Source organism: Adiantum capillus-veneris, chromosome 20 (genome assembly GCF_014529385.1).
Source record: "Adiantum capillus-veneris isolate H3 chromosome 20, ASM1452938v2, whole genome shotgun sequence".
In the NCBI taxonomy this organism is placed as follows: domain Eukaryota; kingdom Viridiplantae; phylum Streptophyta; class Polypodiopsida; order Polypodiales; family Pteridaceae; genus Adiantum; species Adiantum capillus-veneris.
The window spans coordinates 73,221,415-73,365,593 of NC_140950.1; the positions used below are offsets into that span (position 1 = coordinate 73,221,415).

The following is a 144,179-nucleotide window of genomic DNA, read 5'->3' on the forward strand; positions in this document are numbered from 1 at the left end:
TCCCAGCTATGACCACTTCAAGAATACTCATTGTCTAGCATTACCAAGACATCTTTTGGCCCTTAGAGCCGCATCTGGCACACTTTTAAATTAAAAATTGGCTTGTTAGCAAGCCCTTATAACTGCCGAATAATCATGTAGGATTCAAATACACCTGATTGGCATTCGTTTGCTCAATTTCTTGTCATAGGAGCGGAGCGGCACGACATCCACCCCCTCTGAACCTGCACAGCCTCCGGTCTGTGCCAACCGGTCTTCAAGCTACATCTGCTATAAATACCTTAAGTTACTTGTCATCAAGCTCACGTAGTTGGTAAAGACATGTAAAACAAATAAAGGTGTAAATCATAGCATCAATAATTTAGCTCAATTATCTGGTAGCTGCCCCATCACAAATCTTTGAACCGTAGTGGTCGTATCTCCAAAGCATTCAATTATGAAAAAGTTGTTTAGTGAACCCCGCCAGACTCAAGTGCTCCATTTAATTATGCACACGGCTTGATCATCAGCTCGCTTTAGGGAACCCTGTCAAGATCAAGTATGCCTTACTCTGTTTGCACACTGAATGGTCGTTAAGTCCTTTACTTCAAGTTCTGGTAGCAGAACCATCTCAAAAGATGTGAAGATACTATAACAATTGTCCAAAGATGTCAATTGGAAGCTAGCCATGTAAGCTTATTGATCATATAACCAAAAACACTTCTGTCTTAGCATACATCCAAAAACAAATCTACTGCCAAGTAACCTGCTACAGGAAAATAAATGATATCCTTAAATCTACAAGTTGCTCTTCAATAGCTGCCAACATCAAATGGGATAATAAGAAATTGCCCCAATAGTGGAGCAACATAATATCCACATGAGCATACATATCCTGTATCGATCAACTTCAAGCATTTCTGCTTCAAATATGCTATTCCTGGATTTAGCAGAAATCCAGGAATATATACCCAAAAATACCCATCCATAGTGAACCTGCTTTTGAAGATCTATCGAATCAATCAAATACCATTAAGATCACATAGCATTGATGGGCTCCGCAATATACTAGAGCTTCACCTGAAGCATAGTGCAACACCCACATCTCATAACCTTTTGGTAACTTAAGGTCTTTATCAGCAAGAATCAAAGAATTCTGACTCCCTTTTAATGGTAGCCAGGACATCACTGACATAAGCATCAATAGAAATAGCATCCAAAATCCATCCAAATTTGACACATTATCCAAGGAAATGAAAAGCCTTGAGCACTTTATGCTGTATCAAGGATGATTTAGTATCATGGCCCCCTCTAGCTTCATAGACATCACGAAAAGCCTTGGGACTCTCTGGACCTGTATCATCAGAGAAACTTTTATCTGTTGGGCTTTCAGCTTGATCATGAAAAACAGCTTTATCCTGTAGATCTTCATCCATAGCATCCTCAAGAAAATCACCCTTGGAAGTCTCAACATTAATCAAAAGTGTAGGAGTTATCTCCTCTTACAGCCCATGTACAAGCATAGATGTAGAATCCCTGTCAATAATTTGTTCACAATCAGCATGATCTGAGCATTCTTCATACTCATCCGTATCATCCTCTGCTTCCTCATCTGCATCCATGTTACTTAGCAATACATCATAACACTGTAAAGGCTCATCTGGCACCCCCTCTAAAGAGGTACATGCATCAGAAAACTCTTCTATACTGTCATAATCATCTCCTTCAGATCTAGACAAAAAATCATAGATTATGGTATCTTCTTCCATGATAATAGCATCTGCAAACATATGGTTAATAGCAGTCATAGGTTCATTGACATCCTCAGGTTCCTGTACTGGGTCCACAATCTTTGTCACTTCATCAGCTACTGTGTATATAATAGCTTTGTTTATGCAATCATCTGCAGCAAACATGTTGTCTTGCTTGTCTATAGTGCTGATAGTTTTAGAAATATCATGTAGAGGCTCATCTGCTTGATGAACTCCTTTAGAATAACCCATGTCAAGGTCAACAGCTTGCGAACCACTTGTTGTACAGTCTATGTCTTCACTGGAACCGATATTAGAGGTAGCGTCCATGCGAGCAATCTTTGAAAAAAATTCGTATAAATCTGTTCCAGCATTAAATTCATTGTTTACCTTTTCTTCGTTGCTCAAATTAAGCTCCTCTGAAACTGAATCCGCTACTTCCAGCTTAGCATTTTCTTTGGCTTTACTTCTTGCAGAAATATGCTCCCAGAATTCATCATAGTTGAGGAATTGCATCTGATCCCCTTCACCTTTACTGAAGACAACCTGGCTTCGTTCAATAATCTCCTTTATTTCCCGATATAGAATCCTTGAGCTTTTGTAAATAAATTCCTCTGCAAAATACTCCCACTGTGTGGGATATGCTTCTGCCAGTTCTTGAACTTGCTTTTTAAAATCCGAGTTTACAGCCTCTTCAAAAGCTGCAATCATCCGATTTTCTGGAGCATTTCGGCTCTTCATCTCAGCTTCATACATGCAATAAAACCTTCTGGATCATATCCCTGAAAAACACGATACTGCTCCCATATAGCATCAAGTGCCATCTCTACAACATCATCAATTTGCTATTTTATTTGCATGGCTTTCGCTTCCTACAGACATCCCTGAACTAATTCCATCATTTTTGGCAAATCTGCAACTGCTAGATTTTTATTAAATCCATTGGAACTGAAATCGTCACTAAACTGCTTTAATTGTTCTGGCATCTCCATCTTTACCTCCCACCCCGGCTCGTTTCACGTCGGGTTCACCAAGAATGTTGGGGGATTTGTATTCGAAAGGTGAGCCGAGAAGGCACCGGGCCCCTGCCTGTGAGAGGTGCGAGGAAAAGAGTTGCAACAGACACAATTAATGGGAACAGAGCTTAAAATAGACAGTCTACCTTAAACCAAATAAGCAACAGTAACCCTGTTTTAATCAAATTACAAGGATTGTCCCGGTTTAATCCAGGTGATAATAAAAAATTGAATTGCCTTGTACCGCCTTCAGCTTCTTCCCGCCATGGCTTAGGAGCTTCAACTTCCGATGGCCTTGGGTGGTCCGACTCGGTTTAAGGTTACCGGCTTAATTCCGAGTTTGAAGGGCTTGGAGATTATGGCTTAGAGATTATGGTAATCCAAGCTTAAGCTTGGCTAATGAGATTAGGATTAGGCTTGGATTAGGAGTTTGAGATTAGGCTCGGCTTAAGAAAGTTTAATGAGATCAAGATTTGACTTGGCTAATGAGTGATTAATGAAATCGAGCTTAGCCTGGCTAATGAGAGCTTAATAAAACTGAGAGCTTTGCTTGGCTTGGTTTAAGCGGAAGAGCTTAAGAGATCCGAGCTTATGCTTGGCTTGAGATTATGGACTCTTCGCTTAGAGCTTAAGATAAGATGGCTTAAGATTAAGATGCTTTAAAAAATCGGCTTAAGCGAGATTAGGATGATCTTAAGAGCTCTAGATTTTTCTCTCCGGAGAGAGAGCTCAATGGGAAGGGAAGTCAAATAAAAAAGAAGAACACAAGACAGTCCCAAGAGAGCCCCCCTTTCCCTTTATAGGTTGCATGGCTTTTTTCCTTGCTAAAAAAGGGCCTACCCATTAGCGATGTCGCTAATGGGTAGCCTCTCTATGACGTGGCATGCAGGTTTTTGGAGCAACATCAAACACGGCGAGAGTAGCACCAAAAAGCAACGCCATGAGCCTTTGAGTGTTTCTCGCTTCTTCGGCGTCCTCATTGGAGCACCACACAGGCGGGCGCAAGCCTTTTTCTCTTCTCTTGCACTGCCTGTGTTCTACCCGCCATGCCTTTTCTTTTCATTTCCCCATTGGCTTCACACCCTTAAGCCCCTATTTTAATTGAATGGGTGGCTTATTTGTTTCATTGGGCGGTCGGTTCTTATTGCGGGCGGCCTTTCCCCTTTGAGGTCGGCCATAGCTTATGGCCCTTGGGCACCATTTAAAGGGCAACATTTGGCACACATATTGGCCGTAGCAATGCCAAGCATATCATTTTCTCCTTTGGGCAGCCATAGCCATTGTAAGGGCACCACCTTTGGCATACATGCCGGCCAAAGAAAATCCGCTCATAACTTCATTTCCCAACATTTCCGACTAGCAATGTCACCTTAAATTCTGTTGCCCGTTCTAGTGCTTTGAATGTCACCATAACTTTCAAGATGCAAGTATAAGTGTTCGTACAAGCAAGGCATTAGATATATTTTAAAAATGCTTCCGCTCGGTCCACATTTGGCATACATATCGGGCTCCACATTGCATTAAGCCTGTATACTGGCCCACTCGAAAATATACTGCTAGTGGAGACGGGCCTTAAGTGCCGCCAATTCTGCTTTGATGGCTCCATTTCCCAGAATCTTTCTGAAGCTCAAAAATTACCACATGAATTTGACTGATCAAGACGACCAGGGCGGTTCGGAACCGACCCCCGGCGATACTTAAACTGGCCATATCTTGCCAATCGAAACCCCGATTGACAAACTGGAAAGACCGACATGGTCCTGGAAGTGAGCACTTCATACCCATGCATTCCTATCATCTTTGACCTTTTATCAGTAGGTGCTCAATCCGGTACGGATCTGCTACTGACTCAACTTAAAACTGTCATAACTTCTTACCCGTAGCTCCAATTGACAAGCCGTAAAGATAGGCATGTAGAGCCCTTCAAGTACTTCAACTTTGATTAATAAAATCCTAGCTATGACCACTTCAAGAATAATTACTATCTAGCATTACCAAGACACATTTTGGCTCTTAGAGCCGCATGTGGCACAATTTTAGCTTAAAAATTGGCTTGTTAGCAAGCCCTTATAACTGTCAAATAATCATGTAGGATTCAAATACACCTGATTGGCATTCCTTTGCTCAATTTCTTGTCATGGGAGCGGAGGGGCACGACACCAACAATGTGACCAATATGAAAATTAAATTGCAAAAGAAAATTTTCCCACCTCATTTGTTTGTTGAAAAGCTTTGTTTGCGTCATGAAGTACTTTAGACTTTGATTGTCTATTCGTAAAATGAATGGATCCCTAGTAGATAGTGCTTCCATGTGTCTAGAGCATGTAGAATAGCTAAAAGATCTTTCTCATAAATGCCTAAGATGCGTTCATCCGTATTGAGCCTTCGGCTCTCATATGCTATGGCATGCCCTTCTTGAAGCAAGACTGCTCCAAGGCAATCATCACAAGCATCACATTGGAACTCAAATGACTTTGAGAGATCCGAAAGCATGAGGACTGTTGGGAGGTAAGCTTCTTTTTTAGCTTGTCAAAAGCATTTTTCTCCTTAGGAGTCCATGAATACTTAACGTTCTTCTTTGTTAATTCATGTAATGGTCTTGCTATTTGAGAAAATTTGCTATGAAGCGTCTATAGTATGCACACATACCAATAAAGCTTCTTAGCTCATGTAGATTCTTTGGATTAGGCCATGCTTTTATTACCTCTAACTTTGATGGATCCATATGGATACCATCTTGAGATATAATATGACCTAAGTATTGAATCTCTTGAAGGAAAATTTTGCTTTTCTTTTGGTTGAGAAAAAGCTTGTTCTCCCTCAATGCTTGAAAAATCACTTGGAGATGTTGCTTATGTTCCTCCAAGGACTTGAAGTAGATGATGATATCATCAAAGAGAACTCCAATAAATTTGCGATAGGGTCTAAATATTTTTTCCATCAGACGATTGAACATGGCTAGTGCATTAGTCAAGCCAAAAGGCATGACTAGATATTCATAAAGACCAAACATTGTACGAAACGCGGCCTTTAGGATATCGTTATCTACTATCCTTATTTGACGATAGCCACTTTTAAGGTCAATCCTACTGAAGTAGGTAGAGCCTTGTAGCTTATCAAAGAGACCTCTCGAGGCACGATAATTTCTTTTTTGATAATGATATGGTTTAGTGCTCGATAGTCCACACACATATAGTATGTACCATCTTTCTTTTGTACTAAAACGACTGGAAAACAAAAGGGAGAGGCGCTAGGCGTCACCATCCCTTTGTCTACCAATTCTTGTACTTGCCTCATGATCTCCTTTTTGGGATTAAAGCCCAAGTGCCCTCTTATACGGATATGGCCGCCCACCCGCCTAACTTGCTTATCACTAACTTTTTGTATATACTCACTTATACTTGTGTGAATAATAAGATTTGGGAGATAACCCTTCAATGAATTCTCTGCGTACTGTGTAAGGTCTATGTATCTGTGTGTGTGTGTGTGTGTGTGTGTGTGTGTGTGTGTGTGTGTGTGTGTGTGTGTGTGTGTGTGTGTGTGTGTGTGTGTTGATCTAAGCTCCGCTCCGCGACTTCAATTGGTATCAGAGCAAGGTTCAATGCGTTTTTGCGTAATCGCGCGCGCGCACTTGTTAGGCAGATTTGGATCCGGAGCTTGGAAATTCACACTCGGTGCTCTGGGAGTATTTCCAACAAGTGAACTATGGTTTTACCCCCCTTTCGAAGCTGTTTATGCCCTCAGAATTTCGTTCTAAGCACTACATCAAAAGATAGGTTTCAGCCACAAAGAAACCCGTCTTGTGTAGATTGGCAAGTAGGAGGTGGTCGGCATCAATATCGGCATCGGCATACATCACTCATTAGTCTTCAAAGAATCATCTATAGACCAGGGACACATATATATCATCAGATATATAAATTGCAGTCTGCATTGCTACTTCTTGTGCTTGCCAGGTTCCAGGGGAGGTGTGGCCATACGACGGCTTGACACCACTGGCATGTATTGCAGATTGATGTACTGTGATTGTGGGTCTGCTAGTTGTGAGTCACGCCAGTAGACAGACCGCCACAATGGTCATAGGACAATGATTGGTCTATTGTAGGATGTATGCTAGTTCTGGGAAGTTTGCTGAGCCATCTGAGAGGGTCGTGTGTGAGGTTTTTTGAAGCCAAGCACTGGGGGCTGGGTTACCCAGTGTGAGGTGGATTAGGTTGCTGGAGTTCCCCTCTACACGCATCCTCTTCGGCGACTTTTATCCCATAGGATGTATGACTTTGTGTAGACACTGGATTGCATCTTATGCGCCAGGCTGTTGAGGCATTGTTCAGGGTTCAGTCTTGAGACAGATACAGGTTCTGTGATCGCCGAGACAGGAGACAATGTATGCTTACAGGATAGCATATTACATAGATTTTTAGATTTGTCACTGGTCAGCTATTTATGGTTGTTTTTGAGCTATCTTTTGGTTTCCAGAGCTCAGTTTACAAGGGAGACGCTGTCAAAAATTTTCAAAATATTGACAGTTCTTGAGGAGAGGTGTTCATCTTGTTGTTTACAGCTTGTTTATTGTGTACAGAGACAAGTTTAAAGGGGAAACTCTGCCAGATTTTTTCCAAAAGTAAACAGTTTGGCAGACATGGCATCTTCTCAAAGTGAGACTCTTTACAACATAAAGAAGTTGGATGGCACAAACTTTCCGTTCTAAAGAAGCAAATTTGGCAGGTTTTGGTGCAGAAAAAACAAGTGAAGCCATTGAAGCTCAAAGGGGAGAGACCAGGAGGTATGGCTGAAGATGAGTGGGAAGAGCTTGATGAGTTAGCTTGTTCCACAATCATGTTGACACTGGCAGAAAATGTTTACTTCAATGTAGCAAAAGAGACTACAACGTATGGTGTATGGCAAAAGCTATGTGGTATGTACGAGAAACAAAGTGCTGCTTCTCAGATTTACTGCCTCAAGAAATTGGTGGATTTGAAGATGAAGGAAGGGACAGCCATGTCAAATCATCTCAATTTATTTCACACAATTTTCAACCAGTTAACAGCACAGGAGATAGTCTTTCCAGATTCAGTGAAGGCTACGTTTCTCTTAATCACTTTGCCAGACAGCTGGGATACTTTTCGCATGGCATTAAGTAATTCTGTCGCCAGAGGGTCTTATAAGTGCCAATGTAGAAGGCAACTTGCTTACAGAGGAAGTGAACCGGAAGAACATTGACAAAGGCAAAGGCAACAGTGCTTTGGTCGTTCGAGGGAGACAACAGTTCAAAGAGAAAAAGGGTAAGAAGGCACAAAACCAAAGTAAGTTTCGTGACTCGAAGTCAAAGGATGACATAGAATGCTACCATTGTGGCAAGAAGGGTCACATGAAGAGAGACTGTACAAAGTGGAAACAAGAAAAAGGCAAAACAAAGAGTTCTGAGCAAGATGAAAATAAGAGTTCAGTGAAGATTGAAGAGGTGAATGTCACAGGACCTGGTTCAGATAGTGATTCTGGTATAGCAGCTGGTGACATCTTCCTCACAAGCAATTTTGATTCTGTTTTCTTGACTGCAGAGGATGGACATGCTATGAGTGATTGGATTATCGACTCAGGGGCATCTTTACATGTTTCTCCGCACAAAGAGTGGTTTACATCATATGTGGCTACTAAAGATTATGTCAGACTTGGCAATGAGCAGGTTTGTGACAAACTTGGCGTGGGAGATGTGCAATTGAAGTTTCAGAATGGCTCTTCTTTATGGCTCAAGAATGTCAGACATGTTCCAGCAATCCGAAAGAGCTTGATCAGTACAGGGAAGTTAAATGATGCAGGTTATGTGACAGTTTTTGGGAACAACGCTTGGAAGATCTCCAAAGGTTCAATGACTGTAGCACATGGCAACAAGTCAGGAACTCTGTACACTTACATGTTTTAGAGGTTAAAAACCATGTAATTAGTGTGATTAAGCAGCCAAGTGTGTCACTGTGGCATTGTAGGCTGGGACATATGTCAAAAAGAGGAATGGAAGTACTTTCTCGTTATGGTTATTTGCCTGTCTTTTCATTTCAAGATTTTGAGTTTTGTGAGCATTGTGTTGATCGTAAGCAAACACAGAAACCGCACAGATCAAAGAGGAATCGTAGGGACGAACAGTTAGCTCTTGTGCATAGTGATCTATGCGGACCAATGCCTAGTTTGTCACTAGGGGGAGCAACGTACTTTTGTACATTCATAGATGACTATTCTCGCAATGTATGGGTTTACTTATTGAAGCACAAGGATGAGGTGCTCAAGGTCTTTAAGACATTCTTGCAACTTGTGGAGAATCAGAGTGGTCCAAAGCTGAGATGCTTAAGGACAGACAATGGTGGAGAGTACGTTTCCAAGGCTTTCCACGACTTTCGTGAAGCAAAAGGGATAAAGAGGGAACTTACTGCACCATAAAATCCTTCACAAAATGGAGTTGCAGAATGTATGAATAGGACCATACAAGAGAAGGTCAGAAGCATGTTGTCAAATGCTGAGTTGCCTGCTGGATTTTGGGCGGAAGCAGTGGCTACAACAGTCCATTTGATCAACACGTCTCCTAGTAGAGTTCTGGAAAAGAGTGAAGTGGCCGAGATGCTATCGACAGGCAAGGCACCTTCGTATAAGCATCTCAGAGTCTTTGGTTGTGAAGCTTATAGCCATATTCCTAAGGAGTTCATGAATAAGTTAGAACTAAAGAGCAAGAAGTGTATATTTCTTGGCTATGGAGAATTGGGCGAGATGGGTTATCGGCTTTGGGATCCTGAGTCCAGAAAAGTTATTTGTAGCAATGATGTGCATTTCAATGAAGCCAAGTTTCACGCCAAGCCAAAGAAGACAGAGGAGATTAGAAGAGTTGTCTTCAAGGAAGATGGACCTGGTGCTAGCACATCAAGACAGCATGGTCAGGCTTAGGAACAGCCTATAGAGAGGAAGAATCAGTTGTGGTGAGACGTTTTGAGCGTGTCTCCAAACCACCTGATCGTTATGTGCCACCTCTAAATTATGTCATGCTCACGGATTGCAGAGAACCATCTTGTTACAAGGAGGCATTACAAGTGGTTAACTCGAAAAAATGGCAGTTGGCCATGCAATCAGAGATGATTGCTCTGCATAAGAATCAAACATGGGATTTGGTTCAATTGCCAGAGGGCAAGAAAGCTCTACCTTGTAAGTGGGTTTACAGGTATAAGCTTACTCCTCATGATGGACAGCCAAAATACAAAGCACGGTTGGTTGCTAAGGGTTTTAAGCAAGAACAGGGAATAGATCTTGATGAAGTCTTTTCACCAGTTGTCAAGATGAAAACATTGAGAAGTGTTCTTGCTTTAGTTGCCAAACATGATCTGCATTTACATCAGATGGATGTGAAAACGGCATTTCTTCATGGAGATTTGCATGAGGAGGTTTATATGCAACAGCCAGAAGGGTATGTTGAGAAAGGCAAAGAGAAATTGGTATGTCGTTTGAGAAAGAGTCTCTATGGCAAGTTTCACCAATTTATGCTTTCTCAAGGATACAAGAGAAGTGAGACAGATCATTGCCTGTATACGCGACAAGCTAAGGATGGTAGCTTGATAATCCTCATCTTGTATGTGGATGACATGTTACTTGCTGGTAGACAAATGGTAGAAATTTCAGCTCTTAAGTCAAAAATGGCAAAGGTCTTTGACATGAAAGACATGGGTGAGGCAAGTCATATACTGGGTATGCGTATCCAGCGAGATAGGTCAAAGAAGATGCTTTACTTATCTCAGGAAGAGTATATTGACAAGGTGTTGCAACGTTTCCATATGGACAGGGGAAAGGCATTGATGACACCATTGCCGTCATATGTGAAACTAAGCAACCAAGATTGCCCACAGTCTGAGGTGGAAAATGTTGAAATGGATACGGTGCCGTATGCGTCTGCATGTGGGAGTTTGCTGTATGCAATGATTGCTACACGTCCGGATATTGCATTTGCAGTGGGAGTGGTTAGCATATATATGTCAAATCTCGGCAAGAAACATTGGGAGGCAGTGCAAGGTATCATGAGATACTTAAAACATACAAAGAGTATGCTCATATGCTATGATAGTCAGGATTTGAGTGTCAGAGGATACACTGACTCAGATTATGCAGGAGACTTGGATAAGAGGAGATCTACATCATGCTATGTCTTTACATTGGCTGGAGGTGCCATATCATGGCGATCTTGATTACAAGATTGTATTACGTAGTCTACTACAAAAGCTGAGTATGTTGCAGCAAATGAGGCATGCAAAGAAGCTATTTGGCTTGGTAGATTGGTAGCAGACTTGGGAATCAAAGTAGATATGCCAGAGTTACATTGTGATAGTCAAAGTGCTATACAATTGGCAAAGAATCCAGTGTTCCATTCGAAGACTAAGCATATTGATGTGAAATATCACTTCATTAGGGAAGTACTTGAAGACAAGCAGATACAACTGATGAAGATCCACACCAAGGACAATCCTGCTGATCTACTCACAAAGGGACTTCTAGGAGAGGGCTTTGTGCATTGTCGTGCGTTATTGGGCATTGGATAGATGGCAGCCATGTAAATCTTTGTACATTTATGTTCATAGATTTACAGTTACTTAAAGTGCCACATTGGACTTTAAATGGGAGTTTTTTGGTATTAAAGCCCAAATGGCCTCTTATACGGATATGGCCGCCTCCCGCCTAACTCGCTTATCACTAACTCTTTGTATATACTCACTTATACTTGTGTGAATAATAAGATTTGGGAAATAACCCTTCAACAAATTCTCTACGTACTGTGTAAGCTCACTGTTTGTGTATCTGTGTGTGTGTGTGTGTGTGTGTGTGTGTGTGTGTGTGTGTGTGTGTGTGTGTGTGTGTGTGTGTGTGAGTCGATCTAAGCTTCGCTCCGCGATTTCACTCCTCTTGTTGAGCTTGAGAAATTCGACAAGGAGGCTTGTTAGGTGATTGTAAGACAAGGGGAACTAGGGTATGAGAGTCCACCAACCAACCACCCATTATATAGGCAAGCCCCTGGCCCTTTGCCCTAGTTGGACTCCCCGTTCCACACCGCCTAGCCCGGCCTTGCCCTTGTCTAGTCCGGCCTTGCCGGTGTCCTGACATTACTCCCCCCTTAAGAAGAGTTTTCGTCCTCGAAAACAAAAGTGGGAAGGTTCTTCTTAAGACACTAATGTTTTCTTAAGTGGCATCCTTCATGGATCCAGCTGTTTGGTTGACCGGAACACGGTTCTGCAGGAGGTTCAATGGTTTTCCACATTGTTGTCCATTTGCAACCATCTAGTGTGTAGACTCCATTTAGAATGCACATGAGCATGCTAAACGAGTTATCACGACAAAGATATACCAGAAAGCGTACCGGGTTTCACTTTTTGTGAAAGTAAATTGCTGACCTAAATCATCAGTCAAGTGTAAGTCCTTGACCTGTTCTCAAATTTCATCAATAGACAACCCCACCCTAACAAGTGTCAAGGTTGAGAACCTGACTTATACATGAAGAGACTACCGAGTCGCAACATGCATTAATTGATAGTAATTAAACTCCAAGAAGAGCAATAAATGCTTACTAATTGGATATCTGGTGCTAACGTACGCACTTGCATATCCTTTAGCACAAGATTACACTTTGTAATTTGCATATCCCCTTGGATAAGTGACAGTACTGAGGTGTGTTTTCCATACGGTTTACAGCCAGACTTTCCAGATGGCTGGTAAACGGGATAACAATATCGTACCACATTGCTGAAAAATCAACAATGGAATGAATAACCCTTGTGGTTAACTTGAAAAATCCACAAGCATCCAAACCGAGCCATGACCTCTATTGGTGATTGGTAGACCGAAAAAGTAATCTTATAGAGATACTGCACTTAGTGCAAAATGCTTCGTAAGAGACAGCTTGAGGAGTATGCATGCCGTTCCAAATCAACCTTTGCTAAACACTAGGGTCCATAACACCTAGTGTGCATGCATTTAGCAAAAAACATATCCGAACCTGTATATCCCTGATTATCCTTGCCAATACTTATGGCAAATGTGATGTGCATAGCACACAGTAAAGAGAAATGTAAATAGTTCCAAACAGAAACTAAATACTTTCAGTGGTAATTAATTTCAAGCCTTGCTGAAATGTTTGAACCATAATAGAAGGTGAAACAATGATCACTTCTAGGTACAAACAATGAAACTTTTTCATTAAAAACTTAGAGCCTTGCTATATGTATAAACAACCATCTGGAATGTTGTTTAGCAGTACTTGTAGTTGAACAAGTCATTCTAAGTATTCGACAATTTCTGGCCACTGAAATTGCTCCTGATACGATGTGCTAAAAATGGTCTAGAAAACAGATGTGACCAGCACCTAGGGACTTTGTCGTGACACATAATTGAAATAATGGTGCCAGTGTCAGTCTAGAGACTCATATTCTCCACATGTGGAATATGTCTCATGTGAGGATGTATAAAAAAGAACATCCGTCAAGTACAAAATGTACTTGTGTGTGGAGGTAACTCTAAACACTTTGCGACAAGAGTGGGAGGGACCCTTATTCATTGCTCCACACTGGCTAAACCAAACTCCTTGAGTCCCTAGACCATGTTGTATCACATGTGACAACATGTGCCAAATCGAATCCTACAAGTGGATTCATAACAACATAATGCACATTGGACACTACGGCCCAAAATACTTGTTTTGACATGCCCTTGGCATGGCCCTGAAATATTCAAGCGTATTTAAACGACTTGAAAGAACCAAGCAATGCATACTAAAACCTGAAATAACACCAAATCAATAGATGCGTACCTGGAGATTGAACTGAATGTTCTCTTACCCGTATTCAAATACAGAGGAACACGTCGTCCATATGTGAAAAAACAATCAACATTGCACTAGAAACCCTGGGTATTGCCTTCGCAATCCAAACCCGTTGGGTAGAAGCTACGTATTCAAACACCTTGGTAAGACCCTTTGTAGAACTGCGCAACTAGCAGGTAACGGTAACCAACCTAGTTAATCGTGTACAGAATGATGAAAATCAACTTAAAAAGTTGAAATTTTTCGCTACTGCATGGTAGATTGCGGAATTCTTTCCTTGAAAGTATAAAAGATCCAACTGTGATCCTCAATGTGTATGGGTGATTTAGTAAGCACTCGATGGGGCGTACCCCAAAACTGTGATGCCATAGACAGTCGTAGTGCTATAGAGAGAGCGAGAAATCCACACAAGTGCGATACCTAGCTCGTATAAACAACCATGCTGTCTCAACTGATTGCTGCCTCTAGACTCGATGGTATAGATCAGCTGATGTAAGTGCAAGAGTATCACAACTCAACTTGAGCGTCGCACTAGAAACATATAGTGCAAAAATGACACCCTAATCCTCCGAAATGATAAGACTCTTGCTCATCCATGAACGTCGACATGTTCAATGTGTACTTGGGCAAATCTGTTCGATCCTAAGAACAATCACCCAAGGAATACCGATAGTTGGGTCTTACCCAAGATCTGTCAATGGCTCTTGGCCAGCCTATGTGTGGCTCCTAGCTCTTATGGAAATTAGTGTTCAGTCGATAAACTGATGAAAACTAATGTGAATGGCATATTGGCCCATTTCTAGCTGAGAGTTAGAGCACCTTGGCTCATGCTGACTCCCAAACAAAACATGTATGAAAAGCTTCTTAGAAAGTTTTCATTATTCTTGAGAGAAATAAGAAAAAGAGAGAGAAGAAGAGCATGCTGGGCTGAGGAACTTTCCTTAAATTTATAGAGTGTGTGCCCAGAATATGTGCTCTTAGACATCGTATGCCTGAATTGCTGCTTATCCTATAAGCATACCACAATCTGTCGGTATGACGCTCTCATCGAGAGAGGCAATAGAAAACACAAGTCAAATCTTGACCATCTACCGTGTATGGGTCGTGACTGTATGTGGATGACTTGAATAGGGCACCTTGCCAGTGTATCTAGTTGAAATTTTTAGGCTCTTTTTAGTGTTGGTGTGTGTTGATAGCAACCATAAATTTAAACCGTCCAAAACTTAGTTGGTCCGTGACAGAGTGTCTGGTGTGATAGCGGAAGTGTAATCTCTGAAGCGGTGAAATTCATGCCACCTACTTAGTATGCCTTGCATAAAGTTTTTGAAGCCCTTGGCGAGAGTGATGGCCTCAAACGTGAGAGCCAAAATCAATAGTGCCTTGCACAGTCTAAACTCGTAGGGGTTCTGTGAGGGGATATTCCCTATTTTGCCAGTTTTTCAAACTTGTGTGCCACTGCCCATGATTCCAAGTCATGGGGCAGTACCTTGGCACAAGGGAAAATCCTTGCTTCATGTAAAATTGTCAAAGAACTTTGCTTTGCACAAAAGCATTAGTTTCCAATGTAAATGTATAAACATGGAAAAATAAACAATCTAGGGTAATATGAGGAAAAAAAAACCTCAAAGCGATGGTGGCCGTCTGCGCAGGGTAAGGAAGACGCACCCCACAGGCTACGTTGCTCGCGCATCCTCGAGCTAGTAACGAGTTTTTCTCAGCATGCCAGCACAAAGCCAACGACCCCCTCTGCATGCAAAACTACGGAGGTCGAGTCCCCTACGACTGTGTGTATAGGAGGTGGTTCTCACCTTGTCGAATCCGCTGTCAAACACCCACCATGCAAGCCTTGCTTCCCACTGTGCTTTCATGCATGACCGCCATGCAAGCCCTGCTTCCCGCTGTGCTTTCACGCACAACATAGAAGGTGAGCACCCTTTATCCTTGCATACTTCCGTAGTCTCCATGCCTCCTTTTCCCAAGACGAGAGAGAGAAAGCTGACAGAGGAAGAGAGCATGCATTGAAGAACTCGTACCCCTCTCCTTTCCCCTTCCATAGCTTCCCCCTCCATAGCTCTAATACCAATGTAAGACAAGGGGAACTAGGGTATGAGAGTCCACCACCCAACCACCCATTATATAGGAAAGCCCCTGGCCCTTTGCCCTAGTTGGACTCCCCGTTCCACACCGCCTAGGCCGGCCCTGCCCTTGTCTAGTCCGCCCTTGCCGGTGTCCTGATAGTGATGAGCTTCCTGGTAGGATCTCAATTCGATGGTCATCATCCCCTCGTTTTGGAGGTAAGTCCATAGGGATATCATCAATGAACACATCTTGGAATCCTTTTAGAAAATTAGACAAGTCTAACTCTTCTTGATTCCTACCATTTACATTTGATGAAACATTAGGACCTTTTAGGGATTCTTTGACAAAAATCATGTACGCAGAAACTCAGCTCTTTATTAATTTATCAAAAGCAGGAGGATTTACAAGTGGTATAGTACGACCAAAATCACTAGCATCTATATACATGCTCTTTTTTGAAGTAGATTCTCCTTTCAAGGAACTTCATGTTGGCAGCCATACGGTTGAGCCATGGTGCCCCTAGGATAGAATCCTCATGTTGGAGAAGAGAGATAAAAAAGTCTTCTTTGTCGACATAGCTTTGGACATGAAGTCTCAACTTCCCAATCGAGGCAGTAACGGAGGCTTGCTGCCCCTTGAAAGCAGTGTCGATTGTTACAACATCTCCCATCTCGTAAGCTTGAATGCCCAACTTGGTGGCTAGCTCCGTTGATATGAAGTTGTGAGTAGAGCCAGGGTCAAACACGATGAAGGCATCATGCTCCGTTACCTTTCCCCAAGTATAGGAGAGAGTGAAACTTTGTATCCTCTTTTGGAGCTTCGATGGTGGAAGCTCTAGGAGTCTCATTGCGAGCATTTCTCTTGGGGCAAGAACGATAGCCATGTCCTTCCTCCCCACACTTAAAACAGTTATGGTCCTTGCAAAAAGCTTCAAGCTCTTCAGGAGAGAGTTTGCTTTTACCTTTGTAAACTTCCTTCTCCTTGGATCGATTGTTGTTGTTGTGGTTGTTGGAATTGCCTTGGAAGAATTTTGGGCATTGGTTTTTCTCTTTGCATCATTTTTATCTTTGTTTTCCATGGGCTTGACATTTCGTCTAGCCCCTTGTTGGAAATTGATGCGCGAAGAAACCATGGTGTGGTGGATTACTTTGGTGATAGAACCAGGCCGTTGAGAGTTGACATATTCAGCCATCTCTTCAGGTAATCCCACACAAAATTGTTGCTTTTTCTCGGCGAAGTCTATCTTTAGAAAGACACTAGTCTTGAGATGTAAATCCCAAAACTTGTCTACATATTTGTGGATAGATTCATGAGAGAGAAGCTTCAAACTGTGCCATTCAACAAGCACTTTGTCCTTTGCATCGCTTGCAAGGAATTGCTTCATGATGGAAACTTGAAGAGTTTTCCATGTCTTTGGGGCTTCGCGTTGCCACAAATGCTAGCCCACCATTGACGAGCCGATTTCTAGAAGTGCATAGCTACATGGTGTATCTTGGAGGACTCTATAAAGCCCTCGTCTCCAAAGTCCGCATCAAATTGTTGGATGAAGGCCAACACTTTGTCGGTAGCACCAAAGGTGCCATCATAGGTGAGAAAAGAGATTACTTTCCTCCCTCTTTGAACTTCTTGAGCTTTTGTGACCTTTGCCATGCAGGGTATGATTTTTGATGTCCTCCCCTCTTGTATTGTCTAGGAGAATAGCCATAACTTTCGTTGGAAGAGGAGGAAGCAAAAGTTGAGTGCAAATATGTTGAAGAATTCATATGCACTCATCTTTATGGATTACGAAGTGATCGCCTCCAGAAAGTCTTGCAAGAGTCCTCATACAAATCATTTTTGGATGAGTTATGTATTGCTACATATGCAACACTAGTTGCAAAATTTTGTGGTGCTTCAGGTGGGATTGAAGTCCTTATAGGTGGTCAGTTGGGCCATGACGTGAGTTGAATCATAGGGCAAGTTTGCAGAGTTGCAAAAACCCTTGACAAGCAAATTAAAGGGAAGTCTGGCTTCATGGACCGCATGAAGGAAGTAGAGGTCCTCTATAGAAGCATGAAGCAACAGGGAAAGAGACCAAGGATCAAACAAGAGCCCAAGGATATACCCGAAGTGCCTGCCGCTTCGGAAGTACCAATCTCTAGAAATGATCCAATGCCGCCCAACATGGGAAGTTCAGACCCATGCAACCTCGTCATCATGCGCATGGCTTGCATTGGATTTCCACAAATGGTAAGCATTGGAGAAGGTAGATACGGCATGGTCACGAAGGTGAAAGTCAACCATGAAACCTTCGCAGATGAACTTTATGCTGGCAAGCTAATCAAGGGTGATGGCTAGAAAAGTGCCAATGACATAGCATTGCATGAGGCCACAATTATGAATATCACTCATAGTGGAATCATTGTTACTCTGGGATTAGCAAGACACGCCACGCAAGCACCCACCCTTATCTTCAAGATGTGGAATGGTGGAAACCTCGACCACTGGCTAGAGAGACTCCAAAAGGAGGGAAAGACACTACAAGAGGCTATTCATATTAGTGACGCTCACACAGCGACGCTCAAAAACAAAATTCCCGGCGTCGCTATGAGCGTCGCAAATTTACAAGTAAATTTTGGACGCTCATAGCGACGCCGACTGGGCTAAAAAAATTACAGAGAGCGCCCAAAAACTCAGATCTCAGATCTGAGTTTTTCGGCGCCCTCAAGCAAGGAGCTGGTAACGCTCTCCCTCTCTCTCTCTCTCTCTCTCTCTCTCTCTCTCTCTCTCTCTTTCTTCTCCACACACACACACACACACACACACACACACACACACACACACACACGAGGAGAGGAAGGAGAGCTAGGTATGCTCCTTCCCTCTCCTCACTCTCATGTTCCCTTCCCCTCTTTCTCTCTCCCTCTCTCTCTCTCTCTCACACACACACACACACATAGTGTTTTTGAGAGAGAGAGAGAGAGAGAGAGAGAGAGAGAGAGAGAGAGAGAGTACAAACATAAACAAAAACGCACACACACATACATAAACAAAGAATGCACACACACATTGAGAGAGGAAAAGAGAGAGAGAGCATGCATAAACAAAAAAACGCACACATTGAGAGAGGAAAAGAGAGAGAGAACATGCATAAACAAAAAACGCACACATTGAGAGAGGAAAAGAGAGAGAAAACATGCATAAACAAAAAAACGCACACACATTGAGAGAGAAAGAGAGAGAAACTAATTTAACGTCGTAGGAAACTAATTAAAATTAAAAGACCTAAAGATCTAGCCGACGAGGAGTTGAACTCAAGACCTATTATTCAAGAGGGAAATGGCATAACCAATCTATCATACTTGGCATGGGTGATAGAAAGGTTATACCATTTATCTCTTTTTATTGGCACACACATCCACACACACGCACACACACAAGAAGAAGAGAGTTATAACGTCGTAGGAAACTATCCTAAAAGACGTTAAAGATTAGGTTAGATGTAGACTTACGTTAAATTAGATTTAGGTTTATTTAAGTTAAATTAGATTAGATTTAGGTTTATTTTTAATTAGATTTACGTTTATTTACGCTAGATTTAGATTTACGTTATATTAGATTAGATTTAGGTCTCCATAGACTACGATGCCTGCATGAAGCGGGTGAAGAAAGCCCTCAATGGAATATAGGGTATTGCTGCCTTCACTCATGGTGGGCTCCGTCGATCCAAAAGTACTCGTGAAATGTCTTCAGAAGATAGGGAAGAAGGTGGATCTTCCGGGCGGCAAGAGTCACTACATCCCCGACACAATGACCATCTAGACAACCTCTAGTCATTCAACAGCAACTTCAAAGTTAGTAACAAGAGCAAGAACGGTCTAAAGGGCCAATTGCTGTCGTCAGATGTGGATGGAGATGAGGCAGCGTCACCGCCGAAAGTTAACTCTCACATCTTTAGTGATGAGAATGTCAACTCTTGCCGAGTTATGTGAAAAATTATGTGTTAAATCAGTTTTAAGGTTCTATAATCCCTGTTAGTTTAGTTCTTTGTTTTTAATATAGCATAATTTACGTTAGATTTAGATTTATGTTATATTAGATTAGACTTAGGTTTATTTAGGTTTATTTAGGTTTACCCACACACACACACACACACACACACACACACACACACACACACACACAAGAAGAAGAGAGTTTTAACGTCGTAGGAAACTATCCCAAAAGACGTTAAAGATTAGGTTAGATGTAGACTTACGTTAAATTAGATTTAGGTTTATTTTTAGTTAGATTTACGTTTATTTAGATTTACGCTTATTTACGTTAGATCGAGTCCACGCAAGAATTACTTACGGTTTAGGGTTTAGAGTTAGACGAACAGTGAAACGATCTACTGTGAAAAGATGTTAAGATGCTGTGAAGTGCTACAGCTAGAGAAGAGGCAAAGGGGTTTTGTCCACTACATGCAGTATCATGTAGACGTGGGTCTGTAGATTTCTTGTACCCACAAATATAGGTATTGACCAATAAAGACGAGATTATAACCCGGTGGTTCTGATCTCCGTGCACCTCTAGACCGAGGTGTGCAGGGATTGGACATGACTAGAGAATGTGAGGTAAAGAGAGAGAGAGAGAGAGAGAGAGAGAGAGAGAGAGAGAGAGAGAGAGAGAGAGATAAGACGAAGAATGCCAATAGAATATTAAATTTTTTGTCCAGGTTTTAAGATTTTTATCCTCATTATGAGTAGTGACGAGGATGTAGGACCGTCCAACCGAAACACCTATCTCTCAACGAGGGTCTTATGTCCTTGTAATCAATGCAAGCATGCTATGCGACGAACAAGACGTGTTTCTTTGCAGCACGTTCGCGAATTTGGCGAGTTCGATCCATCTATTATAGATCGAGTTGTTGCCAATTATAACTCGTCGGACTCTGACGCTGGCCAACAAGCAGCAATCTTGCAACCCAATAGACGTGTTCGCAGGCGCTTTGGTCAAGCAGCATATGTGAGGCCACAAGATGTAGCCTTTGATAGCTCGGGGGATGATCATGCAGAGCACATTCCCAACGAGGCAATGTTTGAGCCCGAGATTGATGAAATGATCGAGACGATCATGGATTCAAAAAGGCTTATCTATGATGATATGAAAAGTGAAGCCGATACGCCATTTTATAATGGAGCACGTATGTCTAGATTGAAAGCACTCCTGGTTCTTCTCAACATGCAGGCAAAGTTTGGATGGAGTGACACTAGCGTCACAACGCTTTTCAGGTGATCTATTACAATTAGTTTACTTCAATAAAACTCTAAATGTATAATGATCTGATAGATTTTTACACGACTGTATCGTATTTTTATGTTGTGTAGATTGCTTAAAGAGCACATACTACCAGCTGACAATGTGATGCCAGATTCCCGAGATGAAGCAAGAAAGATTTTGCGAAACTTGGGGATGGATTACAATTCTATCCACGCTTGTCCTAATAACTGCATTCTTTTCAGAGGGGAATACATAGACATGGAGAAGTGTCCGAAATGTGATTCTGAAAGATATCGAGTAGATCTCCACGGGACAAAAATTCCACAAAAAGTTTTGCGACATTTTCCTCCGCTTCCTCGCATCAAGCATTTCTTCGAATGTAAGTCCATGGCCGCCCTAGCATCATGGCATGAGGAGAATAAATCTTCGGATGGTGTGCTACGAATTCTTGCAAATTGCGCAGCCTGGAAACATATAGATGGAACATGGTCGGATTTTGCCAGGGAAGCTCGAAATTTGCGCTTAGGCCTGACTATGGATGGCGTAAATCCATTTGGTCAAAGATCAACATCTTACAGTGTATGGCCCGTTGTCATCGTCAACTACAACATTCCCCCGTGGTTGACTACGAAGAAGGGGCACCTATGGCTAAGCTTGATTGTGCCAGGACGATATAAAGTGGAGAATATGGATGTGTATCTTCGTCCACTATTGGAAGAGCTACAACAATTGTGGATTGGCATAGAGGTGGTGGATATGAGCCGACACACAGGACGACGGAATGCTTTGATCAGAGGCATTCTAATGTGGACCATGCATGACTATCCCGGGCTAACAGAATGCTCAGGTGATCTATTGACACTCCTCACTCAGACACTGTAAATCTTGTTTTTTCCCATAGTTGATCTATTATCATGTGTATACATGCAGGGCTTCAAACAAGCGGATACAGAGCATGTGTCACATGTGGACCTAGACTGAATGCACGTAGGGCGCCCTCACTGAAGAAGCAAATCTACGAAGGTCATCAAGCGTATCTTCCAGAGAATCATGTGTTACACGACGGCTTTTTGGGAAGAGAGCCACCAAGGATGTCTACACAAGCATGGTTAGAGCAGAAGGAGATGTGCGATGACAGATTGCCTCCAGGGATTAAGAGACTATCTCTATGGTACGAGTTACCATACTGGCCCCGACTAATGATCAATCACTTGCTCGATCCAATGCACATATTCAAGAATGTGGGTAATCTACTATGGGACCATCTGACCGGCAAGAAAGATACTTTGGGAGCCAGAGTTGACCTTAGAAATGTGGATCGTATGGAGCAATAATGGCCGCAAACAACGTCTGATGGATCGATAAAACTCCCTAAAGCACCATGGATTTTCACAGGAGCCCAAGAACGCGCAGTAAAAGAGACCATTCGATCTTTGCAGACCCCCACTGGCGTAATGCACTCGCTCCGAACGTGTTTTACTAAAGAATGAAAGCTTACCGGTTTGAAGTCACACGATTGGCATAAAATGTGTTAGGTACGTTCATAGTGGACTTTAATATCATTGCTGCACATACTTTACAATTTATTTTACCGGTTGCCATTGAGGGATGTTTGTCTCTCGACATCCGTAACACAATCTACAAACTTGCAAAGCTGGTGCAATGGATCTCACAAAAGGAGATCAACGTAGACTCCATACCATTCGCCAAACTAAATGCTGCGGAGCTTGTGTGCATGTTTGAGAAACATTTTCCTACTACCATGCTAACCATTCAGGTGCATCTTCTTGTTCACATAGTTGATGAGGTGGAAATAGCTGGCACAGTTCATTCCAGATGGATGTTCTTCTTAGAACGTTTCATGAAAACGCTTAAGGGATATGTGCGTCAAAAGGCACGTCCAGAGGGTAGCATGGCAGAAGGTTGGTTGGTATCAGAGTCCCTAGTGTACATTGGAGAGTGGCTAGACGGATTTGATAAAGCCCGGGACACGCTATGGCGAACCATAGATGATGAGCGCATATCTGGGATTGTCATGTGCAATCTCGGTGTTGAGAAGAAGATGACGAAAGATCTAGAGGCTAAAATCAACCGATTTTTCATGCTTCACAATCCAGTGATGCAAAAGTGGATTTCACAATATGAGGATGCAAAGCAAGAGCGACAAAGGGCACAAATCGAGTGGAGACGGGGAAGATGACCACCGATGCACTATCCGACGGTTCTGGAGAGCCTACCAACCTTCATGAGCTTAAGATGGTTGCACAACAAACTGAAAAGCGCACAACAATGCGGTGACGAAGTGACTGAGGAAGAGTGGGAGTACTCTAGGGGTTGCGCGACCAAGGTAAGTTTGCAATGTACGACTAGCTAGTGACTTTATTTCTAAACGTTTGAACGGCCACTCATAATCTTTGTTCGTTGTAGTATAAGTCATACACAGCAGCATGGTGTAAAGGTCGACATTTTAGGGTGGAACGAATCGACAAAAAGCGTTTTACTCAAGATTGTGGAATCATGGCAAAATTTGAACAGTCTAGTCGACGACGTTCCTCTGATGCAGATCCTGTGGTAGCGGAACTCACTTACTTCGGCACGCTGCAAGAGATTTTGAGGATCGATTACAAAGGATTTTTTGTCGACTTGTTCGACGTGCAATGGTTCAAGATAATCATGGAGGGTCGCAACGCTACTGTGCGTAGAGGAGAGTCTGGTTTTCTTGAGGTGGATTCTACTAAGAAATGGACTGACCTAAGAGACACTTTCGTACTACCCGAGCATTGTGAACAAGTAAGTATGTAAATAGTTAACATCCCCCTTTTACAAGTTATGTGCTTGAAAGCTCTCATGTAAGTTATGTGGCTCTGGAAGGTAATATTTCATCCTACAAAGTCTACATCAAACTGGTGGTACGTCATAGAGGTAGCCCCTCGTAGTGCAAGGACGTATGAAGGCTACCATGTGCCAATCACAACGGCATCAATGGAGGAGATCAGAGAAGATACTCAATCAGAAGCCGCTGCGATGGTGCCAGACGAGCATCAAGATGCTACTACTCTATATGGGGTGCATGCAGAGGAGCTACAAAATGAAACAGAGGATATGTGTTTAAATGGAGAGCTCTATATAGATATAGGAAGTTATGCTGAGTTATGCGAGGATGAGAGAGAGATCTCATAAAGCTACAAATATTGTATTTGAACAATTTTGCTCTGTGTTGTAAAAGCTCTGGCTCTCTAAGTACCTTCCATGGTGTATAACGCTCTTTTCTACTCGCGCTCACATCTTTTGATTGAAAATTCTGAGTTTTCGACTTGCCTCTTCTATCACTCAATTCATTGTGTCATTGTATTTATATGCGTCATTACGTCATTGTATTTAATGGTCTTTGCGTCATTGTCTACTCTATTCATTCAATATTAAGTTTAAATATTCGTGTGTTTAATGCAGGTATGGATGATGAGGAGTTTCTTTCTTCTTTGTCACCGCAGCAGAGACAGTGGTACGTGGAGCGTCATCGCTCTGGCGCATTATCGCGCGTTCCTACTCCATCCGCATCTCCCTCTCTTTCGGAGCATTCGGCGCGCTCCGAAGCTTCGGCGTCAACGAGACGAGCTTCACACTCGTCTATACACCGGCGCTCTAGTGGTGGCAGTGGCGGTTGTTGTGGGGATTCCGCCACCGATGCCTCCACACCGCCTCGTGTTCGACGAGGCTCTTTACCCTCCCCTTCTTTGTCCGCCCCCACACCAGCCACAGCATCGCCATCTACGCCAGGTTTTGCACGGCTGACTGTTCCTAGCAGCTACACACCTCTACCTACTCCTCCAGGAGCCACCCCACTCGACACTCCTCGCTTCGGGGCCCAGACGTTGGTGGAGACACCTGACGTCCGTACCCCCATCGACACGCCGCTAGAGACCCCTGTCGGGACACCCAGGTTCACGCGTCACCGGCCAGAGGGCTTGCCTTACTCCGTCGACTTCAGCGGCGGCATCATCATGGATGATGACGACAAGAAGGTGATCTCGCGCATGCGTGGTCTTTGCTCTCAGCTGTTTAGACACTACATACTAAACAAATGGAGTGAAGTACCCAGTGATTTAAAAAACAGAGTCATCAGCATACTTCATGATGAGTTTCCCATTCCAACACGGGATCAGCGCTTCAATGAAGACCTGATGAAGATTCGAATGCGTGAATACTGCAAACACAAGCGTTTCGAAGTGCAAAAAGCAATCAAGCATGGGTGGAACAGGCCAGATTGGCTGGCCAAAGAAGATTGGAAGAATGCGAAGAAAGCAGCGCGCGAGAATCCCGACAAGTGGAAGCAACAAAAGGATGCAGCCAGAGCGCGAGTAGAGGCAGGGAGCTCGCACCACTTGGGGAGCGATGGATGGGCATCATTTGAGGCCGATTTTGTAAGTGTTTTCGCATTGCTCTTTATGTTCGATAGTTTAGGGTTTATGAGTTTTTTAATTCTAACATAATGAATTCTTTGTATGTTTTGACAGTGGTCGATGACAGGACGTGATCCCACACCGTACGAGCGCGAGTACGCAGACAGGAAGGGCTTAAACGCCCTGATGGACATTCTCAGTTCTCGCGGCGGCATGGTTAGTATTAGGGTTTACTCTTTTCTATTTTTTGTATTGTTTTATAAATGTCGTTATATGTTTATACTTACTGAAAGCTGTCTTATCGTCTTTTTTTGCAGAATCCAACAGATACGCCGTTTGGACGCGATGAGACGTCTGACTAGACGACGTCAGTTTAGCCGTAGCTAGATAGCATTAGTTTAGGGTTTCTCATAGCTTATGTATCATGAGACGGATTTTATACGTCTTTTTGAACCATGTATATTATTACATTTGTCACCGCAGTTCATTTTGCCAATCAATTCTTTATGCCTATGATGTTGTACAATTGTCATTATTACATTTGCCAATCAATTCATTTTGCCTATGATGTGTACAATTGTCAATTTTACGCTTGTCAATTTTGCAAACAATGCGTCTTGCGGGTGACTATTTTGGGTCTATTATCTACCCTTGCACTTTTTTTAAAAAGTGAATCAAGTACAATATGGTTGATGGGTGGCAGGGCATTCAATGCCCTATCACCAAAAAAAAAATCTCTCGGGCGTCGCTATAACTGTCGCTATTTATGGCTCTGTAGCGTCGCTATAGACTTCTGTGTAAACGTCGCTATAACCGTCGCTATGACCGTCGCTATGAGTGACGCTCATAGCGACGCATATAGCGATGCCTATAGCGTCGCATATAGCGACGCTATTAGCGACGGTTTGAGCGACGCCGGGGGTTATAAAAACCCAGTGTATTTCCGTCGCTAACAGCGTCACAAGAGCACACAACCTCTTGTAGTGAGAATGTGGCCATGAGCAAGGGTTTCACAGACACCGAGGGGACCGTTGAAGGCGTCAAGAAGAATATATGGCCTATCATTAATGGATTGCTCCAAACCTTCATCTTTTTGCACGCGAATAACGTCACTCACAATGATGTTCATGGGAGTAATATCTTGTTGCATTTTGGATAGGCTGGAGTATATGTAGGCATATGTGATTGGGGTAGTGCAACCATGTTCCCCACAAAGAACACATTTCCCAAGCTGCCAGATCTTCTCCCATCGACAAGGGAAGCCTGGAGCAAGCGATATTGGTGGGTGGCTCCCGAATGTATATCGACAAATCCTCTAGTACGTCTTCACGTGCAGCCAAGATATCTACTCCCTTTGTAAATACATTCAAGAACTCCTTAAATATTTACCTAAGGATGATGACACTAATTATATCGCTTTCCTCAGATGCTTTTAGGAAGTCCTGTGCACTTGTGTATCTACCAATCCCACCCAGTGCAAGTCCTCACATGATCTCCTCAGCATGTTACAAGGCATAAAGCGTGTTGGTCGCACACTCCCAGATAGTGCAGGCTTGAGGCCATCCAATGATTGAAATTTGAAATCATACCTTGTAATTTGAAAACGTGTCTATACTTTGCAATGATACAGTTTGGTCTTGTCTCATGTCCATTGATTTGAAATTTCATGCTATTTTATTACATTGTTGTTGTCAAATTGATGAGAGAGATGTGAATTTTAAAATTGTGTGAATGTTAACATTGATTGTACCATTGATTGTAGTGTTTTAATCAATGTGTATCTATTTTTTGATCTAATAATTTATTGTCGTGTGATTTGACAGGAAATGGCAGCCCCATACACTCCTCCCAATGTCGACGGTGAGCTCGATCACGAAGAGTCTCAGCACATCCTCAGAGAGGAGAGCATGCGTTACGGGACTCAAAACCTCTCCTCATTCTTTGTTGAGGCCGTCGAGCCCGTCGGTTTGGAGGGCAAACCAATGAAATTGGAAGACGTTGGAAAGGGGGAAATGAGAAAATCACCAGCACATAATATGAATGCCTTTCTATAGCCCAGTGATCTCACAACACCCCTATCCCCTATTTAACACACACCCACACAACCTCTATGTAAACGACTACTTCTCGTGCATAGACTTGAATTTCCCCGATTACCCATACCCAACCTCCCCGCATGCAATCATAGCTTAAGATTCTACCTCTTTCAAAGCACCTTATACCAAGCAACACAACATCGACACCCTGATTTCACACTTTTATCACTTATAAAACTTTTGACATTCGCAAATTCCTATGCAAAAAAAAAGAACCTGCTTGGCGGCCTATAACGGCCTATAACGTTTCCCCATAAGGTAAACTCTACACTCGACACACCCTAAAAACACACATAAGGTTGATACATAACGAGACATGAGGACGAGCAAAAATAATCATTGGTTTGCGAGTGGAATGGAACAATATCATGGCACTATCCCATTAAAAGTTTGGACAATGATGGAGTCCATAATACAAGTGTTTCGGAGCATAATTGCTTCCCTTCTCCTGGATGATCCTCTACCAACACGACCAGCCTCCAACCTTTCTTCCCTGTTCCCAATTGGCAACTTCTTCTACTACACTTCCCTTTATGATCTGCAGGTGGTCACTCTACTCCAAGGCCAATCCTTGGCAGCTCTTGACTACTTCTCGTACGATCCTTGGTTCCTTGGCGGTATTTAACTTGTACTCTCCACAACCACCTCTCAACAGCAACCTCCTCCCAACATGCTCACAATCAGTAATTAGCTCATCGTCTCCACAATGACATCCTTCCTGAGCACCATCCTGTAGCCTTTCTCTTTGTAATCCTGAGCCGCCCCCTGTCTTTAACTGGCGGCCCCCGTCAATTGGCGCAAGCCATCCACTCCCATGCAACTCGCTGCTCACGTTCCGGGCCCTCACACAGATGGTGCCCGTCTTGGTCCCCCTTCTCCTGGCCGCCTTCTCCTCCTCTGCAGCGCTCCCTTGAGGCCCCCAATCACTGGCGGCCCTCTTTGCAACGCTCTCCAGAGCTGCCCCCTCCTGTATTCAACTGGCGGGCCCTTGCAAGTGGCCCCCCTCCTCCTTCTTGCCAGTACTGGCTGACCCCTACTTCATTCCTCTGCATGCCGCCTTTCTACCCTTTTAGCCTTCTCCGCCAGACTGCAGTAGCGCCACCTTGTTTCCCATGCAAAAGTGCCTGCACGTTCGGTTAACTCAAAGCTTCACCTAAAATAAACTTCTTCCTTAACTCCCCATCACACGCCTTCGACTGGCCATGCTAGAAGAACACCAATTTAACTTTGTAGCTCGTGTCACTCGCCATCCTCTTGCATCTTTAAAACATTATGTTGTCTCCTTGCACCAATCCATTGATCATATGCAAGGCTATCCTTTTCTCTTGAGTACTTAAAAATATAGCCGTAAATGCGGCCGAACATCCATCTTAAGCTTTGCATATTGAGAATAGTACTGTCGCCTTGATTTTCCACAAACGTGAGTTGTTATAGCCCCAAATCAGAGAGTTATAAAGCACCGACAGTAGCAAAAGAAACCGATAAGCGATGCCTTTTAATCATTTCTAAGATTCTCCATCTAGTAGGATTGAAACCCACCTTTGACCTCCCAAATGCCACACTTTGCATACATATCCTGGTGGAACCTGCTTTATCCTGCATCATGTACTTGCACAAGGACGCTTCCACCACCTTGCTAGCTTTCACATACGTGCATCTAGTCTGTCGATGGATCTAATGGATCTAGCTACGCCATCATTGCCCACCCCCTCGTTGAGCATTCATGCTCAACCACAGTATTATTTAGATAAAAGAAGACGGTATAGAGAGAATGCTATAACATAGATATATAGTGGCTATATAGATAGAATAGAGATAGAGAGAAAAGCATCTGCTGCATCATCCACCAGCATCTGCTGCATCATCCACCAGGATCAAATGGAAAGCTCAAAGCCTCCCCAAACATGGTGTAGAGTCCACCTGGGTCAAAAACAAAACAATGGCCGTGGCCATCCACCTGTAAAGCATGCACATTGAAGCCCCCCTTTGCACTTGTAGGCCAATAGACACGCCATCCTTCCAGCCCTTCATAGCATGGAGCTTTGTCACCCTGCATCCATAAGTCTTTCTACCAACCATAAGCATGCTTTTGGTCACTTGAAGCACCTGTACCATAAGCAGCTACCCTGTCATCCGTTAGAGAACCCTCAATATCATCATCTTCATCACATGAGCATTGAAACCTGCATAGTACACCTTGCAAAACAACCTGGAACAACATATCTATGAACAACCCAACACATAGCTTCAAAACCATGCCATTTGCTTGAGCCTGCTACATAGGCAAGCAAACATATTCCCTTTGCAAACCTGTATCCAAACCCTCTGTAAATGGCTCCAAGGCCACCTTTTCATACTCAAGAGTATGACCTACTCGAGCTTCAAATTGTTCAAATACCTCATCACCTGCAAGGTTGGCGGCACCTTCCTCGTTGCATGGAGCCTCACTCTCATAGGCTGCACCTGTATCAATTCCCATAGAGTTATCTGTCGGAGCTATCTCTCCACGGCAGCTACACACCAACTCCAAAACTTCGAAGTGCACCTCGACATGCCCATCAAGGCAAGGTTGCCCCACACTCTGCATAGACAAATCAACTTGACCTACCACAGCTTCTGCTCCTAGCTCCTTCAAGTCATCCTTAAAAACTTGCTCTTCAATGAGGTCGGATGCACAATCAAACCGTACCTCTTCCTCCAATAGAGACTCACCATCACGAGACACAAGATAGGGTTGCTCGACTGGCAAATTCACACAAGGTGTAACACTATACTTTTCTTCGACCTTTAGCTAGCTGATAGTCAACTCGCATACATTTTTTTCCACTTCATCTACATGAAAAACATCATAACTTTCATACCTAGAAGAGATGTATTCTGTCTTCCACATGCTATTTGTGTCCAAACTGCTGCTGGAGCTATGAGAACTGTCGGACTCCTCTTCTGATCTTGACGGTTCTTGCACCTTTGTAGTCAGCCTCGTTGCTGGCTCTAGAACTGACCCCTCTTCTTTAAGATCTTCTATCACCTCATCCTCTTGAGCAATCAAACTGGGTGGCACTCTGAATATGCCTCGCTGTATGTTTTGAGACTTGGTTGGCACTTCTTCTACCTCCTCTAGCCTGGCATCAGCTTCACGTTCTTTGATCAAATGCATATCAAGAAAATGAGCTTTTACCTTTTGATGCTCATCAATCTGTTTGGGCCTAGGTCCACTGGCTACCGTGATTGCCGACTGTATCAATCCTGCCTCCATCTTCTTCTTCATCTTTCAACTCTTTGCTCTGGCAACTTTGACAGCTTCATCAAAGGTCCTTGGATCCTCATAGTCCACCCTCTCACAAACATAGGGATGCAAGCAAGATAGAAACCTCTCCCGCTTAAAATACCCCGCATTGGTTGCTTGGGTAGCAGCCGCAAAATCCCCCCAATAAGCTTAAATTTATCAACAAAAGCATAGAAATTTGCACTTACTTCTTGCTGCAAGCCTTTGAGCTTTGCATCTGCTTCCGATGCCGACACCACTTTTCAATACCTTTGTAGAAAGTGCTCTCAAAATCAGATCCAATTCTGCTTGTGCACATCTTCTAAACCATCGAACCAAGCTTTTTCTTTACCTTGCAGCACGAAAGGTAGACTCCGGAGCTTTGCTTCATCACCTGGCATCTACAATACTGCCAGCATAAATAGCTCAAAATCGGCAATCCAATCGTCTACATCTTCATCTCCTTTGAACACTGGACCAAACTCCTACTTCATCTTGATTCACGAACACTTTGTTAGGAAGCAATCAGTGGATCCTCCATGGGGGCACCACAAGATGGAAAGGGGGAAATGAGAAAACCACCAGCACATAATATGAATGCATCTCTATAGCCCAATGATCTCACATCACCTCTATCCCCTATTTAACACACACCCACACAACCTCTATGTAAACGACTACTTCTCGTGCATAGACTTGAACATCCGCGACTGCCCATGCCCAACCTCCCCGCATGCAATCATAGCTTAAGCTTCTACCTCTTTCAAAGCACCTTATGCCAAGCAACACAACATCGACACCCTGATTTCACACACTTCATCACTTATAAAACTTTTGACATTCGCAAATTCCTATGCCAAAAAAAGAATCTGCTTGGCGGCCTATAATGTTTCCCCATAAGGTAAACTCATGCACTCGACACACCCTGAAAACACACATAAGGTTGATACATAACGAGACATGAGGACGAGCAAAAATAATCATTGGTTTGTGAGTGGAATGGACCAATATCATGCTAGTATCCCATTAAAAGTTTGGACAATGATGGAGTCCATAATACAAGTGTTTCGGAGCATAATTGCTTCCCTTCTGCTGGATGATCCTCTACGAACACGACCAGCCTCCAACCTTTCTTCTCTGCTCGCAACTAGCGACTTCTTCTACTACACTTCCCCTTATGATCTGCAGGTGGTCACTCTACTCCAAGGCCAATCCTTGGCAGCTCTTGACTACTTCTTGTACAATCCTTGGTTCCTTGGCGGTATTTAACTCGTACTCTCCACAACCACCTCTCAACAGCAACCTCCTCCCAACTTGCTCACAATCAGTAATTAGCTCATCGTCTCCACGATGACATCCTTCCTGAGCACCATCCTGTAGCCTTTCTCTTTGTAATCCTGAGCCGCCCCCTATCTTTAACTGGCGGCCCCCGTCAATTGGCGCAAGCCATCCACTCCCATGCAACTCGCTGCTCACGTTCTCGGCCCTCACACAGATGGCACCCGTCTTGGTCCCCCTTCTCCTGGCCGCCTTCTCCTCCTCTGCAGCGCTCCCTTGAGGCCCGCAAATACTGGCGGCCCTCTCTACAGCGCTCTCCAGAGCTGCCCCCTCCTGTATTCAACTGGCAGGCCCTTGCAACTGGCCCCCTTCCTCCTTCTTGCCAGTACTCGCTGACCCCTACTTCATTCCTCTGCATGCCGCCTTTCTACCCTTTTAGCCTTCTCCGCTAGACTGCAGTAGTGCCACCCTGTTTCCCATGCAAAAGTGCCTGGACGTTTCGGTTAACTCAAAGCTTCACCAATTTAACTTTGTAGCTCGTGTCATTCGCCATCCTCTTGCATCTTTAAAGCATTATGTTGTCTCCTTGCACCAATCCATTGATCATATGCAAGGCTATCCTTTTCTCTTGAGTACTTAGACATATAGCCGTAAATGTGGCCGAACATCCATCTTAAGCTTTGCATATTGAGAATAGTATTGTCGCCTTGATTTTCTACGAGCTTGAGTTGTCATAGCCCCAAATCGGAGAGTTATAAAGCACCGATAGTAGCAAAAGAAACTAATAAATGGTGCCTTTTAATCATTTCTAAGATTCTACATCTAGTAGGATTGAAACCCACCTTTGACCTCCCAAATGCCACACTTTGCATACACATCCTGGTGGAACCTGCTTTATCCTGCATCATGTACTTGCACAAGGACTCTTCCACAACCTTGCTAGCTTTCACATATGTGCATCTAGTCTGTTGATGGGTCGACTTGGATCTAGCTGCACCAACGTACGCAAGTGTTGTCCCTCTTTTTTTGTGAAAGATGTACTGTTCAGGAGGTCAGGTCGTGCCAAGGCAACGGCACCATTGAAAATCTCAAATTTGCAACACAAAGGGCTCGCGCGTGTGTTGCTCCTATGCTTCATCCAAAAGGAGTGCAATCTACCTAACAATAATCAAGTTGCCATGTACTTCATCCAACAAGTCTTCGTGCAAGATATAATGAAGAAGCGCGTCCTTTGAACAGACCGTCCTTTTGGTGTCGGACTTAGAAGAGCTAAAGAAAGGACACAAGCGCGTCGTGGGGAGGTAGATCCACCTGCACGAAAGAGGCCAGTTGTGCTCCTACCAGGTGACCATGAACAAATTGTTAATATTGTGTCTCAAGGGGCTACACTAGCCAGCCAAGGAGATAGCATTTTCTCTCTACAAGAGAAGTTGGCAGCCAAAGAAGAAGAAGTAGTTGTTTTAAAGAGAAAACTTTCCAGATACGAAGTGTGGTACAGTCCTCTCTCTCCCTTGCGCGAGGAGGCAGGACCAAGTCACGAGGCAGATATTCAAGAAACGGCGGATATACTTGAGGCATCATTGAACGCAGATCTTGAAGAAGCGGTGGATATCACAATTCTTTAAAGACATTGTAGATTGTAGTTGAAAATTTGAATGGCAATTTATCCCATCCTTTTTTGAGGCGCATTGTATTCTCTCTATGTTTATGGAAATGAATTTGTTCTGGAGTTGCTAATTGATGACTTTGTTGAGAGTCAAGCAATGTATTTTTATTTGATTGCCAAGCAATGTCCTCAATACTTATGTTTATACGGATTCTCTTCAATACTTGACTTTGTTGCTACTAAATCAAAAAAGTGAGATATATAGCTCAATAGGGAGCTATAGTGAGAAAAAGTGAGATACATTATCATGAAAAGATGTTTACATTTCGCCATCTATCACATTGAAGGTCCTTGGTTAGCTCGCATGTCTTCTTGATCTACACTCACTTCTTCTATGTTGACAGATGACGCACCTGTCATATCCTTCTGTCTCTTAGGAAGAAGTCCTGTCTGTTTGCATTTCTTTACATACCTTGCAAAATGGACCCATATGTCGTTAGGTGGTGCTCCACATTCTTTCACATTGGGATTAGTGCCGAATAAATGTTCTTTGATGCGAATTGCGTTGTGTAGCACATTATGCCCACAATGTTTACATTCAAAAAACGAAACTGTCTTGGCTCTCTCTTTTTCTCCACATACGACCACGTCTCTTTTCCTCGCACCATGCTTTCTGACTTGAACAAAATATATCCTACAATCAATAGATACACTATGATTATAATGTTTCACCATAATAGCACAATGAGAAAGAGAAAAGGTTATAGATATGATTTGTTAAATTAAAATGATGAATGAATAGTGTTAAGATAATATTTTAGGGAAGATCACCAATGGATTTATCATTCTTGGCTACTAGGTGGTAAAGAGCATTTGATCAAGCCAACTTAGATGAGCGATAGAGTCATCTCACATTCCACTATCTATGTCTCTTGGAGGTAGGAGCTACTGCTCAAACACAACCAATCGACCCTAGTAAAATAAATGAGGTCTCTAATTTCTATATCAACATAGAGGTAAGAGCATGAGCTCGACAACATCCATGTGACTCCCGAGTACTATGCATGAATAATATTCACTAGGAGGTAAGAGCTTTCCCTCCATCACAACCTACTGAATTCTATAGGTAATCCACCATATTGACTTAGAGGTAAGAGCATAAGCTCGATAACAACCAAGTGAATCCTACTTCATACCTTAAACCTCACTTGGAAGTAAGAGAATCATCTCATAACAACCAAGAGGCACTAAGTGGACCTATTCTATGCAACCAAGTGAATCCTACTTCATACCTTAAACCTCACTTGGAAGTAAGAGAATCGTCTCATAACAACCAAGAGGCACTAAGTGGACCTTTTCTATGTCTATATGGAGGTAAGAACATTTGTTCATGACAACCAAAAGACCCTACATGCATGTGTATATGTTCCAAAATGTATGAACTAACACTATTATTTGTGCACATATTATAGCTATGATAGATTTTAACCATCAAATATCACTTTTAGTATCTATTCTAAAACAAATAGAGCTAAGATTATAGCTTCTAATGTTTAGAATTATACATTCGCACTATAGCTAGAAAAGTAGCCTCTAATGCGTACAATTATTTATTTATCTATTCTTAAACAAGTAGAGCTAAAAGTATAGTCTCTATTGCTTAAAGTAATTTATTTAAACTTAGCAATAGAGTTAAAAAATAACTTCTATTGTTAAGAATTATAGGTGATTCAAATCTATATGATTATTTTATTTTCAATATATAAACATTAAAAATAATATTTTCTTAAAAAATCAAAGATTTTTTAAGTTGACAACTCAACCTTTCTATGTCGGAGGTAAACTGACACTTTGGTGAAGAGAAGTAGCTAAAACATGCAAATTTGGGCTTTATATACTACTACTATATCGATCAAAAACATATAGATCGATTTAAACTATCGATCGATACTTAATCGATCGATACTTAATCGATCGATATGTAAGCAATAAAACTTTTTTTAAAAAAAATCTTATGTGGCAACGAACAATATGCACGCATAAATCTTTAGAACGTATTAATCGACCATTATTCAAGAATAAAACGAATGTCGAATAACGAATCATGCAACCCAGATCCCACCATGGGGCTCCGAGAGAGAGAGAGAGAGAGAGAGAGAGAGAGAGAGAGAGAGAGAGAGAGAGAGAGAGAGAGGGAGAGAGAGAGAATGCATTTCCGTGCAATGCTTTCCCCCCTCCTCCATAGCTTTCCCCTCCCCTAAGCTCTGATACTAGTACAAGAGTATAAGACAAAGGGAACTGCCATGAGGATTCTCCGCCCTACCACCCGTTATATAGTCCCTTGGCTATCACATTTAGAGTCCCATATCCACACCTAGCAGTCGGCCCTTGGCCTGGGTCCGTGACCCCTTTGGTTTTGCCCTTGTAATTACATTACTTAGCGGGGGGCCCTTTAGTATAAGACAGAGAGAAATGCAATGAGGATTCTCTGCCCTACCACCTGTTATATAGGCCCTTGGCTGTTAGATTTAGAATCCCTTGTCCACACCTACCGGTCGACCATTGGCCTGGTTTTGTGACCCCTCCGGGTTTTCCCTTGGAATTACATAATAGAGTCCCTTCAAAATGTACAACCCTGCTTCACTTTCATTACCCCAAGTGTCCACTTCAAGTGCTTTGAGTTGCTTCATTGTACTTGTGCAATTGATGATTTTGAAATCCACACCTTCTTCATTTCCCTCCTCATTATTAACAACAAAGTTATCACCTACTTGGATTGGCTCACTCAATGCTTCATACTGCCCTTTGTAGGTAGGCTCTTTCAATTCATCATTGCTATTTCTACTGTCACTTAGAGTGATCTTATGGAATCTCCAGCTTGACACATATGTTTTTCTCATTGAATGACTAATTTTTAGTGAAGTCCACCACACTGTACAATGAAATCATCTGGGAAATGTGTGATGCACAATTTGAACTATTCAGCCTGCCATCTATATACAAAGTTATCTTTTATGAGCTTTGAAGATGTACCTTAAACACTGCAATAAAACTCATCTCCTAGCATGTAAATTTGTTTCTTTTCTTCTTCTTTCCACCTTTAGAAGTGGCCACTTTAATGCTTCTGACATCTTGCAATAGTTCACATGGACAACAACAACAAAATTGTACCCCATAACTGGTACAATCACCCATGTGGTATTTTAGACCATGATAATAGAACCACCATGCTTGGGACACAAAATAGAATCTATAAGGTTTGAAATGTGTTGCTCTCAGTAGAACATGTTACTAGAAGTGATGAATCTATGCACATTGTGTATGTACATTTGCACAACCCACCACAAATTTTGAATGCTTGAGTATGCATGTGACTGACAACCTCCTTTAAATATGAAATTTGCACATGGTAGATACAACAACATGTTATCCTATCCTTTATCTTTTGCACAAAGTAAGGTTTCTCTAATTTAAAGGCACGAAGTTGGATTGCAACATCTAGATTTTCATCCTTGAAACATTGGTAGAGCTTAGCATGTGATCCACAGCATAGAAAGTTATAGAAAGGTATCAATTGGGTACCTATCATTTTGTTATTACAAAACTCTTGTTTATCATCTATTAAACAATTGTCTGGAAACTATAATAGCTATCATACAGTTATTACAATGATGCTAGCTAGGTAATTGCTATTAATATCCATTGGGTAGCTATCATGTATCAATAGCTATCAAATAACTTTCCCAACTATGTAATAGTTATCAAATAGTTATTGGTTGCAACAGCTATCATATAACTATTACAATATTGTTATCTAGGTAACAACTATTGATAGCTATAAATTATCAAAAGCTATTTTCATACTTGTTACTTAAGAGCTATCAAGAAAATATTAAATCGTATATGTCAGCTATTAGTTAGAAATAGGTACCTATCAATAGTTATTAGATACCAGAAGTTATTAGATAGTTATTAGAAGCCACTATTAGATAATTCTTAGATAGCTAATACCAAGCAATAGATATCACAAAGCTATCTAATAGCTATTAGGTTCTAGCATAGAGGTATTTGGCAACTATTAGTTATTAGATAACAATAGTTATCTAGCATCTATTGGAGAACTATTGGGATCCACTAATAGAGAGTTATTAAATAGCCAATAGAAAATAAGAGATATTACAAAGCTACCTCATAGCTAGTAGGTTCTAGCACATAGGTATATGACAATAGTTATCTAGCAGCTATTGGAGCCCTATTAAGGATCACTAATAGAGAGTTTTTAGATAGCCAATAGCAAACAAGAGTATTACAAAGCTACCTCATAGTTGTTAGGTTTTAGCATATAGATATTTGATAGCTATTACAAATATCAATTGTTATTAGTTGTTTATTAGGACTAAAAATACATATGTACTAGCTACCTCTCAAAATAGTGAGTAGATAGCAATATATCATAAATGTGACAGCTATTACCAAACAATCAACCATCAATATCTATAAAAAATCTTTTCCCAGTTATCTGGTTCTAGCAAATAACTAGTAGGTAGCTATCAACTTGACAGTTATTACATAGCTCTTTGCCATCATTATATGTTGAAAAGCTACCTACAACCTCCCAGCTTGCTCTTTGACAGCAATTAGCTTGCCATAATTGTCAAAAGGCTATTATCTCAGTAGCAGATATTATGTACTTTTTAGTTGTGAATGCTAATACAATATAGCTACCCAATAGCTATGGGGCTCTAACAAAACTAATTGATAGCAATTGTTATCAGAATCATTTTTCAATAGAAATCTAATGGCTATCAAATATTTGATGTGCTACGTACCTAGTTCTATCATATAGCTAGAAGATAGATATTTGTTGACTGTTGTTACATGGCCATTAGTTGCCAATAGATATTTCAAAAAGCTATCAACTATCTATCTACCACTCACCTCCACAACATCAAATTCACACATACCACCACCAAATCCTTTACCTCTTGAGGTATGCGGCTTCTTTGAAGCCTCCAATGACTTGGAAAAAGACCTTGTGGATTTGTCTTTTTTTTTAGTAGACAATCTCTTGCTCCATATAAGTTCCTTCTATGAATATATAGTAGCTTGGAGGTAGCACTGGCATTAAAGCCTCCTGATTCATCTGGTTCTTTGGAGTTCATAAGCATCATCATGGTAGACCTTTAGAGAAATAGTTAATCCTCGGTTCTTCGTCGCCCCTTCAAGATTTGTAGTGTGTTGTGAATATTTTCTATGAGCATGTCTGAACATGGCGTTGGTGCCTTGTGGATTTGGAAATCCTTTAGTAATAGATGTTGAATTGAATATGTCTTTCTTACTATCCATGTCCATTCCATTTTTTTGTTAGAATATATCACACAATCTCTTTGGTTACCTTTGCTCTTATGACATCATCAACAATATCTACATCTAGCCCCATGTCTTTCTTACTATCCATGTCCATTCCATTTTTTTGTTAGAATATATCACACAATCTTTTTGGTTACCTTTGCTCTTATGACATCATCAACAATATCTACATCTAGCCCCATGTTGTTGCTTCCTCTGTTTTTATTTTGGTTATGGCTCTTTGCTCTCTCTTGCGTTGAGCTTTATATTTCATAATGAGGTTGTGCTTCTGGGATAGGATTCCTTTAACCTGTGTCATACAAGTATGGCCAAAACTTTTAAGACCAACATCGTACAGCTAAAGGCCTAACTTTAAATGAACAACTTTTAATACCAAAAAAGAGAGGGAGAGAGATTAGGACCCACACATTATCACCCTCTTCGAAACAAGCAATTTATACCATTTCTCTTTTCAGTTGGAAAGAGGAAGATGAAAAATAATTTAGATAAACATAAGAATGGTGATGACCAGGCTATCATCTTGATACATATGTCCTCAACAGAACGCTTATGATAATGAAAGAGCCATTTTAAAAAGTATTGAACATACTATTGCAATACATTTTAGATCTATGTAATGAAGCTTACCAAGAATATAGACAACCTCTATGAATGTGAGAGGAGAGCCAGCTTCAGGGCCTTGTGTTGTGATATGCTCTTTGTGTTGAAATCAGTGTGGCAACTTGGGGAGTTGGCAAAGAAGGCACATATATATACATGCGAGTGCGCCAGAGTCAAAGCATTACAGTGTCCTAAGGCACTTCTTTGCATTCCAAGCCTCAAGGCTCAAGGCACTTTATTTGTTGCAACACACAAGATAAAGATGGAGAGAGAGTAGAACAAAGCTCTCAATTCTTTCCACACACACACACATAGAAGCGGGGAAATCAGGGTTGTTACCATTTAAATAGAATGTTTTTGAAATATTTGACTTCTCAAGTGTCTAGCGAGCTTCTACACTCTCCAAATAGCTATGTCCCAAACACAGCTTCTTTGTCACCCACTCATGCTTCCACCCATATACAAATTGTGGTGGCTTTTTGCTTTAATGAGTGCAAGTTGTGCCTTGTGTTTCTCCATGGTACAATCTGTCAGATTGCATTGATTGAAGGTTTTGCAAGACAAAGAAAATCCAAGTTCTTCTCTATGAATCTAAAGGGAGGATTGGAATTTGTCTCCAAATAGAAACACATGCACTAGCAACACATATTATATGATTAGGATGTGTCGTATAATTTTCCTTCCTTTGTCTTGCTTCTACTTGTGATTGCTCTTGCATCTCACATTTTTGCCCTCTCCCATTACCTCCAGCTCATACACATTATTTCATTTCAAATGCGGCTAACAAAGCACTCTAGTTATTAGATGGTATCTCCTACTTTACCTCCAATTCATAAACATTATTTCATTTCAAATGCGGCTAATGAAGCATTCTAGTTAGAGTGTATCTTAGGATATACCCTCTCTCAGATGAAAAGAAAACGTTGATGTAGTGTGTAGACGAGGACTCGTGCAAAAGAGGGTCAATGAGGTGTGTAGCCGAGGGAAGGCAAGAAGTTGAGCTGTCACAATAGGGAGGTAGGGGATGGGAAGATAGGTGGCCTCCATACATGACTCCAACATCATGGGCTCGCCAGGGGACGATGCAAGAATTTTTTTTTTTTACTTGGTAAGCCTAACATGATTTTTCAGATTCTTGAGCTGATAGGTCGGTGCTTGGAAAGATCTTGGCCTTTGACCTCATGCCAAATCGCACGGCAAGGATCTCAAGCTTGCTTTTAATAATGACCTCGTGCATGATGACAAGTTACAACGTACTGTGTGTATGCTTCTTTGGAGTCATCTGCCAGTCCTAATTGATTTTTGTAGGAGGCAACATAAGGTCAGTGCCTATGATATCCTTGTTTGGATGGGGATAACTATGAATATGGTGAATCCTATGACCTTGCCACCTGACAATGCCCTACGTGCCCCTTGCTCCTTTATGTAGGCTTCCACGTCACCCCATGAGTCTCCCTCAAAGACTACTACTACTTCATCCATTTCTCATCTCCTTCGCCCGCTACACGCGATCGTCTTGCTTAGCTCAAGTGTGTTGCTCATTCAGATTGGTATCGCCCTAAGAGTTTTGGAGTTGTACCCATCCCTGCCCATTGCAGCCATCCAACCACAACCGACCTTGTCACTATGGGAGGGGAACTCTTTGTTTTTTCTTGTGATTTCCTCTTTATCACATCATCATTCATCCTTCAATTGTGTTGGCCACGCCTTCATCTGCCTTTTGACTCGAAGCTCATTTTCTGTCATGTTGTGTGTAGGGGTGTTCAACCTACTTGGATTGCAGCTAATGATGGATATAATTTACGCATGAGTGCAACAAAATTGGAAGTGTTCATATAATGAAGATTATAGTTTGCAATAAAATGAAATTTATGAGTCATTGTTAGACAAGGGGTGATGTTTACTTGGCAGGCATAATGTTTGGAGAAATGAGGCCATAAGATTGAGCCACTTGGCTATTTGTTAGGTGATTAATTCAACGTTCAACGTTGATAATGAAATCTGCTACATTTTTTTTTCGAATCGTTGGCTTAACAACATTAATAATGTGGGAAAAAAGAAGCACGCAAAAGGCCGACGAAAGCTTTTTAGAGTACAAGTACCTCATTTGCAAGGTCTATAGATACACAGTTGGAAGCCGACATTCACAAGAAGTTTTGGACAAATTCTCACAATAATTCCCACATTGTGACTTACCTCAACATCATGAGCTTCTGTGAGAGAGGCACCGCATGCCGCCGGCCCGGTGGGGGGGCTGGCGGTCCCCTGCCCCCAATCGTACCTAGCTAGGCATGTGGTGCCTCTCGAGCAGAAGCTCATGATGTTATTCGTTGTATGAAAAACATTGGAAAAGACTCCGTTTTCCTACATGAGAAAATTTCTAAATCTTCTTGTGATTGATTGTTCTGACAAAGATCTCATCATCGATTTTGTCCACTAGAGTGACAAGCAAGAAACGTTGCTGAAAGTCTCACAGAGAGTGGCACTGAGCTTCATGGATATTTGTGGCAGTCATGCCGACAGCCATCCACAAATAGTTTTGGATAAATTCTCACAATAATTCCCACAGTGTGACTTACCTCAACATCATGAGCTTCTGTGAGGGAGGCACCGTATACCTAGCTAGGTACCATTGGGGGCACGAGACCGCCGGCCTGGTAGGGGGGGTGATGGTCCCCTGCCCATAACTGTACCTAGCTAGGTATGCGGTGCCTCTCGAGTAGAAGCTCATGATGTTATGCATTGTATGAAAAACACTGAAAAATACTTTGTTTTCCTACGTGAGAAAATATTTAAATCTTCTTGTGATATCCGCTGTTAAGGTAAACAAGATAGACGTTACCAACATTGATGAAGCACATCAATCTCCCTAGGTCAGCAAGGGCATGCTTGAAGCTTCATCAGCCACCTCGCCTAGAAGAGTGAGAAGTAGGAAACGTTTTCCAAAGGCCTAAAAGGGCATGGCATTGAGCTTCGACCAAATTTTGACCCCAAATTTTGACCCACTGGCATTCATGTCGCTCTTCCACCTAAAAGCAAGACTGTAAACAACGAGAAACACAAAAGTAAGCATTCACATTCAACTTCAACTTTTATCATCGTGTTGATTGTGCATTCTCTTCTGCTATCATGTCTACCATCTCCACTACTAACAAGTAAATTTGTGTTGTTCCTCTTCTTTTAACTTAGCCTCATGAATACTCCTTTGAGATTTGGCTCCCAAGTTGTCAATACCCAAGTCATCTCGGACGGCTGCATCACTCGCCTTGTTTGAACTCAAGCATGTTGAGTATATCTCGTGGAGAGTGGGCAATACCAACATAATGAAGATGCCTTCTCCGCGAGAAAACTACAAGGCTCGTTATCTGTATCCAAAACTTCGTGCCTATGTGTTTGCTTAGACAACACAAAAGTCTATGGGACAAAGCAAGGCACGACTTTCATTCCTTATAATTTTTGGGAGACCACAGTGCCGAATCTCCATCATATTGTCGTAAGCCACTTTTGCGTGATGTGCACTATATGTTTTGTGTTTTCACCCTATGCCTCATTGCATTACAAAATATTTAGCTATTCACATTGTTTTCATGTCCCTTAATACAAATACAGTGTTTTGTCTTCTACTCTTGGATAACACCTACCAGGTCAATAGTGCACTTCAATTTTTACAATTAGTTAATGCTTTTCGTATTTTGAATTCGTTATTAACGTTCCCTAAAAACTTCTATAGCAATGCTTGGCTACAAGCCAGGCATGGAAGCGCAACAGGTGAGTTGGTCAGCGCCGATGAGTGTAGAATCAAGTTGTCTCTCTCTCTCTCTCTCTCTCTCTCTCTCTCTCTCTCTCTCTCTCTCTCTCTCTCTCTCTCTCTCTCTCTCTCTCTCTCTCTATATATATATATATATATATATATATATATGTATGTGTGTGTGTGTGTGTGTGAGCATGGAGATAATTTGCCTCTCTTTCTTTTCTATTTGGGTCTCTCTCTCTCTCTCTCTCTCTCTCTCTCTCTCTCTCTCTCTCTCTCTCTCAGGCATCAATGAAGAGCATAATGAGCTGCATTCGCAATCCCGCAGAATCTCTCTACGTCCGGTTGTTGACCATGCTAGGGCGCAAATAGAGAAGCCGCCCATGGAGGGTCTCCCATGTCTTTGAGGAACAATTGTAATCCATGTCTATAGGTGGTTTGGCTTGGCATAGGTTACAGTTGTTAAAAAATATCTTATTATTCCTTTTTTTAGCCAGGCAATATATTCCAAGGATATTTAAGCTCTGCATTCTCTTTGTTTTTTGAATAATGGATCCTAGCCAGCTGTACATGAGCTTGCACAAGCTTATATATATAGTTAGGTCAGAAAAGAAAACTTGTTGTTGACTCCTTGTGATGCTCTTCCTATTTGTGCTTGACTTCTTCCATGTTGGCTCCTCCATCAAAAGCCTTTGATGTTACGGTTGTTCTACTTCGTTGTGATTGATGAATATCGATTGATGAAGAACGTCGTTGATAAAATAAGTCGATGCGTGCCAGGGCGTAGTTTTAACTAAAGTTCTCTGCCTTTTGCGGGTGCAATGTTGGCTCTAGGAGACTACATTTTGCTTTTATAAGGGCACCACATTTTGCATACTTATCGACAAAGCACCTTGAAGGTGCATGCAAATGTAAATTGCATGTGGAGAGAGGCCTTTCCTTCATATCCATGCCATATTAGTTCCTTTCCACAACCATCAAGGTCCGAGGTCGGGGGGCTGAGCATCGTTGTCGTCCATCCACTAGCGTTTCCTCACGAGAATCGACTGCAGCAGTCGCTCGATTTCTGCTAGGTCAGCACACAGTACGTTCTTGCCATGCATTCAATCAAGTTCTGCCAACTCAGCTCGCGGAAACCTGCAGGCTGCTTACCATGTCAGCACACGGAAATGTTTTCTAATCATTGCCAATTAATCTAAGCCCCGTCAGCACTAATGAGTCTGTCGACCTCCTCGCAATCATTGCCAATCATTGCAAGCCCTGTCAGCACCCGTAATAAACCTATCCACAGCAATGGAAATATGCCAAGTCAGCACGCGAAATTGGCTCTACCTGGCATGTGTGCTCTGACACTGCTGCTCATGCAACCGGCTGAGCTCTCAGCTATAACCAAATCGATCTGCTGCATATTATAAGCATGTGTGCGTGCGACTGTATCTCTGTGCCTCCCTCCCTCGGACCCTTGACGGCCGGACCATGACCATTCCCCACAATCCTCCTCCCCCATGGCTTCTGGCATCCGTCGGTCGCCAAGTGGTCGAAGGATTATGGGGAATGGTCCCTCAGGCATATCTTGCAATTAATGTGCCTCACGAGATGACATCCCAAAGAGGATGCCCATCAAGATCAACCGGAGAAGGTCAACTAGGCAGCTCTTTGTCTAGCTAAAAGCCCACCACACACTCACTCTCTCACGCTGGCGCTTGGGCGTCATGACTCATGAGCTGCTATTCGCCTACTGTGTTTCCCAAAACTAGAACCAGCCCCGCCTTTCTATTCTACGCGATAGTAATGTATTCTTTCCTCGTGTTGTAAAGAAGCATTTCGTCCTCATCCACCAAACCTAAGTGAATGAGCACACTAAGAAAAGTGATTGTAGTCGCAAGAAGTTTTGGACAAATTCTCACAATCATTCCCACATTGCATTGCGACTTACCTCAACATCATGAGCTTCTGTGAGGGGGGCATCGTACACCGGGCCAGTGGTCCGCTGCCCCCAGTCGTACCTAGCTAGGTATACGGAGCCTCTCGAGCAGAAGCTCATGATGTTATGCATTGTATGAAAAACAATGAAAAAGACTCCGTTTTCCTACATGAGAATTTTGTGAGTTGAAGGGGTGCTCTTGTGTCGCATCCAACAAAAAAACCGCACAACTTCCTCGGTCGGTCCTTGTTGGGCATATCCTCGTCTTACAAGAAACCTCGCTTCACATACATATCAAAGCTTCCTCAACACAACCATGCTGAGTATATCTTGCAACCACTTTTAATGCTTTTATAAGCGCACCACATTTTACATGTTTAGTGACCAATGTATAGACAATCACATTCAACATGCAAGCATAGGAGATTGCATTTAGAGAGATGCCTTTCCTTTGTAGATGTTGAAAACATCACGCAGGTTCCTTGCCACAACCAAGTTAGGCATATCTTGTTCCAAGAGGAGCTTCCTTGTAATAGCCGTGTTGGGCATCTGTCGAAATCCAGGGTGCTGCAAGAAACCACATCTTAGAGAGGATGCCCTTCAAGAAATTTTCATGCTATTGTGAGGACACCTATTGATCAAAGCTCCCCAAGCACGACATCCTACTCCAACAACCCTTGGATAGCAATCTCATTGTGAGTTCTCGTACCCAAGTGAAGGTCTTCCATAAAGCCATAGGCCTTCAAGGTGCAAGCATAGATGAATGCATTTGGAGGAAGAACTTCTCTTGGCATCCGGCTAAAATAATCAAGAGCTTTCTTGTGATAGGCATGTTGGGCATATCGTGCAATCAATACCTTGCGCAAAATCTTTTCTCCAACAACTCCATTGATATCTTGCAATCAATATGCTCCAAGTGAGGACATTTTAAAGAGGATGCCCATATTGGAAGTTTTGCATACATATTAACCAATGCATTGCCAAGCACCTTCTGTTTCTCCAACAATCCCTAATTAGAAATCTGATTCTGGATGCCTATGTATCAACCAAAGGAATGCAAAGCACAACATGTTTCTTCAACAGCCCTTGACTACCAATCTCATCTTGACTTCTAGTCACTGATGTGAAGGTCTTGGATAAGGTCACACGCATTGAAGGTGCAAGCATAGGTGATTGGATTTGGAAAAGAACCTACCCTTTGTATCTGGGCTAAAACAACTCTGACCTTCCTTAGCTCAACCATGTTGGGTATATCCTGTAATCAATGTGCCGAGTAGAGATGACATCTCAAAGATGATCCCCATCAAAAACTTCATGTTTTTCCAACAGCCCTTGCCTTGCAATCTCATATCAACCAAAGCATTGCCAAGCGCAACATGTTTCTCCAACAGTCCTTGACTTGCAATCTCATAGTGAATTCTATCACCCATGTGAAGGTCAGAAAAGAAATCCTTCTTCATTGTTGGCTCCTAGAAGAATCTCTGGTAGAAGCCTTTGATGTTGTGACCACATTTTGCTTTCATAAGGGCACCACATTTCGCATGCTTATTGACCAAAACATAACGAAGCATCTTCAAGGTGCAAGCATAGGTAATTGCATGTGGACAGAGGCCTTCCCTTAGCATCCAAGCCATATAGTAAGACGCAAAAATGTCCGAAACGATGTTTTCCTTCAATCTACATGAGCTGGTTTTAAAAAAAGCGAATTTTATAAAAAAATTACAAAATATGACTTTTTGGTTGTCCTCATGTAAGAAAGTTGAGCTACACATCCACTTTCCTTTTTTTATCACTAACCACATGAACTTCACTTCCCCAATTGCTTTGCATATCCTAAAATGTTTTTCACATGAAGAACCTTCTTTAAAGCATCGAACCTCTACCTTGATCCACATAGCCACATAAATCATACACATCGTGAACTCTTCTGTTGGCACTAGATCTTTACACATGCTTTGACATTCGAACATACATCTCTAAGCACTTTTGACACCACTTTTCACGCTTTCTAGCATCGACACTTTTTTGGTAGCAGCGTGGTAAAAATTTTGGTAGAAATTTTGGTTTCCTCCACTACCTGATGTGAACCCGTTCCTTTTTTCCTAAGCTTTGATTGGTTGAAGCCTTCACAGCTAAGCTTCCGCCACCTGACGTGAACCCAGTTTATGGGTGAGCTAGAGCAAGCACTCTCATCACGAGGATCTAGAGCACTTGGAGCGGATTTTGCCATTTGCTACGCAAGAGGCAATGATGCCGAAGCAGGCTCGGAGTGCACAAGTTTTGAATGAGCATAGAGAAAGACAAATAATCGATGCCATCATGGCGGCAACACACTACCTTATTCACTTCTACGAGCAACAACAGCATCATCAATATAATCATCCGCAAGTGACCGATACTGACGCTGATCATAATAGTGCGTTAGTGGTGCAATAGTTCAAAATATTCGTCTCGTGAAGTAACTAGAGTGGCCATGCTGCTAATAGGAATGCGGAATTGTTAGCCGGCCCGATTGGGGTGCCGATGCTCCCCTGCCCCCAATCGTATCTAGCTAGGTATGCGGTGCCTCGAGAGCAGAAGCTCATGCTGTTATGCATTGTATGAAAAACATTGAAAAAAGACTCCATTTTCCTACATAAGAAAATTTCCAAATCTTCTTGTGGTCACTACTAGCCATGTGCAGTTTGCTGCCGAGGAGGCTTGTGGCCTCTTCCTAGATTTGCATGGTTCCTACAACCTGTTTTTCCCCAAGCAAAAAGAGTCGAAACCTAGTCCTCCTGTGTCTGAGAAATTAGGGCATAGCCATTCCCATTTCCATCCTACACAATATTATGAGCACAAACATTGTAAGATATGAGAAGCCCCTACAAGTGGATATTAGTCCTTCAAGGAAGAATTAGACACCAAATTTTTGTTCACATACTCACAATATCTTGAAGAGTTTTGCTTACATTACTTATGTTCCCAGAGTCAAATACTTCTTCCATTGTATCTTTACCATTTAAATCCTCCATGGCTTCGTGTTCCCAATTGGAAATAGCACCCACAGAGAGGAGAATCGCATTGATGTCTTGCAAGGGTCGTGTGCGGCCAAAGAAAGAGACCAAATATTCCATCAAGCAAGAGAGGTAGTTGGTGTAGGCTCCAATGAGCTTGTCTCTGTGGATTGTTCCTTGAAGCAACTTGTTGAGCTTCTAGGATTGAATGCTGGTGGCTCAATCCAACATACAGCAGAAAGACTTTTACTTGTGAAGCAAATGAGTAGGGCCACTAATGAACAGCATTCAAATGCAAGCATAAATCTAACATAACCAGCAAAGAGGTAGCATTAGCTGAAATGAAAGTAATGCGGCTATGCGAGCTTCTACGAGAAGACATTGGCGATACCAAAGCACATGTGGAGACGATGGAGCGCGTCTTGAGCAATGCAAATCATGAATATGAGAAAGTCTAGCTCATGGATTATGCATTATGAAACACCATAACTGGCAACGTAGGTAGTGAAGACGAAGATAAAGAATCTGAGAAGAGGATGTACAATCCATTAGGGATTCCTATTGGGGTTGATGGAAAACCCACACCTTATTGGCTTTTCAAATTACATGGGCATAGAGCATTTGAAAAGCACTTCACTCAAGATCCACGGCATTAGGGTGGCATGAGATGCCTAGGTATCCCCAATAGCAAGATAGTCAATGAGATCACCTCCGTTCAAGATGCCAAGGCCCTGTGGAAGGCACCAAAAGCAAGGTTGCACCCTGCAACCCGAACTCGAAGAAGAACATGAATATGATCAAGGTAACATCTATGACAAAAAAAAACATACGTTCTTCAGAGAAATCTTAATCGTGGACTTCCAACTTGGTTTTATTTTAACCTTGATATTGTAATATTGATTCAACTTGTCTCCTTCTCCCAAACATACACAGATCCCTTAAGAATATTTTTTAGCACGATGTTTGTGAAAATAAATTGTCATTATTATATGTTTACAGTATTTTCTTGCAATCATGTCAGCTACAAGTACAGCTTCTTTGAAGCTTCGATATTCAATAGTTACGTGAAGATCTTAAATCCCTTTGCAGCAATACCATACATTGGACGGGGGGGGGGGGGGGGGGGGGGGGGGGGGGGGGGGGGGTCAGTGTGGCCTATATATGTTCAAAAAAGCAGTCCATCGATTTAAACGTCCTTTAAAAAAATCAATCTTATGAGGACTAGGTAAATTAAAGAATGCACACTTCGTTTTGAACTTAAAATTGAAACAGACTTATGAGAATAAAAGAATATCCTCATGGTAGAAAGAACTTTAAGAAAGCTTAGGCAAGTAACTTGCACCCATAAAAACTTTAACTTCACAGATTAAGACTGGAAAGACCCACATTTTTTTTTATTTTTTTTTTAAACATGTCATAGACATGAGCTGTTTCACCGATGTTTATGTCAAAGCAGAAAGAAAGGGAAATCAATGCTAGTATGTCTTCCTAAGAGAAATGGACCATGATTTCTTTTAACTAGTCGAGGCCCAAAATATACAAAGCTAAGAGAAACTTTGGAAGCTCCACATTCCCAAGAACGAGGGCACCTTTCGCAGAGCATAACTACAATTTACATTAAGCTTCATCTATCCATAATGGAAAGCGGGCAAATTTGACATCCAGGAAAAAATAAGCCCTTCTTTCAATTTAGTAAAGCATGCTTTTCCATATCTGCTGACAAAAAGCCTTTCAATGAAACCAGAATTGTATGCTAATCAACCGTGCTGAATTATGTGCAATAACCTGCTCTGCAATACTCCCACCTGAAGCATGTTATGAAAAAGCAAGCCAAAAGCAGAAGCTCACGACTAATTTAACCTGAGATTGCCACTATATTAATGGCAAGCAAATAGTATATTCGTCAGGTGATTAATTTCGCACTTGGTCAGCTATCTCGGACATTCTACGGCGCGATGTCCAATCTGTCCACACTTAAGACATTGTCCAGAGAAGGGCCTGACCCCAAAAAGAAAAAAAGGTAAACAGTGAATTAACAAGCCGACTTCAGAAAGATGTATCATCTGGGTATCCAGAAAAAAAAAAGGTACTGAAAATAAACATGCTACAAAATAGAATTGACTGATGTGGACTATGAGGGGTGTGTATGTGTGTGTGGGGAATGAGGGGGATCAATCTCTTCATCCACCGGGTGTGTGACTATACCAGGGGAATATAACCATAATATGCAAGAGACTAGCTAGCTCCCTCCGGTACCAAACTAGGGATGTATGATGTCATGCATAGGTCGATAGGGAGTGAAGAGTCCCCATAGTATAGCAGCAAGGTCTGAGAAAGCTTGCACTATCTCCCTCTATTTGGTCTGCTCGTGTCGTAGTCAAAGAATTAATGCCTTGGAATGTTGTCAAAAAAGACAATTACAAAAAAAAAGATGGCATGATCATGAAAGACTGCCCATATGTGCATATGTGGGTTAAAGACATTGAATATTTTCATCTCTCAATAGGCATCTATATATGCCGTTCTGAAGCTACAAATGTGTTGTACTAAGAAAGAGCTTTCATTTGATATGCAAATTGATGTTTCTTCTTTTTTGTATGCCCCGCTTACAGGATAGGGGATCTGGTCTAAGACACCGTTGGCATGGGCATCCGGTGTCCGGGCGAACGTTCTAGCCGGTGTGGCCGGCCACTTTTATAAAAGGGAGGCCAAGGCCTCATTCGTAGTTATCGACCCCCATTAGCACAGTGCCAATGGTTAGCCCGTGAGGCTAGGAGTGCGTGAGGTCACCTCGAGGAAGTGAGGCCGGGTGGTATGGGGCGCTTGGTCTTACAGGTGCACGCCTGTGTACGCTCGCCCCAGCACAAGGGTGCTGCCGGATGGTGGCTATGGTCGGGTGGTTCATCCGTATAGGCGGTCCGTGTAGCTGGGAGATCCTCTCCGAGTGTTGGTTTTAGTGATTTTCCGTCGGAGAGAGAAATTCTAGAAGGGAAAGGACCTCTTGAAGAGGGGCACAACGAGAGAGATCCAGCAACAGCGGAAAATTACAGATTTCTTTCAGTCACAGACATAGTAGTCCGAGCAGCCCCAACAGCATAACAATACCAGAGGCACCAGAGGCATATTGCTTGATCGGGCGATAGAGTTGGGGCGGTCCCGTCGCCCACGGATGAGGGGGCCCTCTCGACATCGACGCAGATTGCGATAGAGGATCCATACCATACTGGCGCAACATAGGAGCCGTCCCGACAGAGTGCCTACCTTGGAGGACATTGAATCTCTATAGCCTTTTGGATACTGATGTACATGTATATGATGCCTCGATTGTCAGAGAGCTCCATTGTATCAACTCACCCTTTGTATTCCCTTTGTATCAGCTTTCACCCCACCCCTACCCACTATTTTCTTTTCAATCCTTTGTACTTTTTGTACCCAGACTTGGTATTAGATTCACCACATATAACCGTTTGGTCTCATAGGTCATTTTGGCCTTTTGAAGACGTTAATATTACATTTCATTTCATTTCTCTCGTCGAATAGATCTTTAAGGTCCCTTGGGATAGTTTCCTACGACATTAAAATTCTCTTCTTCCTCTTCTCCTCTCTCTCTCTCTCTCTCTCTCTCTCTCTCTCTCTCTCTCTCTCTCTCTCTCTCTCTCTCTCTGTGTGTGTGTGTGTGTGTGTGTGTGTGTGTGTGTGTGTGTGTGTGGGGTAACGGGCCCACTAGCGCACACAACAAGCACAAACTGCCCAGCGTGACACATTTAAGCCAGCATGTCAAGCACATTCATAAGCTCAGTAGACTTCGAGCAGCAATTGTGACCATCGTAGGGAAATAACAGCCCAGCACAACACATTCAAGCCAATGTGTCGAGCAGCTTCATAAGCTTCGCACACTCCGAGCGGCAGTCAGACCAGTTACTCCTAGAAGCATAGGGGCAGCTTCAAGCAAAGAAGCAGCCTCAAGCAAGGGGCCAACTTCTCAAGCAAGGGGCAAGCTTCTTCATGCAGGGGGCTAGCTTCTCAAGCAGGCGGCCAGCCCTCTTATTAACTCTCTCGTTATTTTTGTATATGAGAGAAGGTGGCCAATTCAATCCAACACACCATTGAAATCATGATAGGATGACGAGGGATGAGGTGGAGGAGGCCATCAATAAAGTCATTTTGGCACATGAGAGAGAGATGCGGATAGTGCCCTCAGCATTGTCAACAAGGCCCTATCAAAGAAGGTCGCAGTTCTCGAGGCGGAGTGTGCCTCTCTCAAAAGCAAAGTGGAGGCACAAGATGAAGAAATTGATAAACTACAGGAAGAAGTGGAGGACATGCACTCCCAAACCAAGCTTAAAGAACGAGAAATTCAACCATCCATAACAGAAGAGCTGAATATTATTAAGGTGCAAGTGCTCACCATCCAAGTAGAGGAGGAGAATAAGGCACGGAGACTTCTTCATTGGTAGAGGTGCTCCCCCACACCAAGGTCCCAGAAGCAAGCAAAGGAAAAAGGTAAACATGAAACCTCCACTCCCTCCTCTATCATCAACATGACAATCGAGGAAGAGCAAAGGAGGAACACACACACTCTACATGTAGGAGTCACAGTTTTCAAGGACACCAACAATGTGAAAAAGGTAAAAGCTTCTATCCACGTATGGAAATCATGGAGCCAAAACACACCAGAGTACACAGAGTGGGCAAGAAAGGAAGAGGTGATGGGGGAACCTCCAAGCAATGTGCTCTAATCATTCATTTCGCTATCATGGAAGAGAGGAAAGACTTCCTCAAAAAGAGGCCTACACCAAAGCAAACAGAGAATTACTTGGGAGATGACTTTACAATGTCTCAACTAGCACACATGAAAGCATGCATGCCCAAGATCATGGCTAGATCGCCTTCTATAGAGGAGGCAAAGTGGTAGTACTTGACAGACACATCGGAATTGTAATGGCTCATTACGATTGGATGTTGCAGCATTCTAGGATTCTTTCAGCGGGAGCGACATCATTTTGTATTCAAAGATGGATCAGAGCCTAGAAAGCACTCCCAAGGGTGATTGGATACAAAATGGGAAAGAACATGAAGACAAGTGGCTCGTAATGAGCACAGTAGCAAAAAATCAAGAGTAGTACTACTATTATTTAGGGAGGAGTTACACCCTATTATCCAAGTGGTTCGCAAAGATGAGTCGCGCTATATGTGGGTCAAAGTTAGAGCAGAGAAGGGTAGAGCTCTCTACAGTGCCATATTTACTTCCTGAAAGGGTTGTCCACGTTCGTACGGGACGTTCCGTACCGCACCGTACGACTCGTACGTTCCGTACATGACTCGTCCAGGTTTTTTTCTTTTTTTTTTTGCGGGGGCGATTTTTAGAGTGGGATTGTTTTGCATCTCGACTGCATTTGACCAAGAGCCCAATGGCTGCATTGGCTCAAACAACCGTGACCTATGTGCGACGAGGCTCGGGGTAGCGGATCTACTATGGCCGCCACCACTTTGGAGATCATGATTCTTCTTTCTTCGGACATTGCCGTTTCCAATGTCCATGGACAGATTTTTCATGTTCTAGCTTGTAAGACTTAAGTTACAAGTATTTAGTACTAAGTACTAAGGTCTATGTCATGACTCATATGATCTATCATATGTAAGAAGCATGATTTTATTTTGAATCGTACGTTACATCACCGTACGTCTAATTTCTTCTAGTTCGAATAGTACCGCACGTCTTCGTACGTGTACCCGTCGTACGTGACCGTACGTATCAACTATGCTTCCTTCCTAGCACCTCTCACTATGCTTCACCTAATGGGCAGCCACCGTACATGATACTAGATGAGGATATTGGGGAGTTCTCAGCTAACATCCTACTCAGGGATTTTGATGCTAGGATAGTATGTGATCGGGCATCCTTCTTTGACACTTCTGAGATGTTGAGAAGAAGAAGAAGAGAAAGATTGTTTTAACGTCTTAGGAAACAATTTTAAGAGACTCCGAGAAATGGGGTTCTCCAAGACCTCAGAGGATGCCAAGGAGTTTACAAAGTATGGGAGATACCTGATTGAGATGGGCACAGAACATAGATTGGCCATTTTACTTCTCTTCAAGTAGCGTCACTTGCTTCCCTCATAGATATGGTGCTAGCACAGTGGATTATGTTTTGGCTCCCACATCAGCTATACCACGCATTCAAGACTTGCAAGTCTCGCCCAAACGTCTTGGAGTGGTTGTACTATGTAGATCATGCAACAGATTTTACTTACACTATTGGTATCTTTCATCATGCAACGCATCGCCATTCGAGATGCCTGTAAGGTGCAGCGGAATGAATGTTGGACTTTGCTCAAGATGAGTGCTCCGAACTGTGCTCAAGGTTCCTTTTACTTATGAAAGGGAGAGCCTTCCGTTCTTTAATGAGAGAGTGCAATGGACACAAACAAAGTGAATGGACACTGTGAGTGAAGGTGCATGAGACTGAGAAATAGAGAGAGAAGAGAATACGACACCGGACAGTTGTAAAACCCTCCTCCACGGACCCCACTCTCGATGGCGAGAGTGGTCTACTATTGATTGCACAATCTGATACAAGGGCTGATGCAATGAATCTAATGTTGTGATGTCGATATCAACGGTGTGGACGACGAGGACGAGGCTAATGCTGAAAACTGAATGCTCTAGGATGCTTCTTGTCGGGCTGTCCTTTATCCGCTAAGTCCGATGATCCTTCGGCTGAATATGCTACTGCAAAAGGCTGGTTCCTGCCGCTACAAAACGCTGGACTTGCATGTGCAAACGCTGCCCTAAAGCTGTCCAAAAACGCTAACTGTGGCTGAATTCTGCTGCTTCAAAAACGCTGAATAGGCTACTGTAAAAACGCTGGCTGAGATTGTATTTGCTGATGCAACCAACGCCACGGGAATCACCAAGTGCAAGGCTGAATACTCCTGTGGAAAACGCTGCTGGAATGGCCCAAGCAGGGCTAAAATCGCTGATGCTTGTTGGAGAGAAAACGCCAGGCTGCTGGGTTCTTGTTCTTGCTGAGAGTGGGCCAGTTGAGCAATGCTCCTGTTGCCTCCTCTGCCAGAAAGTGCTAACTTTGGTTTGCTTATATATTATCTTAGCAAAATTGCCCTACCTAGTTCCCAACAAAAGTCACTTAATAAATAAGTGAAAAATGTCAAAAATAGGGAAAATAGGTATAATGCACTGGAAAATGCTCCTGATGGATTCTGATGGGAATGCTAATGATCATGCTGTGTGCAACCGGAGAATATGCATCTACTCTACGTGACTGGTCATGCACGGTCTGCGAATAAACTCACAAAAGTGCCAGATCACTTCATATTCTAGACTGACTTGACTGAATTGAACCTTGGTCATGCTGTAGCTTGTCCACGGACACTTAGGGTTGGACGCGTCACGTGACATCCCCTCATTTTCAAAGTGAGGTACTGGTACCGAACTGTATGGCGTCGAGGGAGATCGCCAACAACATCCGAAATCCTCAAAAGGACTCTTAGACGGCCCACTCTTATGTGTGGGTCGTTCAATACTTGAACTTCATAAAGGTTTGCAAAGTCTTCTTCTTTGCGCCAAGCCGAAAGCGACACAAAGTCATTTGTGGCTCCTTCAATGCTTCAACTTCGTCACTAGTCATGCATCTACCTTCTTCAAGAATCTCTGAGGATGAAAATTCTTGAAACCACTTCCAATACAAAAACATGAACATACCCATTCCATGTAAAGTGACTAGAAAAAATCTAGTCTTTCGAGATGATTGTGCATGCAATGGAGATGAACAAAGAGACGGAGTGCCGAACCATTCATCAAACACATGCAAAACATGGAATCCAAACTCGTCTTTTTGATCTAAATCAATCAACTGTGGCAAATCACAATGGACATGCCTAGGCTTGATGCTCATACTTTCATGTGACGGTGTCATGCCAAGGAAGAGACATGGAATGTGACTTCCTTGAATGCATACTTTCAACTTTTCATGAATAATCCGCATACATCCATGCTCATTCATGAGTGAAACGTGCTCAACGTACAATATGTCATGCCTAGGAAAAGGAATCACATAAAGACGCTGACTAAAATACAGGAAACGATCATGAATGAAACACTCGAACAATGCGTGCTGACGGATCATTCGAACACATAATACTTCTTGTAAGGGTTCTTTGGTATAACCGGCCCGTACAACGTAGAGGGCGGTACTATTTCAATTACCTGTTAACTTTACACAGAGCACTGAGAAGGGAAGAGAACACAGTTGCGTCCAGCGACTAGAATGTCACTGCACACACGAGACCGACACCCTGTAGGCCCCAAAGACTGGCGCCCCTTTCGGTATTTCTTTATTCAAATTCAGGTAGACGGTCCGACCACTTAGCACAAGCTTTCACAAAGCTGTCCAAACCTAGCGAGGGCTGAAAACGCAGGTTTTCGACCGGATTTCGACAACATAACGGCGCAAAAACCCCTGTAGGTCAAAAACACTTGTCTAGGACAGATTCCCTCGATATCTGGAAGCTTTCTGGTGAGCTGTCACAAAAATTCAGCGGGCTGTAATTCTCTGTTTTTTATTGCCGGGAGCCCAAAAGCCTGTACACGCATCCCAAGGCTCTCACGAGGCTCCCCCGATGTTCCCTTGCAGTTTAGGTGCGAAACCCTAAACCTGCAGAAAAACACAGCAGGCTGTAATTCTCTGTTTCGGATCGTTTTTAGCGGAGCGAACACGCCTACGCGTGTCCCAAGGGCTCCCGCACGCAATGGGACAGTTCCCCTGTGAATTGGACGAGTTTTCACGCGAGAAAACTCTCCAAACTCGCAATCTTTCGTGATGGAACTGTGCGTACCTGTGGGGGATTAGCAATTAGCTAATCCGGTTCCTGTTCAGAAGGCTCTTGCCTTGGCAAACGCGCATAAACCCCCAGAACTGTACATAGGTCAAATGAGAAGCCCACTAGTGGGGCATAACATACTGTACGTAGGGGAGAAAGAGAGCAGTATGTAGCGTGCGGGGCATCACTCCCGTCACCATACTGTGCATAGAGGGCAAGGTAAGCATTCCATAGCTTCTGTACCTGCTACAATCCACCTGAGGCTGAAAATGGTGCCCCCTTTGTTGATATGCAGCTCGTTTTTGCCTCCCAGAGTGGCAGAATCGCTCACAGGCTGACACGTCGCCCAGTTTCCGAGTTTGGGCTTTCCCTGCTAAAAATATCTCAACTGGTACGTCAGTTGACTTGGCAGCAGAGCAATAGAATGTTCCCCTTGTCATTCCAGAGCTAATGACGCAAACACATTTTCCGGTCAAAAATAGCAGTTCCCTAAATTTTAGGAGATTCTTCCATGGCGTCCCTATCGGTCTCTTGACCATCATTGAAGACTACCATTTGACCAACATCTACAATGTGGGTTAATTTACTGGCCCCTTTCAACTTATAAAGTTGCAATGACTTGACGAGTGGCCCAAATTCCAGTTTGGCGCACACGAGCTTCCATACTCATCAGAATTCAGTGCTAACTGGCCCGGGCAGTCCCTGTCTGACCGACCTAGATCCCCGATGTGAGAAACCCATTTGGCTGCAGTCATTTCACACTGGCCATGCAATGTCCACTTGCACCTTTTCAAGGGTTTTGGGACAAACAAGTAAAAATAAAATAAATATATCTAATACTTATTTACGGAAGGCAACAGGAAAAATACACCTCCTTGCGTCATTTGGACCTAGGCTCGAGAGCTAAGATCGGTTCGTCGTGTTTGATCAAATTTGCCTGGGGGGGTGCTGCGAACCTCGACTCGAAAACCAAGATCGAATCTTCGTGATTGATCGAATCTGCAACGAGGTTAGGTTCGCTAGAAAAAGCATCAACTAACCCATCATCCTTGTGAACAATCACATCTTGATCATACAAATCATCATGCTTGTGAGAAAACACATCTTGATCATCATGCAAATCCTCAATCTTGTCCTTATCATCCAAATCATCATGCTCACCATTATCATGCAATGCTTATCATAATCATGCAATTCCTATGTATCATGCTTTGGAGAAGACGAGACCGAGAAAGTCTCCTTCTCCTGAATCCGTTCAATCTTCGCCTGCACATTAGAAATGAGAGATGGAGAATGCAACTTGCTCTCCACGAATGACAATGGGAGAGTCACTTTTGGCATTGAACGTATTTTCCGCCCAATCAATGAGAGGATTATGCTCACGAAACCATCGAATGCCCAAAATCATATCACATCCTGAAAGATGAGAGACGAAAAAGAAAATTACGTAAAGCAGCTTGTTGAACTGTAAACAACACATCAAGGCACTCTTTCGTGATGAGAGAGTCCATATCGGGAGCAAAGCCAGAAACCTCGAGAGGAGATTTCTGACTAACCTCTAAGCGGGCTCTCTCAACAAGAGAGGGACTAATCACATCATGCGTACTGCCTAGGTCAAACAATAAGACAAAACGATGCCCCATCATATAACCATAACATTTAAAAAGAGACTCGTCAATGGGAGGGTCATGAGAAACTTGGGGCACATTCCGCTTCGGGTGATGACCATACATTGTGATCTTGGTTCTTAAGTTCTCGAGGGACTTGGGTTCTTGTGAGTCTTAGGTTCTTGGGTCCTTGGGAGTCTTGAGTTCTTGAGGGTCTTGAGGTTCTTGAGGTTCTTCTTTCGCTTGCAATCTGTGTTAGAGAAGGATCTTCTCTTCACCCGAGTTCTGCTCTTTTCCGCGGGCGCATCCCTTGCGGCCTTGCGTTCACACCAAGATTTCTTTTTCCCACCTCATGTCGATTGGCCGACCGCTAAGTGCACGGTCCGCTCTCAATGAGTGAAAAGAGGCACAAGGGGAGGTTGGACAAGCCCTTCTTTCTTGGGTTTCCTGTCACTCTTCAAAAACACGATTAGAATTCGACGCGCCCAAGAGGTCTTGGGTTACGTGCGACCGCAAGAAGCAAAAAAAAATTGTGGTTCTTTCCTTGAGTGATACAGAACACTGCCAAAGCTTTGATGCCAATGTAAGGAGCAGCGGAATGAATGTTGAACTTTGCTCAAGATGAGTGCTCCGAGCTGTGCTCAAGGTTCCTTTTACTTATGGCAGGGAGAGCCTTCCGTTCTTTAATGAAAGAGTGCAATGGACACAAACAAAGTGAATGGACACTATGAGTGAAGGTGCATGAGACTGAGAGATAGAGAGAGGAGAGAATACGACACCAGAAAGTTGTAAACCCCTCCTCCAAGGGCCCCACTCTCGATGGCGAGAGTGGTCTACTATTGATTGCACAATCTGATACAAGGGCTGATGCAATGAGTCTAATGCTGTGATGTCGATGTCGACGGTGTGGACAACGAGGACGAGGCTAATGCTGAAAACTAAATGCTCTAAGATGTTTCTTGTCGGGCTGTCCTTTATCTGCTAAGTCCGATGGTCCTTCGGCTGAATATGCTACTGCAAAAGGCTGGTTCCTGCCGCTACAAGACGCTGGACTTGCATGTGCAAACGCTGCCCTAAAGCTGTCCAAAAACGCTAAGTGTGGCTGAAATCTGCTGCTTCAAAAACGCTGAATAGGCTGCTGTAAAAACGTTGGCTGAGATTGTATTTGATGATGTAACCAATGCCACGGGAATCACCAAGTGCAGGGCTGAATACTCCTGTGAAAAACGCTGCTCGAATCGTCCAAGGCAGGGCTGAAATCGCTGATGCTTGTTGGAGAGAAAACGCCAAGCTGTTGGGTTCTTGTTCTTGCTGAGAGTGGGCCTGTTGAGCAATGCTCCTGTTGCCTCCTCTGCCAGAAGGTGCTAACTCTGGTTTGCTTATATATTATCTTAGCAAAATTGCCCTACCTAGTTCCCAACAAAAGTCACTTAATAAATAAGTGAAAAATGTCAAAAATAGGGAAAATAGGTCTAATGCACTGGAAAATGCTTTTGATGGACTCTGATGGGAATGATGATGATCATGTTGTGTGCAACCGGAGGATATGCATCTACTCTACGTGACTGGTCATGCACGGTCTTCGAAAAGACTCACAAAAGTGCCAGATCACTTCCTATTCTAGACCGACTTGCCTGAACTGAACCCTCGTCATGTTGTAGCTTGTCCACGGACACATAGGGTTGGATGTGTCACGTGGCAATGCACTGTTGCAGAGAGACAAACGGAGTGTATACATCAGCAGAGCTGTATAGTCTTCTAGCATGGGAGAACCCCCATAAGCAAAGCTCACCCAGATATTGAAAAAGATGATACACACAATGGCAGCCACAGCTTTTCCCCACTCTCAGATTATTGAGAGCCCACGGGTTGGGAGCTGCCTCAGAATAATTGGTATGATGATGAGTGCCAAGAGACGAGAGCCCAGTTACAAAGAGAGGTGGCTTTGGAAGACATCACACAAAGGCAGCCACGTATGCTCTTCCGACGCCTTGTACGGCAAAAGAAGAGAGCTGTCTTAGCTCAGTTTGAGAGAGATTTTTCATATGCTCTTGAGCCAAGACTCTAGGGAGGCTTGGCAACTCTCTAGAAAGCACTCACCCTCTCCAATCATTTACACAAGCATGGGCACAAGATGCATCCTCTCTTTACACAGTAGCAAAGCAATCGCCATTGCAAGACATCGGAGCCATGTCCTCCCACTCCTACTTTCTTTACAGCAAAGATGGAGCTACATGGTCACGGCCCATGTGCTATGAATGGGCTGTGAAAATATCTTGGTTTGGGCTACATGGTCACGGCACAGCAGAGTTCGATGCCCTCTGGAGTGAGGCCCCAAGGTCCTTGTAAACAATACAAGGGATGCCCAAAAGCAAAGCACCAAAAGCTTCTCTATCAAAAGCACTTCACATCAAAAACAACTGCACCCAAAAGCTTGGTGCCAAAACTGCCCAAAACAGCCAGTGCAAAACACGGAAATCCGTACAGCCTGCCACATCATCAGCCAGCGCAATTTACAAAAATCCAGCCCAGAGTTCAGGCTTTTGGATTTTTGGGTTTTAGGCCCCTCAACCAGTGCTCCATAAGTTGGTAGGGTTAGGTTTATTAAATCCCCAACCCCCTTCTATCTTAGGCCCCTCGGCCACACTTTCTGGGTTTAGTTTGTCTGCATGGCCGGTCCTCATGGCCAGTTCTTTCTAGTTGGGCACGCCACGTTATCACTTTGTGACATTTGCCTCCACCTATATAGGTACCCAAATACTCTCCTCCAATCCATAGGGACCTGTGCTCAGGCTTCACCTACCTGATCCAATGTCTCAAGTTGAGATGTTGAGTAACATCCATATATACCTAGATGAATTCAGGATAAGCCCAGATTCACCCTTAAAGGAAAGTGCAAGGTATAGACCTATGATAGTCACCCATAACCATCAGCTCCATTATGCATACTATTGACTAAATACCACGACATCCCCACTAACGTCGGCAATGCCCAATAGTGGGTGTAGAACTAGGACTAACATATGCTCCCAAACACAACACACACCACACATACATACACACACATGAGCGTAGATCAACACAAAGTTCAGCGTACTGACTTTATGTCATGACTCCGGAGATCAAGGGCAGACTCGCATGATTCTGATGATAGGCCTGCTGACACAACATGCTTGAAGGTAGCCTTTAAGCAGTTTGTCATAGAGCCTCTAGGCAGCAAGTCTTGAGTGATCATTGAATCATGAATCACAGTTATACATAGAATTTGACATCAATGAGACTGCCTCACGAATCCATAATGAGTAGGTTACATGTCTGTCAAATAGAGCACCACTTATCAAATGACCAAGACTGTCCTAAAAACCAAAGACCTTTCTTAGCATAGAACCTCTATGCAAATACTAGTAGAGACTCAAAACCTGAGTCTCTCCTCTCTCTGCTAAACCTAAAGGAGAGAGACAATGGGTGACGTGTAGGGACCCTGCTAATAAAAAAGATATCTTAACTTCAGAAAGTCTTTTAGTGTGATGTCAACAAAAAGGATAGGCTATAGCACGGACTATCGGCTATAGCATGCATGCTTATTCAATGCATTGTAACGCATTGAATAGGCATATATGACAAAGTCGACCGTCCATGCCAATCTCTAAGACATGACACGGATACTCACGTATGGTTTGGCAAGCAGGGCCGAACCATACTCCAACTATACTTCCGTACCCGCGTAGTATTGCCAGTGTGATGCGTGTATGGAAAAAATATGGTTTGGAGCTGTGATGGTCCTGTGGACACACCTAGGACAGCTGGAGGAGGTGATGGAGGGTGGGGATATCTTTATGTTGACAGACACACACAAGATGTTGACTTACAAGAAGATCACTGCTGGGACAATTTTCCCAATGAAACTTTACACATAGAACAAGAAATCACTAATTGACAAGTAAAGACTCTTATGCCAAATGAACCAAGTGGTGTACCTGCTAGTCCAATCCCCAGAGATGTCGGATGAAGTAGCCGACGGTCTATTGGCTGAATAAGTGCCACCATCGCTGGAACCCGCATCATACCTAGAAGATGGCCTGTTGCCCCAAGTGCCGCTACCATAACCAGAAGAGGAAGCAGCTGATGGTCTATTGGCTGAATAAGCACCACCATAGCTAGAAGAACCAGTATCATAGCTGGAAGATGGCCTATTGCCCCAACTCCCGCTACCATAACCAGAAGATGGCCTGCTTGACCAGTCACCTCCAGGTGACCTTGTGAAAGAGTCACTGCCATAAGAACCTCTATTTGTCCAGTTCCCACCATCAGCAGGTCGATTGGAGAAACCTCCTGGCCTTCCTCCATAAGAACCACCTGGTCGACCACTAGGAGGGCCCCTTTGAAAGGGAGGTCTCACACCAAACCTCTCATTTCCAAAAGGTTCTTCCACAATGTCTGGAAGCTGTCAGAAAGAGTAAAAATTCATGATCAGTACAAAAGGTAAACAGAGGACACGCTCTAAAATTGAGATTGATTTCAGAGAAACAAGAACTTCGGTGAATACTGGATGCAAATGTGGAAGTATACTATGATTACAAGCTAGCTCAAGGTATAAGGTGGTCACAAACAAGGAGCCAGAACACAATTTTAAGAGACTAATGTCTGCCAGAACAATCCCTTTTAAACACCCTTTAAGTGAAAAGTATGGTGACCTTTTCCCATTGAACAGCACGATGACAGCAATGGTTGTTCAAAACCTAAACTAGAAGAGCACAAACAGCAATAATGAAATCTTTTAAAAAAGTAAACGAGAATGAGTAAACTGTATTGATGAACCTTTGTTATAGCCTCAATGACTTCTCCAGACTCAGTTTCGATAGAAAGGAGCTCCTTGGCTGTGTTTGCGGGCAAGTCAAAAACAGCACCAGCCTGTTGATGTGAGAAGAAAGAGACTTTAGGCAACAATCAGCACAAGAGTCGAAATCAAAAAAAAAAAAAACTCTCAACCCCATAGATCAGTGTCCAGTGACAGCACTCACCTCCCTGCTAAGCATGCAAACTTTTCCGAGACTGTTTGCAGCCGAGGGTGACAATTGAGATAGTGCTCGCATGACATCGCTGGCAGACAGGATAGGCTGCCCTCTTGGCCGGGTGATCTTTAAGGTTGTCAGTCCCTGCAATCTCAAAAAATAGTAATAACTTATTTAACATTTCTTATTTAGACAGCATCAAAAATACAGCTTCTGATGACATTTCTCATGTATTTAGGAAGAGGAACAAGCAAGCGAATTATATTCGACTCTCAAACACCCAAACAACAGTGAGCACATCTAAGATGGCCATAATTGCAGTCAAATGAGCTCAAGCATATGTGCAACAGTTATTAAAAGTTGAAACCAAGTCAGAAAAGAGGCTGGGAAAGTAATATCAGATGGAAGGAGGTGCGGCTTCAAGAGTGCATCACAAACACAAGGACAAAGTATGTGATTTCCCCATGGAAAACTAGGAAACCTAATGCTGGATATTGTAAAGTACCTCCACTAATATTCGTTTATGGAGTCTTGGACCTCAGTAAATTCTTTGAAAACTTTTACTGACATCAAAACGAAACAGGATGTTTGTCACTACATGGAACCCTACTTTAAGCATGCCTTTGAGATTGGAAACCCAATGCTGGATATTGTAAAGTATCTCTACTAAACTTTGCGTACGGAGTCTTGGATTTCAGTAAATTCTTTCAAAATTTACACTAACATCATAAAGAAACACAATGTTTGTCATTACATTGATAAGCCAATAAGATCAAAAGCCTCAGCCTTGTGCTTGAGAAAGTATACCCAAGTAAAGTGCCACGTGCACATGGCTCTGTGTGCCACGTGGACATGCTTCATCGACTTCCCAAGCCAGTTTTCCCCTTCTTCCTAGATAGGGATGTCTAGAATCCTAGGAGGATTAGTACCGGCAATTTTGTGAGCCTGTTCGCAAGACTTGCATGTCCGAACAAGTCCATTAAATTAGGTTTTCCAGATTTGGAACCCTCTTGCATAAATGTTTTGTATACGCGTTTTGACAGATGTTATTACACTGCGGTGGGCATTTGGCATGACGAGCATGTAGTTCTAGGTTAGACGAATCCAAGGAGCCATGCCCCGTGTTGATCGGATTGGCGGATGGTGAGATCTGCGACAGTTTCACCCGCTTCGGATACCCCTGCTCATTTTTAAAATAAATCAACTTATTGATTTATTTGTTGGAAAACCTGGTGGACGCTTGCCCTACCTAGGCCTTCATAATTACTTAAGGCCCATCCCTCACCTATAAATCGACCAAGTGAGCTCTCAGTTGGATCAAGTTGTAGATTGCCCTAGCATTGGAGAAGGGAGCAAGAAGCATCAGCATTTTTTGCAGCATTCAGCCCAGCGTTTTCAGCCAGCCAGCGTTTTTGGGTTTGCAGCCAACGTCGCCCGCAAAGCAGCCCCATCAGCCAGCGTTTTGGGAATTCAGCCCTAGCACTAGCTCTTGGCAACAGATTGGGCCAACGTTTTCAGTTTTCAGCCCATCGCCAGCAAGGCGGTGCGAGATCTGCTAACACTACCTATTCCAAATGCGGTCCGGTACTTCAGCAGCCCATTGAGCCCTCACCTCGGCCATTCCCTCGCCGTCATCGAGTGCTCCATTGCTGTCCATCATCGGCATCGTCGAGATCTGCCTTTTCAGCCCTTCATTCCTCTCACATCGGGAGTGCAAATCAGCCCCTTGTGGCCATCCGCAATCCCAAATGGAAAAGGATCCAAGGTGCATCAAATCATCCCCGGAAGTGCCTCTTTCTAAGGAGTGTCCACGGCGATTGTCATCATCGAATCAATAGAGTCTGCATTGAGGTATTGCATTGTGTATACATTCCATTTACGCAATCTAAAGCAAATACCACATTAGTAACGGTGTGGGGGGCCCTTGAGAGGGTTGGTTGGGACCCCATCGAGTGTCGCTCTTCTCTTCTCTCTCTTTCTCTCTCCCTCTACACATCTCTATTGCATTCTCTCAGCCCCTCTCTTCAAGGGAAAGTAAAAGGAACCATCATCTAAGCTAAAAGGAATCACTAGCGCAAGGAAAGAAGTAGAAGGATTGTGGAAGTGTAAAACTAGATCTTCACCATTACAATTCCACTACACGTGACATTAAATGGCTATAATCATCTCTCAGGAACATAAAGTAAAGACCTTTTCCCAAGGAAGAAGTCTGCATAGGTCCACAAAGGTCTGTGTGAACCAACTCCAAAATTGAAGTAGCCCAGCATATAGAGTGCTTTTGAATAGCCTCTCTGTGTTGCTTCCCACAAAATGCACGAAGTGCATTTTCCATGCTTACGCCCAACACTTTTTAAGACTTCTATCATCAATTTGCGAAAAGCACGATGAAGAGCATCAACATTCAGCTAGCCAAACCGATAATGCCATAGATCCCCTACAAGAGAAACAATAACTGAAGAAAGGGTTCGAAACTTGTACAGACCATGCTTCATCGTGCCCCCTCTAACCTCCTTGTTGGAGTCTAGATCCCGTATGGACACTAATGCCTAGCTTGCGAGCACCAACATAAGATGGAAACCAACATTGGAGCATAAAGAACCTTGAAGGTGTGCATACCCCCTCTACCATCTGGAATCAACTCCATGGTACCCTCATTATGAACAGAAATCCGATTTGTCCAGATCAGCCCCAAGAGGGTGATAAATAGCAACAACCAGCAGTATGCTCCCCTTTGTCACGAAAATTCAACACCACAAACTTGCACAACTCAGCGCTCCGACTCGAGAGCACGCCTTGGCTCTGATACGAAGGCGCAACAGAAAAGGTGAATCGAATGACAATCAATGCAACTGCAAGCAAACCTCCTCTCGAGCACAGGCAACGATCGGATCTCAAATCTACGACATAACTCTGTTGAATCTACATCCACACTAGGGCAGCCCACTGCACAAGCAAGGCGCACCACACACTATACAAAAAGGCTTGCAGAAGGAGGCTAGAGAGAGAAGGTGAGATTGCAATCTAGAGAGAGAAAGCTGTAAAACGCAGCCAAGCTATAGGAGAGAATACACTAGAGGGGAGAGAGAGGGAACCCAAAACACTGGCAAACTACAACTCTAGAATATATTGAAAACAAGGACCATGGGGTGCCCACTAATAAATATGCCACATCATCTAAAAAAGATGATAAATTGGCCAGAGGACCAAATCTAGCCAGACACAAGCTCGGGAAATTGCAAAAAATGAAGACTTTGATCCCAAGAAACTCTAGGAACAGGGGTCCTGTCTCATGACAGCCTACAGGATGGGCACATACAAGGCTCGTACCACCAGAAAAGGTACGTCTACCTCAAGTACGGCCGGGCACACCCACAAAACATCCACACATCCTAAGCTACTTCAGGGAGATACTGGAGCAACCACCCGACAAAAGATATAACAATTAACAAATCTGCCTTGCCCTCTCGGCACATCCACAAAGCGAGAGGGCTTGCATGCTCAAGGGCACACTAGTTTCAAGGTTGCTTTCTTTACCATAGATCACATCACACTGCACTGTTTGAATGACCAAGCACACACGCAGAAGGGGAGACGACAATCTTGCTTTGCACATTGCTACAAAGCTTTGATACACTTCCATGGGAGGCACTCTTTCAACGTTTTCACACCCTTGGAGTGCCATGAAAGATGTTGCATTACACCGTTTATCAGGAGGTGACGTGAAAATAAGATGTTTTGGTGGATTAACATTGATGAGGTAGTAGAGTGGGTCCTTCCTACAGGCTCTCAACTATGCCAATACATCTTGTGCTCAATGCTGATGATATCATTCTGGTCCCCAAGCCACAAGCGAACCTACAACAGCACTTTCAGGCTTTGGGTGAGTTTTGTGCACAGAAAGGCAACGCAATGAACATTGGGAAGTCCATGGTCACGATCATCCACACCTCTCGACAGATCAAGAGCAGAGTTGTCTCCACATTGGTCAGGGCTACACCTGGTGATGTGGAAGCATCTCGCTGTATGAACGGAGGATGAACAGTGTGGACTTTGGCTACTGACATGGCAATTCTTGTGCAGATGCTTTTAAAAGTTGAAAAACATCAGTAGCTTTTATGGATAAGATCTAGCAACTTTTATGGATAAGATGTATTATAAGAGCTATTAAACCTGAAACCAGCTGGCTGCAGTAACCAGAATGAATAGACAGCATCCCTCAACACATAGTACAATGGAGATGAGATTCATGTAACAGCATACTTGCACAAAGAAGTAGAGAGTGAGCGACAAGATAAAAATAAGAGATAAGAGGGGCGGAGTTTCCCCCTCACACATACAGGACCCTGTACCTGGTGGTGTTGCTTTATAGTATTAATGATCATCAGAGTGCAAAGAGCTCTATCACTAACAGAAAACTGATGGATATCCTTGGCTTCTCAAACATCTGAGCCACTTGCCAGGTTGCTTTTCAAGGAACTGAGTCACTTGTCAAATGGCTTCTAGAGACATCTATCCACGTTGAGCTTTCCATGCAGCAACTAGACAAGTGTAGACTTGCCATGCAACAGCTGGGCATGTGGAGACTTGCCCCAACTTCACATGTGGCGACAGGCCATGCGATAACTGCAACTGTGGCAACCTGCCATGCAACCACTTCCTATGTGGCAACAACTACACACGTCACATCCTGTCGTGCACCCTGCGATCTAAGCCCGTGATGTCATCAACCTGCCACACCCTCAGCTTGCCACATCAACAATCTACCACCTCATCAGCCTACTATATCAGCAAGCACCTCGCCACACCAGCAACTAGTTCCTACATACCTTTTTTATTTTTCCGGTGATGTCTTCCACATGATATCATGAAAAACACAGGTGCAATTGTCTAAAATCCCATTTGGTGCAACTATATACTCTGTAAAGAATTCTAGAATTTATTGGGAAAAGAAAAAGAAGAGTTCATGGGGGCAGACCGTTCCATGGGTAAGCAAAGAGCGGAATGCCATTTCCTCATTGTAACCACAAAGATGGGCTATAGCTGCTGCAAAAGCTCCAAGCCCTTCCTCTGACAACAACTTCTCAGCTGCTGGAAGAAATATATTCCTCACATCAGGGCGAACACCTCGCACTTTGGAAGCTGCCTGTTCACCTGATGACTTTATAACATCTAAAGCAGATGGTGGCTCTATGCTCTGAAAGCTGCACCGTAGTTCCCGTTCAAGCATATCAAGGGTCCGCCTCTGATAAGCAGTGTGCATAAGAATTGCAGTTCCTTCTTTGCCGGCTCTTCCCGTTCGGCCAGAACGATGCACAAATGTTTCACTGTCATTTGCAATTTCATAATGAATTACCTACAAGATCATGAACCAGTATAATAAATTGGTCGGTTTTGTAGCGTAGATTTTTGTATGCTATATCATATGGACAGTTCCAAAGTGTGCAGACATACAAGATCGACATTTGGAACGTCCAACCCTCTAGCTGCAACATCTGTTGCAATAAGAACAGATATTTTTCCATCTCTGAAGGCCTTCAATGTCCTCTCCCTTTGGAACTGTGATATATCACCATGTAAAGCCTCACAATAGATTGTTTTACTTAGTGACATAGCAACATCATCAGCATCTCTCTTCGTTTGAGTGAAGACAATGGATTTGCAACCCTTGCCATATACCTGTCATCAACAAGCCTGTGAAAAATCTTTACAGAATCCAAGAAGGCCACCCTTAAACATACATAAGCAACAAAAAAATTTCAACGTACTTACTATGAGTAGGTCACCCAATAAAGTCAGCCTTGCATTTATAGAAGTTGTGATTGACAGAAGTTTAATGCCTTCAGCTATTTTGTCTTCCATATTTCCTACCTGTCCAAAGAAGCCAGCACTAGCAAGTCAATACAATGATGACACTAGAACTTCTCCCAAAATTCAGTAAGAGGGAGAACTTTACCAGATCAACTATCAAGGGGTTCCTCAAGTATCGGCGTGAAAGGTCTTGAACCCAAGATGGCATTGTAGCAGAAAATAGCATACTTTGCCTTATGGGAGGTAAGTACTCGAATATTTTTTGAACAGCCTCCACAAATCCAACTGCTAACATTCGGTCAGCTTCATCTAGCACCAAGTACTTGACTTCTCTTAAGTTGAGAGAACCGCGCTCCAGTAAGTCAATGAAACGACCAGGTGTTCCAACTGCAATATCTACACCCCTCTGAAGCTGCCTAATTTGACCCTCTATGGACATGCCTCCATACACACACACAAGCTCTAATGTGGGAGCTGACTCCTTCAATTCAGTCTCAACTTGCTTTGCAAGTTCCCGTGTAGGAGCCATGACAACACCCAAAGGAGGTCTCCCATAACGCCTACAACCACCAATCATAAGAATAAGCTTGGTTCTATAATTGCCAAAAGCATAAAATCAGCTGATACCTGCTCCTGTCCTCATTCTCTTTGATTATTCGGTCCAAAATAGGAATACCAAAAGCCAGTGTTTTTCCAGTTCCAGTCTTGGCACGGGCAATGAGATCTTGCCCTTTCAATCCAGGCTCAAGAACAGCTCTCTGCTCACCAAAATGCCAACATCAACAGACTCACATAAACGTTAGGTTTCTCCAAACAGCACATAAGTTGCAGTCGGCAAAGCTACTCATATGCCAACTGAGAGACGAAACTAGATACTCAGTTTTGTGAGATCTATATTTCAACAACGAATGCTTGAAATTGAGTGGAGAGGTTTTCATTAAAGCTAAAATGCTAACCTAAGTTTAGCCGGACTTGTCAATTTTCAATACACACAGTCCTTCCTAGCACGAGCATTACCCTGACCAGCTGCAATATGCATGCTTCTCACAACAGGTGGCCCTCCACAGACAATTTATATTCACTCCTTGTATGTCACCTGTTTGAGTTCATCACAAGGCTCACATCAAGGATGATCAGACCCACATCTCGCAGCGTTTCTCCATGTCCATCAGGAAGTGAAGCTTTCAAGTCTGGACAAATTGTGTAGAAAGCAGATTGCTGATATTGCCACTACCTTCATACAGAACCACACCAGCCTTTCTAGGTTTTGAACTAAAATTCACACTGCCACATGTGACCGTTTCATTGGGTGGCCTGTTTTTATGTTTTTGAGTGCGATGGTACATGCCCCTGAGGAGATGACCTCCAAAACTCTAACACCAGTTTGGACTGTAAGTTCACAAAGGAAACAAAGAAGTTGTTATACTTCTGTGTCTGTGTTATTTGGACACAGTACAAATCTGGGGAAAATTCCCCGTGATGCCTAGACTCTAGGAAAGCCTCACAAGGCTGGGTACAGCCACAAAGAAGCCCTCACTCACAAGATATATATGGGAAACGAACTTATGCGGATTTTCAGCCAGCCAGTTAGAGACTTTTGTGTGGTAGAGGGGGCTGATTTTGGACTGATTTCAGCCGGTATATCTGCCCTTGCTGAGGACATTGGAGATCCCTTTCGACCGGACGTTGCTTGCACCCTTGATAACCGGTGCATACCTATCTACAAAGGATTGCTTTGCGACCTTGATGTGACTTGACAATGGCACCAAAGAAGAAGTGTGAGAATTACTGCTATTATTTAGTGTTTCATCCTATTTAGCTGTGTTATTGAGACCGAAAGCTATAAAAGAGACTTGAGAGACTCGAACACTGATGTTTGATTGATTGATTGAATGAAAACAGAGTACAATAGGCTCCTTATATAGGAGGTAAAGAGTCACAAATGAAAAAACACATCTCATGGTGAAGAGACATGACTTTAGATGTAAAGTGTCACAAATTGATGACGTGGCATGACCAACTAATAAGTTGTTCCAACTTATGGACAACTGCCGAGGGGCCAAAGGGACATCTAGCATTAAAATAACGCGTAAAGAGTTGCTGATGTGGCTGCTGTACGGACGTCCACGATTCACACAACTGACGTGGCAAGATGTACGGACGGCCGTAAATCACATTGGCTATTGATGTGGCAGAACTGTACGGAAATTCCGCTTTTTGCACTGCTGACTTTTAATGGCAGCTTTTGATTCAAGTTGCTTTTGAGTTTATTGCTTTTGGGGCTCTGCTTTTGGCATCCCTTGTATCAATAAATAAGCCCCAAGGGCCTCACTTCTCTAGGCATCTGGATGCAAAGTCCGAGAGCGAGGACCCGCGGGAGTTGTACTTTGCTCAAAGATTAATAAAAAAAGAAATACCGAAAGGGGCGCCGATCTCTCTTGACACGGAACTATGCCGGGCCGTGTCGACTCATTAATTGTGAAGTGTTTTAAGTGAATCTCTATTGTGTCGCGACAGAACCTAGACTTGGAGTGCCCAAGTTTGTTACAGTGGTATCAGAGCACGGCCGATTTCTCTTCTACTGGGAAATCCAATCCTTCTTCTCGCAACACCTATTGATTCCGAAAAGAATCAATCGACCCCTTCTGCAACCGTTGAGGCGGGAGGGAGCACGGGAAATTCAAGCGCATTCACAAAGAATGAGTACGGGCCACCTCGGCCTTCACAATATGAACTCATGGAGATGCAACGTAAACAGCAGGTTGACAAGTGCGCAAAGCAGATGCTTCAGTTTGCCAAGGATCCACAGTATGCCAAATTTTTGACCGGGCACCCGATGGATGAAGTGCATATTCACTCGCAGAAAGCCATTGAGACACCAGTCAAACGGGCAATCAAGAAACCTCCTGCTCCGAGGATGTTCACAGAAGAATATGTTGTCGAGACCCAAATCAATCACCTTCTAGACACGAAGAAGCCATCGAAGAAGCAATTGAAGAAGCACAACAAGGGGACTGACTACCCCAGTTACTTGGGCAGTCAATCTTCTTTTGCAACTGCACGAAAACAGAAGAAGCATGTGCGTTTTGAAGGACTATCCAATTCTCCTTCCTCTTCTTCCGACAGATCCTCTAGCTCTTCCAACTCGAGCGAGGAGGACAGAAAGGGAAAAAAGCGAAGCAAGAAGCACGGTTTTGGAAAGAACAAGAAAAAGGCAAGGAAGATCAGATCCCAACCGATTTCTGATATTTCTACGGAGGAGTCATCCTCTGACAGTTTGAACTCCGACGATCACGTGTTTTACACAAAGAAGAAACATTTTTACAGAGCCAACCAATATGACTTCCTCGAGACAAGAATAAAAAAACAAAGGAATTTAAAGAAGATGGACAGTTAATGAAATTTGAATCCTTTTCCGGATTCCGAGATGCTTCGAAGGCTTTGGCTTTCATTTAGCAATTTGATACAGCCTTCTCTAGAGGACGTTACTCAGAGCATCCAAGATTAGGAGGGCAGCATCGTTTTTGAAAGGAAATGCACAAACTTGGTGGTCCACTCTTCTTTTGAGGAAAGAAGCTTCGAACAAGTGGTTGAAGTTCAAGCGGCTCTGTATTTCTTCTTGGTTGACCCAAGAGTACGAACGAGATGTGAGAACCGCTTGGAAACATCTTCGGATGACCAAGGGTGACACTTTGAACGAGATGTGAGAACCACTTGGAAACATCTTCGGATGACCAAGGGTGACACTTTGGATGCATATTGAAAGAGGTTTTGGGATTCTTTTCTACCGACCTCTTCGTTTAAGAAGGTCACTTTTAAAGAACAGATTGAGCGTTTTAACTGCGGACCCCCTACAGAGATCTGAGACTATTGCCTTGAACAAAAGTCTGAGTCTATACAACAACTAATGGGACATGCTAAGAGGGGATTCTCGATATATTCGGGTGATTTGACCTACCCCACTGATGACGTTTTGACTCAGAAGACCAGACAGACCTCAACCAACGACAATAGAAAGAAAAAGAACTCCCAGAAAAAGAAAGATGCACGACCCCGATTGATTGCAGAACAGCGAGCCGACTATCTCAAAGAGAGGAAGTGTTTTGGTTGCGGGGAAACAGGGCACATCTCCGCAAAGTGCCCTAAAAAGGCACAACGAGGACAATCTGAAGAAGGCCTGAGAGATCGAGAGCAACGAAAGAGTGTGGCAGAAAGGGCAAGATGAAAGCAGGACTGGTACCGGATTGCATGGGAACCGACCCAAGCCACAACCCAAGGCAAATGGATGAAAGTACGGAACTTTGTTGCGCATGGGGCAAAGTAAAAGATCAAGAAGCTCTCATTTTCTTTGATGGAGGAGCCAAGGCCAACTGTTTTTCTGACCCTCCCCCTTCCCCATCTACGCCACCGATTGCACCAACTCCTATGGAGGCTTTGGTCAATGATGTGCTTGGGCTGATCTGACGCCGGAATCTACAAACGCTAGGCGAAGTGCTGCAAACTGAAAACGCCAGGCTAAATCTACTACTGATGAAAACGCTAGGCTGAATCTGCAACAGAAACGTTGATGGAGGGAATCCAAAAACACTGGCTGCTTTTGTTGGCTGAAAACGCTAGGGCCTCCTGCCGGTCTTGATGAGAAGGTGCACTACAAGTTACTCGAACTTCTGCTGCCTCTTCTTCCAGAAAGTGCTAGCGCTAGGTTTCTTTTACAGTAGCTTAGCAAATTTGCCCTACTCAGTTCTCTAACAAAAGTCAAAGTGAAAAATTGATAAATTGGGAAAATGGGTTCTATGCACTGTAAAATGCTCATGATGGGTACCGAATGTCATGTTGATGATCATGTTGTGTGCAACCAAAGGATATGCAACTACTCTAAGTGCCTGGACATGCACGGCCTGCTCATAGGCTCACAAAGGTGCCAGAACACTTCCTAAGCTTATCTGAACCCTAGACCTGAGATAGCTTGTCCACATGCACATAGGGTTAGATGTGCACGTGACACTGCTGCTGCTTTTGCTTCTTAGAGTTTAGGCCTCTGGGCCGGGATCTGCAGGTTAGCTCCTATCACGTGACGCATCCAACCCTATGTGTCCGTGGACAAGCTACAACATGACCAGGTATCAATTCAGTCAAGTCAATCTAGAATAGGAAGTGATCTGGCACTTTTGTGAATCTGTTCGCAAACCGTGCATGTCCAGACACTTAGATTAGATGCATATCCTCCGGTTGGCACACAGCATAATCATCAGCATTCCCATCAAAATCCATCGGAGGAATTTTCCAGTGCATTAAAACCTATTTTTGACATTTTTCACTTATTTATTGAGTGACTTTTGTTGGGAACTAGGTAGGGCAATTTATGTTAAGTATGGAGCCTGATTTACCCTTGTAATTTTCTGTGGTAAAAGTGCACATTTGTAAGGCCCCCATTATGAGGAGAAGCCATCGTGCGTGAAGAAAAATCAGTCACCGGAAACCAAAATTTTCACGGACAAGAATCAAGGGCAACTTTAGAGGCCTCGGGGGCCTTCGCCCTCGAGACTTTTTTTTGCGCCGGAATATTATGGCCGGACGGCGGCCGGAAAGTGGTCGGAAAACAACCGTTCAGTTGGCCGGTGGCCAGTAGTCAATGGCCGATGGCCGGTGGTCGGAAGTCAATGGCCGGTGGCCGATGGTCGGAAGTCAATGGCCGGTGGCCGAATTCAAAAGCGGACTTGTCTTCTCAAGGGCGGCCACACATGGGCAGATTGGAGGGTCCGATTTGGACTTATTCGCACAAGGGCGGCTACACTTGGCTGTCTCTCATAAGAGAGGGCAGCCCTTTTGGCCTATAAAAGGAGGCCATTTCTACACACATTTCATAGTGTGAAGTTGATGCAACAAGGTGAGTGTGAGGTGGTGAGAGTGAAGCAAGGCGGGAGCTCTATCAAGGGTTTAATCCCTTTGTAAACTACTTCTTCTTTTGAAGTGCTAAAGCCATTGAGTGGCTGCTTTTCCGTGGACGTAGCCCACATTGGGTGAACCACGTATATCGTGTGTACTCTCTCTCTCTCTCTCTCTCTCTCTCTCTCTCTCTCTCTCTCTCTCTCTCTCTACTCTATAATCTCTTGTGTGTGAAATCTCTCTCTCTCCATTAAGTAATCTACTCAAAAATCTATTTAGCTACGTCTTATTTCCTAACAAATTTTGTTAATGAAATATATAAGCCAACTAGAGCTAGCACTTTCTGGCAGAAGAAGAAGGAGAGCAACAGGCACCCAGTGCAACTGGCCCTCTGGAGAACCTTCTCAGCAAGAACAACCCCCACTTCAACTTGGCATTTTCAGCAAGGGAAGGCCAGCGTTTTCAGTCCCAGCAGCCTAGCGTTTTTCAGCCTGCACACTCAGCCACTTCAGCGTTTTTGCAACTGCGATCTCAGCCCTAGAACAGCGTTTTCAGCAGGCTAATTCAGCAAGGAAAAGGGGCAGCAAAACAGCGTTTTTGGACAGCTAATCAGCGACGGAAAAAAGGCCTGCTGTCTAGCGTTTTCAAGACATAAGAAGCAGTGTTTTCAGCCATAGGAAGCAGCGTTTTTTCCAACCATCAAGTTAGCAAAATAGGCCCCCAACTTGGTGCAACAGTTACCGATTTTCAGCCCTAGTCTTGTCATCGTCGTCCACACCGTCAACCTCGACATCACAGCATTTAGACTCATTGCATCAACCCTTTGTATCAGATTGTGCAATCAATAGTAGACCACTCTCGCCATCAAGAATGGGGCCCTTGGAGGAGGGTCTGACAACTTCCCGCTGTCGTATTCTCCTCTCTCTCTATCTCTCAAACTCATGCACCTTCACTCACAGTGTCCATTCACTTTGTTTGTGTCCATTGCACTCTCTCATTAAAGAATGGAAGGCTCTCCCTTCCCTAAGCAAAAGGAACCTTGAGCACGATCCAATCACTCATCTTGAGCAAAGTTCAACATTCACTTCCGCTGCACCTTACATTGTTATCAGAGCTTTGGCAGTGTTCTGTATCACTCAAGGAAACAACCACGAGAACCACAGAATTTTTTTTTGCTTGTTGCGGTTGCACGTAACCCAAGTCCTCTTGGGCGTGTCGATTCCTAATCGTGTTTTTGAAGAGTGACAGAAAAACCCAAGAAAGAAGGGCTTGTCCAGCCTCCCCTTGTGCCTCTTTTCACTCATTGAGAGCGGACCGTGCACTTTGCGACCAGCCAATCGACGTGAGGTGGGAAAAAGCAACCTTGGTGTGAGCGCAAGGCTGCCAAGGGGTGCACCCGCGGAAAAGAGCAGAACTCGGTGAAGAGAAGATCCTTCTCTAACACAGATTGCAAGCGAAGGAAGAACCTCAAGAACTCAAGAACCTCAAGAACTCAAGAACCTCAAGAACCAAGACCCCCAAGAACCCAAGTTCCTCGTGAACTTAAGAACCCAAGATCACAAGAATCCACAAGAACCCAAGAATTCAGTGGATGGTCATCACTCGAAGCGGAATGGATACTTCGCTTGGAGGTGGTGAGCATGGGAGTGGCGAAGAAGAATTTTCCTCACCAGGAGGTTTTTCCGACCCTTCCCCATCTACGACAAGTATTGCACTAACTCCTATGAAGGAGTTGCCGCATTTGTTTATGGACAGGAAGTTAGAACGCGAAGAAAGAAGGGAAGCCATAGATCGTGACTACGAAGAAAGAAAAGCAGAAATTGAGCGTAAATACGAAGACAGAATGGTAGCCATAGCGCGTGAGCGCAGAGAAGAGAAGCCAAATTTGATCGCGAGAACAAAGAACGAAAAGCAGAAATGCATCGCGAGAACAAAGCAAGAAAAGCAATGAACGACCGACACATGAAGGAGATGTTGCGACTCTTTTCTCAAGTACAGACACAAATGCAAGAGATTCGGGAAAAGGAGACTCTCTCCGTCTCTTCTTCTCCAAAGCATGATACACAGGATTTGTATAATGATTTGCATGATGATAAGCATGATGATTTGAATGATAATGATGAGCATGATGATTTGGATGACAATCACAAGCATGATGATTTGCATGATAATCAAGATGTGATTTCTCACAAGCATGATGATTTGCATGAAGATGATGTGATTGTTCACAAGGATCATGGTTTAGTTGATGCTTTTCCTAGAGAAGCTAACCTCGTTGCAGATTCGATCAATCACGAAGAATCGATCTTGGCTTTCGAGTCGAGGTCCACAGCACCCCCCCAAGGCAGATTCGATCAAACACGACGAACCGATCTTGGCTCTCGAGCCTAGGTCCAAAGAACCCTCACAGGAAGTACTATGTGTTTGTATGATTAGTCAGCACGCATTGTTCGAGTGTTTCATTCGTGATCGTTTCCTATATTTTAGTCAACGTCTTTATGTGATCACTTTCCCTAGGCATGACATATTGTACGTAGAGCACGTTTCACTCACGAATGAGCACGGATGTATACGGATTCCTCATGAAAAGATGAAGTGTTTGCATTCAGGAATTCACATTCCATGTCTCTTCCTTGGCATGACACAGTTGTCGAAAGAGCACATGAAAGTATGAGCACCAAGCATGGGCATTTCCGTTGTGAATTGCCATAGTTGATTGATTTAGATCAGCAAGACAAGATTCGATCTCATTGTTTGCGTGTCTGTGGTGAACGGTTTGGCACTCCGTCTATTTGTTCATCTACATTGCATGCACAGTCTTTGAGGAAGACGAGTTTTTCCAGTCACTTTACATGGAATGGGTATGTTCATGTTTTTGCGTTGGAAGTGGTTTAAGGAATTTTCATCCTCAAAGATTCTTGAAGAAGATAGACGCATGCTCTAGATGAAGTGGAAGCATTGAAGATGACTTTGTGTCGCTTTCGGCGCGGCCCAAAGAAGAAGGCATTCCAGACCTTTATGAAGTTCAAGTATCGCACGACCCACACATCAGAGTGGACCGGCGAAGAGTCCTTTCCAGGATTTCGGATATTATTGGCAATCTCCCTCGACGACATACAATTCGGTACCAGTACCTCACTTTGAAAAGGAGGGGATGTCATGTGATACATCCAACCCTATGTATCCGTGGACAAGCAGTTCAGTCAAGTCAGTCTAGAATAAGAAGTGATCTGGCACTTTTGTGAGTCTATTTGCAGACCGTGCATGTCCAGACACTTAATTTAGATGCATATCCTCCGGTTGCACACAGCATGATCATCAGCATTCCCATCAAAATTCATCAAAATCCATCACGGGAATTTTCCAATGCATTAAAACCTATTTTCCCTATTTTTGACATTTTTCACTTATTTATTAAGTGACTTTTGTGGGAACTAGGTAGGGCAATTTTGCTAATGAAATATATAAGCAAACCAGAGCTAGCACTTGCTGGCAAAGAAGAAGGAGAGCAACAGGCACCCAGTGCAGCAGGCCCTCTGGAGAACCTTCTCGGCAAGAACAACCCCCACTTCAACCTGGCGCTTTTAGCAAGGGAAGGCCAGCGTTTTCAGTCCCAGTAGCCTGGCGTTTTTCAGCTTGCACACTCAGCCACTTCAGCATTTTTGCAACTGCGATCTCAGCCCTAGGACAGCGTTTTCAGCAGGCTAATTCAGCAAGGAAAAGAGACAAAAAAACAGCGTTTTTGGACAGCAAATCAGCGACAGAAACATGGCCTGCTGTCCAGCGTTTTCAAGCCATAAGAAGCAGCGTTTTCAGCCATAGAAAGCAGCGTTTTTTCCAGCCATCAAGTTAGCAGATCAGCCCCCAACTTGGTGCAACAGTTACCGATTCGAAGCATTCAGTTTTCAGCCCTAGTCTTGTCATCGTCGTCCAGACCATCGACCTCGATATCGCAGCATTTAGACTCATTGCATCAACCCTTTGTATCAAATTGTGCAATCAATAGTAGACCACTCTCGCCATCGAGAGTGGGGCCCTTGGAGGAGGGTTTGACAACTTCCCGGTGTCGTATTCCTTCTCTCTCTATCTCTCAGATTCATGCACCTTCACTCACTGTGTCCATTCACTTTGTTTGTGTCCATTGCACTCTCTCATTAAAGAACGGAAGGCTCTTTCTTCCCTAAGCAAAAGGAACCTTCAGCACGATCAGATCACTCATTTTGAGCAAAGTTCAACATTCACTTCCGTTGCACCCTACAGCTCCGTTCTTCAGTGGCTTGATGTAGAAGGCAAAGACAGCTTCAAGAGGCGGGAACTGTCTCCTAGAAGCCAAACAGTGGATCACTCACACAGTAGTAATTACCACGGCAGTTACTACAATAACTCTAGAGGGCTATAAGTAAGATCCATTACATTGTAATCGGGCTTCTTGCTTCTTGCTTCTTAGTTGATCCTTCTAAATATTTCCTAAGCTACAATCTCTTCGCCTGTAATTTCTCTTTGTAATCATTACCGCTATTGTAAGCATTTGAGCTTCAATCCGTTACACCTTGTACTGGTTGTTCCTGAACTATGAATCTGAAACTACAAGTACTTTTCCAGTTGTCCAGTCTGACTCTCATTTCAGTATACTATTTCAGTTTAGGTAACTATTTCAGTCCAGTCTCTAGTCTCCTTTTCAGTTTCACAACCTGAATTGACGGCTTACCGGTAGCTTTAAATTCTAACACTGGAATCAACTATCTGAAGGGATCAGCTCCAATTCCATTTTGGCGATCACGATGGTTAGAGTTGTTGCTCGTTGACCAGCAAACTCCTCTCCCAGTCAGGATTTTCAGCTGTATTGATGATGCCCAAAACCAGTCGTGGTGGAAAACCATCACATCGCGTTGACCCTGTCCCTGAGGAATCAGAACGTGACTCTGATCCTAAGAAGGACCCGGTGAGTGAGACTGAGGCTCAGGAGGAGCACAGTCATGATAATGAGGCCAAGGACTCTCAACACTCCAGTCAGTCCAGAAGGAGAAGGGCTGAGCGAGAAGAACGCAAGGCCAGGAGTTCTCGGACCACACACAGGGATGATGGGGCCAAAGCAGCAAGGGTAGTCGTCACAGTTCCAGTAGAAAAGCCAGAGAAGAGACAGAACTGAAATTGACGAAGAAATTGATTGGGATGCTGATACAGACCATTACAAGAAGTCCTCAAGAGGGAGTCAAGTACCTAAGGCCGGAAGAGACAAAGAAGGGGTTGACCGACATGATTATACCTCTTCATTAAAAATCTCTTTCCCAGTGTTCAAAGGTGGAAAGAAAGATGATCCAGATGTTCATATCCAAGCTTTTGAACACTATACTAAGTTGAAAAATATTGATGAAAATGACTGGGGTGAATACTTTCCTCAGACACTAAAGGATGCAGCAAGGAAATGGTACTACCATTACCCAGCTTGCCAACTCAGATCATAGAACAAGTTGCTCAAAGCATTCAGACAACAGAGGTAATGAGGACATCCTTTGTGCACCGGATAAGATAAAACGAAGAAAATTATCAGTCAGAAGTTATGTTGAAAAGATCAAGGAGCTAACCAGGCAGCTGCAAGAGCCACCATCATAAAAGAGGTTGCGAGCATGGTTTTTAAAAGAGGTTCCGCAGTAAAAAGATTAGGGAACAGGAGGTACCTGCACCAACAAAGAAATTTAATGATTTGGTGCAGCGCGCCCTGAAGCTGGAACAGCAAGCAAAGAAGGAGAGGAGTCACAAGAGGAGGAGATCCAATAGTAGCAGTTCTTCCACTAAGAATTCTGATTCCAATAAGACCTCCAGTAGCTCTGAAAGCAGCTCAAATGAAAAGAACAAAAACAAAGCAAGGAAGGGGTCTTGGTCTAAAAAATTGATGAGATGGCCGGCAAATTGTTGAAATCAGCCAGACTAGACAACCAGTTAGAAGAATGGAAACTTGGTGTTCAAAGTGTAAATCTAAAGACCATGTTTCCAATGAATGTCCACAAGTACCTATTGCAAAGCATATGGTCATTTATGGAACAATTGTGGCATTTGCATTCATCACTTCAAGAAGGGAAAAGATTTGTCTGTAGTAGCATTTACCAATGCTGAACCAGTCAGAGTGGAGACTACCAATGTATCCCAAGAAGAGAAATCGGGTACCAATGATACTGATACTGGGCGCGGTAGGTACCAAGGGGATACTGGTCGGGACCGGGGTCGTGGTAATTTTCAAAACCGAAGTCTGAACTGTTATACTTGTGGCAAGTATGGGCATTTTGCGGCTCAGTGTCCTGAAACACCTATTACTACAGCTACTGAGACGAAGGCCTCAAAGCAAGTTCCTGTACGCAGTTACACACAGCAAAGGGGTGGTCATTGAGGAAATTCCACAGGAGCCGACAAAACCAGTTAGTCATGAAAGTAGCAAATGGGCTCAGCACAGAGAGGTGTGGAAGGCAAAGGGTAAAGAAAAGGTAGTTGATGAATGGCAGGAGAAGAGAGAACCGGCAGCCAAGATCACAGAAGATTTAGCCAAGAAGTTGTCAGAGCAGCCTGAAAGCTATGATGCCGGGGTCGTTCAGAAGATACCAACCCAATCTTCTGAGAAAGCACAACCAGATCAATCAGTGTCTGGGATTCCTAAGACTATGTTGGCTGCAGTTCAGGGACTGATGAAGGAATTAGGGAGCATTAAATCAGATATGACTACAACAGAAAACACTGGAAGAGGCACTGAAGACACCAGAACAAAGGAAGGGTACTGTGCAGATACTCCCGATTCTTCAAGTTCTGACAATAACTCTGATCAAGAGAGGGAAGAAATTCATGTCAAGATTTGTGACAGAATACAGAAACTCGCAGTTGAATTAGATGATATTAGAAAAACTTTGCCTGAAGCAGCGAAATTCATCAGACAGCGAAGAAAGTCTGAAGCAGAAGCCAGAGTAGTTGACTTAGTTGCTATCAGAGATGATGAAGTGCCGGTAATCCAAGTAGACTATAAGGTTAGGAAACAGTGGGAGCCAATGTCAAGTGTCATACTCGATGGAGGAGCAGGAGTAAACATCCCAGGGGTGCACCTTCAGCATAGAAAGGGTATCACAAATCTGAAACCAGCACCTTTCAAAGTTCAAATGGCGGATCATCGAGTAGTGCAAGAAACAGGAATGATAGAGAGTTTGCAGATAAGGGTAGGCAAAGCAAAATTCAAGACTAGTTTCCTGGTACTAGATGTACAAGGCGCATATAGGATGCTACTGGGGCGCCCATAATTGCGAACAACACAGGCTGTTCACTACTATGCCAATCAAACTCTGACCATACAAGGTGTCAGTGGCATAATTCAGATTCAGACAAACAACACTAGGAGCTGGAGAAAGGAGCTACGACCAAAAGAGCTTTGCCAGAAGTATAAGGTGAAGAAAATTAAGAGGATGCTTGCAGCAATGAATATTTTTCCACTAGTTGAAATAGATCTCAACGCAGTATTACTGGACAAAGATTAGGCTGAAAAGCAAAAGAAGCAATTTCCAGATCGGTTCACTAAACTGAACTCTGGGGAACGACCAGTTCGGCTGACTGGAAGGCCGGATGAACCAGTTGATTCCAGTACACCAGCGGCTTCTGAACAAGCACACTCTGGAGAAGTTACTGAAAACCAGAATGGCAGTTCAAAGCTCAGAAGACCGTCTTGGGATTATGTTGAGGAGTCAACCAAAAGAAAAGGTGGTGGGCCTAGCTGGTTGCTTCCAAATGATCAAGAAATAGAGGAATGGAATCTGGATTCTAAGGAGAACCCTAGACTAATCAAAGTCAACCAGCATCTGAATCCAGTAATGAAAGAGAAGGCCAGACACATGTTCCAACAGTACAAAGATATGTTCGCATGGGAACATACTGATCTCAAGGGAGTAGATCCAGAAGTATGTCAACATCGTATACCATTGAAACCAGATGCCAGACCAGTGCGGTTGCAAAGATACAAAATGAATCGCAATTATGCTAAGAAAGTCAAGGAAGAGATCGGTAAACTTTTGAAGGCTGCGGACATGCTGCTTGACGAAATTGCAGGATATGAGATGTATAGCTTTATGGATGGTTATAGTGGTTATAACCAATTACAGATTGCTCCTGAAGATCGGAGTAAGACTACTTTTATTACTAAGTGGGGAGCATTCGTGTATCTGCTTATGCCGTTTGGTCTTTGCAATGCTCCAGCAACTTTCCAACGATGTATGATGGAAATATTCAGTGGAGAAACTCCACAAATTCCTTGCTATATTCATGGATGACTTCACTGTATATTCAAAGGAGGATAAGCATTTACTTTTTCTGGAAATGGTTTTCCAATGTTGTCAAGAAAAGCGGATCTGTTTAAACCCATTCAAATCTCTTTTCTTGGTCTGGAAAGGACAACTACTGGGACATGTAGTGTCCAAAAATGGTATAGAAATGGCCAATGACAAAATTCAGTGTGTCCAGCAGGCCAAGGCACCTCGCAACGCATCAAAACTAAGCTCTTTCTTGGGATATATCAATTTCTATAGAAGATTTGTGCATCAGTTTGCTCCCCAGGCATTACCTTTGTATGAGCTCACAAACAACAGCAAGTTCAATTCGACTGCTGAATGCGAGGAGAGCTTTCAAAGTTTGAAGAATGGCATTATTAGTAAGCCAATACTTCGACAACCGAATTGGGATGTCATTTTTAATGTACACGTAGATGCTTCAGGACTGGCGATGGGAGCAATCTTAGCTCAGCCAGAAGGGAGGACTGATTATCTAGTGTATTTTGCCAGTCGGAGATTCAATCAGGCTAAACAAGGATATACTACTACTAAAAGAGAAGCCTTAGGAATGGTTTTCAGTGCTAATAAATTTCGATACTATTTGCTGGGCAAGCTATTTCATTATTATGTGGATCATCAGGCATTATTATTTTTAATCAACAAAGTCATTATTCAAGGCAGACTGATAAGATGGATGATGTTCCTGATGGAATTTGAGTTTCGCATTTTTCATAAGCCCGGTAAAACCCATTGTGGTGTTGATTTCCTGTCCAGAAGTACGGATGGCTACTCTGAGGCATCTTTGAGAGATTACCCAGTGCATGCAGAACTATTTCAGATAACAGCTGAAGAAACAACTGATCCAGAGTTATATGATGTATATCGTTTTTTTTCTAAGGAAGGATTCCCAAACAACTGGACTCTGAATTAGAAGAAGGCTCTGATTATTAAGAGACTGAAGTTCACCATCATTGGCGGATCGCTCTACCGACTGGGAGTCGATAGGGTTCTTCAAAGATGTGTATCTATGGAAGGCAGAACGCAAGTTATTTCAGAGGCACGTGATTGAGATTCTGGAGGACATTTCTCCAGTGATATTACTTACAAGAAGATTTTGCAAGCTGGTTTGTGGCGGCAAACTTTAATAGCTGATGTTAAAGGCTTTTGTAAAACATGTGGTATATGCCAGAGGATGGGTAGACCCACGACAGCAGATACGACTCCGCTAACTCCAGTTCAGCCATTGGGAGTGTTTAAGAAATAGGGTCCCGATTTCATGGGTCCATTCAAGAAAATTACTCCAAGGAAGAATAGGTATATATAGAGGGCCACTTGTTATGTCACCAAATGGGTGGAAGCTAAAGCTCTTCCCGATAACACCGCGAAGTCCACTACTATGTTTTTATTTGAAAATATTATATGCCGTTATGGATGTCCTGTGGAGATTGTGTCTGATCAGGGAACGCACTTTATAAATGATACTATGGACATCTAATGGAAATGCTCTCAGTAAAGCATCAGAAATCAACACCATATTATCCCAGATGCAATGGGCAAGCAGAGAGCAGTAACAAAACTGTCAAGACCATTCTCGCTAAGATTGTGCAAAAGGAGCCACACCAGTGGGATCTGAAGCTCCAGACTGCTCTCTGGGCATATAGGACAGCCTATAAGGTCAACAGTGGATTAACACCATTTCGAATGGTGTACGACACTGAAGCTATCGTGCCTATGGAGTTTGTAATTCCCAGTCTCAGGATGCAGTGGAGTATGGATTAGATTTTAATCATAATCTTAAACAGAGACAGGAGGAGTTAACACAGTTGGATGAGTTAAGACAGAGGGCGATGCTGGAACAGGAAATTGTTCAACAAAGAAGGAAACATTGGCATGATAGAAGAATCAAAGTTAGGGAATTTCAGAAAGGAGATTTGTTTCTGCTCTATCAATCTAAACTCGGTCCTAAGAAACCAAACTTGAACATAGCTTGGGCAGGTCCATATGAAGTTGACGGGGTGTTTTCCATAGGCACGGTAAGGCTAAAAGATTTATCTGGTTTACTGCTGCCAGGTGTGTATAATGGGGCCAAAATCAAGCTATATTATTCAGATTAAAAAAGGACTTCCAAGAATAACGATATTGGTCTTCTCGGAACTGAAGACCAGAAAAATTCAAAATCAATTAATTTTAAGCCTTTTTCATGTACAGCCAGTACCAGAGCCAGTCAAAGGGTCAGAAAAGTTTCAACACGACAAAACCGTGTCAATAGCAAAATTGGTCAAGTGTCAGAGCCAGTTTCAGTTTCTATGGGAAAAAGGGTCAGTCGGACTGTCTGTGATAATCATTTCAAAGAACATAGAGTGTATTAGCCAATGCATGTATACGACGTCATTAGCGGTACACAGAACTCTAGGAACGGTAAGTAGTGGAGCTTTTATGGCGAGAACGCGTATAACAGTAAGGCGAGTAGGTATTTTTTCTCATAAGTCTCCTGTGCGACGTCTGCCTGCTGTCACACATTCGTCATCGCCGAGCTCTAAAGCTTCTTCACTACAACCACAAACTTCTTCGTTCGAAGCAACTGTTGATTGCTGCTTATCTTTACCAGCCACACCTGGATACGGGTTTGAAGGTTCAAGTAAGTCTTCTTCTTCTACTGATACATCGTCTTCACAGTGTATGGGTAGGAAGAAAATGTCGGAAAAGATGCAGAAAACCATAGAGGAAACCCAAGCACTTATTGCCGCTGCTAAAGCCTCTCTACCACTAATTACCCATAGTAAGATACAACGATGTGTGTTTACCGAGCAAGCAAAGGCGTTGCTACGACTGTGGGATTTGCATGTGGTTATGCAAGCCACAAGAATTGAGTTTGACACAGCTGTCATTAGGCAGGTTCTTGATTCCTTCAATGTCGATGAAGGCAACGCGGTAGTATATGGTAAGAAAGTGTCAGTAACTCCAGAGAGCATTGCTTTTGCTTTCAAGATGCCAAACGAGCCGAAGCCGACTATGGCAACTGGAGAACAGATAAGTGCGTCTTTGAAGGAAGATGACGCAGCCAAGAAAAAACGCAAGGCCGGTACACAAGGGGTTCCAGTAGCGGGATTGGACGTCCCCGTTGCTTATCGATTTGTGGCAGAGGCGGTGAGTCTGAAAAATAACCCAACATATGTTTCAGAAAAACTGTTTGCTATGCTACTGGCAAAGAGATTAGATGCCACGGCTTCAATCAACTTATGTCAGATTTTGTCACATAATGTGCTTCAGCAGACTGCTAAGAAGTCTCAGATTGTTTTCAAAGCCTGGTATATCTGACAGTTTCTTTATTGGGCAACTTCTCCTGCTGCTCATGATCAGGTCCGGATGACTTGGAGTCAAAGACCCATCCCAGCAACTAACAATGTTGATTTATCCTCAAATGAAGAAACCCCAGGTAATCAGTTAGCTCTCATTAGACAGAAGAGAATGGCCACGTAGGAGGAAGCTGGTAGTTCCAAGAAACCGAAAACTACATTGGCTAAGAGCAGTGCTTTCTTGAAGCACTTAGAAAGTCAGGTCAAAACTGTGTCTACTGAAAAATTTCCAGTAGACCAGACTTCAGCTGGCCAAGCAGACCAGCCTCCAATAAAAGCTTACTGTTGGGACCAGCCAGCAAGCAGGCCAAAGTTCAGCAAAGACCAGTGCAGACAAAGACCAACCAGACAAGACCAGTGCTGAGCAGTCGGTAGTTCATACTGATAAGGGAAAAGATCCAGCACCTGCTAGTCCAATTAGTAAAAGTCCTATCCCTTTCAGTGAATTGGCTTTAGCCTTAACCAAGAAGGACAGATTACAACAATTGCAGACTCATCCACTCACAGGACGATTAGTCCTGCACAAACCTGACTTTACCACATTACCATATATGGCTCCTGTTACAGTTTATAGCCAGTTGCCTCTGACTCAACGATAGTCAATGATGGCTGCTCATTGCTTATCCAATCATCCTGGAATACAATTGTCCATGCTTTGGGACAAATGTTGGATGCCTCAGCGTCTAATGATGAAGTGACCAAGTTAAAAGCTGAACTGAGGAACAGTGAGCAGCAAGTGGAAAAATTGAAACAGGATATAGAGGCACAATCATTACAGCATAGTATTCTTGATAATCAGTCGGCCAAGACAATTCACATTAGAAGGAAAGCTATCAAAGCTTGAGTTTAAGATGAGGCAGTTAAATGAAGAAAAGACAGAGGCTGAGAGAGTTGTTGACAGATTTAAAACTATGCTGAGGATGAAGAGAGTTGATTTCAACTCATTGCTGACCAGCCACACATCATTGAAAGCCTCTTTAGCAGAAAGATACATATAAAATTATTTGGCTAATATAATGAATCCAGACGGCAACGCTGTCTTCAATATGGATAATCTGAGGGCGCTCATGGAAACAATGCAAAGTGATTTGCAGGATAAACTTTCTAAATATAACAGTGCTTTGGCAAATCAAGCTATTTTGGACTATATTGATAAGCAGAATGACCTCGATGAGGATTCTGACAAAGAAGAAGAGAAGGATGAAGAGAGGGAGGATGAACCAACAGATAGGCATCATGATGATAATGACTCTCCTCCATCTCCACCTTCAGGATCTGGTGCTGGTGGATCAGCTGTCATAGGGATCAGCAGTCGGGAGATCAGCAGGAGGGTGATCAACAACCACGCAACCCTGAAGATTCATCAGTACACAAGTCACAGCACAGTTTAGATGTAAAAGGAAAAGGTAAAGTTGTGACTGAGATTTTGAAAGGCGATGGGCAACACTCATTACAGCTCATCAAACTGAACAAGAGGCTAAGACATCAGCAAGCTGCCATAACTAGGATGTATCTGAAGGATGATGTTCCCCTTTCTTATCTATAACAGTTTCAGTGGCTATATGTCGGCGCCAGACAAATGATCCAGCATTGGAAATCAACAGCTTTCCATGATCAGAAGTTGTGCCAATTGCCTGAGCATCCTAGCAGAATTCAGCTGCTAGAGAGAGTATTTGAATGGGCACTAACCTCTGATGATAAGCTGTCAATCCACACTGACAGCGACAGTCTACTGCAGATTGTCGATCCCTAGCCATTGAATTAGAGCTCCTACTTGGGAACAGGCCGACATATAAATGTATGAAAGAGGTCAGAAATCAATTGAAAGAAGTCCTACTGCAAATGCAAATTGCCAGAGGAGTGCTAGACAAGAGGGTACAAGCTATTATTGAAGATCAGACTTCCAACAGTAAGGGACCGCAAACTCAAATGACAGTAGGGGAACAGGCAACTGCTCTCCGAAGACTGTTTCAATTGATTCGAGTCACCAGAAAGATGACGCAGCAGGAGAACCAGGCTGTCCTCAACTTTCTAGAGTTTGTATCGGATTCCCCACTTCTCCTGTATGCATTGCCAGTCAAGGAGACTGAGCTACCTAGGTTTTTCCAAGCTTTGTATCCTCAACATCTAGAACCAGTGGATCGGCTCACATACTATAACATCACTGATGATCTTCAGTATTGGTATGAGCGAGCCACTGTAGAGTGGAAAACCTGGCACACACTGATCAATGATGCTCTCCAATTAAATGATGTTTTGGAACTGCAAGGCAAAATGCAGAGGATCAAGCTCTGTATGGGACAATGGAAAATCCAGCTTAAAGGTCTCACCAGCGAAATGCAGAGGATCAAGCTCTGTATGGGACAATGGAAAATCCAGCTTAAAGGTCTCACCAAGATCACAAATCAGTTGCTTCAACTTACTGTGGAGTCCTCAAAGATTCCTGAAAAGGATATTACGGCTAGACCAGGTTTGAGGCCACAGTACAAAGAAATGGCTGAGATACTCTTTGAAGCTAGGATTAAAACAAATCAACCTCTCCCAGAAGGATGGATCCACACAGCTTCGCATTGTCATAAATTGGCCAGATGTCGTCTGACAAAGGGTAGACACACGCTATATGATCCTGACACCAAGACATATAATATATAATCCTCTCACGCCTTATGAATTGGAGATGTCCACAGCAAGAAGGGATCATCTTGAGCAAGAAGCCATTTATCAACTTATCTAGAAGGACACTGCTAAAGCTAGAACTTCTGAAGCACCAGTACAGAAGAAGGGCAAGAGGAAGCGGGTTCAGTGGAAGGATACTAGATAGTTCCATCTCAGAATCAGACGAAGGACTTTCCCAGTAGAGCGCTCGAATTTCGTTGGCTAGACACCCTTGGAATTACAATTATAGGGGTGTCAAGCACTCAACAAGCATGAAATAGGGCATAAAGCTAGGAATACCAAAAGGACTAGCCACTCCAAAGGAGTACTATCATAAGGAACATCGGTCAACCTATAAGGAACATCGGCCAACTCAGCAAACAGAAAAATGGGTTTAGGCTTTAGGGTTTGGACCTCAACCAAAAATCCAGATGGGTTCCTCAACACCATTTCAGAATCAAGCGGTGGATTTTTTTTCAGAAATTTTGGAGTTATAACAAAATTCAAGAAAGGAGGGAAGGATGTAGAAGGCAAAGACAACTCCAACAAGCGGGAGCTGTCTCCTGGAAGCCGAACAGTGGATCGGTCACACAGTAGTAATTACCACGGCATTTACTACAATAACTCTAGAGGGCTATAAATAAGACCCATTACATTGTAATCGGGCTTCTTGCTTCTTACTTCTTAGTTGAGCCTTCCTAGTATTTCCTGAGCTACAATCTCTTCACCTGTAATTTCTCTTTGTAATCATTACCGCTACTGTAATCATTTGAGTTTCAATCCATTACACCTTGTATTGGTTGTTCCTGAACTATGAATCTGAAACTACAAGTACTTTTCCAGTTGTCCAGTCTGTCTCTCATTTCAGTATACTATTTCAGTTCAGATAACTATTTCAGTCCAGTCTCTAGTCTCCTTTCCAGTTTCACTACCTGAACTGACGGCTTACCAATAGCTTTAAATTCTAACACTCGAATCAACTATCTGAAGAGATCAGTTCCAATTCCACTTGACACATCATCAATTTGTGACATCCCCCCTTCTTGAAAGAAAGTAATCGTCCGCAATAAATATATGCAAAACAACTCAAGTTAGCTCAAAAATTTCCGAGGGACAATCAGTTTTCTCATTTCAAATCGAAGCTCTTGATTTCCTGGGTCGTTTGCTTCCCAAAAGAATCGCATCCGATAAGGAGTCTTATTCCAGATTGGAACTCTTGATATCCTGGGTCGTTGGTTTCCGAGCAGTATCTTATCCAAAAAGGAGTCTCATTCCAGATCAGAACTCTTAATATCCTGGGTCGTTGACTTCCGAGAAGTATCTCATCCAAAAAGGAGTCAGAACTCTTGATATCTTGGGTCGTTGACTTCCCAAAAGTATCTCATCCAAAAAGGAATATTCAGTGTTTGGCACATCACAATGCAACACAAATGCTCACATATGCATGTTACAAGACACAATGAACAACGCCGCTGAGCACTCCCCCAAAACACACGGTCTACGGTATGAAGCTACTGAATAACTACCTCGTCACTCCCCTCGCAAATAACCTAAAAAGGTTGGGGTCATGAGTTCAGAAGACTGGTACAACCAAACGCTCCCCAGACCACACCCTGTGTCGCTTGGAGGTTCAAGCATACAACCAAACGCTCCCCACACATCCTGTTTGCATCATTCTCGGAGGTTTTCCAACATACAACAAAATGCTTCCCACACATCCCATTTGCGTCGTTCCGAGGTTCAGACAGTACCAAAACAACATTTCTCAATACTCCACCCGTAAGTAAATTACTAATCAATGAAACCAGTATTTAAAACCAGAGTCAAATAGTTTAATTCAGTACCAGACAGGTTCAAAACCCATACCATCCATTTGTTTGCAAACAGGATCACCAAACAAGTTCTCAAACAAATTCAAACTTTAAAAGCAATCTCAACATCGGTCAAGCTCAAAAGTTGACTTGCTTGCCATGCAGAAACCTGCACCAAAAATTAGGGTTAGGTTCCTTTCATAAGGTTGTAGCCGACCGCAACATGGTCCACAAGCACTTTGATAGACAGTGTTCTTGTAGCGGTGATGGTAGTCCGGAGACATAGCAATCCCCACTTTGCCAAAAGTTGCACTTTGAAGGAAGATGTCTGAAGGCATGTAACTTCGCGCAAAAAAATTCTTGAAAGCTTGCGAAGTTTTTGGAGTGTCATGTGACACATCTAACCCTACGTGTACGTGGACAAGCTACTTCATGGCAAGGGTTCAGTCCAGTTCAGTCAGTCTAGAATAGGAAGTAATCTGGCACTTTTGTGAGTCTGTTCGCAGACCGTGCATGTCCAGACACTTAGAGTAGATACATATCCTCTGGTTGCACACAGCATGATCATCAGCATTCCCATCAGATTCCATCAGGATCATTTTCCAGTGCATAAAACCTATTTTCCCTATTTTCGACATTTTTCACTTATTTATTAAGTGACTTTTGTTGGGAACTAGGTAGGGCAAATTTAGAAAGCAAGTACATAAAGAAACCTAGCGCTAGCACTTTCTGGCAGAGAGGCAGCAAGAGCACCTTGCTGAACAGGTAACTTCTCAGCAAGACCCCCACAGAGGCCTAGCGTTTTTGCAAGAGACAGCAAAACCTAGCGTTTTGGATTCAAGACCAGCCCTGGCGTTTTGTACAGCAGATCAGCCCCGGCGACCACAGTAGACAGCAGATCCCCTAGCATTAGCAGATTCCACAGCAAGAAGACAATTCAGCCCTAGCGTTTTTGAATTGCAATTCAGCCCTTAGCGTTTTGCAGTTCCATCGCGACAAGATCATCAGAAGCAGTAGCGTTTTCAGTTTTCAGCAGTCAGATATCGCAATAGAAGTCCCAAACCTCGCAGACCTCACATTCCCGCAGTAGATCCTCGCCGCACGGTGAGATTCATCAAAGTTTGCAATTTCAGCCCGGAAAACGCAGATTTCAGCATCTGCGTTTTCAACACATCGTCGTCGCATCGTCGCCATCGACATCGTTACCGACATAGAGTCAGAATTCAGCAGATAAAGATTTGCAGATTTCAGCCCTTAGCGTTTTCAAATTTCAACCCGTCTCGTCGTCCTCCTCATCGTCGTTGTCGTCGTCTGCAAGTCCAAGCATTGTAGAGATTTGTGCAATCAATAGTAGACCGCTCTCGCCATAGAGAGTGGGGCCTTCGGAGGAGGGTTTGACAACATTCTGGTGTCGTATTCTTCTCTCTCTATCTCTCAGTCTCATGCACCTTCATTCACAATGTTCATCCACTTTATTTGTGTCCATTGCACTCTCTCACTAAAGGAACGGAAGGCTCTCCCTTCCGTAAGTAAAAGGAACCCTTGAGCACAGTTCGGAGCACTCATCTTGAGCAAAGTTCAACATTCACACCTGCTACACCTTACATGGAGAGTGCGGCTTGGTAGCTATAAACATCCACCATTGCACGGCACTACCTCTGAGAAAAACAACAGCTTGAAAAAACAAATCCTTGATCCTTCTTTGCAAGTGATCTTTATGGCTTATGCCTTGTAAGACACAGATGAAGACGGGAGCGCGCCCGATGCGCGATGAAGTAAGGGTGGGAGTGGCTAATAAGTCCGAGGTCAGGACACAAAGATTCTTTAACATCAAATTCCAAAGTGAAGATTCTTTGATATCAAATTCCAAAGTGCCAAAGTGCTCTGTCTGCTCTTTGGTAGGACCGATATGCTTTGAGAAAAGCACACGCCTCAAGCTCTGACACCATTGTAACCGAGACGGGCACCACGTGCCAACGGAAAGAACAAACTGAACAAACTTTTAGCACTTCAATAACAATTGAACTGAAAGCGATAGACAAAACGAGACGGTGTGTAGCGGAATTCCACCCCAAGAGAGCACTGGCCCCAAACCGTGGCTGCCCCTTACGGTATTTCTTTCTATTACTTGAACTCGGTACAATGCCAGTACTCACGCTCTGCACCCTCACCCAGAAGAGTGCCAAAGAATGAGCCCCATGCACATATTTAAAGGCCCTTGGCCTTGAAAAGCACTTGCATGAAAAGCACTAGCGCCCAAAAGCTGCAAGCGCGTTTTGCGAAGATCCGTACACTACCACGTCATCATGCCAGCACGAATTGCAAAAGTCCGTACAAATGCCGCGTCATCATGTCAACGCGAATTCCGAGAATCCGTACAACTGCCACGTAATCAATTCTCCGCATGTCCGTGTGGTGGCTTGCTTTATTTTAATGCCTTTATGTCACTTGGGCCCCATCGGACGCGGTCCCATAAGTTGGTGGGAACTTCTTCCGCTTCTTCTTCTACTGCTTCTGCTTCTTAGGGTTTATGCCTCTGGGCCGGGATCTGCGCGTTGGCTCTATTCCTCAATGCTTGACTAGTTCCCGGAGAAGGCATGGCTAATTTGCAACTTTTTGTAATAAAGAGACTCAACTTTCATCAGATTCTTCATTGTTCAAAGGCCATCTCATCCAAGATACCATCTTTGGTACATCGGCAGGTATTCCTACCTTCATGAGCGACGACTTCTCTACTATTGCAAGTGTAGATCCTAAACTGTTTGTACTTTTGAGAGTACTAACCTCATAGCAACTTCTGCAATGTCTCTCTTTACGGCTCCTACAACATTTGTACCGACGACTATCGTTCATCCTACAGGTGCATCAAGTTCGTCTTACTCACATACTTCTCTCCATGCTTTAACCTCTTGAGGAGACACAAAGAAAGAGAGGGTGCGCAAGAGGGAGGGGGGGAGGGAGGGGGGGGGAGGGAGGGATTAGATTTTGAAACTTGAATGTGTGTCTTTGTGTCACTTCAAGCCTCAAGGAGAGAGTTTAAACAAGTTTAAGCCTCAAGAGGGTCGAGACCCAATGCCCACTCACCTAAAGGCCTCAAAAAGATACCCCAAAGCAGTCCAAAAAGCATCCAACAGCCCTATTTTCAAATTTCAAACGGACCATATTTTAGTCCGTACGACTGTACAATTGTACAAATACAGCAATTCGTCCGCCGTACAAAACCTTCCATGAGTTGAACCACCCACCTAGGAGAGAAGAGGAGGTATTGGAGATTGTCATCACCAAATGCACAACATGGTTGTATGGCCACAATGGCCTTGTATATGCATTTTACCTTATTTTTGCCTACATATTCGCTTTTTAGCTTTTGGTTGACGTGGCTCATTTATTAGCTTATTATGCCACTTGACATTGTTATGTTGATGTGGTCGGAGCGTGTCAGCCCTACATTGGGGACCCCCATTATACAGTGCGTAACATTTTATTATTGTCTTAACGGGCCTATTTAATCGTAGTGGGTGTTTTGATGTCTACCATTTTACACAAATCCTAAACGACCTGCTCTTCAAAAGAAGATATTTCTCCTTTAAGGAGTCATTGCCACTTAGAAGGGAAGGTACTTAAATAAATAAACACTAACTTTGAAACAAATGTGTATATTGCGCCCCAAGCTTTGGGTGGCAAATCTATAATGAATAAACAATGAAACTCAAGCCCCAAGAAACTTCGATTCTAAGAACAAAAAATTAAAAAGGAACCCTTTACACAAAAAACAGCAAAAGAAGAAAGTAGACTAAGCCATTGGTTCATCGATAACACAAAAATGAGACAACAAAAACAGTTACAAAGTGCACTCATACACACGATTCGAAGGAAACATATGCAAAGAAATTTAAAATAGTGTGGACATCCAAAATATAGAGTAAAATTCTGGCTCAATGACACAGAAATGAGACAACAAACAGAGTTACAAAGCACACTCACAACCACAATTCGTATACAAAAAGCTCATAGTGGCTTGAGCAGCCAGAATATAGCATAAATTCCGGGATGAATTGAGCAATCATCTTTCCCTCCAAACGCATCCACAACATGTTGTTTATTCATACCTGTATTGGGAAAAGCTTTGTTATGCCTCGTCTGGCAAGGTTATCGACCAGAATACGTGAGATCGGAAGCTTTGCAATCTCAAGCCCTTCATCTTCAGTAAAAGATGGCCTTGGGGGGCTAGAAGAAACATTCTCATCCCCTTGCTCTGCCTGAAATGAAGGGGAATGCTGCCATACAACCTTTGCTGTGTGAAAATGCCTTGCACAAATGGTTATCCTGTTTTGCTGTGAAGCTCCATAAAATGGCAAGCTGCGTTGCGAAAAGTAAAAGTCCCATTGAGAAAGTCGATCTACAGACCATCTTGTACTTACCCCAGGCATGCCCCCATGCCTTGTTAAAATTTCAGAGAAACCAACCGTTTGTAGATGTGATGCCACTTTAGTGGGTGGGCACAATAGCTGACGCGCCTGCATTAAGGTTTTCAAGAGCTGAGATGGTGTATCCGTCTTTTCTTGAACCGCATATTTGGGCTGATTTGAGCAAGTTATTGTCAGCAAGGCAGCCTGTGTAGGCGATTGCAAAGGTGGGACTTTGAGCCCACAAGACTGGTGTCGCGGCGATCGCATCTGTAGTTGCATTTCAGCTGAATGCCGGCAAGGAAAGAAGGCTCCATCCCCGACGACCTCTGTGGTAGCTTGGAAACGAGAAGAAGAAATAGCGCCGATAGAGGCCCTCGCCCGCTCGACAGCGCGAGATAGAGCCTGCGTGTTCTTCGAAGAAGCCACCTTGAAGAAATGGCGCCCTCTGCTGGAGCTTAAACCTCAAGATCAGGGTGTTCCGCTTTGTTTAAAGGGAAAATTACCAAAATACCCCTCAAATTTCAAAAATTGGTTGGTTTGTTCAATATTTTCTAGTTTTTATTCCTTTTTGTCAGCTGAGACACGTTTTTGAGTGCTTAGCAAATAGTTTATCACAAAACACGTCGTAAAAAAAAGGCAATTATGTCAAACAAAAAATGATGCAATTCATCTCCAAAGCCTACATAACCAACTCATATTCTAGTTTTAGCATCTTGAATTGATACACAATTAGTCTTCTTACAAAAAAAATTATCTTTGGAGAAATTTTATCTCATAGCCAGGGGTATTTTGAGAATTTTGGAAATTTATGACAAAATATTGAGGGTATTTTGGGAATTTTTAAAATTTGAGGGGTATTGTGGGAATTTTCACAAATTAGAGGGATAATTTGGTAATTTTCCCTTGTTTCAATAGGTGCCCAAGTTGGCAGGTGCAATTTTTAGCCTGTCCCAAAGGGGTGAGGCATTAGTGATGTGATGCCTTCCCTTTTTGCTAATAAAAAATAAAAGATTATTTTTTAAAAATACACAATTTTTTATCGAATAAAAAAATGAAAGGTATTCATTACAAAGGCACACAAAGTACAGCATCCCCATGACCAAAAGGAGCTCATTAATTTAGAAGATGGTTCTTCTAATCAATGAATAGTAAAGGTTTGCAGTTATAGCTCTCTCTCTCTCTCTCTCTCTCTCTCTCTCTCTCTCTCTCTCTCTCTCTCTCTCTCTTTCTCTCTCTCTCTCTCTCTCTCTCTCTCTCTCTCTCTCTCTCTCCGACTGGAACTTTGGAAGGAAGATCTCTAAAAATTAGGACCACCTTCTCTCGTTAGGTTCGCAGCACGTGCTAGTGATCGCTCCTCTCAGATTCTAATTTCTCTATCGATCCGCAAGCATGCGTGTTCTTTCAGTCTCACCCCCCTCCTCCCTTTTGCGCAAGAAGAATTTGTGATTGCCAAAGTCTTCCATTCTCGCCCTGTGCAATCCAGGTAGCGAGGCGATGAGTGTCTATGCAGCAAAGCAAAACAAGGTTGGATTCAATTCAGAATGTGGAAGACTTAAAGAGGCATGAGCAGATGACATTGATGTGGACAATATGGGAATTGTTGCAACATCAAGATGTAGAGAGGAAAATGAATGACAGTGTGAGCAGGCCCTTTGAGCAAGTAGTGGAGGCCTTGGTAGAGAGCAGAGACCAGAGGTATTGCATTTGTAATTAGATATTGGAAGCCCACAATCGTGAGGTAGAGGCTGATGCTAGCATGATGGGCCTGAGACTTGAGTGACATCTCTCTTTCTCTCTCTCTCTCTCACTCTCTCTCTCACACACACACACACACACCAATCATGACTCCTATCTTCTTGTTTTTTTTTAGTCTTAACTCCCTTTTATTCTCAAGTCACCCTAGCTACCAATGTGCAGGGCCATTGCCTTACGGTCTTTTGAACCTAGGATGCCCATGCCGAAACAACAACGATGGGTGAGTGCCGGGTAATGGGCTTTTTGTGGAGGAATTCCACGGCGGCTTCTTTGATATCTTCTCTTTGCATGTATATCTTGAGACTCCACTCATAAGAGGCATTCCACAAGAGGGAAGAAGAAGACATGGCACAAGAAGAGAAAGTGAGCAGATGGAGTAGCAGACCAGCGAGAGCAAAGTGGGCTTAACTATGATTTGAGCTTTTGAGTGATCAAATGGTGGAGCAAGGCATAGGGTTGAGGTAGATGGAGAGATGAAGGCGGGGGATTCAAGAAGGCCATGCCCAATAGAGTTCACAAGCACAAGAAATGTGAGATGAAGATCGCAGAGAAGGAGAAGAGCTACAATCCAAGCTAGAATAATCTTCATTATTCCTCCTTGATCTAAGACCTATAATTTTGAAAAGCCTCACGACTTGGGTGCGAACAGCATAGCCTCACTATTTTAGTTTTACATCAGCAAATATATTCACATCTATATTGAGACTGTATATAGTATATATAATTAACTTTTGTAACTAGCCATTTATAGGCAGGCCTTGTTATTTCATCGGGTATAAGACCTCATACGAGGAATGCCTTACCTTAGAGAGGCACTTTGGTGCCAAAGACAAAGGTCTCGAATAGCCTTAAAAACGCAATTGTATGGCTTTACCTTGAAGGAATGAAAAGGTGTAGCATCCTTAGTCAATAGGATGAAATCCATTTGTACTAAACTTACCTACATCAAGGGCACTATTGACGATGAAGACAAGGTTGTCATTTTAATCAAAGGTGTGCCCGAAGACTCCAATGACCAAATCGTCATCCTCCTCATGGAGAAGGATTTGGCACCGAGCTTGGAAGACAACATCAACTCACTCCAATACCGTACGAAGAAGAAGGATCTCAAGAAGAACCAAGGGGTGCTTATATAACTTCATCAAGCAAGTTAAAGTGCAAGAAGTTTGGTAGGTCAAACCATGCTATGAAGGACTGCTACATGAACAATATGGCTTGTTTCCCCTGCTTGCAGCATCGACTTCATTGATGTGCACGGGTGAGGTGCCTCTTCCATAGAGGAGTGACACCCATCATCGGCATCAACATCAACTTTACAAACATTGACTATAAATTTTCACACAATCTCTACCTTGCAGAGTGCAAGATAGAGAAACAATGTGCTGACAGTGGGAGACATGTTACAAATTGCCATTAGTAGTAGTTCTATGCATTTTTGAGAGCAAATTTTTAGGATTTCCATATCGGTGTTCGGCCATGATCTATGTTCTCTATGGTATTGCTTCTTCTTAGAGACAGCTCATAGATCCAACCTTATATTCATGAGGACAGTCATAGTTTCATGGATAAGATCATTGCAAAGGAATTATGGGAGTCATTATGCTCAGCTTGGGAGTTGAGGTTTCGAGCAAGCTTTTTAAGCAAGCTCTGGAGTGAGATTTTTTGGGATAATCCCTAGTTGCCACCTTTACCAAAAAATCTTGCTCATGAAGTGACTAGAGCAATCAAAACGAGCTTTTGGGAGAGAAAAGTGGAGAGAGCTCTCTCTCTCTCTCTCTCTCTCTCTCTCTCTCTCTCCAATTTCTATCTCTCTCCCCTCTCTCTCTCTCTCTCTCTCTCTCTCTCTCTCTCTCTCATCCATTTTGAACTAGTAGACAATAGTTCATGCATAACTTCTTCTTCCAAACTCCAATTTGGGTGATCTATAGTCTCAATCAAAGAGCACGATGCCATCTATGATTTGATGTAAAAATAAAAAATTTCAAAGTTATGGAAAGCTTTTTTGTAGCAGAATTTTTGAAGTGAATAGATTCGTTAAAGTTGACTCTCATATCTTATTTTACATAGAATGTCTTCCGACACTTAGAAGGGTTCTTCTTCTTTGACAAGGTCCACACCCATTGTAGAAAAAGATCCAAAATGTCCTTAGTGTGGAGATAGCGACACAACCACTGCACCAACGACATCCCAAACCATGATCATGCATTAGGGAAATTTTGGACTCTCAAAGGAACCCTATATAAAGAGGTTTGACTTTGCCTCTCTTGTCCAAAGTGGGCAATCGAGTGTTGACCCACGGGTCAACAATACGACATAACTCAACAAATCCTTATATAAAGCCATTTGACCCACTGAACTCTGTTTTAGGTTTAGCCTATGGTATCCTTATTGTATAAGGTACCTAGGTCATTTTGTAAAGAGAGCTTTTTATCATAATCAAGTTTTAAGCTGCCGTCAACTGTGTGTGTGTGTGTGTGTGTGTGAGAGAGAGAGAGAGAGAGAGAGAGAGAGAGAGAGAGAGAGCGTGAGCTTCATCCTGGCGCTACTCCCCGCTCACTCATCATATTGGAGAACTGACTGCACCATTGCAATAGGCTCGGAGAGAGCTACACATTAACACCAAGCATTCCATGTGAGACAGAGCACGCGCACTGACTGTACAAGCTATTTGTGGCCGTAAGTGTATCAAATGATGTCTATTTTTTGCGTGCAAGTAGTCATTAGAATCATGGCTACATAAGCTACGCATAGCTACTCATCGATTTTAGATTCAAGCACTTCCAAAATTTGGCTCGTTCTTCATACGCGTTTTTTACAAATGGGTCTAGAGTGAGAGTTTTGAGTGAAGAGGCTTTGGGATAGCTATATCTTAGTGGGGGGATGGTGTTCCTTAAGTTTCATATGATTCTGATATGGTTTGGTGAGTTTCCTTTCGTTTGTGTGTATGTGGGTTTGGTGGTGTAATTGAGAGCAATGAGATTCTGGGTTGTGGTTTAGTTATCCTTCCATAGTATAATGGAAACTTTGAGAATAGCGGAAGGAGAATCAAAAAGAACATTTTTGCGAGATTACTTTGAGAACATAGAGGGTGAACTTAATTGATGGTAGCAACATAAACATAGTACTTGATTAACTTGGCATGAACAATACTTTTGCAAGAGAGAGAGTTTAGAGAACTTGATAACAGTTGAGGACCGAATTTATGTGGATCCAGTCCCCCCTCCAATAGGCATTTGTATTATAGATTCTCCCATTAAGAGAGACTTGGTACAATACAATCTTTGTGTTCCTTGTGACCTAGGTGATGCAATGAACATGGAAAGCTTCATGCATCACGAGCATAACATAAACTTTGTAAAAAGCATTAACTATCCCAAGCCTTAGTCTCAAGGCCTCAAACACCCCGAAGGTGAAGAGAGCTAGCGGGGAATGAGGGTAGGGAAGAGGAAGAAGGAACATTCCATAGGAAAAAGAAGTAGTTCCTCACTTATCATCAATCTTCTTGCTAGCATACATAATACCATAGTAATGAAGATGGAGAAGATGGCAAGCTTAAGCATTGAAGCATGGCTCTTGGTTGGATTTGCATTCCATAGCCAAGAGTGTTGGTGTAGGCTCTCAACTTCTCTACTTGCTTGGAGAAGGAGATGGAGCTCTTGCACTTTGCTATTCACACAATGAGGGTGTCTGTGAGTGTGTGTGGGAGAGTACACGCCCCAAGCAGTCCCCCTTCTTGCTTTGGTCGTACCCCCTTGTAGCTCATGCTTGAAGCTCATTGGACCCTTCCAAGACTAGCTAATCACATGCAAGAGGCATATCAAGCAACAAGGGTAGCCTTGGGACAAGTGTCCCCCTTTCCCCTTTGAGAGAGAGGACTTGATAAATGCAATAACAATTAATTAAATCAACTAATTTATCATTGGAGCCCTTGGGAGGCCAACCAATAGGCTTTAGGCACATCATAAGGGCAACATGGGTAGGGAGTTGACATGTGTCCTTGCTACCTCTTGAGGCTTGGGGTTTCCTTGTGTGTGTGTGTGTGTGTTTGTGTGTGTGTGTGTGTGTGTGTGTGTGTGTGTGTTCTCTCTCATCCCCCTAGCTTTAGGGCTCACCCCTTCTTGAGTAGGGATTGGATTTGACTTTTTGAACACCTTACCCTCAAGCACCTTAGTCAGCAAGCATGACAAAGCGCCTCAAGCTTGGGTAGTGTTCCCACAAGCACCTCAAGCTCCCTAATCGGCAAGCATGACAAGCACCTCAAGCATCTTAGTCAGCAAGCACGACAAGCACCTCAAGCACCTTAGTCATCAAGCACGACAAGCACCTCAAGCTAGGGCCGGGTTTCTACCTCAAGCTTAACCCTAGCTTACCTAAGGTCAAAGGACTTTTAACACTAACCTTTGGAGGTCTTTAATGAAGCTAAACCTAAGGTCTTTTAAGCTCCATTGGCTAGCCTTGCTCTTTGACAAACTATCTCTCATTTGGACCCCTTTACCATTGGCCCAATGTTGAGATAGATCTGTAAGCACATGTCTATATTCTAACCCTTGTTCTCGTTTATCTCCCACATTAAATGATCAATTTAATATGAGAAAATCATTTGGGTTGGTACGATATCAAATTTTATGACACAGAGTGTTGTATGTGTGGGATGGTCTCAGCCTGACAAGCTAAAGAGATTGCCACTGTGCACCTATCGTGTCATCTGTGTCCTCGATTGTCATTATGTTGATCTAGGTAGTGTTGCATGCACTTTATGGGTGTGTAATTCGCTCCCGCAACATTGGCACCGTTGCCAAGGACACAAGGACTTAAGTAGGTAATCCTAATAACACTTATGTGATGGTTGCTTGCTTTAGTTTCGGCTAAAGAAACAATTTTTCTTAAGTGGATCTAGAGGAGGTTATTCTGTGATCAAGTGGATAGCCAGGAAGCATGTGTTTTGCCAAGGGTCTGCGACTAGATAGATTTAGTTAGGATTTGTAATATTATTTGTAGATCAGAGTAGTTGTTGGTGGTCGAGTGATTTGTGAGGTGATAAAAGCGTTTGCTAGTCCGTGTGTGGCATTGAAGCGTTTTTCTACTCATAACAGAAAAACCTGTTATGATTTGTAGGAGTAGCTTTAGGTAAGTGATTTGATTTTGATATAGAGCTATTAATCACTAATCTATTTGCTAAAGTGCTTGTTTGCATTCACAATCTCTAAAAAGTTGATTTTGAGGGTAAAGATGCAATAAACAGCTTTCTACTTACATTTTTTCATGATTGATTGGTGTTGAGCATATAAGAGGGCACGTGCATAGGTCTGTGTAGAAAAACTGCAATTATGTAAACTTGGACATCATACGCGTATGATGTCTCAAGAGGCATCTGGAGACCAAATTTGAAAAATCTGATTGCACGAGAGTGTTCAAAAGGGGGGTTTTACCCTAAGCACACATTGAGACTAAAGTTTTGACCAACTCTTGACACCTAGAAGGCAAAAGACGAAGTGTTGGAAACGGAAAAAAGAGAAACTTGTGATTTTGAGCATATTTTTGCATGAAAATTGGTGAAAGTGCTATACGAGTACTGGAGACTTAGGGATGCTTGTGAATGAATTCTAACAAAAAACTCATCAGCAAACAGTATACACGTATGATGTCTGAAGGGTAATTCTGGCAGCAAAAGTGAAATTTTGACTTTATATCCCTATTTTGCATGTTGTGTTGAGTACCTACACCTTTTTCATTTCATTTGGCCTTATAGATTGAGAATCAAGGGGGTTTTACTCTTTTGGGGAATTTTCTTGTCAAAAATTGGTGATTTTGTGCAATTGTGATTTTCAAAATTTGATGTGAGCACATATTCATGTAGTACACATCAAGGGGCACCTGGGGTAGGACAAAACTTCATTATGACCACCTAGACATCATACGTGTATGATGTCCTAGAGGTGAGATTTTGGGTGAAAAGATACATCTAAGTGCACCCTTGTGATCTAGAGCATTTAGAAAGCAAATATGCCAAATTTTATTGAATTTGAAGCATTTTTGGGCTTGCAAAGGCCATAAGACAGATCTAGAAAAATTGAATGCTTGAATTGATCATATCTAGCACAAAAAGTGTTGGATTTCAACACTGAAAATTGTTGTGAGTTGCCAGTGTAGTGAGGGACCTCTGGAGTGAATATCACTTCAAACTGACTAGTTAGACATCATATGCGTATGAGTCTGAAGGGCACTTTTAGGGACCAAAAAATTGACATTTGAGCATACCAGGGTGTTTAGCACCACAAACAAGCTTCTAGACTAAGTTTCATCCAATTCTGAGCACATAGAATACGCGTATGATGTTTCAAGGCAAGATCTGAAGGTCCAATTGCACTTTTGACCACAACGGAGGTTTGGAAATGATGTGTTAAGCTTGTTTGCAAAATTTCATCTCATTTGGAAACATAACTTTGAATTTAAGGAGATTTTTGCAGATCAAGAAGGTAAAGGTGAAAACGTAGTGATTTTGAACAATTTTGACATCCAAAATTTGATGTGATCACATATTCTTGTTGTATGCATCAAGGAGACTCACCTTGGGTAGAAATATCAGTGAAATCTGAGCCAAAAGACATCATACGTGTATGATGTCTTAGAGACCACGTATGGGTCAAATTAGACATCTGTATACCCTAGTGTCCTAGAGCATAAAAGAAGTCCCTAGCCAAAATTTCATTGCATTTGGAGCACATTTGGGCTAAAAAGCGCCAAAAGACAAAAATTGGACAAGGTTTATGTTAATATTGACCATAACTTGCACAAAAAGTGTTTAAATTGAATTCTTAAAGTTGTTGAGAGTTGCTTGAGCGATAAAGAGTAATTGGGACAAAAGTCAGTTCGTTTTGCCACAAAAGACATCATACGTGTATGATGTCTTAAGTGCCAAATTTGAATCCAAAACTTGCAGCTGAGCTCACAAAAATGTTGGCCATCACAAAATAGGCCTAGAGACCAAGTTTCACTCAATTTGGATCACTTTTGGCTTAGCTAACCTCCCCGAGAAGTTGCAAGAAACCAAATAAAAAAAGGAGTGATAGACCTGTCTAAAAGTGACAGAATCACAAACTAAGGCTTGGAATGGTTAGAGTACATTAAGAAGAGTCTACAGTTAAAGTTTGGAGCAATTCTGAGTCAGGAGACATCATACGCGTATGAAGTCTCCAGGCACAAGTTGACTGTTTTGGCCATTGCTCGAGCTTCCGATGTCGGATTCAAAAACATTTTTTTATAAAAACGAAGCTCTAGAGTAGCTCTACAATATTTAGTGCGACCCTTGAACAACAATCAAAGACCATTTGGGTTATTATTGGAGAGTACAACAACGTTATGGCCTAAAAGTTGATCCGGAAGTTAGGGGTGTCTAAAATTGACAATTTGAGAAAATTGTGAGAAAACGGTCGCAGTTTTGGACATAGTTTCAACTTTTCCCTAACCAAAGTACTTGAACACATTGGTATATGTCTTCTTACATCAAGCTCAAGCTATTAAGCCCAGAGAATGTTCTCTTTAGATTCAAACTCAGCATACAGAAGCTTCGGAATCCCAACGATAGAGGAGCATCCGCCCACAATGGATCGTCCAAACTTGTAGTTGATAAAGATTAATTTTGTTGAGAGAATTTGGATGAAAGATCATGGGAGAAGGACTATATAGATACATTGATGGAAGTGAGGTCAACCTGTATAGGTGCTCAAAGGCATACCCAGGAGAGCTCACAAATTGCAAGCTCTTATATGTCTATAGATATGGAGTCGATTGTCAATGGAAATCTATAATTGTTGACAAGTATGGACGATAATATAGAGCTGTAGAAAGCACAAATCCACACACTGCATTAGGAATAGGTGGACATTTGGCCAATGAAGGACCACAAATATCTCTACCAAACATGAGAATTCCTACAAGAACTCCAAAAAAGGAGCCACCTGGATTCCCTTCTAGAGCGATAACGAGAGAGAAAATGATCATAGAGATGGCAGATATGCCTCCTTAGGTGAATCTCCCTAATGGACCAATTTCTAAGAGAATGGACAATCCCTTTGAAGAAGAACCTAACCATAGTAGAAGGCTTGAAGCGAGAGAAGGATTGGGAGAGTTTATGGTTAGACTTGTAGACAATCGGCGAGTTAGACCGTCCCAAGTCTAGAAGATCCGAAAGATTTCTAAAGAGTAATTAGAGCAGAGGAAGTTTTGGATTTTGCAACACAATTTGCAGGATTTAAACTGACTCTGGAAGATGACATGGCTACATGGTTCGACTCAGGGGAAAGACGAGATTTTGAGACTCTAGATGAGCTATTTGAGGAATCCATCAAACAATTCTTATAGAAAGGCATAGCTCACAACACGGTCTCACAAATTCATAGATTCAAATAGAAAGAGGGTGATTCACTACGTAAGGTGGCATTACGGCTCAAGAGATATATCAAGTTTTGTCCAAGAGCGGAACTACCTACACGGGTACGATCGATCCTGATCTTTATCCAAGGAATGAGACATGTATGTCTTCATAAGGATTTGCATATGATAAGAAGCTTATGCTAAACAAATTGATCAAAGAAGATCTTTATCTGGTGGATAACTGTGAAGAATATAAAGAAAAGGATTGTAAGAGTCAAGAGGATGACACATCCTCTCAGCACAATGATTCACAGATGAGTGAGTCCATTGAAAACCAGTGGCACCTATTGATCAAGAAAAGTTTATCAATGAAATGGTCAAGAGGTTAGCTCCTCTTGTAAATGTTGATCCAAGGGAACTTAAGTGGTGCAAAATTGAGAGGAAATGAACAAATCATAGGAGGAAAGAATGTTACTATAGCAAGGAATATACTAGGAATAGGTATGTACAACCTGTTCTAATAGCAACTCCTCCACCTAGATACATTACGGGGAACACATAAGGTCCAGTAGGAGTTTCAAGGCCACAACCTATCTTAGGACAACAACCTCCACTTCCAGGTGCTAGAATGCGTGTAGACATGAGATACAGGCTGATGATGGAAGCATCTAACAAACAAGCACTAGTACCAACTATACAATGTGTTATAACAACCAAAGTGGGTACTGCCCTTTGATGAGAGAAACGCATGGAGGGGTGATGCCGGTACAACCTCCATCTCTTGTGTTTTGACCTGAAGGAAGAAGGTATGAGATGGACGAAAGGACATTGTGATTCATTGTGAATAGGGGCTTAGCTAGGTCAGAGCCACAAAGAGAGCTACGCATCAACGCCAAGCATTCCACGCGAGATGAAGCACGCATGCTGACACATCTACCAGCTATTGTGTCCGTACGTGTATCAAATGATGTTTGTTTTCTACGTGCAAGTCATTAGAATCATGGCGACATAAGCTACACATAGGTACTCATGTATTCAATTTCTGACACTTCTGAAATTTTGCTCTGTCTTCATACCTCCTTCATACACGTTTTTCGTCGATGGGTTTTTTTTTGGATCAACCTTGTATATTCTTTTAATTTTTTAATGAAAAGGATAAAAAATAGAAAATAAATAGTAAACATGCTCAAATGGGGAAAGAAAAGGTACCTTGGTGAGAAAGAAGAAGAGACAAATGAGCATGTCAAATCTTGTTGAATTTTGACGATGACGACAGAAAGCCTAAATTGGGTCTATGAAGCTTGATTTGGTGAAATTCTCAAAAATAGTACGATCGGTGTACAAATGAGAATTTTTTTGAAAGAAAAGTATCTTTCATGGTCTAATAGGACTAATCGAAAAGTTTGAGAGAAAATGACTTGGGAAACTTAGGTATGTATAGTCTAGGTAGGCTGAAAACAGTCTCCTTTGTACTTTGCCTTCTTGGAAGAGAGCACTCACAGCCTACTTTGTGCGTGCTTTCTACCACTTCTAGCGGCTAGTATAGTACAAAGTCTCACATAAGACATAATTGGGGCCTCAAACATGAGAAATTGGTTCAAAGGATGATAAAGCATCATTTTTGAGCTACGACCTCAATTCTACTCCGAATGGGACCAAACTCAATAGGGCAACTCCGAGTGACTTATGTGACATGTCCACCAGCTTGGATGGTAGAAAGTGATCACTATCAAGTGTCAAGGACCAAACCGCCAAAGTTAGAAGACCAAGTGGAGAGAACAACTTCAGGAGACCAAAATCAATTCAAAATAGGACTAACAATTACTCACTAGACCAGTAGGACAAGTGTATGTCATTAAATGTTAAAATGGCCCAAGATTTGCAAAGGGAGATAATAAGCGTGGTTATTATCTCCACGCTGAGATCCAATCTCCCTTAGCATTTTTTTCATCGTGTTCACAGCTGAAAGCTCTTCCTAACATTGTAAATCTCTGCGATAAAACTATGTCTTTTTTGTGGCTAACCTCCTTCTAAATCTACTCATAGCTCAGAATTAACATAACAAAACTGCATTTTATGCACTGGAAGGTGTTAAAGCATCATTGCTAAGCTCAAGGATGCATTTGGGATCAAAAATAGTTTGGTCTATGCTATAGATAATGAGCAAGATTTTGGCAAGTGGCCAAAAGGGGGATTTGAGGGTATATGTAGGTGTCTTTAGGAATTATCTATCTGTCCTATAAGCTTCGTTTTGTTTGGAGTTTGATTGCTTAGTGAATTGACAAGATTTGCATGTGGACGTCGTATTTAGAGTTTGCTACGTGACATGCAGTTGAGTGTAGCTTCAAGTAGGTAGGGATTGAGTGTGTTTTCCAAGAGCTTAACAACCTCTTGTAGCCTCCATGCATTAGTCGAGTCGCCTCCATTCCATGGTATGACATCTATGTTTGTGGTTCTTACTACCACTATAATAAGATGGAGAGACTTGGCAACAAGGGAGCCCCACATGTTGGCGCTATTTCCGGGAACAAGGTGTCCTAAAGTAGGGAAAAACCTCAATTCTGAGTCGTAAAACTTCCTCTAGGTTTGCCTAGAGTACAAAAAAAAGATTTTAAAAACTGCACGATTGAGGAGTATCTACCTCAACTGTGTAGAGTTCTTTTGGGAGTAGTCGTACTTGCCAAGGACCTTCATGATTAGATTAGGTATTTTTGAGTAGTTGATAGCTTGGATTAGAGTCTAGGAATGGACACTCTTTTCAAGCAAAAAACAAAGAAAAATCAAGGTTGGTGGACAATTCCACTACCATTAGCTGAATTGATTAGGAGTAGGGTAAGTAGGCATTGAGGAAGGTTTTTGATCTGTTTCACCCTTTGAATTATCATTAGTAAAGTTGTTTGTAAAAATTTCAGAGTTTTTAGGTAACAGACTCATAAGGTGAGTTCAAAGCATCAAAGTTAGTATTTTTTATCATCCTTGATCTTGGAAAGGCTGTAGCAACTTGTCGATAAGTCAAAAATTAGCTCTCAAGAAAAAATTCAAAGTTTGGCAAAAAATGGTTTTTTGATCTTCTGTGTGATAGATGCATGCTAATGTGAGTTTTATTGGCCAAAAGTACTTGCAATAGGCTGAATAGAATTTGAATGCAATCAAAATTCTAGAAAAATGTCAAATTCTGGCCAGTAGCTAATAAGCACTTTTTTTAAAAGGCCTGAAATTAAACTTTTTCAATTGCACATTTTGTTTAAGTGATATGATAACACTTTTGTGAAGGCTGAAAAGATTGTTATTCCATTTGGGTGCAAAATTGGGCCAAAACACCCTTTACATTAAACAGACAGACAACTCGGGCTAAGGACTATTACCATATACATGTGGTAGTGATGTGTGTGAACACACTAGGACCGCCGGGGCATTTTTTCCCTCTTTAGGAGGTTTTTTCCCCCGAGCATTGTATATACGCCCATGACTCTAGGGCTATCTATCTTTCCATTGCACACTAAGTAACTCTCTCTCTATTGTGTGCCTTGAGCTTCCTTCGTCTTCTCCAAGTTGTGTGCGTTTCTCTGCAATCCTAATTCCAACAATTGGTATCAGAGCAGGTTACATCCTCCTGGGCTTAGTCGCCAGCTGCTCCAGCACACGTCTGCTCACTTTCTTCGATTACAGTGAGCTTTGGTAAGTGTTCGTAGGTCAACAAAAATTTCGGGACAGCTCGTAGAGCTTAGTCTGCTCAGATTTTTGATTCGGGCTCATTTCGGCCTCCGTTTCCACTACAGCTAGTATTGCACAGGCTATTTCGTCGTTTTGTGCAAAATTTCTGTCAGTGCCGTCTTTTGCATAACAGGTGCCTCATAGTCTTCTACGGTTTGTGCTATATAGCACGTGTTGTTGAGCTCTGTTTCTCCTATTTTTGGGCAATTTTCACGTCAGGTGTAGCATTTACCATGGCTAACAACAACACAGATGTGTTCAAGATGTTTGCTATCGAGGACAAGTTGGATGGGGACAATTACCCTATGTGGGCTTACATGATGCAACATGTTCTTGTATCAAAGGGCATCTGGAATATTGTGCAGGGCATTGATGTACGTCCTGGTTCTAAGGATGCAGGCGATGTTGAGGATGTTGCAGGTCTTGCTGCTATTAGAGTTGTTTTGCCTATGGCAGAACAAGCTCGTTGGGATGTAAAGGATGTGCAGGCTCATGCATTGATTGTGTTGTCTGTGAAGCGCACCATTGTTCCTCACATTCGTTCAACAAAATATGCAAAACAGGCTTGGGATATATTGGCTGGCTTTTATGCAAGTCGCAATGAGGCTAAAATTGCTTTGCTGCGTAAAGAGTTGGAGTCGAAGATTATGCATGAGGAAGATGATATGGACACTTTCCTTGTTGGTGTCAAGGATATCAATGAGCAACTTATTTTTGCAGGTGAAGTCATTTCAGACAGTTCCCTTGTGCAAACTGTTCTTGATGCCTTACCATATTCCTACCAGACTTTTGCTAGTACTTGGAGACTGATGACCCAAGGAAATCCTGAAGTTGTCAAGTTTGATGCATTATGCACATTGCTATTGCAAGAGTCACTTTCTAGAAAAAACAGAACTAGGCAGAGTGCAATTGAACATGCTTTTATTGCTTCTCAAAGAAAGGATGGTAACAGCAATGCGGCCACTTCTTATGGTTCTGCTGCGAGTGGCAAAACTTCTGTTCCTAATGCTTCTGTTGGCAGCAATTCGTCTGGAAATTCTGGTGATAAGGTCAAAAAGAAGATGTGTTGCAATTATTATAAAGCTAATGATCACTTGATCAAGTCATGTCCTAATTTGAAGGCCAAAGAGGCTAAGAAGAAAGAGGGTGGTTCCACTGCAAATGCTGGTTCCACTACAAATGCAGCCATTGTTGAGTGTTTTGTGAAAGAAGACTATAATGCTGATGTTGATGCAGAATGGGATTTTAGCGCAGAGTGCACTCACAATCCTTCTGTCCATGATGCATGCTTGTCAGTTGCTGCAGATTCACATGTGTGGTATTTTGACAGTGGTGCTACAAAGCACAATACCTCACATCGTGAATTGTTCACCTCTCTTGAGTCTGTCCCTCATGGGAATTCAGTCATTTGTGCCAACAATGCCTCTTATCCGGTTCAGGGAGTTGGAAAGATTGTGCTTACTGCTGGAAATGGCAGTTCCTTCACACTTGTTGATGCACTTTATGTACCTGGGATCAAGAAGAATCTCTTGTCTGTATCTACACTTGCTAGATTGGACTTGTAGTCAAATTTGTGGATGACAGATGTACAGTTCATGATCTCAGTTTTGGTGATGAAATTGTTGCATCTAGCCTTTTGTGCCGTGGGCTGTATAAGCTCACTTTGTATGACAAGTGTGGACAAAATTTTGCAAATGCTGTTGCAGATTCAAGGGCTATTTCAGATGCAAAACTTTGGCATGCACGTTTTGGTCATCTGAATTTTCCAGTTTGCTGCGTTTGCAGAAATCTGATATGGTTGCTTCTTTGCCGCCTCTTGAAGCACCTGTCAAACATGTTTGTGAAGGCTGTATTTTGGGTAAGATGCAGCGTTCTAAGTTTCCAAAGGATGGTTCAGTTCGGGCCACATGCAGGTTGCAGCTTGTGCATAGTGATGTTTGTGGGCCCATGCAAACTCCGTCCTTGGGCAATTACCTTTACTTCGTGACTTTCATTGATGATTACTCCAGGCATGCATGGGTATTTCCGCTTAAAGAGAAGTTTGAAGTTTTTATGTGCTTCAAACAATTTCTGGCTATGGCTGAAAATGTCTCGAAATGTACTACGGGCACCCTCCATTCTGATCGAGGGGGGGAGTATATGTCTCATGAATTCAATGCATTTATGGCTAGTCGTGGGATAAAACACCAATGTACAGTGCCTTATACACCTCAACAAAATGGTGTTGCTGAGAGGAAAAACAGGTCACTTACGGAAATGGCACGATGTATGGTCAAAAGTCAATCTTTGCCACATTCTTTTTGGCTTGAGGCCATCATGTGTGCCGCTTATGTACTAAACAGGTGTCCTACAAAGCTTTGCAGTCTATTACTCCATATGAAGCATGGCATGATAGAAAGCCTTCTATTGAGCACATGCGTGTTTTTGGCTGTTTGGCATATGCTTTGGTGCCACAAACACAGTGCAGAAAATTGGATGATAAGGTTGTCAAATGTATTTTTGTTGGTAATAGTGCTGAAAGCAAAGGTTACAGGTTATATCATCCGCAAACAAAGTGTATTCTGGTTTCACATGATGTAGTGTTTGTGGAAGATTCTGTTAAGCCCTTGCTGTCATGTACTAGAGACAGTAATGTAAGCTCACAGGACATTTATGACACTTTGTTGCCTCTTTTCAGTGGTGGAAATACGAATGTAAGTTCCAATGAGGAAAATGTACAGCCTATGGGGGTTTCTAAAAATGTTACAAATCAGCCTATTACTGATGCAGATGTACACGATGTACTTGATGAGGAAAGGGCTGAAAATGAGCAAGCTAGAGGTATGCCAAAATGGCTGGTGCACACTTTGCGTGACAATAAATTGGATGCACCTTTGTCTAGTCGTACTCGTTCAGGCTCTCGCCATGCATCTTATGCGTCAGATTGTTATGCTTTGGCTGTGTCTAGCTTACATGATGTTGAGGAACCTCTGTCTTTTGATGAAGCACAAAATTAAAAAAATTGGATGGCTGCCATGCAATCAGTATATGATGCACTTATAGAAAATGACACATGGGCTTTATGTGATTTGCCTCCTGGCAAGAAGGCCATTGGTACGAAGTGGGTTTAAAAACTGAAATGCAAGCCGGATGGTGAGATCGATCGCCATAAGGCTCGACTTGTTGCAAAGGTTTATGCACAACAAAAAGGCATAGATTATGAAGAGACCTTTGCTCCCACTTGTCGTATGACTACTGTGCGTTTTCTATGTGCATTGACAGGTCATTTTGGTTGGAATGTACATCAATCAGACATTGTTACTGCTTTCTTGAATGGTGACATATTTGAAGAATTTTATGTAACGCAGCCTCGCGGTTTTGTCATAAAAGGACAAAGTGTGAAGATGTAAGAAGGCTTTGTATGGGTTGAAGCAATCTCCTCGTGCTTGGTATGAGAAAGCTGACACTCATTTGGTTAAACGAGGCTTTCGTAACAGTCCAACATAAAGCACATTGTATGTAAAGCGTGAGGGTGATGTACTTCTCATTGTGGTTCTTTATGTAGATGATTTGCTGATCACTGGACCAAATGAGAGACATATTGCTGAATTTAAGGCTGATTTGAATGCTACTTTCAAGATGAAAGATTTGGGGATGTTGCATCATTACTTGGGTACACAGTTTAAGCAGTGTGATGGTGGTATTACCTTGTGTCAGAAAAGTTACATAGAGACATTGCTATGTAAGTTTGGACTTGAGGATTGCAAACCTATTGCCATTCCCATGGAAACAGGTTTGAAGTTGAGTCTACATGATGCTGGCGATCCTGCTGATGTCACTCTTTACCAAACTGTTGTTGGCTGCCTCATTTATGTATGCAAAACGAGGCCAAATATTCAATTTGCAGTCTCACAGGTCATCAGATTTATGCATAGCCCAGGGTCTAAGCATTGGCAAGCTGTCAAGAGGATTTTTCGCTACCTTAGTGGCACTTTACATCTTGGCTTGTTCTATCCCAAGGGGGGATCATTGCCGCCAGACTTACATGCTTTTTTGGACTCAGATTGGGCTGGTTGTTTTGACACGCGAGTGTCCACGAGTGGTTTTTGTTTCATGCTTGGAAGTTCATGTATATCATGGTTGAGCAAGAAGCAACCTACTGTGGCCACTTTGAGTTGTGAGGCTGAGTACAGGGCAGTCTTCATATCTACGGTTGAGTGTGTATGGCTCAGACGCCTTATGGCTGATTTGGGTGTTGGACAGAACACTGCCAACACTATCTACACTGACAGTCAGAGTGCATTGGCAGTTGCGAGGAACCCAATTTTTCATGCTCGCACAAAGCACATTGAGGTGCATTACCACTATGTTAGGGAGAGGCTCTTAGCAGGAGAGGTCAGCTTGGCTTATGTGCCAACACAGGACAACCTTGCAGATCTTTTCACAAAGGCATTGTCTCGTGAGAAGCTTGAAGCTTTCTGCAAAGCTTTGGGCTTACTCCCCTTTGTGGATTGATCATGTCCTCAGGGCATGGCACTTCCCTTTACTCATGTGCCAGCTCTCGTTCACCGCATCACTCCAGGGGGGATTTGTTACCATATACATGTGGTAGTGATGTGTGTGAACACAAGAGGACCTGGGGCATTTTTTTCCTCTTTAGGAGTTTTTCCCCCCCGAGCATTGTATATACGTCCATGACTCTAGGGCTATCTATCTTTCCATTGCACACTAAGTAACACACTCTCTATTTTGTGCCTTGAGCTTCCTTCGTCTTCTCCAAGCTGTGTGTGTTTCTCTGCAACCCTAATTCCAACAAGAACACTTGAAACTGAACAAAAATTGCTAAGACATCTTGACATGTCTTAAAGTACCTTGTTACTATGGGAAGTGAAAAAGTGGGAAAAACTTGCAAAAATGGGTATCTAGATAATAAGCACGCTTATTATCTTAAGGCTCTAAAAAGAAAAATTTTGACCATTTGACAACTCCACATGAATCAACATAGTGTAATAAGACCCTGATTCAAGTTTGGTACCAATTAGATTCATAAGTTGCCAAATAGGCATAGAAATCATTGAAACCAAAATGCAGATACAAAATTTGGCCTAAAAACTAGGAAATTAAACCAAGGTCCATGAAATTTTATTTTCAACTTGTATATAGTGTGAACATCGAGTATAAGTCAAAAAAGCTGAAGAAAAGTCTTCATTCTGACCCCATAGATAATAAGCGTGCTTTTTATCTCCTAATCTAAAAATTCATTTTTTAGAGTTTTTTTCAAAGGGGATTTGGTCTAGAGTAGTAGTAGAGTACTTGGGAGAAGTTTCAAGTAATTTGGACAATATTTGACTTGTATGATCACTTGAATTGCATTTAAAACTTCTAGACACAAAAAATATTGGGAGATTGAATCAAATTGGTCCAAAGATTTGTAAAACCCCATTCAAGGATATACTTAATTAGTGAAGATCAATAAAAGTGCAAAATGATGATTTTTTGACTCAGTAGATAATAAGCACACTTATTATCTCCTAATAGCAAGAGAGCTCATTTTTGACAATTTATGGTTCACAAGGCTGGTAGCCACCTCATACAAATATCCTAGAAAGTTTGAAGTCATTTGCACACTATTTACTACTTGAAAATCAAGTATTTTGGATTTGAAGATTGCAGATTGGTCCTTTGGCTGCTTTGGAAATATTGAAGATAAAAATTGACCAAGAGTCCTTGTATATATCTATAGATTACAAGACTAACTAATTGGTACTAAAGTCCAAATAATTATCTTCATTGAGTATTTTGAGTCTTTATATACCTTAATTCAGGTAGTGTCATAGCAAATCAAGGATATAATTAAGAAACTGAGAGTAAAGTATCCATTGAAGAGAGCGTAAACCAAGGGGGACTTTTGGAGACTATAGTTGAGGAAGTGCTGGACACTAACTCCAACTCAAGTTCTGAAACGTCTTTCTTTTTGAATTAATTGGAAACTGGAACCTCTCTCAGGTTCAAGCACATTTTGACATTCTATAAGACCAACAAGCACGAGGCTCAAATTTATTTAGATCTTAACAAAGAGTATGTGGTGAGGGTTGATGACCATACAATTGAATTCAAAGAGGAGCTTAGGGCTAACAAACAAGACACCTTCTATATGAATAAAAACGGAGTGCAATATTTGAGATTAGGAATCCCCACACTATGGATCGATGGGGTTTGGAAGTCGATACATTGACTCCAAACATGACAACTAAGGAGGGACCACCAATGTTAGAGTTAGAAGGGTTTGGCCATATAGAAGTCAAACCTCTAAAATGCATACTTACCAATAGCCAAGGACTTGAAGTTTATTGTTAGGAGGACAATACAATCACAAACTTGATATGGACAACTCATGCCAAACCTGGGCAACTGACACCCTTGAAAATCATGTGTATTTTCAAGATCAGGGAGAAGGGTCTAGCGGACCTTCTTGTACACCTCTTTAGGGATTTCTACAACAAAAACTTTGTTAAGATGAATACAAAGGAGGTTAAATATACTAAGTATCAAGGCTACTCAATTTGAGAAATAATCATGGATATGAGACCTAAATTAGAACAAAACATGGGATCATTTGGTAGTATGACCAACCAATAGGGTAGTGTAGCCCAGATGAGCCAACTCAATGATGAGAATTGGGCGACACGAGGACTTGAAGAGGTGTACACAAGTCAACATTTACCAAGCAGCTAGTTTGAAGGCTTAGTTCAAGAGACACCAGCCAAATGGGCAGGTGCTGGATTTTTGAAAGTAACGCGCGCTCGCTTCTGCTGTGCTTCTTCGCTCCCCATCGCTACCCCCTCCCCCCCCCCCCCCCCCCCCCCCTCAGCGCTGCCCGTCATTGCATGGCCTCCCAGCTGGATGCCTCCCACCTGCCCTCAACCCCCGCTGCCTCCCCTCGCGCTGCCCTTGTCCGCTCGCCTCTAGCCCCTGCTGCCGCCCCCACACTCAGCCCCAGTTGCTGCCGCACGCCCTCAGCCCCACCTTTTGTGCATTGCCTACCCGCTTGCCACAGCCCGCCAAAAAAAAGAAAAAGAAAAAGAAAAATCCCCCCTCCCCCCCGCCTCGGCCCGTTCGTCCGCCCGCTGGGGTCCTTCCCTCGGTTACTCCTTGCAGTTTGACACTTTCGGCAGTGCTTCAATTCCTTGGAGCAGTGTTGACGCGCCCAATTGCAGAGCCATCCCGTCGTCCCCTTCTTACGCCACAGCAGTAGACACAGATGGAGGCTCCAGCTTCGCCACAGAGGGACTCGCCAGAAGCCCCCTCGCCCGACCCCTCTGAGCCCACCATTCGACTTGCTCTCTCGCCTACAGAGCAAGCAAGCCTTGCCGTAGAGGTAGAGCGATTGCAGGCGACCTCGGTCATCTGCAAGATTCTCGGCACCCGACCTAGCAGAGGAGAGTTGCGAGACCTTCTCCAGGCTCGCCTTCTTGCAGAGGTGGGCAAGATCTTGGATGTTCAAATTCTCGGACGGGGGTACTATCAGATCGAGTTTGAGACCTCCGAGATGGCTTCCAAGGTCATAGCTATGAGTCCACTGGCCATCCGAGCATCACGCGCCCACTTTCGACAGTGGTGACATGGTTTTGACCTGACTTCGGATGTTCTAGTAGAGGAGGCAGACATCCCCATCTCAGTCTGCTTTCCGGGTTTACAGAGGGAGTACCTACCACTTCTTTCTAGGATTGGCTCCGCCATCGGGACTGTCCTGGAGACACCTCGTACGGCAGCATCAGTAGCTGCCAAGGCGGCTGGCATCCCCTCAGTTCGAGTTTTGGTCAGAGATACCCACATGCTCCCGAAGGTCATCCTTTTGCCTCGGGTGAGTGGGGGTTGGTTTAGACAGAGTGTGGAGTACTCGGGGCTCCTGAACCAGTGCTTCATTTTCCGACAGATGGGCCACCTAGCGAAGGCCTGTCCACGGAGGAGGCCACGACCTGCACCTCAGCCTCAGCCCTAGCCCCAGCCCTAGCCCCAGCCTTAGCCTACCAAGGCTGGGTCGCAGCCTCAGTCAGCGGCACAACGCACAGATTCAGAGCCACCCCCCGAGCCTGGGGCTCCAGCGTAGGAGGGGTGGCAGCAGGCCTGTGGCCGTCGACCCCAGGGGCCATAGCGATAGCCTGGTACTCACAGTGGCCCTCAGGTGCCTACTCAACAGCAGTGGGTTCCCATGAGGAACCGCTTTGGTCCTCTAGAGCAATAGGAGTCCCCTACATCAGCCTCCACCTTCGCTTCACCCTCGACAGCCGCTCCCCCTTCAGAGTTTCCCTCCTCCTCCTCATCCTCCCCCCCGCCCTCTGCTCTCGTCGCCTCTCCACCACGCCCCTCAACCTCTGTCGCCCCACTCCGCTCCTCTTCTCCCCCGCTCCCCCCAGCTCCTTCTCCCCCCCCCTCCTGCTCCAGTTCCACAGTCGACTTAGGAGACTGGTCCCTCACCGACGGCTAGGAGATCTCTTGGCAGCACCTTTGCCACGAGTCGCCTAGCGAGTGAGGGTCAGCCCTTCTTGCGACCCCCTCCGCAGATTCAGACATCTTCCCTTGCAGCTATCCCTCGTGGTCTGACGAGCATTGACCTCCGACACCGCTGGGACTTCTTCGACTACGGGTTCACTCGCTTTCTCGGCGATTCCGCAGCAGACCACGAGGCAGCCTGCTTTAGGGTCCATGCTTTGTTCCTCGCCGCTAGGGGGACAGAGGCCTTGGACTCAACAGTTGGTTTCTCCTTCCCCCTCTGTGGTAGGGCCGAGACAGAGTGGTCCCTCGACTCAGTGTTGGGATGGTTACATACACAGATTCTCGAGTTCTCTCATCGCATGGGAGAACTTGGAGTTACAGATTTGCTGCAGACTTTGTGGCCACTGGCCAAGTTTGTGGTGACACCCCCAGACTCAGCAGGATAGGCACATTGTGGTGTACTTCTTTGCTGATACGCAGTGTTTGCCTTGCTATGTATACATTCATGAGGACTCCTGGACAGAGGAGGTTGCTTTACGCAGGACTCGTTCTGCTTGGGCTTGGGCTAGGCACTCACTGTAGTCTCGCCTATCTAGAGCACGCTTGGATGCAGATTACTCCCCATCCAAGCCAGCCTCGAAGATAGCCCGTGTTGCTGCTGCGGCAACATCTGTTCTCTCTCGCTCCCCATGAGGATCGTCTCGTGGAACGTGCAGGGACTAGGTGGGCCCGAGTTTCAGCGACAGCGGGGCCGATTGCATCAGGAGCTTCAGTATTGCCTTGTGGGAAGAGAGATTGATCTCCTTATGCTTCAGGAGCACCATTTGTGTGAGAGCCGCATTCGGCGATGTGGTCAGATTTTGCATGGACGATATGATACCTTTTGGTCAGCTGCTTTTGGACCTGGAGGCATCCAAGGTGGGGTATGTATGACTATTGCGGACTCATTGCAGCAGGCCATTGTGGGCAAAGGGATTATTGTGCCAGGCAGGGCTCAATGGATTACTATGCAGGTTCAGGGTGGCCTTGTGGGCTTCCTGAACATCTATGCGCCCAATGTGGCGAGTGCTCGTGCAGAGTTTTGGTCACAGATTGTTGAGTCTTTGCCGCAGGCTGACCATTGGTGTGTAGGAGGGGACTTCAACATGTTGGAGGACCCTTCTGACAGGATTGGAGGCAGCCATGCTACTGTGCATGGAGTCGAGTTAGCAGCTTGGGAGAGGTTGTGTATGACTTTGAGGGTCTCGGATACATGGCAACACTTTGGCTTTGTGAGGCCTCCAGCCAGTCTTTCCTTCTCTAGATCGGACCGCAGAGTGGGAGGAGTGAATCTATCGAGGATAGATTGCTTCTACACTAGTGACCATTTCAGTGACTTGGGGGGATCAGTGGGCATCCTGGCAGGGACATCCTTCTCGGACCATGCACCTGTGATCCTCACAGTGGCAGACAGCAGGCAGAGGAGTGGGAGCACGATGCTTCGCATCCCAGAGCGGGTCTTGTTGGACTCAGCACTCAGAGAGAGGGTAGAGGCTCTCTGGACAGAGGGCATGGACAACCAGGTTCTACCTGCAGACAGAGTGGCCTTAGGCCTAGCTCATCTTAGCCACTTTTTTCTCCAGGAGTCTCTGGCTCACCGAGCTGCAGCGAGAGAGGAGGAGTAGCGTCTCAGATGAGGCATTGCTTCACTACAGAGGATGCAGGAGCAGCATCCAGATAGTCCATGGTTGGAGGAGCAGTTACAGCAGGCTCGACAGGAGCTTGCTAGCACAGAGGAGAGGCGTCATGAGTTTGCCTTTCACCGACAGGCATCTCAGTGGACTCAGGTGGGTGACAGAGTGACAGGTGCTTTTTTTGAGACAGTGGGACCTCGGCACTCGCATGCCAAGGTCAATCACTTGAGGAGACCCGATGGGTCAGTTGTTTGTGAGCCCGAGGATATGCGTGCAGTTGCTACTGACTTTTATCGTGAGTTACTGTCGGCTGAGCCCCAGTCAGAGCGGCAGGATGCATGCAGGGAGCAAGTTTGGGCACAGATGCCTTGTCTTGTGACTGAGGAGATGCGCTAGAGGCTAGAGATGCCACTTGAGCTTGAGGAGCTGCACACGGCTCTTAGGGCCCTCCCTCGTGGTAGTGATAGCCGTTTTTCGGCTTTCCATAATTGCCATAATAAGCTACCTCACCCTACCAAAATCATCCAAACACTGTGGCTATCCCTACCATTTCACTGTATATAGGTGTGTGTGAGTTAGGGGACTTTTCCCATATCTTCTTAAAAACCCTTAATTAGCTAGTCACTGGGCTAGTTGAGCCAAAAAAATAAAAATAAAATAAAAAATATAAGTATATTATGGCCCATTTGTGTGTAAATATTTCATTATATATAGGGCCTAAATAAAAGATTTTTCATAATTATTTTGGTATTTATTTAAATATTTCTACCTATGGTGTGTTATTTATGCTATGTACATTGACTCAACTTTACCATATTTTTTCTTACCATTTTGCGTACTCTTTATTCCATATAAAAATAATTTCATGCAAGCTTCTCTTATTTTTGGTGTAACTCCAGCCCAACAAAAATCCAAAAAAACTAGTTTATTTATGTGTATATTTTTTCACAAGGACCTTGTGCAGTGGAAAATAGTCGGTTTTACTGAATTTTTAAAGATCACATGCTCCCCGAATTTGAAAAGGTGATACAAACAAAAGTTGTATCCCGTGAGCTGAACTTTCACCTCAAATTTTTTCATATTTTTTTGAGCTACGAGATGTGAGCTATGATTTTATTGGTGGACCCTAGTTTGCCCATGCTATGCAGCCACACTCCCTCTTCCACTTTATCATTTTCCTCTTTCACACACACTCCTCCCTCTCCTTCCCACTCCCAAATCTGCAACTCCCATGTCCTAATTCACCCTTTTCACCATTGCCACATCTCTCACACCTCCATAGCCTTCATCCTCCATTTCTACACCCTAGGTGTCCCCCTTTCTCTCTACATATATGTCCATATTACCATACTCTCTTCAGCTTTGTAAAGAACTTCAAAAAATCAGCAAAAATCCAAGGTTAACCTCCGCAAATAAAGGCTTTATCATGAATTTTCCAAGGTTTGAAGATAACATAGCTTCATCGACACGCGCTGCTTCGCCATGCTGACTGCTTCTTCTTTCGGTGCTGTAAAGAGGTGAATGTCAACTTCTCCAAAGCTTCAACCTCTCTTTACAAGCTCATCCCTTCTTTAACTTTTCTCATCATATATCTCACCATGTGGTGAATGATTTTGTAAATATTTTTTAGTGATAATTACTAACTACTAACCACTAACCTTATTGTAAAATGCACCCTCTACTAGAGTAGGCACTCCCAAATTATTCACTCAATCCTCTCTCCTTTCATCCTCAATAATTCTCTTCCCTTGAGCCCACATCCATGTGACTCAAAGGACAAGAGAGACCCACCCTCATTAAAAAATATATATATATATGCATAATCTTTTATTCCTTCAAATAAACTTGATTAGGCCTAATCCTAATCGGGGCTTCTAAAACCTATAAATAGAGCCCTTCTCTCCCTTGTAAATGATCACACTACACCACACCATTCTCAACACATAACACACCACTCTTCAAGCCTAGTTGTGTAGAGTGTGTGCATTGTGAGTGCTCTATTCCATCACTACACATAGGTGCATGGAGAAGCTTGAAGTTAGTTATGCCATCTAGAGGAGTGGAGTGATACTATACTCTGCAATCACACTTGTAGCCTACTCTTGTCCATAAATAAGATTCATATTTTTGGGTGCAATTGTATGCTGCAACTACGACTCTTCTCTCCAAATTGACTTGATAAGTTGGCTCATCAGGTGGTTGAAGGTATATTGTCCTTGAAGTTTTGTGCCATTTCATGCTTGGTGGTTTGAGGGCTTGTTGAATTGTTTGCCTAAAAGGTCAATTGTAAGAGGGTGCTCGGTGAGAGGGCTCCCGTGACCCTAAGACAATTTGTGTATTGGCAACAAGGTCAAGTTTTGTGTTGTCTCTCTATTTCTCATCAAGCTTTGTGTGCATCTAGTCTTTAAGGCTAAGACTGAGTTGCTCAAGTTGATTTGTGCTCTTTACCTCTCTCTGGCGTGGTGAATGTTTGTGTTTGGTGTGTGTGGCTATCTTGCATTCCCCTCTCTTTGTGCATTTGAGTACAAGGAGATATCACGTGCGTCCTAGTTCGCATCTACAACTAGGTGGTGCCCCTTTTCTTGTTTGGTTTCTGGCTGTGGGTTGTTGTTGTCTCTGATTGTGCTTGCCCCAGCCCCAATTGAGCAGCACGGGAGCCTCGAAGGGTGTTTAGAGGCCGCTCTTCTTGTTGCCCGCCCCGGACCGCCTCAGTAGCTGTCCAGGTGAGGATGGGCTGACTCCCAGCTTTTTCTTGGAGTACTGGGACCTGCTTGGCCCAGATTTGTGTAGTGCCTTTCAGTACATTTTGCACACAGGAGTGATGCCTGATAGCATGAGTGAGGGCCTGATTTACCTCATTCCAAAGGAGGGTGGCTCCTTGGATGAGATTCGACAGTGGCGCCCCATCACCATCCTCAACTTAGCCTACAAAATTCCTGCCAAGGCTCTGAGTTTGAGGATTCAGCCACTTTTGGAGAGCCTTATACATGGGACTCAGACAGGTTTTGTCAAGGAATGCAGTATCCTTGTGTTGGACGGAGCGACTCACACACCCATGAAGTGCATGCAAACACTACGCAGATCAACATAATGTCGATTGAGGACACAGATGACACGATAGGCACACGGAGGAAATCTCTTTAGCTTGTCAAGCTGAGACCATCCTACACATACAACACTCTGGAAGGCCAACTAAACCACAATCAAGAACCTCACTGCTCTCAACTACACCACCTAGCCACATACACACATACGGAAGGTAACTCACCTAATCATGCCAGATTCGTATGAAACTTAAGGAACACCATCCCCTCACTAGGATACACCTGTCCCTATGCTTCTACACTCAAAACCCTCACTCTAAAACCGTATGCGGAAAATGCATAGGATGACAGAGCAGAATTTTGAAAGTGTCCAAAACTGAAATTTATGAGTACCTATGCGTAGCTTATGTCACCACGATTCTATAGACTACTAGCACGCAAAAAACAGACATCGTTTGATACACTTACGACCACAAATAGCTCGTAGATGCGTCGGCGTGTGCGCTTCGTCTCGCGTGGAATGCTTGGCGTTGTCGCGTAGCTCTCCTCGAGCCTACAACAATGGTGCAGTCGGATCTCCAATGTGTTGAGCGAGCCGGGCGTAGCGAGAGGATAAAGCTCACGCTCACTCTCTTTCTCTCTCACACACAGTAGACGGCAGCACTAAAGTTTTGATTATGAAAAAGTCTTTTTACAAAATGACCTAGGTACCTTATATACTAAGGCTACCTTAGGTTTAACCAAAAATGGGACTGAAAGGGTCAAATGGCTTTGTATTTATTCTGGAAGTGCCATTGCACCCCGGCTTCTGAAACTAGAATAACTACTCATTACAAATGACTTTTATAGCCATAATCCGTAGCATTTCATAACTCTCAAAAGATAGGACTTTGGTACAAAACTTGAGTTATGTTGTGTTGTTGACCCAGCGGTCAACACTCCCCCCTTCCGCGTTCATGTCGTCCCCGACATGACCTGATTGTCGATGGCGATGTGGTCTTTGCTGTCATTTTGTTGTTGTAAAGAAAGTATAGACTATAGCCTTTGCAGTAGCTTGTCTTGTTCGTCCAATCCGATGTACATAGTCTTCACATGATTCAGGAAAATCATAATTGATGACGAATTTTATGTCTTTCACATCCACGCTCTGAGCTGCAGCATCTGTTTCTGTCATTATAGGTCTACTGCCAGATCTAAATTCAAAAAGAACCCAATGTCGTTTAACTTGACTCTTATCATCATGGATAGAGAAAGCTCCATCCATTACTTGCTCCAACAAATCTGTCAATTCAGAGTATTTGTGATTCTCAGAAACAACTTCTACAATCTGTATAATTGAGTGATTAGCTTTCTGATCTTGTGAGCCAATGACAACTTTGTAAGGATTTTGTAGAAATTGTATGGCTAAACCCTTAACTTCTTTAGGCCAAGTTGCACTCCAATGCAAAGTCTGTCTGTCAGGACGAATCCAGGACTTAATTATTCTAATTTGAGGTTCAAAACCCTGCCAAGCATTCGATGCGCATGATCAAGGACAAGCTTTTGAGATCCTTTGATTACCCTTATGTATGCTCTTTGTCATTGAGGACTTCTTTGTTCTTGAGTTATGTTGTGTTGTTGACCCAGCGGTCAACACTTTGCTGTCGTTTTGGCTTCATCTGTTGCACTGCTTGTATCTTTGTCGAACCACAACAAGAACTATGATCCATTAGAGTGGACATCTATCATCATAACCATTCATCTTTTGAGATCCTCTGATTACTTTTATGTCTGCTTTTCTTCATTGGGGACTTCTTTGTTCCTGTGAAATCATGTCGTTAGTGTTATCTGCAGCTTTGTCATTGTAAGCCATTCTTCGACTCGCCATTGAGGAGAAGTATGCTATGATCTGAAATTGATGCTCCAATTCATTTGTCAATTGATTTGAGTAGCATTTCCTTATTGGTGATGTAGAAGGAATATGTACAAGAGGATGGTGATAGGTGTCTTTAGATTAGGGTCTAAAACCTGGATGACCAAAGGGAAAAAACCCGGTGGGAAAAAAATGCTTTCGGTATACGCTCTTATTGGAGTCGAGCAGTTGAACGTGAAGTACATGTTCATGAAAGATGAGTGCTTGGGTCAAACACGGAAAGAGTGCTTGATGCAAGTGTTAATTATGGGACACTCTATATGCATATGAGAAATTTGTCACCAAAAGCATGCAATGTGAAAGAAGGAGATGATGGGTGTTTCAAGGAATAAATGTAGCACATGTGACATCAAAAGATGTTTCAATAGCTTCCACCTTTCCAAGAAGGGTTGTCGATGTAGAAGTTTCTCTACTCGTATCTCACTGTGCTCAGTACGTGAGTGTCTTTTGGACCTTCTCCTTCACTTCACCAAACTTAAGTACTTAGACTTGGACTCTTTTGCTCACCTATACCAACATGAGCGACACAACGTAAATATGCTCAACTCTTCCAGCTTGAGCAGTACCTAGAATAGCTAAGACGCTTAGACCACATAGAATAGTACTTGAAACTTTGGGACTAACACCTCACTCATTTTGTGGCTTAGCTACTCGATTTTGACTTGTATGACTTGTCGGTTGCAAGTTGACACTGCTTTGTGACAAGTTCTTCGGCTGTTGTAGTGGCTGCTGAGACATACTTCGTGAAGTTTCATCGTTTTCCTGTACCTTCTTCTCTTTGTAGTGCTCAAGCCTCTCGTGAGTCTTCTCTTCCTGTGGATTATGGATTTTTTAAAATTTTTTCTTAATAATAAACAAAGAAAATCTTAAAACAACTCAACAAAAGAAAAATCATTCAAATAGAAATCTAAATGCTATGTACACTATACACATGTTCCTAGGGGCTCATATATGGATTTTGTCCCCACACTCCTCTGTAACACTACTATGAGGGCATATACTCTAAATTTCGTCAAAAAATTATCACAATAAAACGCAAAAATTCAATGCATCTCACAAAACATTGCCCTCTAATAGTCATAATGTTAGGTCCGCATTCAGAATGCCTCCCCCCTTCCTATTTGGAGTCATCCTTTACGACAGGGTATCGCAAAGGGTATGTGTTGTGCTTGGGCAATTAAAAGTTGTGCCTATGTAGGCCTTGTAATGTAGCCCTATTATGCATACACAGTCAATGCATGGAAAAGATTTATGTTGTGCAAGATGTGGGTATAAGCAATTTTCTTATTGGCATTTGTTGGCGAGGCTTCCTATTCTAAGCAATGTAATGGTCTTTAAAGCTCCTGTATCGTTGCTTGATTGAAGCGACTTGCTCTCTTCTAACTGTACTGTAATCGTAGGAAGAATTGTAAGAATTCAAGCGGCGATGCACTGACAGCAGTTTTGTTGTTCTTCTTTGGGACCCATTTCTTTGTGATTATTGGCTGTTTTGTTGCTGACGCTCGTTTGGGAACCCATACTTGCCCGTGCTTTGTTTGTGTTTGAAGAGACTTCTTTGGGATCCACCTTTTTGTTGTGTGAATCAACAGTGGTCTTTGATTCAGCCCTTGTACACTTGGTTGGGGACGGGATTTAGGTTTTGAAAGTTGATACTGTGGTTGTTTTGGAATCCAAATGTATTCCTGACTTTTTTGTGCTTGAATCAACTTCTTTGGAGCCCAAACCTGAGTTGTGAAAGCTTGCGACTTTGTGATATTCTTACCCGTTCGTGCACGCTTTCCTTGTTTTTGTTTTGGTGTTGGATCTTGTGATTTGTCATTAGAGATCTTTGTCTTCTTGATCCATATCTGTTTTTGACCGATCTGGCTTTTTGGTATCCAGATTTGTCGAGCTTTTTGGCTTTGACTTGTTGTCCAGTTCTTTTGACTTGTCATGGTTGTTGCTGAAGGGGTTGGTGATAGTGATGGCCTGAGTTGATGATAGGGGATGTCGTAAGATTCATCACTATCGCTACTATCCTCAGCAAGGTTGACTTCTTGTACTTTCCCTTGATTTTTTGGCTGGTAGTGGAAAGTTACTGTCTGTTTGCTCGTGGGTGGTAGTTTCTTGGAGGACTTTTCTAGCCCATCAATTAGAGCATTGTTAGCTCGTTTCTCTGGTCGTATTCCTCCTAGCTAAGTCTTTGCATCCTTATTAGGAGCCATGTATGAGGATGTTTGTGGTAGCTGTGTCTTCACCGAGGACTTTGGAATCCACTTTTGATGCACTTTATTCGTGTAGCGATGACATTGATTCCCGGGTTGTTGATCTTCTTGAAGCTCGAAGTGTTCTACAGAGTCATAGAACTCGTCGTCTTCTTCATCTTTTGATTCTCCACATTTCTTTGTTTGCTCCTTATTTCGAGCGCTTGTTGATGTCTGGATCTCTTCGTTTTCCTGGATTACACTCACTGCAAAATAAGGAATGACATCATAGCCATTTTCATCACAAAACTTTGTTGTGGGAGCATCCTTCATGGCGCACACGCCTAGAGTAGCCAAGATGTGTTCCCATCCAAAAGGCTCTAACTCTTCTTCAGGAAATGGTTCTGGGATATAGTTCCTATCCTCTATAACTCGCTCTAGGATACATTCCTCACGTTTCAAGCTACCACATTGTGAAGCTCCACACATCCACAGTTCTTTAGGCTTACCTAACCAAGCTGGAAGTTCTGATCCTGCTACTTTGGCGGAATCAAACTCCTCTACCGGTGTTCTCGTCACATCCCTATAGCTATGGTCCCTCAAGTTTATCTTTGTTATGGTTTCCATATGTCTCACAGGTATATATGGTCATAACCCCAATCGTGGACCATTTTCAATTGTCGCATGAATGGTCTTCCCAGAATGATGTCATAGTTGTTCTTCTTGCCAAAGTCAACAACAGCAAAAGTGTGTTCATATTCAATGCCACAAGAAGTAACAAGTACTTTTTCTAGCAGTCCTAGGGGCTTTTCCTTGTGTCCGTCTGCAAGCTGCAGGGTCATTCGTGTGGATATCAAGGCAGGTTTTCTCCATTTTTTCCAAACCTCTTTGGTTGCAATGGCTACACCAGCTCCACTGTTAAGGATTGCCATGGTTTTTACATTATTGAATTCCATAGGAAGGGTGGTGTTTCCATCTTCTCCCTCGTAATACTCGCCTACCTTGTTTAATGGCACTGGCCTAGTATTAAGTTGAGGCATTTCAAGCTCTTTGATGCCTTCCTCGATTTGAGTCATTGGGGTTTTTACACCAAATTTCTCTAGACATTTACCCACATTAGCCCACATGTTTGGTCTTATTCTGAGCAACTTGGCTAACATTATTGTACAAGTGACTGGGTAGATAGAATATCTACTAGCCCCTTTGAATCGATGGCCTTGTTGGGAGACAGTCTCTGTGATGGGACTGCAACCACATCTGACTTGGTCTCGTACTCTCCCATGTAGGACGGTAGTGTTCTTAGCGAATGGGGTTGACTATCCATAGATTGTACAGATCCTTTGTCTCCCCAATACGATCGTATGTCTAGATTCATTTGAGATCCAGTCTCAAATTCCTCTATTGGTGGTAGAAACACTCCTCGTTCATCACCAGTCTTGTCTACTCGTTTTCTTAGGTCATCGGCTTCATTGGCCTCTCTGACTTGTTTCCACAATTCGTCGAGACCATCTATCTCTTTAGAATCCTCAGGTATAGCTTGGTGAAATGAGTTATCCGTGGCATTCAGTACTATCCTTGGTTCTAACGCTGGGTCTTTGAGGTTTGGTTTGTGCTCATGACTAGAATCTGGATCTTTTAGTTCCTGGTTTGGTGGGATTACTTGTGTAGGCATGACACGGATCACATCCTCAGGTTTTGTAACTGGTGGTTCTAGTAAAGCTTGGGCTGTTTGAATCATTTTCTTGCACATTTCAAACCTTTGCTTTTCTAGTTCCGCATAGGGATATGTCATCCACCTGTGTTCTTGGGTTTGGTTGTTTTTGAGCCTCACATCATAGGCTTTCAAGAGGGCATCTAATGTCTCATTAACCTTCTCTACCAACACAGATCCTCCTGAACTAGCACTTCTCGGTTTCTCATCCGTGGATGGTTCTTCTAGAGGTTTAACCATCTGTGTAAGAGAAGGTGCCTCCTTTTCCTCATGTTGTTTTATCTTCTTCTCGGCTTCGGTAAGCTTCTCAGCTAGGGATTTTTTCTCTCGTTCCCTGCGTGCTTTCATCCTAGTCTTTCTAGCTTTCCAACTATTTCGTTTGCTCTTGGTTTTCTGACATGGTGCGTCTGTCTTTGGTCCATCATCTGTCTTTGGACTCGTGTCACTTTCCATGTTCTTTGTCTCTGGATTCTCATCAGCTTTCTTTTGGGCTTGTGCTCTCGTAACCACTTGAACTGGTACGACATTTTCATTTTCTGAGCTACTAGGTAGCTGAACAATCCCTAATACATTTGTCGCGATTTTCCTGATTTGGTTTGGTTTTTTCGGGCAATCGGGGATCAAGTGAGTGATGCCACACTCAAGACAATAGGCATTTACTTCAGTGATCTCCGTATGAGGACATTGTTTGACCAAGTGGTTGTCATGACTTTTGTGACAATCTGTCTCTGGTTGAGGAGATTCTTTTAGCAAATCCTCTTGGCTATAAGCAAGCTTTGACCTAGATAAGCTGCTATTTGCAATGAATCGCAATGTCCTTTCGTCCATTTTATACCTTCTTTCTTTCGACTGAAACCCAGGAGGTGGAGGTTGTACTGGACTCACCACTCCATGTGTTTCTCTCACATTTTGTTGCTCCGAAGGGTAGTACTCACTTTGGTTGCTATACCACATTGTAGCTGGTACTGGCGTTGGTTTATTTGATGCTTCCATCATTGGCATGTATCTCATGTCTACCAACATTCTAGCACCTAGCAGCGGAGGTTGTTGTCCTAAGACAAGCTGTGGCCTTAACACTCCTACTGGTCCTAGCTCATTCCCCGTAATGTATCTAGGTGGAGTAGGTGCTTCTGGAATAGGTTGTACATACCTCTCCCTAGCATTTTCCATGCTATAATAGCACTCTTCCCCCGTATGGTTCGTCCATTTTCTCTCAATTTCACACCACTTCGGCTCTCCCGAATCAGACCTTACAAGAGGAATCAACCTCTTGACCAAGTCGTCGATAAGCTTTTCTTGATCAATAGGTGCCGTTGGCTTGGCAATGGACTCACTTATATGTGAAACACTGTGCTGAGAGGATGTGTCATCTCCTTGACTCTTGAAGTCCTTTTCTTTGTATGCCTCACACTTATCCACTAGATAAAGAGCTTCTTTGATCAACTCGTTTAGTGTCATCCTCCTTATCATATGCAGATCCTTTTGAAGGCCTGCGTGTCTCATTCCGTGGATAAAGATCAGCATCAGTCGTGCTTGCGTAGGTAATTCCGCTCTTGGACAGAGCTTAACATATCTCTTGATCCGTAATGATGCTTTGCGTACTGATTCATTCTCTTTCTGTTTGAATCTATGGATTTGCGAGACCGTGTTGTGAGCAATGCCTTTTGGCGAGAATTCTTCAATAAACTCCTCAAACAGCTCATCTAGGGTCTCAAAATCCCATTTTCCACCGAGTCGAACCATGTAGCTGCATCATCTTCTAGTGTCAATCCAAATCCCGCAAACTGTGTCGCAAAATCTGAAACTTCCTCTGCTCTAATCACTCTTCTAAAAGCCGTTACGTGATCTCTCTGATCTTTATCTCCGGAGTATTTTATGTTTACCCATTTCTGAACTTGGGATGGTCTAATTCGTCGATTGTCTACAAGTCTAACCAGAGACTCTCCCAATCCTTCTCTCATTATCGCTCTTGAAGGGAATCCTGGTGGCTCTCTTCTTGGAATTCCTATAGGAATTCTCGTGTTTGGTGGAGGCATTTGTGGTCCTTCATTGACCAAATATCCATCTCTTTCTAGTACAATATGTGGATTTGTGCTTTCTACAACTCTGTATTCTCGTCCATACTTGTCGACAACTATAGATCTCCATTGACAGTCGACTCCGTATGTGTAGACATATAAGAGCTTGTAATCCGTTATCTCTTCTAGGTATGGATCTGAGCACCTATAAAGATTGACCTCATTGTCGTCAATGTATCTATATAGTCCTTCACTCTCATGACGAATCATCCAAACTCTCTCAACAAGATGAATCTTTATCAATTGCAAGTTTGGAAGATCCATTGTGGGAGGATTTTCCTCTATCGTCGGGATCTCCAAGCTTGTGTAAGCTGCGTTTGAATCTAGGGTAGACATGATTTCTGGGCTTAAGAGCTTTTGCTTGGTTTAAGTAGACTTAGTCCACTGTTTTCAAGTGCTTTGGTTAGGGAAGAGTCGAAACTATGTCCAAAACCGCAACCGTTTCGTCACAATTCTCGCAAATTGTTGCTTTTAGACACCCCTGACTTCTGATGAATTTTGAGGCCTTAAACGACGTTTTTTTCAAAGTTGACCTAAGATCTATAGAGTCGCTCTCAGGCTACGTTTTGATATAAAAACTTTTTCGATCTGATGCCATTTGTGAAAGTTATGGTCAAAACAGTGAAATGCAGTTTAGACTGGTCAAAATGAGTCCAAATTCAATTTTAAAAGAAGATTTGGGATCTCTGTGACACTGTGAACACTTCTATATGGTCAAAATTACACTTGGACCCTAAAACTGGCCTAGAGACATCCTACTATATGCTCAGAATTTAACAAAATTTGGTCTAGAGACTCCCCTTAAGTCCAACAACACAATGGTATGCTCAGATTTTAATTTGGACCTAAAAATGGCATTGAGACATCCTACGCGTAGGATGTCTTTTTGCTCAGAATGACTTGAAATTTTCACCTCAGATTCTCCTTGATGTGCTGATCACAGTGGTGTGCTCATAGGTTGGTTTGGAGTCCTAAATCAAGCTGGAGACATCCTACGCGTAGGATGTATTTTTGCTCTGTTTCCGCTCAAACTTGCACTGTAGCTTCCCCTTGATGTGCTAAACTCACAGCTATTTTTACTTTTTGATTCTGACACCTATAGGCTGGTCAAATGATCAAGAATCTGTTCCAGAAGCCTGATGTCCGTTCTGATGAATTCCCAAGTCAAATCAACTCCAAATTGGACCAAATTTGCCTAGGAGGCTTATCTAAGGCTATACAACACCCTGCTATGTCCACAGTTTGAATTTGGCCTCTAAATCATGCCTTAGACATCCTACGCGTAGTATGTCTAACTGCTCAGAATTGCCCCAAATTTGAACTATAGACTCTCCTTAAGGTGGTGATCACTGTGGTATGCTCAGAGGTTGATTTGGAGTGCTAAATCATGGTGAAGACATCCTACGCGTAGGATGTCTAAGTGCTCAGAATTGCCCCAAACTTGAGCCACAGCTTCCCCTTGATGTTAGCAACCCACTAGTATGCTTAGATTTCAGTTTGGATGCCAAAAGACCCCAAAACTAGCTATTCTTGCCTTTTTCAGTCAAAAATGCTAAAGTCTGCTCAATCTTCCTTTCACTGACCCAAATGAGATGAAATTTATCACATGCACTCAATACAACATTTAGAACATGCCTTTGGAGTCATCCTATGGTTTGGTCTCAAAATTAGGCCTTGGACACAATTTGGGTAGGATGTCTTGCAATTCTCGTCTTTTGGCTTTGATCTGTCAAAATTTGGTCAAATTTCCACTTTCTAGGTGAAAATAGGGTAGAATCTACCTTCTAAACACACTGGTAACCTCAAATTTTCCAAAAAGTGCCCAGATCACCCTGCAGACATCCTACGCGTAGGATGTCTACTGCTTATTTTTTGAGACTGAAGTGTCCCTGATGCTTCCTTATGCTCTCAACAAGTGCAAGTATGCTTCACAATTGCAAAATCATGCAAAAATCACTCAATTTAAGCCTTTTCTGAAATTTTACGTTTTCTGACTCCGCCTTTTGGCTTTTGGTCAACAAAAATAGGGAAAAACACTCAAGTCAATATGTTACTAGGGTAAAACCTACCCTCTGGACACACTGGTCAACTCAAAATTTCAAAATTTGGTCTCCAGAACCCCCTTGAGACATCCTACGCGTAGGATGTCTATGTTTACAGAATTGCAGGTTTTCTTCACAGAACCCTTGCAAATGCTCTTTTATATGCACAACATCAGTCAGTCATACAAAAATATCCACAAAAGCTTGTTTAATGCATTTTTACCCTCAAAAGCACACTTTTTCGTTATTTCAAATGCAATCAAGCACTTTAGCAAATAATTCAGTGCTGAATAGCTCTAGATCAAAATCGGATCACTTACCTAAAGCTACTCCTACAAACCATATGGGGTTTTGCATCTATGAGTAGAAAAACGCTTCACTGCCACACACGGACTAGTTAACGCTTATCACCTCACAAATCACTCGACCACCAACAACTTCTCTAATCCATAGATCCTAACTAAACCTATCTAGTCGCAGACCCTCGGCAAGACACACGCTTCCTGGCTATCCACTTGATCGCGGAATATCCTCTTCCGGATCCACTTAAGAAAAAAGCTTCCTTTAGCCGAAACTAAATCAAGCAACCATCACACGAGTGTTAGTAGGAAACCTACTTAGGTCCCTGTGTCCCCGGCAGTGGCGCCAATGTTGGACGGAGCGACTCACACACCCATGAAGTGCATGCAAACACTACCTAGATCAACATAATGTCGATCGAGGACACAGATGACACGATAGGCACACAGAGGAAATCTCTTTAGCTTGTTAAGCTGAGACCATCCTACACATACAACACTCTGGAAGGCCAACTAAACCACAATCAAGAACCTCACTGCTCTCAACTACACCACCTAGCCACATACACACATACGGAAGGTAACTCACCTAATCATGCCAGATTCGTATGAAACTTAAGGAACACCATCCCCTCACTAGGATACACCTGTCCCTACGCTTCTACACTCAAAACCCTCACTCTAAACCCGTCTGCGGAAAACGCGTAGGATGACAGAGCAGAATTTTGAAAGTGTCCAAAACTGAAATTTATGAGTACCTATGCGTAGCTTATGTCACCACGATTCTATAGACTACTAGCACGCAAAAAACAGACATCGTTTGATACACTTACGACCACAAATAGCTCGTAGATGCGTCGACGTGTGCGCTTCGTCTCGCGTGGAATGCTTGGCGTTGTCGCGTAGCTCTCCTCGAGCCTACAACAATGGTGCATTCGGATCTCCAATGTGTTGAGCGAGCCGGGCGTAGCGAGAGGATAAAGCTCACACTCACTCTCTTTCTCTCTCACACACAGTAGACGGCAGCGCTAAATTTTTGATTATGAAAAAGTCTTTTTACAAAATGACCTAGGTACCTTATATACTAAGGCTACCTTAGGTTTAACCAAAAATGGGGCTGAAAGGGTCAAATGGCTTTGTATTTACAATCTGGAAGTGCCATTGCACCCCGGCTTCTGAAACTAGAATAACTACTCATTACAAATGACGTTTATAGCCATAATCCGTAGCATTTCATAACTCGCAAAAGATAGGACTTTGGTACAAAACTTGAGTTATGTTGTGTTGTTGACCCAGCGGTCAACACCTTGACAACATCTTCACTTTCTGGGAGGCTTCTGCCCTGGCACAGCCCCGTGGGGAGGACCTTGTGATTCTTCTTCTCGATTTTGAGAAGGCATACGACAGAGTTGACTGGGACTTTCTAGAGGGCACTCTACGCAGGATGGGCTTCTCAGATGCTTGGATCAGAGGGTGTCAGCTTTGTACAGACAGGCTCACAGTCAGGTGCTTTTGGTAGGAGGTAGAGGTGAGTGCTTCATGCTCACACGCTCGGTCATACAGGGTTGTCCTCTTGCCCCCTTTCTCTTTCTGTTCTATGCGGAGGCGATGAGCATATTTTTGGTGTCATAGCAGGTTGGTCTGAGGGGCTTAGCACTCCCTATTCGGGGAGATGAGCTACTGGACACTGAGTTTGCCGATGACTCAGCCTTGTACTTAGAGGGCCAGGAGGCCAATCTGCACAGATGTGAGCAAGCTTTGGAGACCTTATGTTGTGCATCGGACGCACTGATCAACTGGAGAAAGACAGTGGCTTTCTCGGTTGGCAGTGCTCCTGTGCCAGATTGGATGTCAGGAGAGGGTTTCAGGTGGATTCCCCCAGGGACTGTAGTTCGGTACTTGGGTTGTCAGGTTGGTTTGGACTTGTCCCTCGAGCAGCAAATTGCTCCTCTTCTCCTGTCCATCAGGAGAAAGCTGTTACATTGGAGCTCAGCACGACTTTCGCTGGCTGGTAGAGTAGTAGTTGCCAACCAGGTGTTGTTGGCGACTATGTGGTACATCACTTCTTGTTGGATCTTTTCGAGTTCTTGTATCAGTCAGATAGAGAGGCTGATCAGGAACTTCCTTTGGTCAGGACGTGACACTCAGATTGCCCGAGCCAAGGTGGCTTGGTCGGTCATCACACTTCCTTGTTCTCAGGGAGGCCTTGGGATCATTGATCCAGCATAGCAGAGCAGAGCCCTTCTTGGGAAGTTCGTAGTTAGAGGACTTCTTCCAGGAGAGGAGCCCTGGAAGGAGTTCTTGCTACAGAGGCTTCGTGCCAGGGTACCTCAGTCAGGGGGCCTTGGCAACCTTCGACCAGATGGATCTTTACAGAGATGCGCCGAGTTGGTTTGAGCAGGAGACTAGAGGACCGCTTCGCTGTGAGTTTGCTTCGATCTTGGGAGCTCTTACGGCATGGCCTAGAGCAGAGACAACCGACGTGCACAGAGGAGCGCCTACGACAGCCCCTTGTCTGGAACCCCATGGTTAGCACTCAGAGAGGCCACTTGGTTGGTAGTCGACCTCATGTTTCTTGGGGTCCCATGGCAGCAGGTCCAACGCGCTCTCTAGGTGACTAGCTAGAGTTCACAGGTTTGTCAGAGGAGGTGTAGGGTTTCTAGCTACATGGCATGAGAGGGGTGCAGAGCATGTGTCAGGACATCTCAGAGTCAGTTCCAGCTGAGTGGCTCACGCCTCTTGAGCCAGTAGCACCCCGGTGGATGGGAGCCTTCACACAACTAGAGGTTCTCATTTCAGTCAGGGCCTACTCAGAGTCTATCTCAGCCCTGTTCTTCGAGCTTCAGGGTGGGGGATGACTACAACGAGTTGCAGTAGAGGCCCCGCAAGTAGCAGAGTGCTGTTTTCAGAGGATCCGAGTAGTGGGCATCAGTGGGCAGACTTGCGTCATATACCCTGACCCAGCAATTCTTGAGACAGGACACTGGAGGCTATGGGCTTGGGAGTGTTGTCCGTTGGCACGAGTACAGTGGGATCCTGGTGAGTGGCTATGGAGGGACCCCTTCTCTTCTGCAGACCACCCAGGAGTCCCGTTCTTTCAGTACACTGCTCGACTGGGACGTCATATACTAGCAGCACAGAGAGAGGCCCTCCCCGCTGCAGCACGTCATTGGCAGGAGGAGGGTCTCACAGTCGAGTTCTTGGCAGACTTTTGGGAGAGGTTGTGGGACTCCAGACAGTCGAGGCAAGTCACCTTGTTTCAGTGGCTGGTCGCACACAGAGCCACATCAGTAGGGAGCTGGCTAGTGCATAGTGGTCTCTCGGCCACATATGCAGCTTGTGACCATTTGGTGGAGAGTAAGCGTCACTGTCTTTGGGACTGTTCCTCGGCCCAGCAGGTGTGGCTACGAGTTCTTTGGCTAATGCCTGCTCTCTCCATGGCTCGACAATACACTTGGGGGGCAGCGGCTTGGTCCACCCTCGTGGGCCCGACACTTCAGTTTGAGCTATCTTCCACCAGCAAGATGATAGTGATGCAGGGGGGGCGACCTACACTCCAGCCTGCTACATGGCTTACTCCACAGGAGTGGTGCAGTGAGAGAGAGGAGTGTTGGGAGCTCATCAGTGGCCTGACACTTTGGTTCATCTGGCGGGCCCGTTGTTTCCGCATCTTTGAGGCTCACCCTGTGCCACCAGCAGAGACTGTTCGTGACTTTTGGCTAGAGCTGATCCATACTCTCAGAGGACAACTTGAGCTCGGGGGATTCACCATGGAAAACTTACCACACCACGTAAGTGCAGGGGAGGGGGGTTTATTTACAAGTTACATAAGCGTATAAGTTAGGGGTACGCCCCAAATAATTTATCCCCCAAGCTTAAAAATAAGGGAGGGGATATCATATTTATTGGGTGGAGGGGGGGGGGGGAGCGGGGGGGGGGGGAGAAGTGCGAAAAGGGAGTTTTTTGTGTTTCAAAATCATGGCTTCCCAAAAGAGTCTGCCATCAAACTTGTGAGTCAATAGGTACAAAGATACATACAAGAACTAACATTGCTTTGTATCAATTGCTTGTTTTGTGATTATAGTTCATTTGTTGAAGGATGAAAGCTATAAAGAGTTTGTATAGATGCAAATTTACACGGAGAACCTAGAACAACTTTATAACCATGTTTTTTGAGTAATTTAGATGGGTCAAAATTGGACGAGTAGCTAGAGTGCAGGTTGAATGGGCACATAGTTTGAAAGTCAAACTAAGACACATTGAGGGTACATCTAGTTATCAACAAAAGTGGTTTCTTAGTATGTTGCCAATCACTATGCTACACGCTCTTTGAATCGTTTTACTCAGTTAGATCATGTGAGACCTAAATTTTATATGTAAGATAGGGGTATGATAGTTTTTTGCAGGGATTGTTGTATAAGCATTGAAAGGGGGGTCATATTACCTCATATGAGTCGTATATAGGGGTTTTATCAAAGTTGTCCGCTCGCAGGTGGCGTCGCGTTTTGTATATAGAGTGAATCCCCCGGGAGCTTGAGGGACTACAGGGCAGCCTCGACCGCATGCGGGAGCGCCACGAGGCTTTCCTTCGACTATGGCGCCCTGGGCCTTTCTACACCATAGTCCAGGGGGTGCTCAAATGGCACTACTGTCCACCTGTGTGGCTCTTCCCTCCTCCCATCTCTTGATTTAGCCTCATTGTATATATGCTGTTTTTTCATTGGTAGAGTCTCCCCATCATGCTTGTTGTAGCCCTCTCTTGCAGAGGTGGCTGTAGCCCTATGGGCAGTTTTCATTAACTAATAGAAGGATCTTTTTCTCGGAAAAAAAATTAAAATGGGAAGGTGCTAAATATAATCGTAGAGTTAGACCAATTGATTTTTAAAAGTGGGTTTAGAGATACAGTGGATCTGGGGATTCATACAACCATCTAGCAAGCTTCAAGTATGTACTAAGAGTAGAGATATAACGAACTTCCTTACTCACTTTAAAGGGTTTGAAATGACTGTAGAAGGTAAGGATTTAACTTGGTTTTAGACCATACTTCCTTGATCCATTACAAATTTACCAACATTGGCTATGAGATTTATTGCTGCCTATTCAAAAATGGGAATCAAGCACATTATGATAATACAAATCTACAAATTTAAGCAAAAACAAGGAGAGACTGTAAGAGACTCTATTGGTCAAATGAGATAGCACATCGATAAATGGTCGGAGTTGGAAATTTCAACCAAGGAGAGACTTATCTCAATATTTGTAGAAGGCTTACTCAATAAAGAGTTGCATGCCATTCTGTATAAAAAGAGGTATACAACCTAAGAAGCATGCAGTCTAGATGCTATAGACTTGGGGGATAACTATGAGATCTTCAATAAAGAAAGCATGCAGTCCAGATGCTATAGAATTGGGGGATACCTATGAGATCTTCAATAAAGAAAGCACTATTAAGGACACACAAAGTGAGCATACCACATCTTCTATGCTAGCACAGGTAGAACCTACTGCGGTATACTCAATGGACTCCTACCATGGTAGAACCTGTTTATCAGGCAGCACTAGAGGTACACTTGATGGGAATGGGATCATGCTAGCTAGGGTGGATGAAAGACAAACATGCTGCACACAAGTGTGTGTGTAGGCTAACTCACCATAACCAAGAGTGATGCAATGCAAAATGGGAAGGTTTTTTTAATTCATGAAATGAGATTTAAGTATATTTATAGCCTCACACCAATACATATGGGATAATTCCACCTTTTCTCTCCTTGACTCATGCTCTAGTACTTTAGGACAAAGCTCACACCTTACAGGTAGGAACTAGTGTGGTATACTCAACCGACTCCTACCCTAGTAGAATCGGTTTATCAGGCACCTCTAGAGGTAGCACTGGTTTACTTTTTGCAAGCCAAGGAGCTAGGCCACCTATTGTGAAACAAATGCTAATTGCCATAGATGTGCTTTAGATGATTATTGGAAAAATGATTGTTCAAACCTGGACAAGATTGCTAGACCAGTTGTGGCTTATTGTATGCAATGCAGCAGAAAAGGTTAATATTGTCCTAGGAATCCTGCAAACAAAGGAAAAGTAGCCATTAACATAGTACAAGTCATGTCAAGTAGCTTCTCAGATAGTGAACCCACTGCTTTGGTAAAGGTAGCTAAAGGGTAACATGCCAAGAAGAACAAGAAAAGTAGTGTGCGTGAGTCCGTTAGTTGCAAAAAGCCTTCAAAAGACTCCAAGAAAGAGAGATGCCGACCTTACGGGAATAGAAGACAACAACAATGAAGGGAAGTTGAAGAGAAGGCCCAAAGAATGGTCGAGAAAGTAGCTCAGTCAATGTTGTCAAAGATTAAAGAATCAAAGCTAAGATGGGGAGGATCAATGATCAGTGTTGGTAGACAAAATATACAAAACCCATCAATGCAGCCTTGGAAGCTTTCCAAGCACGATTGAAAACGGATCAAACACTGGAAACAAAATGGAAAAACTACCCAACACCTGACATGGAAGCTGTAAAGCTGGAAGCTTATAAAAACTTGGTACAAATTATGTCATCAATGCTAGAAGCAAAGAAACCAAAAGTGAAAATAATTGGAAATCCAACAAAAAACAAAAACAAAATAAAATCTATGGAAACTAGAGACACTGAAGAACCAAGGGATTCTTTAGTTGAAATTGAAAAACCTGAACTGATAGTTCCAGACAAATAGTGAGGATTGGCTAGAAGTAATCCCCTTTGTTGAGGAAAATTGCCCGAATCATCTATGGGAACAAGCTAGAGAAGTGAATGATGGAACCCTAACTTTGAAATTAGTTCCAATTAAAGAAGTTTGGCTAGACCAATATTTACGTAATCACATAAAATTTCTTGTGATTACTAAGTGTTATTATCATATTTATATAATGATAGTTAACATAATCACAAAGAAACCGGTTAAGGGCAACGTGATAGCCCATAAAAAGCCCACTAGCCTTTTTCATTTCCTCAACAGGCCCGCCAAGAAACACAAAAATACTGGCAGACCCACTGGGAAAATGAAAAATCCCAGTGGGCTTGCAACTTAATAAATAGGCAGGCCTGCCCTGGTCTACGAGGTAGCATTTTGTGAGCCTTGGGGGGGGGGGGGGGGAGAGAGAGAGAGAGAGAGAGAGAGAGAGAGAGAGAGAGAGAGAGAGAGAGAGAGAGAGAGAGAGAGAGAGAGAGAGAGAGATGACCTCCTCCATAGGTATGTCAAGTGGGAGCATTCTCTACATCGTAGTGTGTGGTAGTAGGGAGTACCTAACCCTCACCAAACCACATGACTCGAGTGTTTGTATTGTCTGTGCATTGTGTGGTAGCATGCCTTGTGTCATATTGTATGGAAATAATAAGGTAACTTACCACACAATGTTGGTGGTGTGTGCGTAAGCTATTCTACAAAACACTGCTTACCACGGGGGGATCACCTCGGGGATATGATGTCCTAGTGGTAAGTATTGGCTCATTGTAGGGATACTACGTCGGTAACACGATGATATTAGTATCCTTATGATGAGAAACTTCCACTCCCCATGCAAAAATAAACATATGGGCTCGATCGATAAAGTAGCCATATGATGCTCGTATTTGAATTGTTTTTCCTCTCTAGATTCGAGCGACACTTGGTCAGTAATGTGGCTAGTATCTGTTATTTGTTAGAAGAATTTGTTTTTTTGCATAAATGTGGCGTTCAGGTTGTTAACCTAGCTTTATAAACACTGTATAACTTGTCATAATAACTAATATCTAATTCTCCTAAATGATTTTCTCATGTTAAACTAATCATTTAATATGGGAAAGTACCAGGGGAGAAGAAGCTAGAATATTGGTTAGGCTGGCAAACCGGTCACAGTGGGGATCCAAAGGGGGGGCCATCTGCAAGAGAGCAATGTGCAACAATGGGCTTCACATACCCTAAGGTTCAGAGGTCCAAAATGCTAAGGTCCCAAAATTCAAAGGTTATGTTCAATGGTCAAACTCTAGGTAAATTAGATGCTTGTGGAAAGACTCAAAAGTCGTCCCACATCCCTATCCTTGAGGGGGCGAGCCCTTTTAGTAGGGGATGAGAAAGAAACTCTCTCTCTCTCTCTCTCTCTCTCTCTCTCTCTCTCTCTCTCTCTCTCTCTCTCTAGAAGGCTCCCTTTACACAAAGGGAATAGGGGACACATGTCAACTCCTTAGCCTAGTTTACCCCAAGGTGCATTCAAATCCTATTAAATGGCCATAGAGGTGGACCAATGAGAATCATGCTAGAATAAATCTAGTTTGATTCATTTAAAATACACTTGATAAAAGAAGCAATAGAAATTAAGCTCTCTAGAAGACTACTGGGCAGTCTCCCAAGGGGTCAAATGAGCATTCAATAGCACAATGCCTTGCCTGATTCCTATTGGCTAGAAGACTACGGGGTCCAATGAGAGTTTAATTGCATTATTTAATTACCTAAAGCTCTCACAAAAGGGCAAAGTGGGACACATGTCACAAGGCTATCACTTATGCCTCTTATAAATTATCATTGGCTAAGCTTTGCAGGCTCCAATGGGATGCTAGCATGAGTAAAATCCAAGAGGGATCGACCAAGAGAGAGAGGGGGACTGATTTTGGCAAGGCATTATCACACACACTCACACACTCACACAAGCTCACATGTGAAGTAAAGAAGACTCTCTCTCCTTCTCAAGCTTTAATGGAAAGCTAATCATCTACTCCAAGCTTGTGAGAAGGGAGGCCTACACCAACAACTCTTGGCTTTGTGATGCAAATCCAACCAAGAGCCAAGCTCCAATGCATGCTCATCTCCTTTACCATGCTAATTACTAAGCTATGCTAAGCTATTAAGAGTGATTATGTGAGGAGACATACTTCTTTCTCGTAAGAATACTCCTTCCTCTCGATCTATTCTCATACCCCGCTAGCTCTCACCATCTTTGAAGGTGTGTGAGGTCTTGGGTCTGAGACCGTGAGGGAATTGATGTTGTGGTTTTCAAGTGTAAAGCTTGGTGCTTGAAGCTTCCATCTTCATTGCACCAGCAAGTTATTGAAGGAACACAAAGTATTGTATTGTAAAATGTCTCTCTTGATGGGAGAAACCTATAATACAAAGCCTTTTGGAGGGGGGACCGGCTCCATGTAAATCCGGTCCTCAACTACTGTCAATAGCTTAATTTCTCTCTCCTTTTGAAGTATTGTTCATCCCTATCTAACTAGGTGTTATGATTTTGTTGCTCTCTCCATCTAAGCATTCTTGCTATGCTCATTAGGAATCTATTCTAATGAAATGCTCACTATGTCTATGCTATTTTCCGCTACACACAAGTTACTAGACCATTAAATGTCACGTAATTGGTATATACATGTATATATAGTGTTTGCTTGAGTATTAGGCATATGAATTACCTGGTCACTAAAGCGGCTGTGAAGAATATTTTGTATACAAATTTTTGTAATGTCTATAGATGTTTATGTTGAGTGTTCTTGTCAAAATATATCATATCAAGTCATAAGACATTTCAAAATAAATAAATAAAAATTTTAAATTATGTAACGACTATCTGTTTAATTGTTTGTCAACCATCTTTGGTTTATTAACACTAGTTTTGTACCAAAAAGAATATTTTAGTGTTGTCTTTTCACGAAGTTAAAGAAAATGGTACATGAAATATAAAAAACTTAGTAAGAAATGCTTTTCCCAACTTATAAAATATTATCCAAGACACTCATAAAATTATAATATATCACTTTTGCTCAACTTGAATATTAAAAACTATACTCATGAAAAGCACCTTCACAAGTAATGGTTGATTTTTCACTAAAATTCGTACTTTACACACTGTACAAATTAAACAAGGAAGGTGCATGCAATAATTCATTGTATCTACTTATGTTTTTTTTTTCATTCCCTCAATCAACATCCACATGAAATATTTGATTCATCCACATTTACAATGTATTATGTGCATATATACAACATGTTCAACTTTATTGCATAAGGTGATTCTATTTAATCGTTATGCAAGCTATATTTATTGATTTATGCCATACCCCTCAAACTACACATGTTGTATTTTTATTGGATGGATTTTGGGATAGATGCATTACAAACCTTAGATTTTGTCTTGATATCTATGCAAAACATTGTTTTGATGAGAAGTTATAATCAATTTATGAATTCTTTGTTAAAATTGCACCAAACGTTTATTTTTTTCTACCATCATAATACTATTTTAAAAGAGGTGTCCGTACAAAGGAGACGCTGAAAAAATTTGGAAAAATTATATATCCTCTTTTGTTTGTTAAGTGCTTGTGATTCTTTTTCATTCTTTTTGCATGTGTAGATGGATTGTGCAATGCATAGAGAAGCAACAGTTGGATGCAACCCCAATTATCACTAGAGAGTGGATTAGTGTGCGTGATGAGAATATCATGTACTCTCCATCTTTGCTTGAGAGGAAAGTGACAACATGGGAGGAAAATGTTTCGCCTTGGTGGTTGGACTATTAATGGGTGTTAGCAGCGGCTAACACAGGGTACACCAATTATGCACCAAGCTCTAGATGTGCTATAGTGCACAATATTTATTGCTCATTGTATAGGGAGTTGGGCTCATTTAGGAGTTCCAAAGTTGTATAAATCTAGGCGAAAGAGCTCAACTTTATCCCATAGTTGAAGGGTTTGAGGCCCAAAGCTATAAAAGAGTCCTATGCTTAATGAGAAGTCATTCTTGGGTGAGTTCTCCTCTTTGTAGAGTGGATGGTCATGAGGCTCATGGGCTTTACATGCCCATGTAGCCCTTGATTTCTAATAATCAATTACACTTTCTTTCTTATTAGTCTTCTTTGTTTGATTATGTGGAGTGAGATTGTATTGGTGTGATGGTAGATCTCTAATCCTTTTTTGAGCTAATCTCTTCTATCCACACCATTGGCCATGGTGTGTGAGGGCTATGCCTTCCTTCTCTTCCTCTCTCTCCACAAGGTGTGCGGTAGTGTGTGTGCATACGTAGTCGCATTGAGGGGATGTACCGGAATGGACAC

The 144,179-nt window shown here is 43.1% G+C and overlaps 1 protein-coding gene and 3 pseudogenes across 2 annotated transcripts; 2 read left to right on the top strand and 2 right to left on the bottom strand.

Annotated features, from left to right (window-relative positions):
* Positions 1 to 29,671: 29,671 nt before the first annotated feature.
* On the bottom strand, positions 29,672 to 30,553 carry LOC147432735 (uncharacterized; annotated as a pseudogene).
* Positions 30,554 to 43,247: 12,694 nt separating this feature from the next.
* Positions 43,248 to 48,047, top strand: LOC147432736 (uncharacterized; annotated as a pseudogene).
* Positions 48,048 to 48,202: 155 nt separating this feature from the next.
* Positions 48,203 to 49,080, top strand: LOC147432737 (splicing factor SF3a60 homolog; annotated as a pseudogene).
* A 472-nt stretch (positions 49,081 to 49,552) lies between these two features.
* On the bottom strand, positions 49,553 to 96,347 carry LOC147432738 (DEAD-box ATP-dependent RNA helicase 3, chloroplastic-like). 2 transcript variants are annotated; one of them, XM_086492579.1, is made up of 12 exons: positions 96,096 to 96,347; positions 95,922 to 95,972; positions 95,565 to 95,814; positions 70,081 to 70,211; positions 69,599 to 70,013; positions 69,415 to 69,513; positions 69,097 to 69,321; positions 68,621 to 68,998; positions 63,655 to 63,789; positions 63,452 to 63,544; positions 62,611 to 63,077; positions 49,553 to 50,184 (listed from the first exon to the last, which is right to left on the bottom strand). In XM_086492579.1, exons 1-12 carry the CDS (start codon positions 96,176 to 96,178, stop codon positions 50,118 to 50,120), a joined length of 2,394 nt encoding a protein of 797 aa, XP_086348705.1. In that variant the 5' UTR covers positions 96,179 to 96,347; the 3' UTR covers positions 49,553 to 50,117. The 2 variants fall into 2 exon arrangements, with proteins under 2 accessions (XP_086348705.1, XP_086348704.1); XM_086492578.1 differs by having other exon boundaries at positions 95,565 to 96,345.
* Between the last annotated feature and the right edge of the window lie 47,832 nt (positions 96,348 to 144,179).

Excerpts from the sequence above, each read along its gene's own strand:
- LOC147432738 (XM_086492578.1), bottom strand. The coding sequence starts at position 96,143 with ATGCAACTACAGATGCGATCGCCGCGACACCAGTCTTGTGGGCTCAAA. Across the intron at positions 70,212-95,564 it reads CAAAGCTTTTCCCAATACAG|AGAGCTGTTCTTGAGCCTGG; the intron begins GTATGAATAAAC and ends TTTGGTGAGCAG. Across the intron at positions 68,999-69,096 it reads ACGTTCCAAATGTCGATCTT|GTAATTCATTATGAAATTGC; the intron begins GTATGTCTGCAC and ends ATGATCTTGTAG.